The sequence below is a fragment of the Hypomesus nipponensis genome, chromosome 13 (assembly GCF_054491055.1).
Source record: "Hypomesus nipponensis isolate SF chromosome 13, ASM5449105v1, whole genome shotgun sequence".
In the NCBI taxonomy this organism is placed as follows: domain Eukaryota; kingdom Metazoa; phylum Chordata; class Actinopteri; order Osmeriformes; family Osmeridae; genus Hypomesus; species Hypomesus nipponensis.
The window spans coordinates 2,049,798-2,172,801 of NC_140373.1; the positions used below are offsets into that span (position 1 = coordinate 2,049,798).

At 46.8% G+C, this 123,004-nt stretch overlaps 11 protein-coding genes across 17 annotated transcripts; 3 read left to right on the forward strand and 8 right to left on the reverse strand.

Moving 5' to 3' along the window:
- Nucleotides 1-6,136: 6,136 nt before the first annotated feature.
- kcnj2a (potassium inwardly rectifying channel subfamily J member 2a) lies at nt 6,137-12,436 on the reverse strand. Its single transcript, XM_084669979.1, has 2 exons — nt 12,272-12,436; nt 6,137-9,747 (listed from the first exon to the last, which is right to left on the reverse strand). Exon 2 carries the CDS (start codon nt 9,478-9,480, stop codon nt 8,197-8,199), a length of 1,284 nt encoding a protein of 427 aa, XP_084526105.1. The 5' UTR covers nt 9,481-9,747; nt 12,272-12,436; the 3' UTR covers nt 6,137-8,196.
- Nucleotides 12,437-14,665: 2,229 nt separating this feature from the next.
- Nucleotides 14,666-16,144, reverse strand: kcnj16a (potassium inwardly rectifying channel subfamily J member 16a). Its single transcript, XM_084669978.1, has one exon. It carries the CDS (start codon nt 16,142-16,144, stop codon nt 14,849-14,851), a length of 1,296 nt encoding a protein of 431 aa, XP_084526104.1. The 3' UTR covers nt 14,666-14,848.
- A 43,534-nt stretch (nt 16,145-59,678) lies between these two features.
- On the forward strand, nt 59,679-61,111 carry LOC146259424 (galanin receptor 2a). Its single transcript, XM_084670345.1, has 2 exons — nt 59,679-60,019; nt 60,253-61,111. Exons 1-2 carry the CDS (start codon nt 59,679-59,681, stop codon nt 61,109-61,111), a joined length of 1,200 nt encoding a protein of 399 aa, XP_084526471.1.
- Nucleotides 61,112-65,828: 4,717 nt separating this feature from the next.
- Nucleotides 65,829-77,059, reverse strand: exoc7 (exocyst complex component 7). Of its 6 annotated transcripts, XM_084670328.1 has the most exons (21): nt 76,872-77,059; nt 76,653-76,718; nt 76,361-76,545; nt 76,131-76,236; nt 75,810-76,032; nt 74,959-75,126; nt 74,538-74,549; nt 72,784-72,876; nt 71,372-71,440; nt 70,711-70,856; nt 69,867-70,019; nt 69,464-69,562; nt 69,037-69,099; nt 68,800-68,866; nt 67,402-67,461; nt 67,175-67,295; nt 66,876-66,971; nt 66,696-66,759; nt 66,556-66,597; nt 66,316-66,449; nt 65,829-66,197 (listed from the first exon to the last, which is right to left on the reverse strand). In XM_084670328.1, the coding sequence occupies exons 1-21, from the start codon at nt 76,929-76,931 to the stop codon at nt 66,095-66,097; spliced, it is 2,130 nt and encodes a 709-aa protein (XP_084526454.1). In that variant the 5' UTR covers nt 76,932-77,059; the 3' UTR covers nt 65,829-66,094. The 6 variants fall into 6 exon arrangements, with proteins under 6 accessions (XP_084526454.1, XP_084526456.1, XP_084526457.1 ...); XM_084670330.1 differs by lacking the exon at nt 74,538-74,549; XM_084670331.1 differs by lacking the exon at nt 71,372-71,440 and having other exon boundaries at nt 76,872-77,058.
- A 113-nt stretch (nt 77,060-77,172) lies between these two features.
- On the reverse strand, nt 77,173-80,077 carry tvp23b (trans-golgi network vesicle protein 23 homolog B (S. cerevisiae)). Its single transcript, XM_084670045.1, has 7 exons — nt 80,001-80,077; nt 79,191-79,267; nt 78,953-79,097; nt 78,751-78,840; nt 78,357-78,482; nt 78,142-78,270; nt 77,173-78,034 (listed from the first exon to the last, which is right to left on the reverse strand). The coding sequence occupies exons 1-7, from the start codon at nt 80,010-80,012 to the stop codon at nt 78,008-78,010; spliced, it is 606 nt and encodes a 201-aa protein (XP_084526171.1). The 5' UTR covers nt 80,013-80,077; the 3' UTR covers nt 77,173-78,007.
- A 232-nt stretch (nt 80,078-80,309) lies between these two features.
- On the reverse strand, nt 80,310-87,566 carry trim16 (tripartite motif containing 16). The gene is made up of 7 exons (XM_084669697.1): nt 87,500-87,566; nt 85,636-86,723; nt 82,980-83,075; nt 82,339-82,572; nt 81,690-81,861; nt 81,399-81,494; nt 80,310-81,275 (listed from the first exon to the last, which is right to left on the reverse strand). The coding sequence occupies exons 2-7, from the start codon at nt 86,341-86,343 to the stop codon at nt 80,608-80,610; spliced, it is 1,974 nt and encodes a 657-aa protein (XP_084525823.1). The 5' UTR covers nt 86,344-86,723; nt 87,500-87,566; the 3' UTR covers nt 80,310-80,607.
- Nucleotides 87,567-87,781: 215 nt separating this feature from the next.
- Nucleotides 87,782-93,495, reverse strand: fads6 (fatty acid desaturase 6). Its single transcript, XM_084669701.1, has 6 exons — nt 92,726-93,495; nt 90,981-91,147; nt 90,203-90,383; nt 89,749-89,936; nt 88,745-88,924; nt 87,782-88,593 (listed from the first exon to the last, which is right to left on the reverse strand). The coding sequence occupies exons 1-6, from the start codon at nt 93,072-93,074 to the stop codon at nt 88,444-88,446; spliced, it is 1,215 nt and encodes a 404-aa protein (XP_084525827.1). The 5' UTR covers nt 93,075-93,495; the 3' UTR covers nt 87,782-88,443.
- On the forward strand, nt 91,987-105,750 carry LOC146259429 (proton channel OTOP3-like). The gene is made up of 9 exons (XM_084669698.1): nt 91,987-92,125; nt 92,261-92,291; nt 102,064-102,402; nt 102,977-103,113; nt 103,209-103,267; nt 103,398-103,549; nt 103,888-104,573; nt 104,882-105,061; nt 105,436-105,750. The coding sequence occupies exons 1-9, from the start codon at nt 92,114-92,116 to the stop codon at nt 105,604-105,606; spliced, it is 1,767 nt and encodes a 588-aa protein (XP_084525824.1). The 5' UTR covers nt 91,987-92,113; the 3' UTR covers nt 105,607-105,750.
- LOC146259430 (pre-mRNA splicing regulator USH1G-like) lies at nt 94,622-100,945 on the reverse strand. The gene is made up of 3 exons (XM_084670296.1): nt 100,629-100,945; nt 96,859-97,309; nt 94,622-96,411 (listed from the first exon to the last, which is right to left on the reverse strand). The coding sequence occupies exons 1-3, from the start codon at nt 100,790-100,792 to the stop codon at nt 95,575-95,577; spliced, it is 1,452 nt and encodes a 483-aa protein (XP_084526422.1). The 5' UTR covers nt 100,793-100,945; the 3' UTR covers nt 94,622-95,574.
- LOC146259431 (protein HID1-like) lies at nt 105,746-117,222 on the reverse strand. Its single transcript, XM_084669696.1, has 19 exons — nt 117,028-117,222; nt 116,045-116,194; nt 115,471-115,641; nt 113,793-113,903; nt 111,452-111,558; nt 111,186-111,302; nt 110,839-111,061; nt 110,644-110,700; nt 110,405-110,545; nt 109,640-109,730; nt 109,374-109,525; nt 109,039-109,117; nt 108,777-108,941; nt 108,383-108,613; nt 107,993-108,210; nt 107,810-107,899; nt 107,600-107,691; nt 106,994-107,152; nt 105,746-106,599 (listed from the first exon to the last, which is right to left on the reverse strand). The coding sequence occupies exons 1-19, from the start codon at nt 117,091-117,093 to the stop codon at nt 106,536-106,538; spliced, it is 2,484 nt and encodes an 827-aa protein (XP_084525822.1). The 5' UTR covers nt 117,094-117,222; the 3' UTR covers nt 105,746-106,535.
- Nucleotides 117,223-117,314: 92 nt separating this feature from the next.
- On the forward strand, nt 117,315-121,294 carry LOC146259432 (urokinase-type plasminogen activator-like). Of its 2 annotated transcripts, none has more exons than XM_084669699.1 (11): nt 117,315-117,462; nt 118,559-118,613; nt 118,716-118,817; nt 119,050-119,203; nt 119,297-119,394; nt 119,511-119,561; nt 119,651-119,840; nt 119,999-120,150; nt 120,243-120,383; nt 120,472-120,620; nt 120,706-121,294. In XM_084669699.1, the coding sequence occupies exons 1-11, from the start codon at nt 117,358-117,360 to the stop codon at nt 120,898-120,900; spliced, it is 1,392 nt and encodes a 463-aa protein (XP_084525825.1). In that variant the 5' UTR covers nt 117,315-117,357; the 3' UTR covers nt 120,901-121,294. The 2 variants fall into 2 exon arrangements, with proteins under 2 accessions (XP_084525825.1, XP_084525826.1); XM_084669700.1 differs by lacking the exon at nt 117,315-117,462 and adding an exon at nt 118,133-118,320.
- The last annotated feature ends 1,710 nt before the right edge of the window (nt 121,295-123,004 follow it).

The window sequence follows — 123,004 nt, forward strand, 5'->3', positions numbered from 1 at the left end:
CATTCAAAACAGAGTGCAGAGAATGATAACATAGATGAGACACACTAAACCCTGCTGCACTCTAAATACAGCATCAAACTGCTGGTCTGGATCAGTCTATGGGAGACTTCTACCTTGTATTAGAAACTGTAAGTGGCAACTCAGATCCAAGACGGATTCGAGAGACCGCAGATAGAGTGCGGCTAGTTTGGTTTGTTACATGTTTTAGATCTATTCACTTTTATTATTGTTTTTGTTGATTTTATGTGTAGCACTTTGAGCTGCAATTCTTGTAAGAAAAGTGCTACATAAATAAAGTCTTCCTTCTTTACTTACTTACTTTTGAATAATGACTCTGCTCAATGCTCTCAGGACTGTGAGCAGTATGGAGGCCTCAAGTGCTCTTTCCAGATCTGCCTACTGGATTGGCTTGTCAACAAATTTTGTACAGTCCATTGGGTCTCATGTTGCTCCAGCAACTATTTGAATATTTAAATACTACTCATCCGATGATACATAATCTGATATTAAAAGGTAACAGACTGTGAAAAATAAATGTTCTATTACTTAGCACACGGAGGGCAGAGGGGAACATCTGTTGTCACTCGGCCTTCCATATGTCTGTAACAGTCGATTTCTTGAAGCATGATGAGCTTTGCGAACAGCCCACCTTGCTTCATATTTTCTTTGCCTCCGTCCCTGTGGAGGTGTTGAGCTGTCTTATCCAAGGCCAGGGGCTATAAATGTTAGCAGACCCTTTGTCGCGGGTTAAGCCCTTCTGCTGGGGTTCAGGTTGCTGGCCATCAGCAGTCTCCCCTGGATATAAACCCCCGTTAACCCCCATCAAGCCGTCGTTATCAAGGTTACGTTTTCCCTGGCGGGCCGGGATGCGGTTCTCCGAGCCAAGCCGATTTAGCTCCCAAAAACAGAGATGAAACATTCAGATGTGTTTCATCATCCTTAAGTGTCACTTTTGCCTTCTCAGTTCACCTGTCTGATCGGTCAGTCGGACGGAAAGTCTAAAATCCTGTAGCACACCGAACACTGTTAGCGTCACATGCGTGACCGTTTGAGTGGGCGAGATTTGAACATTCCAACTGAATATTTTCAGATTGACAAAAACTATTCGACAAACGCTTTAGTATGGCTTCAGAATGTCATAGCATTGCAATGAGGAACTTACCAGAGCCAGGAAGTGAAAGTAATCAAATAAACTTCCGGTAAACCAGGTGGTTTACAGGAAATCTTTAACATATAATCCAAGCCATCCTCCTCACCTGTTGAAACTGGCTTCCTTCCCTGCAGGTGAATTTGGAGTTGTGAACACTTCCTTGAGTAGTGTTGTTGTTTTAGTTCAGTCCTGTATGTGTGTTTGCAGAGAGGTCAAGTTTCTACAGAATTTGTTATCTATCCAACTTTAAACTTATGTTGAAAAAATGTTTCTCCTGATTTTGTCATTTACCTTGTTCAACCTTTATTAAACAGGCGTGGGGGCATACTGGTTACAACACAGATTTCACTGTACATCCTTTCTCTGCAAGACTGGATTAACTGGATACATTCATCTTTGATTCTTGGAGCCAGAAAGCGAAAGTATTTAAAGAAACTTCTGGCAAACCAGAAGGTGTACAGGAAATCTTCAACATATAATTAACTATTTAACTGTACATCTTTGAAGACTAGAGTGTGCATTGCCCCTCCTTCCTCTTACATCCCAAGAAACACCTCCTTCCTCGGCATTGGAACACGAGCTGGCTAGCCATCCTCCTCACCTGTTGAGACTGGCTAGCCGTCCTCCTCACCTGTTGAGACTGGCTAGCCGTCCTCCTCACCTGTTGAGACTGGCTAGCCGTCCTCCTCACCTGTTGAGACTGGCTAGCCGTCCTCCTCACCTGTTGAGACTGGCTAGCCGTCCTCCTCACCTGTTGAGACTGGCTAGCCGTCCTCCTCACCTGTTGAGACTGGCTAGCCGTCCTCCTCACCTGTTGAGACTGGCTAGCCGTCCTCCTCACCTGTTGAGACTGGCTAGCCGTCCTCCTCACCTGTTGAGACTGGCTAGCCGTCCTCCTCACCTGTTGAGACTGGCTAGCCATCCTCCTCACCTGTTGAGACTGGCTAGCCATCCTCCTCACCTGTTGAGACTGGCTAGCCATCCTCCTCACCTGTTGAGACTGGCTAGCCATCCTCCTCACCTGTTGAGACTGGCTAGCCATCCTCCTCACCTGTTGAGACTGGCTAGCCATCCCCTGCACTCACCTGTTGAGACTGGCTAGTTGAGACTGGCTAGCCATCATCCGCTTTGTACACAACAAAATGTTGGTTGACCCCACCAAGTCTCACTCCAAGGTTTTTTGAAAAGTTGGCAGCCCTGTTAATATAGACATTTAAAAACAAATAAACAAATAAATTCATATTTCAATTTTAAAGAGGTGAATTCTTAACCATCAAATGTTTAAATTTCAATACATGCAAAGCCTTTTAAAATTCAAATCATTATGTCGTTGATTGTCACTGATCAAAGCTACAATTTCCGAAAAAAAAATGTACGCTGTGGGGACAGTGGAACTCACTATTTAATGGGTCAATGTTGAAACCGTGTTTTTCTTTTAGTTTTATGTAGCCTACAGTGTGCAGCTTGGGGATGGTTCCTGGTAGCAGATGCAGAGAGCAGACTCCTCTTTAGGGAATATGATTCAGCTGGTCAACCAAGCATGAGATGTAATAAAAATAAATTAAGCCGGAACATTAATTATTTAAGATGTGATGTAATCGTATTCCATTTTTTATTAATTCCTACTTTGGCCCATTTAGAATGGAAAAGTGCACCTGACCAGGTGCAGGTTATTCAAAAATTTGAATAATAAAAAATATCAAACCATAATGGTTGCCTACATGCTACTGTTGAAGTGATTCAAATACATTTTAATTTCAGCAGCTACATATAATACAAGTTATTTTACATTACTAAACTGTTCAGTACATGATCAGGACTGTAACACTCTTTGCTGTTCTTTCAACTACTTGTAAAGTGCTACTGTAAAGTACATCTGTACAAACGAACATCTTACAAAAAACACCCTGGAGACTGAACGGCTGGTCTCTGGTTATGTTCTGGAACTCACCGTCCAGAGCAGCTGGAGAACTCTACCTTGTTACAGGGTGAAAAGAGACAAGCAGCCTATACTGGACCTTCCCCTGTGCCTTGTGCCAGCACACCAACGCCAAATAACGCATAGCAAACACTCCTCTACCCTGGGAAGTGAAGCTAAATTAGATTAAGTATACTGGACATAACAAAGGATCCTTGAAGATTAGATTTTTCAACAACAATGTTTCGTTGATGGAAGAGTCTTATGTCTTGTCCGGTGACGAGAGGGTGAGACTCTGGAGGTGACAGGTTCTGGCGGGGCATCAAAGTGGAGGCAGAGGGTAATTGGCAAAGCTTCAAAGTCAGGACAGAGCTGGAGCAGCATGTCTCTTTAACCCTCCGGACGATCAGGCCTTGTCTGCATCGCCCAGCTCTCCTGAACGGATGAGCGCTGCGAAACCAAACGGCCACAGGGAAGAATTAGTGTGAGCAGGACATTTGGGATCAGGATCAAATAATAATAATAAGCATATTTGTTTAAACTGATTTTTTAATTGAACGGTCTAAAAGAAAAATACACTGCTGGTTAGGTCTTAGGCTGAGAGAAGCTTTCATGTTATACATTTCGGTGCATTTACATTTAGCTGTTATCCAGAGCGACTTACAGTAAGTACAGGGACATTCCCCCTGAGGCAAGTAGGGTGGAGTGCCTTGCCCAAGGACACAACATCACTTGGCACGGCGGGTAATCGATCCGGCAACCTTCTGATTACCGTCCCGACTCCCTCACCGCTCAGCCATCTGACTCTCCCTCCCTGAGCCTCATGTTATCACCCAGAAGGGGGGAGCACCTTATCAAAAGGCCTCCTTTGATCCGTCCAGGCACCACTGAGAGGGGTTTGTCTGGCTGGGCAGGGGTCCGTGTGAAGCAGGAAGACGTCCTTCCAGAGACAGACCAAACACACAGGGATCATAGGTCTGCTCGGGAGCTGGGTCTGTCTGAGAGTCAAGTTCCCAGAAGGTTCACGACAAAAGGTGTTTTTCACAGTGTTCCTGTGATAGTTTCGAACACAGATTGTTTTGTGTTACCGCCGCGCGATTTTAGCTTTGCATTGTTGTTCCACTCATAGTGTTGGACACAACAGCCCACTACAAGAAATCAACTGCAGAGCAGAGTTCAACAGACTGAGTAAGGATTCTAAAAATATGAAAGTTGTGGTATTTTATATGTTTAAGGTTTAAACCTAAGCACAGAAAGTTAATCCACTGTTTCCTTTCGGAAGTTTGTTTCACTCATATACAACCTTTTTATTGTTTTCATAAACAAAGGAGAGCGACGTATCACAATAGCGTCAGAGAGGTTCACCTAGCCAAGGACTCTGTATGGTGCTTAACAATGTGCCACTATTCTTCCTTTCGAACAGGAAATAGCCTCAATGTGCCTTTCCTGGTCACCACTTTTCAATTAATAATTCAATAAATAAATGGAATATTAAATGGTGTGACCGGATAAGGTGAAGTCCTTACTCTTGGCTTTCCCACCCAAGCCCCCTCCGTCGTCTTTCCGTCGCTTGATGGTACAAGATGATACCCTTCTTTTCTGTTTTGCTGGGGCTTTAGTGTACTGTACTTAAACCTCTTAACTACTGATTTATAACGACCGCCAAAAGTTATGGTCGCATGAGCTCAGAACGCTGACCGTCATTTACGGCACTTCAGCAAACACCTTTGTGTACTGAGTCACTTTTAAATACTGGACTTGGACTGTATATTTTAAGTCATGATTTAGTAAGAAATTAAAGCAAGCTTAATGCACTAAAAGTAAAAAAGAAAGTATGCGATTTGAGCCGCGGGGATAGAGTATCACGTTCGGAGCTATGAGTCCTTTCCAGAAGTTGATATTAGTGTCAGTCTTCCCTAACTGTAAACTGAGGAATTTTCCACTGAGCTGGGTTCAAGTCAAGTTTTTCTCCAACTTCTCAATCTTCTCTAAAACAGAAGTGGAGAGATGACGGGCTGGAAGCGGAAGGCCACTGTCACCTTCATCCTCAGTAAAAAAATATTTCCACATCCTCCCTCAATCTGTTTTCACTCAACATGACACGGCTAGAGAATTACACGGTTAATAGATGTTGTCGGAATTCATCACCCTTTTTCACGATGACACAAATGTGTTGTCTGGGAGATGTAGTCTTTGGGACAGATTAAAGACATTCAACGGCAACTTGTGATACGGGGGAGCAGGCCCGAACAACAGGAGGACAGTAACAGATAGGGCAGGAGATGGCTTAGCTGTTCTGTATGTGTCCAAAGAGCAAAAGGAAAAAAAATCTAATAGACAAGGTAGGCTGTTTTGTGTCACAGGCACAGCCGTGGCTACAGCAGGCAGGTCTGACGCACAAGAGCAGGGGGCATTCAAAACATCCAGGCAGCAGGGGGCATTCAAAACACACTGGCTTGGAGCTGCCCACTGCAGGGTCAGGCCAGGTTCTCCTACTGCAGGGCCGGGTTCTCCTACTGCAGGGCCGGGTTCTCCTACTGCAGGGTCAGGTTCTCCTACTGCAGGGTCAGGTTCTCCTACTGCAGGGCCGGGTTCTCCTACTGCAGGGTCAGGTTCTCCTACTGCAGGGCCGGGTTCTCCTACTGCAGGGCCGGGTTCTCCTACTGCAGGGTCAGGTTCTCCTACTGCAGGGCCGGGTTCTCCTACTGCAGGGTCGGGTTCTCCTACTGCAGGGCCGGGTTCTCCTACTGCAGGGCCGGGTTCTCCTACTGCAGGGTCGGGTTCTCCTACTGCAGGGCCGGGTTCTCCTACTGCAGGGTCAGGCCAGGTTCTCTTCTTGTTAGTGTTTGGTTTGGGCGTCAGTGAGGATTTCTCCGAAATCTGTCGCAAACAGGCTGTGTGGCTTAACTGACGTTCACCAGTGGAAAAAAAGTGACGAGCGGAAGCTTATCCAATCTGTGTATCTTGCAAGAGGAGGAGGAAATCACGTCTCCTATTGGACATGGTTCATTGGGTTCTGTAGGTAAATTCATATTTGTATGTTTAGTTGGGTAACGATGACAACTGCATTTGATCATTCATTGAGGTTTTATTGAAAAAAGAACAATATAATATCATATACAATAATAACAATAATATTATTAATATAAAAATCTGTACATTCCATTGTTTTGCAGTACAAGTGGAAGACTCTGATACAAAATGCCTGCAGGGAGGGGTCTATTTACAGAAGAAGAACCTCTAAACCCTAAAGGCTTTCCATTGTTGTGTAGAGACATAAAATAGTGTTGTTGTTTTACCATGATGCAAACTCTAGGTTTGAAAAACAGGGTTACAGTACTTGTGGTTTTAGACTATGCTTTCCAATCAACAACAAGCAAGTACAGCAACACCTTTAAATGACTTTTCTTTTAAATAATGTCGATAACAAGGATGGCAACCTATGTTCTGGATATTAAGTATACATGCATGAACAACAAAAACAGTGAAACGTTTTGAAAATGGAGAGATGTACAATTAGTTGTCGACTGATTGAAAGAGCCCAGAAAAACTGACAGGATTCTGCTGAACTGCATAGTCGTCATGTTAATTTAAGCATTTACAATGAATGACTATTGTAACACTTTTCATCTGAGATTAAGGATTATAATGTTTTAATTGGATGCTTTTGAATGAACAATATCCTGTCGAGACTTGACTTGAGCCTTTAGATGCAAGACCTACAAATCCGTCAAAATAATTGTTTAGGACAATTGATAAGCACCGTCTATTTCACTTCATAACTTTTTTAACTGTTTGTGGCATTGCGTGGCTGACTCAGACTTTGTATGTTTCTATTGACGATGACAAAGGCTTCGTATTGAGGGTAATAAGGTAATAACATGTGAACAACTAGTGGAAAAACATTATTTTTACTTAGAAATTATTTACGCATATCAGTCTTACAAGTGGAAAAAAAACACTTTTTAACTATAATAATAATACTCTTTGGCTTTTGTTGTCAAACCCTATAAAATGCAACAACATAGCAGCACTTTTAAGAACATTCATATGCTCATTTTAGCCCACCACTCCTCCTCCATTTTGTAGGCTTCAGTTAATCTCCGCTTCATTTCTATACTGATACGTCTACCCTGCTCAATTCCTTCACGTAAACAGGCTCGTTTCCATCAATTTGACCAGCAACTATTCTGTGGGATGAGATACGAGACAGAAAATAATCTCTATGTTTTAGAAACATCGTTGCTCGCCTGATCAAAAAAATAGTTCCAATACATACAAAAATCTTCTGTCAAAAACGTTTCTTCTTTAAACCTCTGCCATGTGTAATGTCTGTCGAGAGACCAGCTCATAATAATTCGTGCAGTGTACCATATCTGCCTCAGACACATTGATATAGCTAACAGCTAGTAAGAAAATCATATTTTCACTTGTGCCATCACTAAGACGGCAACACCATCAGACTAAGATTTAAAAATGTGTTCAGTTACTTTGATAAAGAACCAGTCATTCCTTGTATAAGCACTATTTCAGTTTGGAAAATGTCTTTGTTTCTGAGAGGGATTCCATAGATGAAACATCCAATAACTTTAAAAGGACCTTTTACAAACTTATGCCCAATTAATGTGCAAATTAGCTAAATGTTTCTGTTTTAGAGCAAAACTAGTTCTCGATGAGTATCCTTGCATATTTGCCCATGTTTCCCTAAGTGTAAAAGCAGAGCTCCTGCACTTTGCAACATTTGAGAAAGACTGTTGAAGCATTAAAAAAACACCTTCATAACAAACCATCGTTTACATCGTTAACTGGGCCATCAACAGACATATCCCTGACATTTTCAAGTCATCTAAACCCCCCCGCCCCCTTTCCTAATGGGACATGGTATGCTCCAGTCAATGGACACAAAATACGTATTTTGTGGGAGACTTTTCCTCCTATGCACACACTTTCAGCGTGCTAAGATTTTGTCATACTGAGAACTTCCCGTCACATGCGTGCCCCAGTCCTAGCCCCTTCCCTCAGCAGTACCATCAGCGGGAACCTGTCCTCCACCCAAGGCCCAGCTCATCTCAATGTGCCTTTTAGAGCAGGTCGTTAAGGAGGATCTCATACGCCAGGTCTCCACCAGTCATATCTCAGATTCTCGCCTCAGAGGACGCGACTCTAGCGGCACCGTGGCCTGCCTGTGGTCAGTGTCTGAAACGTTGTCCGTCTGAGTTCCGTCCGGGCCCACACTCCCCCCGTTCCCCTCGTCTGTGTCCTCCTTGCTCGCGAGCGCCACCTCGTTCTCGTAGCAGAAGGAGTTAGAGTTGGATAGGATGTATTTTTTCTCCGCGAGGTCTCTGGCACAGCACAGCGGGGTGCTCGGCACCTCATATGTCGTATGAAAGCGAGAGTAGTCCACCTTGTAGTAGTTCTTCTCCTCGAAGAGCACGGGTTCGAAGCGGTGGCCCCAGAGGATCTCAGAGGCCAGGTAGGAGCTGCGGCACTGGGTGGTCATGGCCGTGGCCTCCACCATGCCCTCCAGGATCACCACAATCTCAAACTCTGAGGTCTCCAGCTCCTGCTTGCTCATGTCAAAGAAGGGGCTCTGCTCGTCGATCTCGTGGACGATGGTGATGGGCGACACCAGGAAGATGCGGTCGACCCCGCTGTCGAAGCCCACGTCGATGTCCATCTGGTCCAGGGGGATGAACTCCCCCTCCGCCGTGGTGCGGGACTTGAGGAGCTGAGCCCTGACGTGGGCCTCCACCAGGTGGCTCTTCCTCAGGTTCCCCACGCGCCACATCAAGCACAGCTTGTTGTCTCTCATGGCTACCGTGGCGTTGTGGCTGAACACCAGGGTCTCGTTCCTCTTCTTGGGCTTGGCCATCTTGGCCATGACTGCGCCGATGATGAAGGCGTCGATGATGCAGCCCACGATGCTCTGAAAGACCACCATGAAGACGGCGACGGGGCATTCGTCCGTCACGTATCGGTAGCCGTAGCCAATTGTCGTTTGCGTCTCGATGGAGAACAGAAAAGCCGCGGTGAAGCTGCTGACGTTGGAGACACACTTCTGGCTGCTGTTTTCTAAATCCCCGTGAAAGATGGCGACCAGCCAGAAGACGCAGCCGAAAAACAGCCACGACAGGAGGAAGGCCAGGCAGAAAATGACAAACATCCACCGCCAACGGATGTCCACGCAGGTGGTGAAGAGGTCGGCCAGGTAGCGCTGGCCTTTCTCGCTCACGTTGATGAAATGCACATTGCAGTGACCGTCCTTCTTGACGAACCGGCTCTGCGTCTGGCGCCGCGTGTGCACCTTTCCCTTGCCGTTCCCGTAGCCGTTGGGTACCGCCATGGTGGCCAGCTTCATTCCGTCCTCCTCGGATGATACAATGCTGTAGCGGTCGGTGCGCACACTTCCCATCACCTCTGTCTGGGAGGGCTGTGCTGCTTCTGCTCTGGAAAACAGTCTGAGTTTCTGGAAGAAGCGTTGGAGAAACAGTTTTGAAACGCTTGCGGGGGGCCGACTCAAGCAAGAAATGGTGTCGAAGGAAGGGTGGACAGAGGAGGTGCCTCTTGGGTGTCCTTGGTGGCCCCTAGCTCGACTCGGACCAAGGAGACGTCTGTTGAGCTGAGGACGAGCTGGTCAATCCTCTCTCATCAGACAGCAGGACCGCATCAATTATATATGCTATGGAGAAGATGGCAGAGAGAAAGTTTGTTAGGCTTAGTAGCTATTACGAACTTTAGCTCTCTAAGCCCTAGAGAGTCCCTTTGTAGCTTGTAAAAACCCCTTGGAAGGTGCTTTTTCATCCAAACTCCTAAGATTGTAAATGATTAGTCATGATCCATTTCTCTGCAGTGTGTGTAGACTGAGAAACTATTTTAATACTCTATGGACAAGGGCAAGTAAAAGCCTGAATTCTTGTGCCAACAATATTTCTTTTAGTTATGACAAAATAACCGTGCTATTGAACCATACTTTGACCTTTACACTCTCGTTGAGAAGGAGCACAGAGTAATTTGAGTAAGGTCCCATTGATTGTCATTTTACAAAGCAAGCCTGTTTTTGTTGGCAGTAGGATGTTGACAAGATAATTTCTTGTTGGACTGTGGGTTACAGCATGTCAATGGGATCCCATGAACCTTTTGTTACGACTTTGATTCAGTTTCTGAACCTCTGTGGCAGCAAAACAAATATTTGGAAGAAACGCAATGACAGGTGTGAATAATTGACTAGATAAAACTTGATGATAAAACTTTTACCAGGATGTCTCTATTGCACCTCAGTATCACAACAATGTACTTGTTGCGATGTCATACAGCATGCATTATTCCTTCTGCCTTTCTGCTCAAGCAGTGGTGCATTACTAATGCTCATTGTCTATAGAGCTATTAACAAGCCCTGAATAATGCAATGTTTTGCTTGACTGTGTAAGTAAACACCTCACTCTATCGGACTGATTCTTTGTTTACTTTAAACTAGGTGTCTGGAAACTGTTTTAATTGGATTTTTTGTTTAGCTTATTTTGCTTTTCACACTGTATTTCTTTGAGTGGTCAGCGCCACAGTAATATGAGTGACTCCTTTCCTCTTTGTCCTTATTTACCATTGCTGGAGCTGACTGCTGAACAGAGACCATGTCGATACAACACAAACACAGCACACACATTTACAGTTTCCTCACATGAGGTCCGCCACATTAGAAAGCTTAGAGGCTGCAGTGTCTGCTTGCAGCACTCAGCATTCATGAATATCAAATGTAAAAGCTCAGGTCTTGTCTGTGGGTGCACTGCGTAGCTTGTTGACTCCCAGAGAGTCCACCACAGGGATAGCATCTTCCCTCAGCAGCATAATGTGTATCCCGGGAGGATTCTGCGCCACAACTGAAACACCGCTCATTAAACTCTGTCTGTTGTACATGTTCTAGACCTTGCTGTCCTGGCAACAGAACTATGCTACGAATCAAAATCACAGAGTCATTTGGAGAGATTTGGTAGCAGGCTTAGTGTTGAACACCGGGGTGGGAGTTACTCATAAAAAATGGATGGCTTCTCCTTGAAATATGTAAATGTAGAAACAGTTCTTACACTAAACATGTTTCATACAGAGCTATGATTCTGCTTGGCTTTAGTGCAAAGTAAGGTTCATGTGCAGCCATTTCTTTAAATGTCTTTTAAGTTGGAGAGATTGCTCTTTTAGGTTGAACATGAGGTGCTTTGGTAAAGTAGATGGTATGTTTACTGGGAGTGAAGTATAATGACTATGTTACCACATGTCAAACTCTGTTCCTGTCACTTATGAATACTTACATAAATGTCTTTGTTGATTTAGCTATTTTGCAAAGAGGTCACTGATGGAAGTTATTACCTAAATACAAAGCTACAGAAAAATATCTTTATCTCAACAATAATGTATTTTTTAAATGTCATTTTAGGATCAATACAATTAAGTTCGAAGAAAAGATGGAGGGAAAGTGTTGCTTTGAGTTTATTGGCCCCAGCAGTTACAATAGTGTTTCTGGAAAATTCAATATCCTACATCACTTCTCCAAATTTCACACGGCAATACATTCAGTGACGATATTTAAAATGAACATTTCTCTCTCGAATACACAATAAAATTTTGTGCGTAAAATAATCCAACTTCTAGAATTTTAACTTGTCGTCAAGCTTCACTGGGAAAATTATTGTAAAAATATTTTATAATTTGCTAAGATTTGTATTGGTGTATGTTACCAAGAGAGAAGTAATTGCCAGATTTAAAGCTGCAGTCAAATACGCACCAAATGCCATCGACAAATGTGAACAGGTGCGGGTGAGTCACTGATGCAATCTCTCATTGCAAATGTTCACTATAAGTGAAACTAAGTCATTAACTGGACGTGTATATTATTGTGTCATTTTTTCCATTGATATTTATGACTATGGTGTCAAAACAATAATACGGCGATGTAAGGAAGTCATTTCGTGCTATGGCCGTTGTCATCTGTTTTTCAACTGTTCAACATCCATTCAGTGCGCGCAGCTCTCTCGTGTCATCGAGTCATACGTACGTATCATGCCAAATAAACAAAGCAAAACGTCTGTCTATGCATACCCAATGTCATTTTTAACACGATACTTGCAACATTCTAGTTGCATATAGAGAGTATCCTCAATTGTTGAAAGTATTAACTTTTTCATTTTAGGAAGTATTAAGTGTCTAATATGTACCTGTTGCTCATTTGTAGAGGTAGTTGGTTGATATATTATATTCCAGAAGACAGGTCCTCCGCTATCCACTCGTTCCTACTTGTTTTCTACTCGTTACTCGAAGAAGGATGATGTATTTTGTATTATATTACAGCGAGAACTGAAATTACCTCATGCCACCAAATTGACCGGTCTAGATAATGTGCTTAGCAAATAGTTCCCCAAGCAATTTAAATAGTACACCAGGTGCCCCGCCTCCGACTCGCGTACTAGCCAATCGGGAAGAGAGAGCCAAACTCTCTGATAAAGACAACTGATAAACTCTACTGAATAAAATCAGAAGTAGCATTTCACAGACCTCCGGTGTAACAGACGAGTTGCTCGTGCAGTTTGAAGAACAGCACGCGCAAAACACAGGTCAATTAATTGAATGGTGCTGGTTGTAGTTGAGGAAATATTTTTATTTTAAGCTTAGAAGACTATTAAGTAGCCTATACATATTTCTCAGTTTGTATATGCAAACTGACTGGTTCGACAAGTGTTTGAAACTCCGATGGAATCAACTATTTAAAAACTTTGTCTCATGTTAGTATTTGAATGATGGCCAAGGTTATGGCTCTGTTTTACTTAAGAACAGCTAATTTTGAATCTTTTCAATAGTTGTGTAAGTCACTAACTTTAGCAGGCTAAAATCCCATTGACCCACCCTTGAACAGAATCCCAGTTTTCACTGGCAGACTTCTGCAGCTAATCTCTCAAGAATAATTCACTCCCATGTGACAGACCTGAAGATACCGTACTGCCATAACAGTTTAGGTCCATTTGATGTCGCGGATGTCCGTAAACACACTAGTACTGTACATCATGTATGACACCCATATGGTACACATCAAACCAAGTCAGTGGGTTTAGATTAGGCTCTGACATGCCAGGGAGCTGTTTCAATCATGTGTCATAGCAGCATGCTTACTAATAAGGAGTGGCTGTAGATTCAGTACGACATCCACTCACCCTGCCATTGAACCGAGAATCCTTTTTTTCTATTTCGACAGCTCTAAAAATAGCAGCACATATATTTAGCCCAAACAAGCTGTGCGAGCTGGCTGTCTGCAATCACCATATATCTTTTCATCCCCCATTTGAATCTGCAGGTCCGTGCTTCCACGGACCACAAGGGGGCGACCTGGAGTCTCGGACGATTCGGTGGTTACGGGCCCCCACGTGGAGCGCTGTGATGCTACACTGACTGCTGCCTCAGCAGAGAATTACCAGCTGCATCCTTATTAGATTCCCTTTCCTGCTCTGTGTACCAACTGAAAAAAAGTGACAGTTGGAGGTGGCTGTCGACAGTCACTGTGTCCCAAATGAAGCGAAGATGTCAGATGCAGTGCTGGTGTAAGCCATCCCCTTGCCATGCGAACAGTATTGTAGCTTTTTGATGAACTCATAGGGAGCAGTTGTGTTGTCTTAATGACGGTGAGCCTCGCGCCGGATCAAAGCCGCGGAAGGACAGGCATGGGCTCTGTCTACGACACATCAAAGTTACACGGTCAGACAAGATCTTTGTTCTCAGAGATGACAGATGGATAACAGGGTGGGCGAAGAAGCCAGCACTCTCCAGGGCCCGCCGGACACCAGGACGAGACATCCCAGAGCAGCAGGTGTTTCAGCCCGGACAGGTTTTAACCCTCACCTTTCCCCTCACCTTTCCCTTCGGCTTTCCCTTTACCTGTAACGCAAGGCTTGGGCTTGCTGTCCTTCTACTCTCAACAGAAGCGAACCCTCAGATGAACATCATTTGACTGGTTTTAGGGGTATTTTGTAAAATTGTTTGTTGGGAATTATTCAAATGAGTTGCCGGGTAATGTGTCGTGTAATCTAGACATGAGGGTATGATGTGGACTCTACTTGCACGAAGGTTAGCATTCAACCAAGGCTAACATGCAAGCATTCAACTACGTTCTGAGATTATGACAAGACTTGTGCATGTTTATGAAGATGACAACCATTCGACAAAAGAACCTAAAACATCTGGAATGTTCCTGTACCTCTGTGCTTGACTCTGAGTCATGTACTGGACTGTACACACACTGACAGCATCCTGTAGACGATGAAAGTAGAGTTAATGTGAGACTCCCACCTCTGAATCACCAGATCATTAATATCAAGGAGAAGGGGATTTTAATATGATAAACCTTTTCCCAGCTCATCTTGTACAATACAATGTTTGAACATGCTGAAACCAACACAGAGAAAATAGTCATAACAAGTCATCGCTGTACAGTTTTGTTAGACGTAACACATGAGACAAATGTACAAAATGAATTTTTCATCATACCTCAAATCCCGGAAAGGTTTTTGAAATGTAATTTTGAGCCATTCAGTTATTCACATGAATTCCTTGACAGTGTCTATTTAATATTTAGAAGAATGACATTTTGACTTACACTAATTGAATGCCAGCGTTTCTACCTGTGTTACAGTGTGAATTCAGTATGTACGTTTCTATTGGGAAATGTCCATTGGTAGAGAGCACGGATAGACCAAGTTTATGAAGGGGTCAATGTTAGCAATTATTGACACCGCTTGACAGATAATCTACAAACTGTCTTCACTAAAGGTAGTTGGGGACAGAGTGTCATTAGCTGTCTTCCTGGAAGAAACCATCTCAGCTTCAGTGACGTTGCCGTTCACATGTTCCACCGTCACCGTGGGAGGTTTCAAATGCTGGTGGAAGTTTGACCGGGTGGGCAGTGGTGAAGGTCTGGGTGAGAGCCTGGGTGAGTGCCTGGGTGAGTGCCTGGGTGAAGGTCTGGGTGAAGGTCGTGGGGTGTGTAGTGGAGTACCCCGCGGAGAAGGCTTCATCAGTTTCTTGCGGTCAAACTCCTCAGCACTGACCTCCGGCACCAGGACCTTAGCAGTGTGGTGGAACATGGAGTAATCCACCTTGTAGTACTTCCTATTGACCAGGAGCATGTCCTGGAACAGCTGGCCCCAGTAGATTTCGTCAGGCATGTAGGAGGTGCGGGTCTGATGCAGAATGCCGGAGGAGTCGTCCGTGTAAGTGAAGGACATGACCAGTTCAAAATCATCCTTTCGAAGGTCCTCCAGACCCATACTGTACAGAGGGCTTCCGGCCTCTATCCTGTGAAAGACAGTGGTGGGCGTGGTCAGGATGACTTCACTCTGATTGATCTTCAGGTCTCTGTAGGTCATGTCGACCTTCCCTGTGGTGTGCATGGTGGTTCGGATGATCTGAGCGCGGGCCGTCCCCTCCACCACGTGATGCCTGCGGAAGTCTCCGATTCGCCAGCACAGACACAGGAAGCCGTCCCGGAGGTTGATGACAGCGGTGTTGCTGAAACCCACCGTCTGGGCCCTCTTCCGGGCGGACGCCATCTTGGCGACGGCGATGCCGATGACGAAGGTGTCGATGAAGCAGCTGATGACATCTTGCACGGTGACAAGGATGATGGCCACCATGCAGTTCTCCGACATGCCCCTGAACCCGTAGCCAATGGTGGTCTGGGTCTCCAGAGAGAACAGGAAGGCAGCGGTGAAGCTACGCACCTCATACACACAAGGGTCATTAGTAGGATCTTTTATATCCCCGTTGGCCAACGCTATGATCCAGTACAAGATGCCAAAGAAGAGCCAGGACAGGATGTAGGAGAGGGCGAACGTGAGAAACATGACCCTCCATCGGATCTCCACCAAGGTGGTGAAGATGTCCGTCACGTAGAGAAGCCACTCTTCCGGGACGTGTCGGAAGAGGATGTGGCAGCTGCCGTCTTTGCGTACGTAGCGTCGTTTCTTGGGCTTGTATTCCGGTTCCGTGATCACGCTCAGGATCGCGTTGTCTGTGGGACTCACAGACGAATACTGTTTGCTCATCCTGCGAAGTCTGCATGGGGAGACATAAAAAGAAATCCTGTTTGAGATTTAATTGTTTACTACTAAAGCTAAACAATAGTTTCACAACACAAAAGGAACCACAGGATACAACCACATGGCAGCATTTGTGAATTAGGTTTGATACACAAACACACACACACTCCCTTTCAATGTTTGCAGTCACTTCTCTGTGACCCGCCTGTTATGCAAAAGGAAAAGAGGGGTCACTGCTGGGAATGGATGACTAAAGCAGTTTATTATGGGGAAAACATGGATGCTCTATTGATAGTCCTTATACCTTTGGAAGTTCAAAGTTGCGTTCATAGTTGACCTGCCACTGCTACCCAAGAACGAGAACGGTCTCGGAAATGCTTTTTTGTGTTTTGTTGTCATACATCAGCCACATGGCCCTCATTACAAATGCTTGCCCATTTTCCGCCTACTTTTCCTATAGTTACTGTCTGCTTCCTATCAAAAGGAGGCCGCTGCTTTCTTGAGACACAAAGCCTATCTTCACCCCCAGTAGCATCGATAAGTGGATTTATTTTTTATTTTTATGTTGACAAAAGCTCTCAAAGTAAAAAGTGGCACCGTACTGTGTCTGTTTTTCCACGGTGGGATCATTTCGTTCTCTTGTTCGATCATATTTTGACCCCTATTTGGTTATTCTGAAGTACTTTTCTTTCTCGGAACATCTATTTTAAGATATCAATCTGGGAATGTTTACCATCAATGATTCCCTTTTTTCCTGCCTCCGTGCACTGTGTCAATACAGTTTATCATAACGAGACAGTTGCCTAGAGATTCAAAACTCGACGTAACAGACCAAGCTCGGCTCTGGTTTCTGCGGTGTGCTGGGGCACAGTACTTGGAAGTGCCATGGTTCTGTCATGATGCAAAGGGGCATTTCCCCGTGCTGTCTCCAAACGTCTCTCAGGCTTTGATCTGCCCATTTCCTGTCTGGCAAAGGTCACCTGAGGGCGTGAGGAGGAGGAGCCTATCTCACTGAGAGTTAGCGATGTTCTCGACCAGCAGCTCACAGCTCAAGGTTGATGCGGTCCAAAGCAAAGGGCCCTGACCGGCAGTTAAGGAGACCTTTTATTCAGAGTGCAGTCCAGAGGGTTGTCTGGGGGCCAGCACTGGAAGAACCACAGGACTGAATTGGTCTCGGGTTAGAAGAGGAAAAACGAATGTGGAAACTGGAACGATATCGCAGTGTGATCTCGGGCAGGGAAAGGATCCATCACAGCCAAACCACTGAGAGCATCCTCTCAGCAGACACCCCCACGCCCAAAACAAATGGGTTTGAGTCTTCGCTGTCTGACAGAGTAAACTGGACCCTGGTCATAGAGTGCTTCCTCTTGGCTAGAAACTCTTCTGCCTGTTGCCAGAGTATGGAAGCTGATCAAATTCAAATGTCTTGAATAAAAGCAGGACAGAACAAACATTAAAAACCTTTTCAACATCGCCATTGTTGGTTGAGAGTGGACTGGACCCTTGTGATAGAGATATAGAAGAAGTGTGGTTCTACCACGCACAGCCCCTGGTCACTCAGATGGTAGTGGGGGAGCGGAACGTGAGCTCTGATTGGCCACCACGTAGGTGAGACAGGCAGAAAATTAATAACGGGGCAGAACAGAAGTAAAACTGAAAAGTTAACTCTGCAACAAGATTACATTTTACTCTATCTAGACTGTTCATATACAACAAAATTTGTCTTTACACAAACCTTGTTGTTCAAACTGTTCTCCAAAACCACAAATCTCAACACATATTCACAAGAAGCGTGATTTAGAGGGTCGTAACATATTACAGTTTATTTAATTACAGTAGGATGTCATTGCTTTACATGTTTCTTGGAAAACTAAAGCACCGAACAGAGCGCATAGCCTTATAGCTCTATAATTATGTAGACTGTGTAATTATATTTTACCCTGCATGGCAATGTCAGGCTCAATATATTTAATGAAGACATACGTCTCCACTGACAATGAGCCTTTTAATCCAGCAACCCCTTCTATTCAGTTAAGAAGGCCAAACTATCTGGTAACTCTTCACTGCTCCCAGGCAACATTATACAGGGTAGTCTAATAAGGATAATTATATCTCGTCTCATGTGGCAGCCTTATCTCATGAGGGCTTCAAAGGCCCGCCCTGCCATGGAATGTTCTGTGGATAGGACGTTTGATACAATCCTATTCTGGATCACACTTACAACTTTACAATTAGTGAAATCCCTCTGTTAAATCAAATCTGTTAAAACCAGTTAGATTGAGTAGGACTGTTGAAATATTTCTTTGGGCGTGACATCTGTCAACGACACATCTAAGTAGGGATCTCACTCTTTCATTCTTCATTAGCAAAGTGAAATATTGTGCAGTATGTATTTGAAGCATTACACTTTCTGTCAAAGCAACTGGTCTTTGTATTACAGTCTCATGACAGGGTATTTCCACTAAACAAAATCAACAAGGCCAGATATTAATGTCTACAAGAACGTTTCCAATGTCCAATTATATTTGTTTTCCTGTCATAGCCAAATAAAGATATTGCATCCCAATTAAAATTAGATCGCCAGCTGCTGCTGCTGATTGTTGGACCAGGACACAGTATGAGATGTGCTTAGGGTTGCCAACACAGGACCAGGAAAGGTCTGGTCATTGTGACACCTTAGCGTCTCTATAAAGAATGAACTGTTGTTATGGAATTCTAAATCTATTGGATGTGTCAAGAAATCTGTACAGGAAAACTGTCTTAGCTTGTGTTGACTTGAATATGTGTGTTATTGTTTGTTAAGCATATGTGTAGGCTATGTAACATGGGCCAACATGGGGCCCTGTATAGAGCTCCCACATAGGACCATCTCTTGCATGTGTTTTAACTGGGGGTGAGATGGCCGAGCGGTTAGGGGATCGGGCTATTAATCAGAGGGTTGCTGGTTCGATCCCCGGCCGTGCCAAATGATGTTGTGTCCTTGGGCAAGGCACTTCACCCTACTTGCCTCGGGGGGAATGTCCTTGTATTTACTGTAAGTCGCTCTGGATAAGAGCATCTGCTAAATGACTAAATGTAAACTGTCACAGCTGGGAGAATAGGGCACACAGATACTGGACCGCAAACAAGTCAAAGAATTTTGTTGGTAAAAGTAACCCTGAAGATTCTCGCCTCAATGGTAAAAACAAACACTTTACAAAACAGCATTGACAGCACGGCAGGTCTCTCTCCTCTCCCTGTGCCTGGAGTTTATTGTGCCTTGACGCAGGCTGTCCTGTGTACAAAACACCGCCTCACCATGAAACACCCTGTTTACCTACAACCTAGAGTTACCTGTGCCCTGCGGCTGGTCTCAGCAACACACACAGACGCAACACTGTCTCTCACCGTCCGTCCCCTGCTCAGCGCAGGTGCATGTTCTGTACTCTCACTGACTAGAAAGGAGATGAACTCTGGAAACAACGTGGGCAATCTGCATATTTCCTGTACCGCTTCGGGGTCTTACAACCCCATTACGTGCTCACTTAGTGGAAACAACATTCCCGGTTCCATCCACTCAGGCTTCGCTGGTACAAAACCATCAAGCTGGTGGCCTGCCCTGACCACTGCCCTGGGCCCACTGTCACCCCTGACGACCTTCACCTTCTCCATGTTGCTCAGGAGTACTTTCTCGCAGGGTAATGGTTCAACACCACATCAAAGAGCCGGTTGTGCCAGAACACGGTCGTTTTGCCTAATCAGACATTGCATAACGTGGTTGTCCATGGCATTTGCATCAAGATGTTGGCCTTTGTTGACCAAGGCTACATTGGTGATTACCTTTAAGCATCATTTTATGTTCATCGTACATGCTAGTGTATTTTCTAACAATAATATATAACCAAATTAAAGCTCCAACATGTGTTGGTTGCATGATTCTAGTTTAGTGTATTCCACATTTCACAGCAAGGATTTATCAAAGGTGACGCATGATTTACTTTACTCAGCATTACCACCGCTGTGTAAGAAACATTTTGACCTTCAAGGGTGATCTACCCATGCAGCCTTACACGTGACTGTTTAAGAGATAGTAAACTGTTACACAAAACAGTTTTCCCTGCTCTCTCTTTAACAATACCATCAAACAGTATACACACATACACCTACACACACACGTGTCAATGCTCACCCACTCTACAAACAAATGTGTTGTGTTGTTACCACGCTTGGGTAGATTCATCCTGAGGTAGTGGAAAGAGGAATACAATTAATATTCTAAATGAATAACTAACCTTCATCTAGAGAGAGTCTGGAATTTCTGTTCTGTGAAAGTAATTTTACAATTCTTGAGATTTGGATGAAAGTTGAAAGTTTCAGTAGGTTATTACGACTGCCATTACTACCATGATCTAGTTGATCATTACTTAATCCACTTCCTTTATTGTTTTGGCAACCTGATCTGTTTCACATTCAGTCGTAGTTCCCTCACTGTACCCCGTTTACATGAGCCTGACTATTGAGTACTATTGAATACCCATGGCAACCGACAGGCCTCATTTGTTTCAACACCATTCAGGCTTTATCTTACAGTTACCAAACAACTGACTACACAGTGTTCTGTTATTTCGCCTGATAATCTTCTGTTGTTGTCTTACAATCGTAATCTGCAAACCTTCCCTTGGTCCCCATCAACTACAGTGCAGCATTAATTGTGTTTTGACTTGGCGCTTCGCTTTGGAGTCCCAATGGCGGCCAAAGTTTCTCACCGTTATGTTGAGTACTTAGTTGTTATTCTAGACCACAACTTGCACACACCATGGCTCCTTAGCGCCACTTTGTCTCTATCTCGCTAAAGTAGCCCGCTGTATGGAAGCCACAACATTACACAGGAGTTTGTTGTTGTGAGGCGTTAAAAAGTAGCTTTTACTATTTGTAGTGGACCATTTTACATTTGACAAACATCACACCTACATTGCTACATAGCTACTGCATTAGCTTTCCACTGTCAAGTGGAAAGGGCTTTGCCCCCCATTCACAAGAAAGAAATAATCAAATGAAAGAGAAAAAAAAGAAACTAAGGAAAGAAAGAAAAAGAAAGAAAACTAGCGTAGCTTCGTACCTTTACTGAGTGAAGCCGCAGCAGTGAAGTGCTCGGGAGTTCAGCTGCTCCTCAGCTGCGTGGAGGCATCAACAACGGTCGTACCTGCCAGAATGAATCGACTCACCTGTAACAACACAAACTAAAGATTAACACCTCCCTCAGGGCTGTGTGTGTGTGTGCGTGTGTGCGTGTATGAGTGCGTCCATAAAATGTTTGCGTGTGTTTATGTGTGTTAGTGTGTGTGCTTATGTGCATTTGTGTGTGTGTGTGGTGCACACTTGTGTTTGTGTGGATGTAGGTGTATGTGCATATGTGTGTGTGTTATCCTGATGGTAGCATTACCTGCTCCTGGAAGTATAAATCAGTGGTCTGTGGTCAGAGTAAACACATGCCCACTTCTTTGGCTCACTGACCCCATCCCAATCCCACATGCCATGCTGTCTCTATACATTCATCCTTGTATTGAACCTACACATACCTCTAAACACTTAGTATTTACACTACAACACCAGCATTAAGATGTGACGTCATACAGAATGTAGCTGGGTTTCAATGGCAGGTCGGTGATGGAATCAAATGTTGTGACCAGACACCGGACAGTGCTCTACTCGTGAGAGTCCAACCACAAAGATAAGAAACTTTAGCTTCCCTTCCTCCGGACATGAAATCATCTTTGTGTGGATGTTCGAGGATTCCAACAATAGATGAAAATGAGAGCATGAGAGCTTTGTTGCACACCTGAATTCACCCGTACCCCATTGAAAGTTGTTTTCCCTCTGTGCCTCGACCCTTTAGAAACCTCATTATTTCCCATCTGAAACTCCCCAGAGGATGTGTGTCTTTATATCTAATAATGATAACAAACATGACAGGACTCAGGTTTCCCACTTGAGATCCAACCGAACACTGAACCTGTCTTTCCTATCTGTGGAAGAGATTTACACACCCACAACAAACACCCACACACACACACTACGCACACCACAAACACACACAGCACTAGGCCAGACTGGCCCTGTTGGTACTTGTGCTATGCTAGCCATGCTGCAAAGCAGGGAGCTCCCTCTTAGCTATAACCACACCGCCAAAGACAACCTATTTTCGTTGCAATAAATGGTTAATCAATACATGAGTGTCTTAACAGAACTAAAATGGTATATATGGAACAGGCAACTATACACTTCACTGGGCCAACACATCATTTATTTATGTTACCCCAAAGTTTTTAATTTTTCACCATGCCCACCTGTGAGATAATCGGGACAACAGTCACTATGGAGATGTATACCAATTACACCTTTTGTCAAAGACTACTGAGAGGGAAATGAACAAACACAATACAACTGTCAAGCTTAGTGTGTACGGAAGGGGATTAGCAGGTCAAGTACATTGAAAAGAGGCAAACAGAAAAACAATTTGAAATTTGAGAATGAAAAAGCAAAGCGTATCACCTTACTCCACAGATAGTTAATGGTTTTATTTTATTTTATTGTTCCACAATAGAAAGCCCCCAGAACACATTTCTTTGTGTCTGCCTCTGAATTCATTGTAAAAGTGTTTGCACGGCAACCTGGGTGCATATTTAGATTTTGTGAAGTCAGTGTGTGTACGTGTATATTTGTGTGTGCCTGTGTGTGTGTGTGTTTGCAAGCAGTGAGTTTATGGGGGGTCTTAACTAAGTGGACCAGTAACATAACCACCTCATTTCCAGGAAAAGAGAAAGTATTTGTTCCTAATAAAACAGATCCATGTAAAATGCCAACGCACACAGCTGAAGGGTGTGCTCTGATTACAAATCCTGCGGGGAACAGCGGAGTCTGAGGACCTGGGAGGCACAGAACGCAGAACGCAGACAGAGTCAGAGCAGAGTGACCACGGACCTTTTTGTCGCACAATCTCAAATCGCACGGTGTATCGGTTTTTTATGACAGACCATCACGGAAACGGTGTTTGCGTGTGAGACCATCCTTCTGTTGCGCTACTGCTGCATAATTTGTCAGTGAAGAAATCACTATGCACATGCTTTCAATGCAGCTCAATTGAATTAGACTGTGAGCAGATCTCCTACTTACTGTTTGCCTCATTCCTCACTTGACATGGCATTTAACATTCCGTCATTTGATATGTAGGAAGCTTTCATAATGGGGGTCCTGTTATTCTAACTGAATTATCTTCCATGATCGGATCTTTTAAATTGAACGTTACTTCCATAACAACTGCTCTCTCACTAACTTTACAATGTGTGCACTCAAAAATCATTCAGGCCTATTAGGTTAATTGCACGATCTACAACATCTTACTGTGCTGCACTGTGCGTGCGCGCGGTTGCGTGTGTGTGTGTGCATGTGTGTTTGAAGGTATTTGGTATCTAATGATTCAGAAAGTTCCCCTTTCTAATTGCCACAACAAGCAAACAAGCAAACAACCAATAAAGATCTTTGTGGGCCACGCTCACTACAGTGTGACAAGACTGAACAAGTGGGTTCATGGGAGGTCAGCAGCTTCTGTCGTATGTGAGAGATTACAGCTCCTTGTCCCGTCCTCCCTTTTGGATTCACTGTGAAACAGAAACAGTGAATGCTTTTGAGAAAAGGTGTCGTTTGATCTATGGTTCAACAATCATAAATTCTCAAAAACTCATTCACCTGTTTAGTTTTCAACACAGAAATAAACTTTTGTAAAAACATTGATCTTATACAGTAGTTGCTTCCCTGGGAGCTTAAATCTATCAAATCCAAGTTTTCACAGTTTTTCGTTTCCTGAATCCATTTCAGATGTTGAATGGCCAGTGGATTAGAGATTATTACACACATAAGCGCAGCTAGTTCTGGCAGGGCAATCGGGCAGCGCGCGTCAGCCAGTTATAGGGGACGTAAGGCGTCTTACTCCACCTTCCTTACTCCACCCACTACCACACCCATGTAGCAGCGCATATCCATTGGGCCACATCCGATAAGGCGTCTTTAAAAGACGCGCGGATATGCACACACTCACCCCGGTTGTTGTATGATCAGTGCTGCTGCCACCCTCCACCGTCCCCTTCTCCCCTATGCTGTCTGTATGTTCTATCCAACAGTGGGATTATATCTCTATTGCTCCCTGCCTCATATGTCATGTATGTATGTGTTGCATCGAGGAGGCAGGGAGTGCTTCCCTTAGATCATCCACTCCGCCAAAGTAAATCTACATGTCCATGTCATGTAACAATAAATGCTCAAATCTAATACGTGATTGTCTTGACTGAACTCAAGAAAACACGGTCCTATTTCTTACTTGTAAAGTGATTTCCAATACTTGTTCTTTCGCTCCATGCATTAATATTGTGAAGGTTTCATTTTTATAACCTTAATTTGTTTTATTTTTTTATTACGGATTACATATGACATGCTTGTTTGCTACTTCATACTGCATGGTTGAGTCATGTCAACTTTTTATTGGCCTGTCTTTATCCTACATAATGTGATTCCAGCTGCCTTTAGAATACTGTTCACCTAATGCACTCTGTGGTCTGGAGTGTGCCAGCTTGGTTAGGTTAGTTTCCTTGACCAAAATGTTTAGGATTGTTTTCTTTCTTGCAAACTTAGCTGTAAAATTTTAATCTTTGAGGAGATTGTTTTGACTCTGACTTTTTGTTCATTCCCTTTGGGTGGAAAATCATTTCCACAGGGTGAAAAGCTTGTTTTCATTTATTCAGGATCAGGAAGGGTGTGTTAGACAATACGTTGAGCCTTCAACTAGAAGAGACATTCTGCAGACAGACATCAGACATACAGATCCATGGTATTTACTAATGGTCCTAATCACAAAGAAAGAACAGACATCGTAAAAGCAATGTTTTTGAAAGCTCCCATTAGCCTCAAATAACTTATATCTACAATTACAGAAATACTTTGTGCCAGTTTTCTCTCTTACGTGTCACGTACACGTCAAACAAGTTGCACTCTTACCACTCAGTTACAAAACGAAATTCTTAAATTGTAATTATTTACAACTCGACTGCAATACATAGATATCGAAAAGACACTCACTACAGACCCTTGTTTGATAATGAGAGTATAAGTAGTGATTATGGAGATAAGAGTTCTTCAAAGTGATGAATGTTCTCTGACATAATACCATCCTGTCTGACTGGAACTGTTGCACTGTTGGACACTGTACATTAAACACTTGGGCAGAAATCACTCACCTACTGACGCACCCATGACCAATGGTCTCATCTGTGTGAATTCCACCTACTTTCAACAAGCAGTAAGTATTTTCCCAACACTACAGTCAAAGATGTGCTGTAACTGTACTTTGTGTCTTTAACCTAGATCCCTGGTTAGCTGTCAATGCATACTACAGGGTAACCCGGTGCCAAAAGAACAGTCAGCAACTGTATGACAAATATTGCTTGGTACTTAAATATTGGTCTTAAGACCCTCTTTAGTCAGTCATTGTCAGACAGTTAAACTTTGCAAGTTGGGCATGTTTTGGCATTCTTTGACAGCCATTCCCGGATGTTTAAGTCAATTTATAATTGGGGTCAACCTTTCTCTGTGTGTTTCCAGAGAGGCTTCACCACTGCATTCTCTCGCACTCTTGCAATTTTATGAGGTTCATGTTGTTTAATTGTAACTTGTTTAACTACATGCTCTTATGGTTCTTCCCTTTGGCACTTAATTTGGTTTTTCACAATGTATGCTTCATGTTTTGGCTGCCCGCAATGTTTGGAGCTATCTCGTTGTTATGATCAGTGACCTATGCACTTTTGTACAGCTCTCTCTTGGAAGTCGCTTTGGATAAAAGCGTCTGCTAAATGAATAAATGTAAAAGTAAATGTGTATTCAAACTTGGAATTCGTCGTGGTAACGTTGAGATGGACATTCAGTCTCTAACCAAGAAGCTTACCTAAACATCCATCATTGTCTTGCCCTGCAATCGTGCTGCACCTTCTCTAGATCTATGCAGCTAGCATGAGAAAGACAAATTAAAGGTCCATTTGACTTTTTTCCTGCAATTCCTTCTTTCTCTTTTCACTCCTATATAGCTTTGGAAAGTTCTCTGCAGTTTATTTGTAGTTTGACACAGCGGAGTAGAGAAGCCCTGTAAGTGTTTCCACCCAAGAGGTTTTTTCCATGGGTTCCACTCACCATTTAGTCAAGTCTGTCGCCACATATAGAACTGATACCTTTTTGGTCAAATTCTTTTTTTCATCATCAAGGATTGGCTTTTTTTATTTTTTATTAAAATGAACTCATAACAATGGTCGTCGTTTCCTACATGCCAAGTGGAAAGCGACAATCCTGTCAGAAGTGTTCCGATCCATCTAAAGAGGGATTTCTCGTCTGTTGTCAGGAATAAAGGACTATCAACATTCTCTTGTCAGCTGATAATAATCATGCTGTCATTGTTGGATTCAGCGTCAACTTCAAAATGATTGCATGACGTTACACAGTGTTTTGCGGAATTGGCGGAAAGTGTTCATGACTGAACAGTTGCCTGCTGTTTGATAAAGTTTACAAACACACGCACCAAATAAAACAAATTAAAAAGACATTTAGAAGGCTTGTTAAGTTCTCTGTGTACCATTCCTGCTGGAGTTCCCCCTGTGCCTACTGTCATCATTGTTGGTGGAAGGTTCAAAGATATTTTCTAAATTGTACGTATGTATTAATTTTTTACAACAGGCCTATGTAATTGGTATGGTTCAGTATTTTTTTTTACTCTCTGTGAAAAAAAGATACTCACTCAATTTGTGAGTGTTGAGTCAAGGAACCAAACAGGAGGATGAGGACATGTAAAGAAGCCACGCCTATTTGAGTGCAAGTGGGGGTCGAGGGGGAAAATAAATCTAGACTGTTGAAGGGCAACAGGATCTACAAGAAGAAGAAGGCATCACAGGCTGCTGGGACGACAAGACGGTGCGGTGATGAAGATCCTCCAGACACCTAAGGACAGGATCCAAATACGTCAGAGCCGAAGCTAAATATTAAACACCTGGTAAGGACTGCAGCAGGACAGCACTGAACACAATCTCTCATTCACAGAAAGCAACGGCTTTTACTTAACAGAATCCTGTCTACGGCACAGTAAGCTCAGTCAACACCACCAGGGCATGATCAGCCCATACCAGGTCAGGGGTCAGGGGTCAGGGTCAGGGGTCAGGGTAGTGGGTATGGAGCAACAGTTCTCCTTCCCTCCAGCCAGGCATGTGAAACACAGTTTCACTCGTCGCCCCACCTATGACAATAAACTGCTGTTGTTATGTACTCCTGTCCCCTGATACGATTTGTATTTGAGTCGTGCCAGGGACAAATGTGCCCGGCGACTTGTCCCCTGATGTTTCTACGGAGCCCGAAAGCTGCCAGGGAGGAGAAGGCACCGTGCCAAACTCTGACAGTGAAGTCAGCATGGAGGTCTGGCTGTGCTGTAGTCCCAACTTCTCTCTCCATTCACTGCATTCATTAAAGCACCTTCAAATACGCTTGTTTTTTTTTTTCATCCCCCGGCGATCCGACCGCTCCATATTTTCATTTCACTTCATCAAACGTAGCTTTTTTGTCAAACTGCCCGAACTTTTGTCTGAACCCAGTGACCCCGCATCTCTGAAGTCTCTCACGCCGACTCTCTCACTCTAACAACTCTCCCACCGCAACACTGCCCTTTCAAACACATCCCTCAAACGTGCCGACGTCGCCTGTCCCGCTCTGCCTAGCAGTGCACTGCAGCCCTGGTCCTAATGGGCTCAGGTCTTTATTGAGACCAGAGCCTCCTTACCTCAGCATTGGTAAGGTTCTCCGCCTCGCTTCACTCCATGGAGACACAGCACCTCTTGCTTGTTCAGTCGTGTAAGTACCCAGGTAGGCAAAAATACACACTGACACAGATGTGTTCCAAGGTTCCAGATTCGGTCAACACGGTCCTCTTCATCATTGTTGCAGACTTTTTTTGAAGTGAATACTATTTCACATTTTACTCATTATTGTGTGGGCCGTGTTTTCAGACCGGTCATCAAAACCCTGTTTTGAAGTCGTTCTGACTCATTATATTGATTGATAGGCTGCTTGGGAGGGGGGGGGGGGTCAAATGTTTATCTACCTGTGTAAACAGCTGTGGAAACAGGTTGTAGTAATATTTGCATTCATTTGGCTTTTTTGGAGAGATTTACAGTATGTCAGTGTCTGGGCAGGCTGTTACAGGAGGCCTACTACACCGTACGGATGTACGTTTGCCCACCAGTCCTTTTCCGGGGCATTGTAAAAGAGGGTTCTGTAGGTTAAGGAGTGTTTAAGAGCAACACACATGGTTTTCCTAAGCTGTAAATTTTATGGATAATTTCTGATGTGGTTACAGATTTATACCCCCCAACTAAGCGGAACAGCTGTTGGTAATTACTTGCTCACCAGTTTTGCTTTATCTCTCTTACGCGTCTCTCTTTTTCTATCCCTCTTTCTCTCTCTGCCTTTATCTCTCTCTCTGTCTGTCTGTCTTACACAGACTCTCACTTTATCATCCAAACGTGTTCTCTCCCCTTTTTGTTATTCGCAGTGTCTTTCACTCTCTGTCCCACTCCACTGTAGCCTTTGATTATGAGCAGAGAGCGGGAGGCGGGGTAAGTGGGGAGGTGTGTGTGTGTGTTTAGGTGTGTGTGTGTGGTGTGTGTGGGTGTGTGTGGTGTGTGTGGGTGTGTGGGGGGGGTGGGTGGAGTGTTTGCTTCCTAAAAGGGGAATTGGAGGGTGACCTCTGGTAGTGCCCCAGACCAGCCTCAGACCAGGTCCAGACCAGGCCCAGACCAGCCCAGACCAGGTCCTGACCAGGCCCAGACCAGGCCCAGACCAGACCAGACCAGGCCCAGACCAGGCCCAGACCAGGCCCAGACCAGGTCCAGACCAGGTCCAGACCAGCCCAGACCAGGCCCAGACCAGGCCCAGACCAGGCCCAGACCAGGTCCTGACCAGCCCAGACCAGGCCCAGACCAGGCCCAGACCAGGCCCAGACCAGCCCCAGACCAGCCCAGACCAGGTCCTGACCAGCCCAGACCAGGCCCAGACCAGGCCCAGACCAGGCCCAGACCAGGTCCTGACCAGCCCAGACCAGGCCCAGACCAGGCCCAGACCAGCCCCAGACCAGCCCCAGACCAGCCCCAGACCAGGCCCAGACCAGCCCAGACCAGGCCCAGACCAGGCCCAGACCAGCCCAGACCAGACCAGCCCCAGACCAGCCCCAGACCAGCCCCAGACCAGGCCCAGACCAGCCCAGACCAGCCCAGACCAGACCAGCCCCAGACCAGACCAGCCCCAGACCAGGCCCAGACCAGGCCCAGACCAGACCCAGACTGGGCCCACCCTGTCACCTCTGTGCCGTCCCGTGATGCTCCCAAACTGATGAACCCGCCCGGCCGGGTGCCTTGGAGGCTGTGGAGCTTGGCGGCTCCGCAGGGTTGGGTTGGGGTGACCTCCCAGAGTGCACTCATGCCCGCAACACAACTCCAGCCAAACCAACTCATTAGGGAAACAATTCTCATCGCACGTTGTGTGTAAGAGAGAGAGAGCAAAAGAGAGAGAGAGAGCAAAAGAGAGAGAGAGAGCAAAAGAGAGAGATCGAGAGAGAGAGAGAGAGAGAGAGAGAGAGAGAGAGAGAGAGAAAGTGGGGGGTGTGGGGTGAGGGGTTCATGTTTTTCTGGAAGTTTTGTCATTACAAGTGCAGAATGCATTATATTATTACAATATCTCTCTGATTCCAACTACCTGTAATATTTTCCATGATATTTTCCCACAATCGTTCAATTACTCCCACACATTTTATAATTTAATTGTCCAGTCTTTGCTAGCACAATATTTATTCATACCACACGATATTTTAAATCAGTTACCCTATTTTAACGTGCTTAAAGTTTATAAAAATTATGACCTACCCTTTACACACATCAGCAACACCTCCCAATGCTCTTGACTAAGAGTAAGATGACTAAGACTTTGAAATGTGGGCCTCACGTAAGTTATTTTGTCAAACAAATGTAAAAAAAAAAAGGCTTTTCTTCAATAATAATAAAAAACGAATCTAACAAAGCATCTTTAAACATTTGCTTTTCTGTCGGATCCACTGTCTAAATCATGAAATGTGTTGATATTATCTATAAACAACGTGAAACAAAGCACTCATTAGCATGCTGTGATCCACATGGTCCTCTCTCCAGAGGGTCTTCTCAGTGCAGAAAGATCCCACGCGTGTTAATCAATCAGGAGACCTGGTGCGGAACATGTCATAACTATACACATACCACAACCATTACACTGTGTATGGATCTTCAGTATGTACTCTACGTATGAATTCTGAGCAACCTTTGTCGAAATGTCCAAATGCTGACTCATGTTGAATTGTTTAGTCCTGTTCATCGACCGCTGTGTTTGAGTGGATCAACATAGGGGACGTATCTCCACCTAAATCTCCACCTGCACCTCCACCTCTCCGAGGAACAGGGTCTGTGGCAAGCAGCAATTGCTGTAGATGCCCTCAGAACTTTTCCTTTCTCCAACAAAATTAGTCTAATTACATTACACTTGGTCATTTAGCAGACGCTCTTGTCCAGAACGATTTACAGTAAGTACAGGGATATTCCCCCCTAAGCACATAGGGTGAAGTGCCTTTCCCAAGGACACAAACTCATTTGACATGACCGGGAACCTAACCGGCAATCTTCTGATTAATGGCCCGATTCCCTAACCGCTCAGCCATCTGACCCCCTGTGTCAAAAGAATAAGAAATGGTATCCGGGTCAAGATCTAGCCTAACCCTTTCAGGTGGTTCCAGTACTCGTCTTATTAAAGGCCCAAACGAAGAACACATCTGCTCACAACAAGAGTTCACTTCTCCTGTCCTGTTCTTTAGATGAAGAATTTAAGGCTGTGGCATTAAACTTTTGAAATCTTAGCAACCACAACAAAGCATGGGAGAACCATGGGTTTAGGAGTGAGTATTCATGTCATTAGGAAGAGGTTTTGATTGTGTTTCTAGTTAGGCTGCAGACACATTATTCAGAGGAAGGATGCTATGCAAGGGGCAGTGTAATTGAATCCTTGCCTTCCGTTCTGGCATAATAGCGATCGCCGAATGATTATAGATATTTGGTTGTGTAAATCAATTCAGCTCTCCCTTTCGCCTTCTCTCAGGGCTGGAGTCAATTATTGGGCCAAATCGGGTTGGTTTTGATTGTTGAACAAGCAAATGAGACGTGACGTGGAAAAACATATCCCTTTTTATTTGAACCTGAAACTCCTTTAAGTGTGAGTGTGCCTGCCCGTTTGATTTGATACATTCTTTGGGAAATCAATACAAGTCTTTTTTATTTCTCATGAAAGCCGTCCTCTATTCTTTATTTCACTGTTATATATTTCTTGGCATGGGGTAATTGCTGAACAGAAAATATTTCATCGATGCAGTCACCAGACAAATAAAAAGAACCAAAAGAGTACTGAAATTATTTCTCGTTATGGTTATGGTCAGAAACAGTTGGCTAGGTGTGTTGACTTGTCAAGACAACAAGGAAGAGACCTTCCAAAGAATGTGCAGAAACGCTGGAATCATTTTAAAAGGTATTAGTGGGCATCAAGAGTCTTGTAGTGCATAATTGGACGAAATATCACTGAACTTCTGTCAGATAGTTTCTGCCAGGCCCCTAGAGGTGGTGATAGTGTGCATGTGAGTGTGTCTGTGTGTTTGTGTGTTTATGTGTGTACCTATGTGTAGTCTGTGTGTGTGTCCATCCTAGGGGAGGGTCAGGGTCTATCTACCCTATCCCTCCAGTCTAATCCCAGGCCTGAAACTCACAGGTATTTAGCCCTGAGTTTTATGGTTTGCACGTTGGCTTAACACGGTGAAGCCCAAGTCGACTGGAACTTGAACCCTGCTAAGCCCTTCCTGCAAGGTAAACCCAGGTAGTGGTGTGCAGTGATGTCACCATATGGGCCCCTGGCGTATATTAAGCATTGAGTCTCTCAGTCAATCCACCAAACCTGACCGGCTCACTGACGGATATTGGACAATTATTTGAACTCGCTCACATTTCGCTCTCAGACTGCAGAGCAGCACTAAGTGCACAGTTATGGTCACTACTGTATTTATACTTGGATTTTTGGCAGGCCAAACAGGAAGCTCATAATCTGATGGATACGTGCCAGCATCCTAAGAGCAGACTGAGAGGGAAACAGAGCAGTCACAGGCCCATCAACCAGGAGGTTTCTTTTTTTCTCATCTGTCAGAGAGAAGTCAGGTTGAGTGCTCTCTCTCTCTCTCTCTTTCTCTCTCTCTCTTTCTTTCTTTCTCTCTCTCTCTCTCTCTCTGTCTCTCTCTCTTTCTTTCTCTCTCTCTCTCTCTCTCTCTCTCTCTCTCTGTCTCTCTCTCTCTTTCTCTCTCTCTCTCTCTCTCTCTCTCTCTCTCTCTCTCTCTCTCTCTCTCTCTCTCTCTCTCTCTCTCTCTCTCTCTCTCTCTGTCTCTCTCTCTCATCATCTCTTTCTCTCTGGTTGGCTCTCCCTCACTTTTTCTCTCTCTCCTCCTCCTTCTCCCTCTCTAGTTCCATCTCTGTTTTCCTTTCCCCCCCCCCCTCTCTCTCTCTCTCTCTCTCTCTCTCTCTCTCTATCCCTCTCCCAGTCCCTCTAAGTCTCCCCCTCTACCTCTCTCTTTCTCTCTCCCCCCCCCTCTCTCTCTATCTCTCTACCTCTCCCTCCCCCTCTCCCTCTCTCTCTCTCTTTCTCTCTCCCCCCTCCCTCTCTCTATCTCTCTCTCTCTCTCTACCTCTCCCTCCCCCTCTCCCTCTCTCTCTTTCTCTCCCTCCCTCCCTCCCTCCCTCCCTCCCTCCCTCCCTCCCTCCCTCCCTCCCTCCCTCCCTCCCTCCCTCCCTCCCTCCCTCCCTCCCTCCCTCCCTCCTTCCCTCCCTCTCTCTCCCTCTCCCTCTCCCTCTCCCTCTCCCTCTCCCTCTCCCTCTCCCTCTCCCTCTCCCTCTCCCTCTCTTTAGATCACAGCAACCCTCTGGGCTTTCTCCAGCCTAAAATCCCTGCGGTTTTTCTGCTCGCATGAAGTGGAGCTGGTCCACATTCTGGTGGGTGAATTTAATGAGAAGCTGACCAGGACAGGGTGTGGAGTGGAGATACTGAGGTGAGGAAGGGAGCAAGGGAGGGGAAAGGGAAAGAGAGAGGGTGGGAGATGAGATGGTTATGCGAGGGACAGAGAAAAAGAGAGAACATTGGGGTGAGAGACAGGTCACTCATTCGTCATGATGCAAGGAGATGAGAAGAGAAGCTGGGTTGGAGAAAGGTTACGTTAAGGTTGAAAAGGGAGAAAATGACAAAGAGTTCAAGTTGTGGTGGGATTTTGTTATGTTGTCAGACCAGGGTGGAGTCACGAGGGAGAGTATTGTGTCTTCCAGTACAGCACCATAGCTAGGAGCCCTGGTCCACTACCTAGGTCATGCCTCCCTGCATGCAGCCCTGCTGTCCCACCAATGGAGGTAGGAATTCACATAGTTTCCACTCACTTTTTTTTTTCATTTCGACTACAAAAATAATTAAAGGGTCTGTTTTGCTGTGGCTCTTGAGTGATCTTGATGTACTCGTCTCCAAAAGGCCCTTTTCTGACCTCAGCTGGGCTCCCCTCAGAAGGTCAGACCACCGCGGTACAGACACTCACTGTACGAAGGGGAAAACAACCCTCTGACCCCTTCCGTATCAGAGGGCGCTTCAGCCTTTCAGCCTCCAGCTGTGACAGGCTCCCAGACCTCCTCAGAGAGGCGGGACATCCGCTTGACCCGTCACTCAACGGCGAGACGTCGTGTTTACACTGTCCGTTGCTGTTTGATTTGAATACAGATGATAGGCCTCGGCCAGCTGTTTACAGTCGCAACTACCGTTTTGTCAAAACCCTCAGCGTGCAGTGCAGATGTCGAGGTGTGGAGGATTCAAAGTACCGTGACCTACTTAAAAATCAAACTACCAGGACACACTCCATCGCTCACTCACACCCTCACAAATACCTGCACTCATTGGGAATACATTAGGAAGCAATGTGTTCATTCTTTCCAAACAGGGGTGATGCACCGGTCTGGTATGGGTCTTGTTTTTGGTGGGAGGCCTCCGGCAGGCCTTTGATAGCCAGGACGCTCTGCTACTAGTTAGCATACATCTGCTGCTCTGCTACTAGTTAGCGTACATCTGCTGCTTTGCTGGACCTGAGTTGGACCCGGCAGAGGACGCAGAGAGGGCAGACAAATGGTGAGAAATGACACGCAGCAGCAACTCACAGGCACGCATGGGAAGAGCCGGCTAGTACCTGGGAACAGAAGGCTAGCACCTGGGAAGAGCCGGCTGGCACCTGGGTAGAGAAGGCTAGCACCTGGGAAGAGCCGGCTAGCGCCTGGGAAGAGAAGGCTAGCACCTGGGAAGAGAAGGCTAGCACCCGGGAAGAGTAAGGCTAGCACCTGGGAAGAGCCGGCTAGCACGTGGGAAAAGAAGGCTAGCACCTGGGAAGAGCCGGCTAGCACCTGGGAAGAGAAGGCTAGCACCTGGGAAGAACCGGCTAGCACCTGGGTAGAGAAGGCTAGCACCTGGGAAGAGCCGGCTTGCACCTGGGAAGAGAAGGCTAGCACCTGGGAAGAGCCGGCTAGCACCTGGGTAGAGAAGGCTAGCACCTGGGAAGAGCCGGCTTGCACCTGGGAAGAGAAGGCTAGCACCTGGGAAGAGCCGGCTAGCACCTGGGTAGAGAAGGCTAGCACCTGGGAAGAGAAGGCTAGCACCTGGGAAGAGAAGGCTAGCACCTGTGTGCGTGTCTGATTTCCTCAAGCTTTGTAAGCGTGCGTCAAGCGGGTGGCCAAGTTGTGTTTTTACCATGTGTTCTCTCTCATGCCACACATTAATGAGATGTGAGGAGGCTGGGGAGGCCACGCAACGGTGTCTGAGTCACATCAATGTTTAACTCGGCTAACTCAGGCCTGTTTACACACGCTCTCGCACTGACAGCGTTGAACTCCTTCACTGCATCCACAAGTTGTTAAGGACATTTGTGGGAGACTTCTATTACACATGTGTCTGTCTGTCACCTTTTGAACCCAAACGGTTTCAAGTCGTCTGCCGTTCCTCCTTTGAGAAGAGCAGTGTTGAGAAGAGAGTTGTGGTAACCAGATGCTTCGCAGCGCGCACTTTCTCCCCTTGTGTTTTAAAAGTATGTTTCACTTCACCGTTTATTGAGTTAATTGCAACTTTGACTTCTGTTTTCAGTGCTCGCTTAATCTTCTAGTTGTTTTAGAGATGCATACAGACAGCTCTGTAGAGAGCGGTCTCAGGATCGGGCCACCCTCACAGGCTGAACGAACTGGACCCTCTGCTTCTCTCTAACACAGACAAGATGACCACACAACCAGGCTCTATACACTTGAGGGGAAGCTGCAAATCAAATCCAGATGACATGCATGCACACACACATGCACTCAACCGCTCGATACACACACACACATATATAGTTTCTGCAAGCACTCACATGCAACATACAGTTCAAAGACAGAAAGACACACACACACACAAAGATACCCACACTCTGACATTCTGTAGGTCTACTTTTTCCATCACACAACTCATGTGATCCAAGTGTGGAGCCCCTCCGCTCCAGAAAATCTGGATTGGAGCGCTCCGGGGCAGCAGGGACTTCAGACAGCTCCTGCAACCAGGTCAGATGCCTCCTCACAACACAAACACAGCTTGGATGAACACAGTCTGTCGATCCCCTGAAGTAGAATGACACACAGTAGCCTGCATCCCAAAACAAAGGAAAAGAGTTAAGAAATGAATTTTTTGCATAGATTTTTTAAACCAAATTCAAATGGGCTGAAGGACAGCTGTTTGGTGTTGATGCTTGTTGAGCAGGTTGGAACCCGGTACCCCCAGGGGATACTGGGACAGGGTAAGGTGTGCAGACATGGAAAGAGTTTAAAACAGCCTCCTGGGAAATGTATGCCGTTCACTGCAGACGCTAATTACATGGCAAGACGCATGTTAAAGGGCCCTTAGAACTCCTGTAAAACCTGCTAGAATTCTACAGATATAAATAGCCTAGACATGATCTGGGCCAGAGTTTGTGTTTGCTTTCCTCCTTAGCGCCTGAGAATAGACTGAGTTATAACACGCTGTATCGCAGTGGTAGGTTCTCACCTAATTGGCTATTTAGACATTTATCAGTCTTTTGTTATCCTCATTAACAGTATTATTTTAGCGAGTCATATCACGGTCGTTAGATTCTTGGCCGGTGACTAGTTGTCGGGGAGCGAATGCCAGATTCTTAGAACCAGATGCATTTCAGCAGCTGGAACTCCATTTTGATTGGCATGAACATTGTTTTCCCCGCTGTTGTGAAGGTTATTTTAGTGCTGAGGACGTTTCATGATCAAAAACCAGCAGCTCGGTTCTTCAGGTTTCTTCAAATAAATCCCATACCACCAACAGCGGAACCGGACCTGAGAGACACTACACAAGCTGCCAGTCGGTTCTCTTACAGTCATGCCAAACACTTAGCATCACATGTATCTTGTGGGTGAAGGTGCAGTATGGTGTTTGAAGGATAAAAGGAGGAGGAAGTGTTCTCAGCCCGGGGAAGAGTGATTGGGAGGTGGTGGAGTAACTCCGGACAGCCTGTAATGGCCTCTGGTCAAGTTAGACCACACGGACTCTGCGGTCCGCCATTCTTCCACACAGCCTTGTGTGGCCACTCTGTTTTCACAGATGTCCACAGCTGTTGCTCTGCTCCGGTGTGCACGCACTTGCACACACGCAAACACGCAAACACACAAACACACAAACACACACCTTCCCTGCCAAACGCTCCAAACATGTCAATGAGAGAAACCCCACAGAACATGACACATCTACAGGGGTCCGTAGAACCAGACAGGGACTAAATAGATCAAATGTCAATATGAAGGATAAGCATGTTATTGTGGAGGCATGATTGGTCCATGTCACAAGATGTTTTCCTCTTCCATGGAGGACTGAGGCCTCCTCACACTAGTTACCATGACTCCTCCCTCTTCCTCACCGTCACCGCCCATGCTCAACCATCTCTGTCTAGTTCCAGACATTCTTACCTACCTGTTGACAATCAGAGAGAGGCTTGCCCTGGTATGGAGTCTTGTCTCGTTTGTTTGTGCTTGGACCATCAAGCCAAATTCCAGGGAGAGGCTTGGTTTAATTTGGGACATTTACATGCAATCTGATGGCAAGTAAAATGGGAACGGATGAGGGACATTCTGTCCTGCCATGCGGGTCGTATTTGTCACAGTGTTATTTTCATGCTCCTGACTATAACAATCCAGGACATAGCTTTGATGTCTTGACCCAGCATTTTCATGCACTGTTAGGGCTGGGTGACCAAGGGCTCTGTGGGGAATGATTCCGTCGTGTAAACATGGTGAATCACTACCCTCGGTTTGGTTGAAAACAAGCATACACACATCCCACGTGTGCATACAAGTCTACACACACAGGGATGTTGAAATGTTGGAATTTCATAAATGACCGTTTGGATTCCTTATCATTTGGGTAAGGGGAAGGAAAAGCAGAGAGTTTGGGGGATGCTTCAAATTGGTTCAGATCTGCTTAATGATTTCATAGATGACAAATGTCCTCACTCATGCCGTACAAACACACACACACACACACACACACAAATAAACACACAACACACACAAAAAACAACAAAACACATCCACCCAAAAGTGTGTGTGAGGGTGTGTGTGCGCAATGCAGTGGCAACAGCCTCAGAATGCAGCCTCACCCCGAGGAACACAGCCTCACCCCGAGGAAAGAGGCATCAGTTAGCCCCCAGTGAGGTGGTCCACAGGGCTGGGAGAGATCCCCTGCCTCCTGCCTCCTGCCTCCTGCCCCCTGCCTCCTGCCCCCTGCCTCCTGCCCCCTGCCTCCTGCCTCCTGCCCCCTGCCCCCTGCCTCCTGCCCCCTGCCCCCTGCCTCCAGCCCCCTGCCTCCTGCCCCCTGCCTCCTGCCCCCTGCCTCCTTCCTCATGCCTCCTGCCCCCTGCCTCAGGCCTCCTCCTGGGTGTGGAGCTTGGTAGATCTGTGGCGGGATTGTAATTAGTGGCAGTGCTGCCAGTGAGTAGTCACCCTTCATGGTACAGCAGCTCCCTGGCTTCAACCAGGGGCTTTTCTCTTGGTCTCGTCTCCATTGGCAACTGAATTCTGAGTTGAGGATGCGATGGAGTCATGGATCCCGAGATAAATAATAAATGTACTTGCATTTGCCACCAATAGCCAGGCATTAGCATACCAGTTTGCTCACAAGAAAGTTATTTAATTGGCAAATGACGCCACTTTTCAAAGACATAAGACATTAAAAATAACAAGAAATCGGCCTATGCTGTCTAACTGAGATTTATTTTTATTAAAAAAGTAAATCTGTTCCTTTACGTTTACTCGACCTAAACAGCAATACTGCACAGCACGGCAGGCCAATGAGCTCCCAATGGCAGCAGCCCCAGTGTAAACGCTGAACCCTAACAATGGTCGTATCCGCATGCAACACCCAGTCTCTCACCTTCACTAATCCCTCACAGCTGAAAGCAGTCACCACCAGATTTCTGATAGGACTGATTCACACAACAGAAGTGTCCAGCCAGGGTTAAAAATAACTCCTGAAGGATTAAAGCTCCGACCTGATCAAATCAAGAGAGTGCGTCTCTTCCACACTCTCTCCCTGTCCGTGACACCAGCTCCGCCTTTTTTTTAAAGCAGCAATTAAAACAAACTGTAGATGTGAAGCTGACTTCAACGGTGCATTTTTCGGCCCTGCTTTCATGTCTCACAATTTCCTTTTTCCGTCATCCCATCTCACTTGGTCAAACTCTTTTCACAACTTTTTCCTGTTTGGATGTCTGGCCTGCTGCAAGGACGGCCTCGATTATTTAAGCTTTGTTAGCGATCCGTCGGAAAGAGTGGGAGGCGAGAGGCTGCTGTTAGCATAGTGGAGGTGAACAAGGCGGACACAGTTGTTGCCTCGATAAGACGCAAAAAAAAACAGACCAGAGGAGAAAAATAATTCCCTGCTTTTCTTGTTCAAACAACCAAGAGTGTTCGGTGACAAAGGTGTAGGTCTACAAACGTACATTTCCACAATTCCAAAGAATGCTTGGAAAAGTGATTATGGCAAAAGAACCGTTTTTCCATTGAGCTATCACACCTGATTTATTTGAGATATTCCTGGAAAGTCTTGCCACTGCTGCTGTCTGTACCTACCACGCGAAGACCAGGCAACAGCTCTCCAGACGCCTTTAATCACAGACCACGCAAACACTTCTGAAGGATGAGTGGCTGCTGGAGTATATTTCCAGATATTAACATAACCGCGAGAGGAAACATTTATGATTAAAAATAATAATAAAATTCACGAAGTAAAAAATAAAAAAACATCCAAATGAGACCCAGCTGGAATGTCAGTGGCATTGTTCCACTGTGCTGCTGAGCAGACAGTGTGGTCGGCGAGGAGAGAGGGGGGCAGAGTGGGGAGAGGGGGGGGGGGGCAGAGTGGGGAGAGGGGGGGGGCAGAGTGGGAGAAGGGGGGGGCAGAGTGGGGAGAGGGGGGGGGGTAGAAGTGGAGAGAAGTCATTAATTGTTTGTGTATCCCATGCAGAAACTGTAACCACCTCAATTCTTCCATTTTGATCTCTCTTCTTTTTCTCACTTCTTCTGCTCCTTGGCTGACACCGTTCATGTGCCGGCTGTCAGACTGCATGTGTGGGATGGTACTAGTTGAGGCCCCAGGCAGCCTCTACTACAGGTGGCAAAATGTCATCATACAACTGCTCAAGTTTCAACAGACTCCAGTCACACGGCCCTGCCCTGACAACACGGATGAGCTGTCACTGAACACAACACCATCACAAGTGGACCAGGTCACAGAGAGGTCAGAACACAACACCATCACAAGTGGACCAGGTCACAGAGAGGTCAGAACACAACACCATCACAAGTGGACCAGGTCACAGAGAGGTCAGAACACAACACCATCACAAGTGGACCAGGTCACTGAGAGGTCAGAACACAACACCATCACAAGTGGACCAGGTCACAGAGAGGTCAGAACACAACACCATCACAAGTGGACCAGGTCACAGAGAGGTCAGAACACAACACCATCACAAGTGGACCAGGTCACTGAGAGGTCAGCCCAGCGCACAGGCTAACATTTGAGAGAGATCTTCTGGGATCTGAGTAACGTGTCATTCTAATCCGGATCAGGTGATTTCAATCTTTTCAGTCACACTAACTGGAGGTTCAGAGACAAAGATTGCTTTGAAGACATTGTTCTGATCTGACATAAGACCAGTCTGAGCATGTCTATTTTGGTAACGAAACGCCACTTGATAAGAAGGAAAAACACAGGGGTTGTTTTTCAACGTGTTGTCAGAGGAACAGACTGTGCTTGTTGTCTTCAGATCTTTCTCAGTCTTTCTCTGTAGCGTAAATGTGGTCTCTGTTCAGATGAACAGGTGAAGATGAAAGTTTGCAGACACAGAAACCTCTGTGTGCATCCTCAGTATTCACTCTCTAACCTGCAGCCTACCTGCCCTCCTCAAGCAGACTGGGCCGTTTCTGGGCCCAGCCTCAGCCCCAGCCTCGGCCCCGGCCTCAGCCCCGGCCTCAGCCCCGGCCTCAGCCCCGGCCTCAACCCCGCCTCAGCCCCGGCCCCGGCCCCAGCCTCAGCCCCGGCCCCAGCCCCGGCCCCAGCCCCAGCCTCAGCCCCGGCCCCAGCCTCAGCCCCGGCCCCAGCCTCAGCCCCCGCCTCAGCCCCGGCCCCAGCCTCAGCCCCGGCCCCAGCCTCAGCCCCGGCCCCAGCCTCAGCCCCGGCCCCCGCCTCAGCCCCGGCCCCAGCCTCAGCCCCGGCCCCAGCCTCAGCCCCGGCCCCAGCCTCAGCCCCGGCCTCAGCCCCGGCCTCAACCCCGCCTCAGCCCCGGCCCCAGCCTCAGCCCCGGCCCCAGCCTCAGCCCCAGCCCCCTGCTTCTGTTTCATATCAACAGTGATTAGAGATGTTAGTTTGTTCGGTGGACACGCCCCTCGCGTCCCCTAAAGCCCCTGGCTTGTGGTGAACTCACGGAAAACTGTTGGTCTCATGCCGCTCTCCACCGGCTTCCCCCTCCCATCCCCACCCCCCCCTTCCTCAAGGACATCCCATGATCCTCAGGCCCCATTGGGCATGACACGCCTGTACCCTCCAATCAAAAACTGACCTTTTTCATAAGGTTTCCTTTCTTAATTTCCATGGTTATGGCTTTTGTTATTTCACAACAAAACCTTCTCTTTTTTTTTTTTTTTACGAGGCACTTGACAATGTAAAGTCCCAGATCTTCCGTGATGTCATTGTCCGCAAGGTGTGGGAGTGAGGGAGGGGCGGGGCTACCACGGGCTGGGGCGAATGCTGCTCCATCACAAAGTGGTACACAATATTCACTGGTTACAGCGCATGAAGTAGGAGAGAGATTTAGGTGGAGGGTCTATTTATAGAAACATTGCGGCTACAGTATGTATATGTACAGTACACACTAGGTATGATGGTCCTATTTGGTTGATTAAGCTGTGCTGGGCTATCTTCCCACATTGCCTTTCCCAATTGAAGTCATCCAGTTTCAGGATCTGCATCAATAGAAGTGAACAGAAGTCATTTCAAACTCTACGCGTCTAAGGCAAAATTAATGACAGTCTTTACGTTTTTACAATTATATCTTCATTGTGAAATACTATTAACATTGACAGTCACACATTAGGGTTAGGGTTTGGGTTAGGCTTAGTAGAAAGGGTTAGGGTTTGGGTTAGGCTTAGTAGAAAGGTTTAGGGTTAGGTTAGGCTTAGTAGAAAGGTTTAGGGTTAGGTTAGGCTTAGTAGAAAGGTTGCCCATGTATCTCATGGGTGTTTCTTTGCACGCAACAGGTCAGTTCCCTCGGGCCAATCATACTCGTCTGAGACCGATAGGCGGTAAAGGCCGTTCCTGAACAACATGACCTCGTTCAGAACAACACGACCTCCGTTCGTTTATGAAGATGTTAAAAAGTATTTTTAGTTTGTATCCATGTGTTTCCCCTCTGAATCACGTCTAGCTGAACATTTTTCTTTTGTATAACCCTTCTTACCCCTCTCCAAACCCTCAGCCGAATCACTTTCACTCCTACACTTTATCTATACCTTTGTCAGATAAAAATCTCTTTCCTCTTACTCCTTGTCGAATAACATAATGTTCCTTGTCATTGGAGATTGCTGATATTCACATCCAAAGTAATCATGTGGTTGTTCATAAATGGAAAGCCCACACACACACACACACGCACACACACACACACACAAAATCTTCAAGATCTCATTAAACCAGCAGATGAAACTGGCATGTGAGAGCACCCAGAGGCCGTCTACCTGGGTCAGGTGAGCCTGGGCGCTGTGCAGAGCAGGGGGAGAGGAGGAAAAGCCACAGAAAACAGGTCAATAGAGCGTGCTGCTGCCTCCAGGAACTGGACCATGGATCTGATGTGCTCAGTGTGGGGCTGGAGCCTGTTCCCTGGCCCTGGGTGTCCTCCTGGGGCACAGCCGGCACGTCCCCCTGGAGGATACCCAGTGGCACAGCCGGCACGTCCCCCTGGAAGATACCCAGGGGCACAACCGGCACGTCCCCCTGGAGGATACCCAGGGGCACAGCCGGCACGTCCCCCTGGAGGATACCCAGGGGCACAGCCGGCACGTCCCCCTGGAGGATACCCAGGGGCACAGCCGGCACGTCCCCCTGGAGGATACCCAGGGGCACAGCCGGCACATGCCTGGCTGCCAGACCACATCGGGGACACGGATGAGCTCCAGTGGGATGGATATTATCTGTGGTTCCTCAGGGAAATATGGTTCTATTAACTCATTCAACCAGTGTCTAAATGAGGGGTGAATCTTCACTGCACATCGCTCAACTGTCGTTCAGATGTCGTGTGTGCGTGAGGGATGTTTACCCAGATAGCTGTTTATCAGAAGGGTCCGTTCATTAACCTGGGAGAAGAGGGTAACAGCATCAGACTTAAGGAAGTCAAATTAACCCATGAATGGTTGCAACATTCAATACATAGTTGGATGTCTGAAGATATTCCAACCAAATACTTTGATGGATTTTAATAAACTTTTTTATTACTTTTAATAAATGAACTGTAGTCACTGTACAGAATTCCATGAATCAAACACTCACAATAAAAGTTCTCCCTTTTCTGACTCAAGGTGCTGTTTTCAATCAATTTGAAAGAAAAGATTTGATTCCATCCAACCAGCCCCCCGCTTGAAACAAAAACATGATTCATGTTGTCCTTACCCACACTAAACACACAGCCTAGTGGAAAAAACTGCCCTCCTTTTCCACAAAAGGAAATTGATTCACAACCTTTAATTGGGCTAGAGAAAGAGAAAAAAGATGGGTAAAGAGAAGAAGATTAATAAACACAAAATAAACAAAGCAACAACAGCCTCAACGCTGTGAGACAAGATCCGATTATGTAAGATATCAGGCTTCTGATTTGAAAGAGAATAAGCCATCATTAGCTAGGAGGATTTCAACCTTCCATATTATCACAATATCTGGATGCGTTTCAGCCCTTGCATCCGAGCGAAGGTTCCAGTTGTGGTCAACGGGCCTGGATTTCCGAATTGAAATCCCTGCAGGCCAACACAATGCTGTCAGGATGAAGCGATTCAAAGCATCACAGCATCCATTTGTGAGTCGCCTTAACCTTTAGGGTTGCAAACATTCACTGCAGTCCACTTAAAGGTTATGGCTCAAGTGTAAAGCACAGAAAGTAAACGGGGTCCTGGCTTCCCCTGACCGTGATCGGCAGGGAGGGAGAGCGGGTGGAAAGACCAGCAGACAAGGTGGTGGTGTACGGGTGGCGTGAGGCTGGAGAGCACAGCCTGATGTGGAAAATGTTCAAACACCGTGACTGAGTGCTGTATTTCAGCTAGGAGCCCACTGCTACAGCAAGTTTTATTTCAGCGGTGGTTAAAACAAAAAAACAAGAAGGTGTAAAAACTTGCCCACAGTTGCAAGTCTCACTCGACCTTCTCTGGCACAGCACCAGCAGGCCAGCGCACCCCATCTGCACGCGGTGACATCACCGTTACACTTTGGTCTATTATTAATACGTAATTCTGTCATTATTTAATTATGTCCATATCAAATCCATAGCTGAGGTAAATATTAACTTACTAACCATTGCACATCCATGAGTTATACAATAACTATGCTAACAGTTATTACAGTAGTAACACTCATCAGAGCTGTGGTTTGCAATATGCTACTTTCAGGTCAGAAAGCATCGATGGATGGGTAGCCATAAGTTACTGCTATTCTAGGTATGTAGGTCAGTCTTTTGTTTTGGGGAGATGGGATCATTTTGAAGGGTCTCAGATTCAAGGGTGCTGACCTCTAGTTTGTGCAGGTTGCAGGTTACAACATAGTGGTTGCCAGATCTGGCTATTTGATTTAACGTGCAACTTTATTCCTGCTGTGTGTCAAGTAACAACCAGAGTACTCAAACGCACACATGCAGGAGGACGAATCTTTTCCAATCTAAAATCTACAACATTTCTTAGAAAAACCATAGATGTGAACAAAGGCTTTGATTTGATTTCATGGAATCCAAGAGCACTGTGATTCAGCTTTCCCTTCAAGTGTGAAAAAGACCCAATTTAAACAAGGTGGTCAATTCCTGTGGTTCAAAAATTGGCTTTTGTATAGAGTTTAGTTGTTTGTTTAATTCAGGCAGATTAGAGGAACACAGTTGAGTCAGTAGACTCAATGTGTCTAGTTGTAAACTCTGAGTTATGTCATGGACAGATGTACAGATGCAGGTCATTTGTCCATCTGGTCATTTCATTTAGTTTAGCCTCATGTGAGACTTCCTCATTCAGGGGCTGAGGAGGATGTAAAATGTGTCCGTAAATAATCAGATGTCTACTGGAGGATGCAGGCCTGTGGAGCAGGCCCAGCGAGTCTGGGAGGGGACTCTGCTTTGAGCGTCAGGTTTCAGCTGTGTGTGTCAGGGGGGAGCAGGGGAAAAACCACCAGTGCCAGGGGCCTCGTCCACGGCCCTGGCCCTCTCCTCGGGGGCTGTTGACCGGCCTCAGGATAGGCAACTGTATCAACATGGCCCCGGTGTGGTCCCTTCACCCGGACCCTTGTGACCCCGCTCCGGAGCCCACTGTGCACGTCCAGCAAACACAGGCAGAAACAGCAGACGTTGAATAACCAGAGTTCTTTGAGGGCAGTGTCGTGAAGTTAAACAGGGGTTTGGGGGGGGTTAAACATGTTGCCCTGTATACTTTGGGCTTGATTGAGTTGAGTGAACTTGGCAATTGCGAAATGTTTCGACGTTTCATTCATTTAAATAGCCACTCTCGTTTAAATAGCAGAGAGGGGGTGTGCAGTGATTGGTCATCCTGGTTAAACTGTATGGTATTTGCCTGGCAGTCCTGTAAAATGGATTGGTTTGTTTACATGATCTGAAAAAAAAGGAACAACAATGCACGTTGTCAAAGGTTATACTTATGGAATGGTTTGGCACTAGGATGCATCTGAATGGACCCAGAGGAGAGCCTGGAGGCAGGAGGAGGCAGGAGGAGGCAGGAGGAGGCAGGAGGAGGCAGGAGGAGGCAGGAGGAGGCAGGAGGAGGCAGTGTACCAAGCCCCTGCCAGGCTAGGCTGCCTGGGATTCGAGAGGCCCTACGCGCTCCTCTGTTCCACCACGTCACTCTCCCTCCTTCCATGCTTAAAGTCCAACTTTTAACATGACCATTACTGTAAGCCAACCAAGAATAGAAACAATGAAATGTCTTTAATGAAATACTGTGATACCTGCTGTTATTTTTGGATGCACTTAATCCACATTTACGTTAAATTGCTATAACCTCCTCGTGGTGTTTTTCCTATATGTTTTATGTGTTTTTAGTGACATTTAAATGTGAATCGAGTCTTGAACACTTTCACCAGTTTCCATGCCACTTGGGCCCAACTGCCAAAAAAATATTTTCTTCATTTTTTTAACGACTAGGACATTTTCACCCTGTAACGAGTTGCAGTATTTCTAAAGCTGAATCTTGATACAAGCTTATACTGTCTGGCAGCTTTGGTCCACACCCAGCACAGACGTTCTGCACCAGAGACATGACTCCATGTTTGGAGTCAGGGAAGCTGGTTGTTTGTGGGGTGATTTTGGATGATTTAAGATATCTCTGTGGACCGAATATGGACAGTTGTGCGTTCCAATATTGTGTTTCAGATGCGTTATATAAATTTACAATACATTTACATTTAGTCATTTAGCAGACGCTCTTATCCGAAGCGACTTACAGTAAGTACAGGAACATTCCCCCCAAGGCAAGGAGGGTGAAGTGCCTTGCCCAAGGACACAACGTCATTTGACATGGCCAGGAATCGAACCGGCAATGATTAATAGCCCGATTCCCTAACCGCGCAGCCATCTGACTCTAGAATGCGCCTCTATGGCATCAGCTAACGCTCTGAGATGAAATGAAAACACCGATGTGTCCCTGGGCTTTACAGACACACAGCAGCCTGCCGTAACACACGGCTTGTTTGCTTTGACAACAGACAGGGCCAACCTTTTGCCTCGTCACCTTTACGTGATCATCTATTTTGAAAACCCTCACATGCTGTCTTTAGTTTCATGTATATTGTTCATCTAAAGGTCACCGAAGATGTATTCTGCCCTACAGTATCAACCACATCTCAACGTTTGATATCCCTCGACAGTTGGTTAATTTTAGCGTCAAGGGGTGTCTGCATTGTCAACCGTAACCCTATCGGACTACATCTATGTGGAATCACACCTAAAGACGCTGACTTCCCAGGACCATGTAGAGCAGGGGTGTTCCAGGACCATGTAGAGCAGGGGTGTTCCAGGACCATGTAGAGCAGGGGTGTTCCAGGACCATGTAGAGCAGGGGTGTTCCAGGACCATGTAGAGCAGGGGTGTTCCAGGACCATGTAGAGCAGGGGTGTTCCAGGACCATGTAGAGCAGGGGTGTTCCAGGACCATGTAGAGCAGGGGTGTTCCAGGACCATGTAGAGCAGGGGTGTTCCAGGACCATGTAGAGCAGGGGTGTTCCAGGACCATGTAGAGCAGGGGTGTTCCAGGACCATGTAGAGCAGGGGTGTTCCAGGACCATGTAGAGCAGGGGTGTTCCAGGACCATGTAGAGCAGGGGTGTTCCAGGACCATGTAGAGCAGGGGTGTTCCAGGACCATGTAGAGCAGGGGTGTTCACTCCTGGTCCTCAGGGTCCACTGTCCTGAATGTTTTAGATCAGACCTGATTCAAATGAATGGGTTGTTATCAAGCTCTGTGCAAGCCTGATGACAACCCCTTCATCTGAATCAGCTGGAGCCGGGAAACATCTAAAACATGCAGCTGGACCCTGAGGACCAGGAGTGAACACCCCCCGATGTAGAGGATGAATCAGGTGCGTCGCTCGAAAGCTGAAGCCAAACCCCGCCCCCGCCTGTCATCCACTCCCGAGGCCATGTTCGTCTCCCTCCGGGCTGGGAGCTCCTCTACACGATCCAGATCTCCTCCCTACCGAGCGTTGAGTAGAGAAGGCCTCAGAGCCAGGCAGAGATCCTGCACAGCCGCTGGCCTCTGTCAGCACCTGGAGCACCTACGTTTAGGAGCGCCTCACGTAAAACCTCAGACCTCCGGAGCGACCAGACTCGGAGGCCCGTCGTGACCCCAGGATATGCAGCAGGAGCTGGGAAGGGAGTTTGGCACCCCTCAGTTCCCGTGCAACAGTCTGCTAATGACCTGCACAGCTGTGCAGAGGAAAGGGAAACGTGTTGAATAACGTAACAAGAAAGACCAGAGACTTGCTCTTTCCCAGGGTTTTTTCAGTTTTTTTTTTTCCTTTTCGTTTTTTCCAGTGGCGGTAGTATCGTGTTTTCAGGAGTTTTTTTCGGCCTTGTGCTGCAGAGTGTGTTTTATCGTCTCTTCAACACTAACACTAACAGTCTCCTAGCTGTGTCCTTCATCTTTGAGCTACAAAACAATGTGAAATTGCTAATTCTGTACCAAAGATTAATCCAGGCCAGGACCCTGACAGATTGCCAGTGAACAGCTCCTCATTCTGGAGAATGCAAAGAAAGCTAGACCCAAATGTTCTTAGTGCCATTAAAGAACGTCTTGAACCCCCCTGATGTAAAATTTGGGCAGAGGATCGTTCGTTTATCATGGTTGGCTTGAACTGATCCAGTCAAATGAATTACTAAAAAACTATAAAACTTTCTATTACTTTACTAAAAATAAAGTACAGATTTGAAGAGTACGTTCTCACAGAACACAAATTATGACAGAACAATAATATTAATATGTTTACTCAGTACTGTGGCCAGATGAACATTGTTAGTTTGTTAAACTATATCTCTGGCACATCGAGGAGATGCGTCGGTTTGGTTTAAAAGATTGAGTTTGTTCAAGGAATTCTTATTTATTTATTTATTTATTTTACTTGTCTGATGTTTCAGCATGCACAGGACACAAACCTGCACAGAAATAGACATTGACCAAGACAGTGCAGTGAGTACTGACACAGTAGTGTAGGACACGTGTGGTTATACATTAGTTAGACCCATCTTTTTAAAAAGTCCTTCTTCTACAGTCTCCAGCTGGGAGCTCAGGAGAACGTCTTGGCTCCCAGACAGCCCACGGTGCAACCACACTGTCCATGAGAACACTGGCTGAAGCCTTCAGACACAGCGTCTCGTTCCAGCCAGTGCTGTCTCTGCACCTCTTGGCTTCCTGTATTGACAAGTCAAGAGAAAGTCAAGAGAAAAGCAAGAAAACTTCTGAGAAATAAATCATTAAATATTACTGTGCAATCATTCGATACTATAAAATTATTGCAGACATTTGTTTTTGATTATTACTATTAAAAATAATACGAGAGGCCTCCGATGAGGACTGAGAAGAAACCAGCCATGTTTTATTTTGGTAAGTTATGAGATACACGGTGCCCAGTGCAGTAGGTGTACAGGAAACAGCCTCAGAGCGCCATCTTGTCCATGGCCTATGGCATTTGCCCAAGCTACAATAGTCATTAGCTTATCATTATTAACCTACGGTAATGTCCTAAGCTAACCTATGATGTCATTTGGTAGCGTATTTAGTTTATCGTCGTAAACTTATGATGTAATTTTTTTTACCTGAGTTATGTCTGCTGCAGATCAAAAATAATGATCCATTTGAAGGTAGTTATTGAGCTACACGACCTCCTTCCAGACAGACAGGCTACAGGACGACATGGAGACAGCCAGAGGTAAAAGACGGAATCCGGCAGAAACTAAAAACTGACGTGTTTAGTAAACAAGGAGGTCCAATCTTACGGTATTCCTGTCCCTCGGTGTGTTTGACGGTAAACACCCCCATTTGGTCATACGCGGGAATGAACGAAATGTTCATCCCGTGTCTGCGGTAGGGGATGACTGTAATAACAATCTGAATTTAGAGCTCTCATCCATTCGAACGAGACGTCTATTTAAAGCGCGCTCTACGATAGGCTTTTTCCTCATTGGGTCAATCCGTCACCGTGCCTCATTACAGAGAAATGCAAACACTGGACAGAACGGCTCCGGCGTTGTGCGGAGCGTCTTTTGGAGGCCCAGATGTGTACGTGAGCCCTCTGTTGCATGCAAAGTGACATAACGTTGACAGCACATGCTCGTGCGCGGTGCGATTGATTTCTGGAACGCATGACTTCATTTTCCATGCTGTTCATCCCTCTGATGTATTACCCTAGCTAATTCAACTGATTTTGAAGCCCTGAACAGTTTAATGTACTTAAATCAGTACTTAATCACTGGACTAACAAATGTCTGACTCCACTTTGCCCTCATTGAAGGTACATGGCAGTGTATCTATGGAGTTTGATTAACCAGGAAGTTCCTTAGTCACCTTGCAAAGGGAAGCCGGCCATGGGGACAGAGCTTCAGCGACAACAGAACATCGCTAACGCACATAAACACATGCGTTTGGGCTGCAACTGATTTACAGCGCATAGGAAACAGTATGCGATTCATTAGGACTGTTCTGTCATTGTAGTACTTGCATTTTCCTTAAGATGCACGTGGGGGAGGAGGGGGGGGCAGCTGGGGCAAGATGTGTTCGTCTCCAAGGGAGGTTGGTTTGGATGTGAACTCTGGCGTCCTACCCTCCCAGTCCCTCTGGATCAAGTTATCTGGAGATCTGTGGCTGAACACAGTGGTCCAGAGAGAGAGACCGGCAGAGGCCTCCATACAGAGAGAGACTGGGCAGAGGCCTTCATATAGAGGCTGAGTTTGACGGGGCGTAGAATGTCAGCACTAGTCAGAAGAGAATCTGCAGTATGGAGAACTCATGGAAAAATGTTGGAAATGAAAAGAAGTTAGAAATTCTAATATTCAGATAAGAATCATTCCCTGAATGAATCCACATGGATTTGCCCTTTGATACGAGGCAGGAGCCTCTTTGGCAAAGCTAAGAACCATGTAACCTTCAGGAAGCACCTGTCAACCAGGAAGCTGCCACTTGGACGCTGGTAGCTACTCGTTTTCCTTCTCTGAGCTCTACTGTGCTCCGTGTTACTGGAAACAAGGTTTTTTTTATGACAATCATGAAGAGACCAACACAACTCAGCACGACCAGTTGTGCCTTTTCCCTTCACGGTTGCCTGTCTCCATTTGATCTCAATCACCTCCAGCAACAGCAGTTCCCTCGCCGCGTACGCCGTGTGAAAGAAACAGAGGAAGGAACGGGGAACAGATTATGCAGGGGAACGATAGACTAAGCACAATTAGGAGCTTGCATTCCTCCTGCTTCTATAAATACCTGGTTTCCTCTCCCCTTTCTGCTGTCGCAGGCGCTCCAGGAATATTACAGAGGGGAGACCTATACAGGGGGTATGTAAGGGTTAACACAGGTCGATAACACTCATTTTAATGACTGATTTGTAGGGCCACAAATCCATTTTAAGGGGATGTAAATCACAGTTGTGTGATCCTGACATCAGTGAACCTAAGGTGTGATTTAGCCTTGGTGCATCAATCAAAGTTTTCACCAATTTAGTTTTACGCTGTCCTGCTAAGTAAGTAAAAAGTGGAACAGTGTCATAATGTTTAACGAGCAAAGCTTAAAACAGCCATCCTCACACCCAGCTGAAAGGTAAGATCGGGTCGCAAAACATATCTTCCTCTATCTTTCTATCTTCTCTCTGTGTCTCTTTCTATTCTTCACTCTCTCTTTCTCCATATCTGTCTCTCTCTCCCAGGGGTGACTAGTAAGGGGTGGTGGGGCAGGATCAGGGAATGAAGTGGGAGTCAGATGGCTGAGCGGTGAGGGAGCGGCGAGGGAGCGGTGACGTTGTGTCTTTGGGCAAGGCCTCGGAGGGAATATCCCTGTACTTACTGTAAGTTGCTCTGGATAAGAGCGTCTGCTAAATGACTACATGTAAATGTAAATGAAGTAACCAACCCCCTGGAGGTAACCTGAGAAGAAGGCTCCTCGGAAGAGAGTACATGACGTGCACAACACACCCGACCTGTCCTGCCCTCATGTCATTCGCTGTCAGTAGATGAAGAGAGACGAAGAGAAATGGAGGCAGGAGCGGAGAGATGGAAGGAGCCAGAAGGACTGGGCGTGTGCACCTTTGACGTCAGTGCTGGGAGGAGCTGTTTGCGGACGCCGTCACAGGTCCTGGGGGTTGTGGAGCGTCTCGTGAGGAGGACACTATGCTGGCCACGCAGGCCGTATCGCCGATACAGATTGGTCTGGTCTGATTGGCTCCTTTGTAGCTCCGCTGAACACTCCCAAACACTCAGAGAACAGAGCTACACTTTACATACCACGTTCTCTCCGGTTCCTTGTTGTGATGCTAAAGGTATGGGGGACTTAGTCATGGTTGGCAAAGCATTAGACCCTTCGTGTCTTTATTTAGAACGCCCCCAGTCGCTTCCCACACGGACACACACGTCCGATCTTTCTACAGTCCTGGCCCATGTCAACAGAGCTGCTGGGGATTTGGGGCACGGACTAAATGCAGTGCCTTGATTTAGGCGCAATTACAGTGTCAGCTCTGTTCTGCACCCCCTTAGAGCTTTGCATGTGTGAACAGTGTGTTTGTCTGTGTCTGGTGTGTGTGTGTGTGTATGTGTGTGTGTAATGTGGACTCAGGAAGTGAAGAGACTGGAGGAGGGTAGTTAATGAATTAAAAAGGCATGTGGTGCGACTGAGCCTTTCCAGGTCTTGACGACACGTGTGCAGGTGTGCTCTCTCATCGTGGCTGCTGAGGATCAGAAACGGTGGAGATACTATGTTACTATGTTATCGTTCTGGGGGCGGTTGGCAACCAAACCACCGGCGGATGAGCATCGTGCAACCTTCAGATTTAGAACATTTGCCAAACACAGCCCCTCACCACCCCGACCACCCCCAGGATATAGCATCCCGTGTTCAAAGGACAGACTGCTGGAAATGAAGGTCCAATCACCTTGATTGGAGGGAAAATGGCTTGTTGTTGGAGCCTAGTGCAGCTGTGGAGTCTGTGAGAGACATGTCTCGTCATGGCAACCTTGGGCCAAATCCACTGTGACACCCTGATACAGTACTTCTGACTCTCGCTAGCATGTAGTGGTTAACATTGGGGCAGATGAGACATGTTTATGAGCCACGTAAGAAATATCGATTTAGCCTGGCTAACATGAAAGTCTCCCAGTGCTGGGCCTGCTGTACTTTTCTGGTGTGTGTGTGTGTATCTGTGTGTGGGATGTGTGTGTGGGAGTGGGTGTGTGTGTGGGGTGTGTGTGTGTGGGGGGGGGGGGGGGGGGTGTGATGGACAGGGCTGCTAGAGTCTGTGAGTCTCTGCCACTACTTTATTTGTAGTCTGGAAGAATCATTTTGGTGTGTAGTTACATAGTGTATGACTGTGTGGGTTCTCACACGTCTCTATTCAGACAGTGAATTGCCTACATAGACTGGGTATCGACCTGCTCGATGTGCTACTTTACCTGTGCAAAGATACCCGGGGTGGAAGTGGAAATGGCACAGTAGCTGACTTTGAACAGCGAGTCTGACAAAACATTTCCCAAACCGGATGTTAGATGTTTTTAATTTAGCACATTGTGGATCAAAATATATATATAAACTAACCCTAACCCATTTATCAGGAGCGGGCCTAATCCCAGACGTTTTAGTGACATACAGTACAGGGTTGGGATTTGAACCTACAACCTCTTGATCTATGGTCAAGTGCTCCAACTGAGCTATACCCTCCTCATATCTTGTGGACACTTCAATGATGATGGCATGTTGTCGTTATCAAGCAACCCTTGACTCAACTGCAGAGTTGCGCAACGAGCTCCTTGATACCGTGCCAGGTAAGAACCTGGAGCTTCAGTGTTAAAGGAAAATTTGACATCATGAGAAATTCCGAGGCAAGACAGAACGTTTGCGGTCAAGATGTTTTTCAGTTGTTACAGGAGCACTGGTCGCGTGTGCCTGGTCTCTTTTGCGTATCCTATTTTGCAGATTTTCATATAAAGTTTCAGTGTTTAGTTTCTGTTGATGATGTTGTTGTTTTTTTCCACCCGTTCCAGACTCTTGTGGCTTTTGCATGACGAAAGTCTTCAGCACAGCCCTTTCCGGGGGGGGGGGGGAGACTCGGCCAATAGGTCTTTGAGTTTCCACCGCATAACAACAATGTTTCAATTTGTCTAATCGGGGCTATTTAGGCTAAGTAAACTATCACTCTTCGGGATTTCATCTGCAGCCATGGCCCAGTCATGCAGGATTCTTATTAAAACCATTTGTGTGCGGCATGAGAGTGGGGGTGGAGGTGGAGGTGGGGGAGGAGAAGGCTGGGGTGGGGGAGAGAGAGAGGGGGGAGCTGGGGCCAGCGGGGGCTAGCGTGGCTGGCGGCAGGATTGGATAGCCCTGGGAGAAAGTCTGGGACACGGAGAGTGAGAGGTATTGGCAAGGAGAAGGAAACCACACACAGCTTGCGTGATTGTGGTTGTACTCCACCCCCTCCGCCTCGCGCCACCCCCTCCGACTCCCAGCCCTGCTCCTTGCCCTCCCAGCCCTGCTCCTCCGCCTCACAGCCCTGCTCCTCCGCCTCCCAGCCCTGCTCCTCCGCCTCCCACCCCTGCTCCTTCCCCTCCCAGCCCTGCTTCTCAGCCTCCCAGCCCTGCTCCTTCCCCTCCCACCCCTGCTCCTCCGCCTCCCAGCCCTGCTCCTTCCCCTCCCACCCCTACTCCTTCCCCTCCCACCCCTGCTCCTCCGCCTCCCACCCCGGCTCCTTCCCCTCCCAGCCCTGCTCCTCCGCCGCCCAGCCCTGCTCCTCAGCCTCCCAGTCCTGCTCCTTCCCCTCCCACCCCTGCTCCTTCCCCTCCCAGCCCTGCTCCTTCCCCTCCCACCCCTGCTCCTCCGCCTCCCACCCCTGCTCCTTCCCCTCCCAGCCCTGCTCCTCCGCCTCCCAGCCCTGCTCCTCAGCCTCCCAGCCCTGCTCCTTCCCCTCCCACCCCTGCTCCTTCCCCTCCCAGCCCTGCTCCTTCCCCTCCCACCCCTGCTCCTCAGCCTCCCAGCCCTGCTCCTCAGCCTCCCACCCCTGCTCCTTCCCCTCCCAGCCCTCTGAAGCACCTGCACGTCTGACCTCCGACCTCTTGACCCTGTAACCTTTGAACCGGTGTAACAGTCGGTCCTGGGCGCAGCGGGTCCACGGTGAGCGTGGCGCTAACGACAGCCACGATAACCCACGCTACCTGTTATTGTGGCACCGCTCACCCAGCAGAGTGCCTCCACCTCTGCTTCCCCATCGATTCACGATTATGACCACTCTCGTAAAAAGCTTGAGAAGGACGAGGGGAGCCAACAGCCAGACTCAGCCAGCAAGTTTTTAATGGTACAGGTTTATAATGAAACACTCCTTGAGCCCTTCTCCCAAAGCGCTGACGTTATCCACTGGACACATGCGCATATTAAAAGCGCACGCTATTTATAAAGTGTGCTTCTATCAGGACGGAGGGGCAGCAGGGAGCATGGGAGGATGCAGCGCCGCGCGTTCCAAACGCGAGCGTTACCGAGGGGTTTATCTCCTTGGTTACTCCATGCAGATGTTTTTGAGGTCATTGCTTTTTTTTCTCGCGCGTAGCTTCTCCGCAAGTGTTGATTCTTGTGGGTTGAGTCATAGTGACTGAAGGAGTCAGGGTGTGTGGGTTGAGTCATAGTGACTGAAGGAGTCAGGGTGTGTGGGTTGAGTCATAGTGACTGAAGGAGTCAGGGTGTGTGGGTTGCGGCTAAGAGGAGGAAGAGGCCCTAAGTGTCATCGCCGTTCATGCTTGCAGTCTGGTCGGCCCACACACACGCTGGTGATGAACACAGCTTCCTGGTTTGCCGGTCCACCGCAGATGTTATTTAATCAACAAGACTACCAAGCAATATCCAAGCGTCTTCCAAATCAGAAATTAGAAGTAAATGATGTCAGTCGGTAATTGCGTGCACGAAGCCATACGTTGAAATATTATAGCGTTAAAAAGATGTGGTACAAAAAAAAATCAAAATACACTGGACAGTACGTAATTGGACCATCAGAGTGAGTCACCATGGCTCATTCTGTTAAATTGACAATCACTATGCAATGATTGACAATCACTATGCAATGATTGACAATCACTCTGCAATGATTGACAATCACTATGCAATGATTGACAATCACTATGCAATGATTGACAATCACTATGCAATGATTGACAATCACTATGCAATGATTGACAATCACTATACAATGATTGACAATCACTATGCAATGATTGACAATCACTATGCAATGATTGACAATCACTATGCAATGATTGACAATCACTATGCAATGCATCTTGCTCCTTCATCACCAGCACACCATCTCTGAATCTGCCTGCCCGGTCAACACAGGCTTTAATGAATCCTAATGATTCTAGTTCAAATATTCCCACGTGTGATGCCTTGGGTCTGTCCTGACTGCTACCTCTCTCACACCTGGGAGGCTTTGATCCCCACTGCCTGTCTGGGCCATGATGTCATTTCCTCCCTGGGCGGGGGGGGGGGGGTCTGATGGGCTCTGTTCCAGCAGTACGGCTGGTGTGGTCCCCCTCCCTCCAAACCCCTCCTTCCACCCCCCCAGGCGCTGCACACTTGCAGGGGGTCGCTGGGAGGAGGAAGTGTACGAGGACATAAAGGTATCATGAAAGAGGACTGTACTTAAACGTTCATCTTTAAACAACTGGAGGAACAACATGTGCCTTCTAATGAAGAATCGTTATTTGTTGTGTGGTCTGCACACATCTCACGACATGCTGGTGCTCAGTATGCATGCAGCCCACATAGGGTCATCACCAGTGGCAATATTGACACACAGAACACATTCAACCCCATGACTTTCCATTACAGAGGTATTTATAGCCTTCCCATCATTTTACTTTATTAACCTTTGTAGAAATGTAAACAGATGGTTCTGTGGAAACCCTGACTCCTATGGCTACTTCTAAGACAGACCAGGACCAGGACCAGGACCAGGACCAGGACCTGGACCAGGACCAGGACCAGGACCAAACTAGACTAGACTAGACCTGGACCTGGACCAGGACCAAACTAGACTAGACTAGACTAGACCAGGACCAGGACCAGGACCAGGACCAGGACCAGGACCAGGACCAGGACCAGGACCAGGACCTGGACCAGGACCAGGACCAGGACCAAACTAGACTAGACTAGACCAGGACCAGGACCTGGACCAAACTAGACTAGACCAGGACCAGGACCAGGACCAGGACCAGGACCAGGACCAGGACCAAACTAGACTAGACTAGACTAGACTAGACCAGGACCAGATTAAACTAGACTAGACCAGACCAGGACCAGACTAAACCAGGACCAGAACCAGGACATAAGATGACTAAAACTAGGACTATGACCAAGGCCAGGACCCAAAACCAAGAGCAGGGAAAGCCATGGAGTGATGTGTAACGGCAGAGGACTACAGGTCAAGCTCATGGTGGTGTACCATTCACCATGAGCTTGCTGCCCCCTGCTGGCTCCCTGTGTAACACCAGCTCTTGGTGACGTCCCATGGAAAACAAACAAGATCCCGGAGAGAGCCCATGTTCATGTTCAGCTACTTCTTCCTGGTTACCCAGATCATAAAAAGATCAGACTTTAAATTTAGTCTTGTGAAAATGTCACATTTTTCCGTCCGTCTGTGTTTTCCTCAGTGTAAGTGTGTGTGTGTCTAGGTTAACATCCCTTGTGTGTGTATTTATATTGGTGGAAAAACGTGAGTCAGACAATGCGGATGGAGGGGCTCAGACGGAGGAATGTCTGCCCGGCTAGGAGGTCTCTCTCTGGGGGAAGGGTGTCAGGGCAGTGGGGCCCACATGGTCCTGAGCCCTGGAGCTTAACTAGGCTAGACCGGATACTAGACTGATCTCTGGCCAGTTTGGCTGCTACTTAAATAGGTGAGGGGGACAGGGATAGGGTAACAGCTACTGGGACCAGGGACCAGGGATCAGGGGCCTTGGCTTCAGCTTAGCTACTTATCAACACATATCACAAACAAATATCGAAAACGTTGAATTGCTTTAACGTAAATCAGCATTTTGAGTATAGAGATAGAGAAAAACCTGCTGTGTGCGCAGCGCACACCGTGCGCTATTTTTCACGATCCGTTTCACACTTTTAACATCCCACCAGCAGAGGGAACAACAGTTCTTCAAGCCATAGAGTGAGACTGGATCCTGAGTGGGAACTTGACCATTGTATTGAGTTGTACCTATTGACAGCTCAGTTCAATCCTCTTAACAGTAGGAAGGATGATTACAGTATTATCAAACGCGTCAGTGGAATCACTAACCGCAGACCAAATCAGCAGAGGCCTCATAAAATATGCGGACGACACATCTGTAATTGGTCTGATTTCCTCGAGGGATTGACTCATTCAATTTTTTTCTAACCCATTCAAATTAGAATCCCAAAAATCTGAACCCCAAAAATTATAGCCGAAATAATTTGAGCTAATTTTAGATTGCAACATCCGGGATACCGAGGATAGGTGTGGCAATCGAGCCTGACTGCAATCGAACCATCTCACTTCTCCAAGAAGGGTTCAACTGCAAGATGACAAGGATGCCCCGTCTTTGCAAACCCGTCCCTCCCTACCCTCTAACTGGATTTCTGTTTCTATTTAATTAAGTTTAATATGGCTTTTCAATTGACCGCTTTCAGCTGTCCACCATATGAATTACAGCTTCAGCCATATTAAACTCAATTAAATTAAAACAGAAATCACGTTAGAGGGCTGGGAGGGACGGGTTAGCAAAGACGGGGCGTCCTTATCAGACCACACCCGCAGAGAATGGACAGATGGAGGTAGTCTAGATTAAAGGAAAACATTGTTCATAAACCTGCATGTGATGTAGAGTCACATAGATCTCTCTCGCAGCTAGGGGATGCAAATCCTGGCGGCGACATGCCTTGGCACAACACCTGTCTAAGGGCAAGCGATACCTTGGTATCCTGGATTTTGCAATCTGATGTTTTTCGGTTGGAATGTTTTCGGGTCGATATTTTTATCTCGAAAATGTTTGGCTCAAAATTTTTCGCCTCAACATTTTTCTAAAGAAGCCTGACATTTGTTCTATTTGAAATTCTGAAGTTTTAAGCTACTGTTCGAATTTAAGCAACCTGAATTTCTGAACCTTGAATTTTTTGATCAATTTTTTCAATTTTAAAGAGGTGAATTCAAAACCAACACATTAGGTGTTTTACATTTCAATATAAATTATTCAATGCCTTTAAAAATTAAAAACATTATGTCACTGACTTGCTTCTATATAAATCTGCTTTCTATATATGGATTAAATATGCTGAAACCTCCACTGATGGTGAAGAATAAAACAAGGGAAAGGGGAGAGTGAGAAAGTGAGAGAAAGTGAGTGAGAGAGAGAGAAAGAGAGAGAGAGAGAGAGAGAGAGAGAGAGGGAGTGAGAGAGAGAGAGAGAGAGAGAGAGAGAGAGAGAGAGAAAGAGAGAGAGAGAGAGAGAGAGATGGAGGGTGTCAAAACACAAATCGTTAGCCGATTCTTTCATAGGCGCTGACTGCAGCATCATGTCTTAGTAAACAAGGTGGGATCGGAGTGTTTCGTCGCCTCTGAAATTAATTTTGCAAATCCGAATACAAGTTATATTTAACTGGGTAGTGATGGACGCCAAAACCTCCAGTCTGCAGAAGGGAGTAGATTGCAAGTTTGGTGCCGTCTGCATCTTCAGAGTGGCAGCATCTGAAGATGAAAGCGCTGGCGCGTAATATTCAAGTATTTCTTAATAGTAAAAAAATAGGTAATTTTTCCAAATACGAACATGAATACTTCTTCACTGAACCACTCTTCGACGACCTGGAAACCCGAGTCTGTTATAATTTATATGGCTTTTTCGCTTATTTTTTTGGTCGGCACCGTTGGAAACTGCCTGGTCCTTGCAGTTCTGCTACGTAACGGACAGATGAAGACAACTAACTTATTTATCCTGAACCTTGGAGTGGCAGACTTGTGTTTCATAGTTTTCTGCGTTCCTTTTCAAGCCACAATCTACACCTTGGACGAGTGGGTCTTTGGTTCTTTCGTGTGCAAGGTGGTACACTTCATCATTTTCCTGACCATGTACGCAAGCATCTTTACGCTGGTGGCGGTGTCACTTGACAGGTGCGTGTCTTGTACTAGATTCTAGAACTTGTGAATTCGAAGAGGTTTATTGCTCTAGCTAAAAAAACAAACAACCAAAACAAACATATTTATGTGTTTAAGGAAATCAATTTGAAAGTTTTTGACAATCCAGTCTGATCTACCTAGAAACCTTAAAATAATAGATAAGATCACATACAAAAAGTTATTTTCTGTGTCAACACAAGACTTCTTACTGCTCCTCTGTATGACAGGTACCTAGCCATCCGCTACCCACTTCGTTCCAGAGAGATGAGGACGCCTAGGAACGCCCTCACATCCATCTCCCTGGTGTGGGGCATGTCCCTGGTCTTCTCCTCCCCTTACCTCAGCTACTACCGGCTGATCGACCTGGACGGCAGCATGCTCTGCATCCCCGCATGGGAGGCCCGGCCGCGCAGGGCGATGGACATCTGCACCTTCGTGTTTGGCTACCTTCTCCCCGTCCTGGTGCTCAGCCTGACCTACGCCCGCACCATCCGCTACCTGTGGACCACCGTGGACCCCATGAAGGACATGTCGGAGATCAGGCGGTCCAAGCGTAAGGTCACCAAGATGATCATCATCGTGGCAGTGCTCTTCTGCCTCTGCTGGCTGCCCCATCACCTGGTCCTCCTCTGCATGTGGTCCGGACATTTCCCCCTCAACCACGTCACCTACGTCCTCCGCATCCTCTCCCACCTGGTGGCCGACGCCAATTCCTGCCTCAACCCCATCGTCTACGCCCTCGTATCCAAACACTTCCGCAAAGGCTTCCGGAAGGTGTTTGGGTGTGCCTTCAGGAAGAGCGTGGTCAACAAGGTGCACGTGGTTCAGGCGGTTCATACGGTCAGCAGTGTGGAGGGCGGATCCAGTGAAACATCCAATCAGAGCCAGCCTCAGAGCGGGCCTGTGGAAGACAAGCGTGGGCTGAGGACGGGCCTGCAGATGGACCGTGGCAGCAGGCAGGGTCCTCAGAGCAGTGGCAGTGGAAACATGAGTTCAATCCCCAGCGGGCAGAGAGAGACCGTGGTGGTACCACATGAAAACCAGTTAGTAGCTGAAAATACCACTTCCAAGAAAGGCAATGTGTAAATTTCATACGAGGGGCCAATGGTTGGTTTTGTGTCATTTCCTGGCTTCTAAATGATGACATGATAGGAAGCGGCTGAACGTGTGTCGCAAGATCATCCACTTGTCACAGTCGTCGTTCTCGTGTGTGGTCAGTGAGCTTGATCCATGCAGCCTTGGTAAGGTGAATGAAACATGGAGCTCAATCTCAAACATTTCCACGTTGGTTTACCTTGTGGTTCACCTCACACGCTGCAGACTGATTCTACTATTCTGGTCACAATAGATTCACGGACGGCTTGTTTTCTTCTAATAACTGAACCTGACACTTTCAAACCCTGGACTGGGTAGAGAAAATAGACAGATGCTGTAGTTCAATAAACTTTCCTACAAAAGTTACTCTATGAAGTAAAACTGTTAGCAAAATGTCAGAAGGATGGAACATCAGCATAGTTCATTTCTCTCAATTGGAGGTATCTTGAAACAATTACGGTAATTTGGTGGGAGGATAACTGTCTTGTAAGGTTCTAGACAAGGCCTGTGTCAACAGCAAAGAAACAGCTGTTGCCATTATTGGTCTATAAAATAAATTTTAACACAAGCCATTATGTAACTTGCAACTACCAAGTCATGTACTGGTAAAAAATAAATACAAAATTACAAACAAAAATAAGTAAACTCTCTTGGGTGTTGCTAGTCTAACCTAGCTGATGCTTCATGTTGTTGGCAGTGATGTGCAGCATGATTTTGTACAGTCAGTGGAAAAAAAGCAAGTGTTGCTGGCTCATTTAATGTGACGTTTGGACTGTGCTGCTTGCGACAATGTTAATTTGACAGCCTTCGAGAATGACAGTAGTACTCTTACAATCTGCTGCCAGAAGAAGAAATAAAACGTTAGGATTGTGAAACTAGTTATTTAATATGAGGTGTCCATCTGTTTGCATTGAAGTGTAAAACCTGCGGTATCCTTGTAGTCTGCCATATGTGTGTACACAGCACCTCGACCATTAAGGAAATAAATCCATTTGGTTGCTCCATTGCCTCGTGTCTGAATCAGTGTATTTGATGGGTGAGTATCTAGTTTCTCAGACCCTGTCTCCATGACCACCATTACAATAGTGGGTTTATTTAGAAAGCTTGCTAGATTTATCTTACAAATGCTAGTGCCCGTTGACATTCCATGTAAGACCCGTTCGCTATTATTTTTCTGTTTGCATCCTGTCAATTCTCTTGCTATCTCAGCTTGGAAACCTTCTATTGCACACGTTTTCTGGAATGCACACAATGAGAGGCATCTTTGTCAAGAGGGTGTTGGGGGAAAAAAAACGTGGCAAAAGAAAACAGTCTCTCACGATACAGAATAATAGAAAACAGCCCTCTTTTGCACCTCAGATCATTCTGATTCAAGAGCGAGACGTGCACAATCAACCTAATCAGACTTTGTAGGTTATGCAACCCTCTTGCATTGGTCCCTCAATGGATTCAACAGTCTGTTTGAAAGGAGACATCTGTACATGCAACAATTGAGTGAAATGCCAGATAGCGAAGGCTTTGATCTCAACGTTGGTTTCCTACTGTGACAGCTGTAATCTGCATTGACTGGAATAATACTTGAACTTGAACTGTAGGCATAAAAAGTTTGCAAACTGACTGGGTATGAAATGAGGACCAATCAAAACCTTTTTAGGAAGATAATCTTTACAGCTGATCTCACACTTAAATCCCTCATCATGTGTGCTTTCCAAACTATAAATGGGAGAGATTGATTTAACCCTTGTGCTGACTTCGGGTCACATGACCCAAAGATTCATAACGAACCATTGTTGTGTTTACCCAATTTTACCCAATACTAAAACAAATAACAATAATTTTCTTTTAACCTTCGCAATGTGGGTGGTCTGAGAGAGCCTTCACTTTCTTTTTGTGTGCGGTAAAGTTGTCGCAATACGACGGTATGACTAATGGGTGAGAATGACCCGAAAATAACACAAGGGTAAAAGAAAATCAATATTTTAAATAGTCGCACAATCTTTAAAACTCCTACAAAGTGACACTTATACAACCATATCTGTGCAAAATACAACAGGTGAACAAAAATCGGTCCACTTAAAAGTTCCCATGAGAAGTCAATCTGATGACTAAGGAATCCAAAGATACAAAGGTTAAGCTTTCCCCCTTTTCCGACTTCCACTCAGCAGACACATTGTAATGAGCTCTCATGTCCGCAGCACAGTGTCGTAGGGCTCTGGTGGCACCCTGACTGAGTCTCCTCTCCAGCTGTCGTGTTGGCGCTGAGGTGATTTGGTGGTGAGGTCTGGCAGCTGTAATGAGCCAGTCACAGAGCCAGCGTTGCACTTGCAGTAATGGGACCGACAGGGATGCTGCCTCTTGTTGGTGCCCAGCCTCATGACTCAAATATATATAAATAACTACATTGTAAATTCAAACCCGGTTTATCAGTTTACCGAATATCCATCTATCTATCACGTTTGTTGTCACCACATTCTCGATACTGTTACTGTTTAGTTTCCGGACTGAAGAAGCACATTCAGAAAATGATGTTGGCTTCTCAGATGACATGAACCCATCGCAAGCTCCATAAAGAGAGACTATTGAGATACCCTAGACATCTTCAACCATGCCTAAAAATACCATGTGGAAAAACAAGATCCGACAACCCAGACTTTCCTGCTTTCCCTTGGGAATGATGTGGGCTTTGGAGTCTATTACCGCAGGACAGAAAAACACACGTTACACTCCTCTGCACTCTGCGTGATAACCTCAGAGTCGTCGAGCGGTCGGAGAAAGTTGTGTTTCTGGTGTGAGGCCTATTGGGGCAGTGGGGACAGCATGCTGTGTTGACAGTGTTCCCTGATCCTCCTCCCTCTCCTCCACCCCCCCTCTCCTACAGCCTCCTCCTCCTCCAGCCCCCCCTCCTCCAGCCCCCCCTCCTCCAGCCCCCCTCCTCCAGCCCCCCCTCCTCCAGCCCCCCCTCCTCCAGCCTCCCTCTCCTACAGCCTCTCTATCCTCCAGCCCCCCCTCCTCCAGCCCCCCCTCCTCCAGCCTCCCTCTCCTACAGCCTCCTCCTCCTCCAGCCCCCCCCTCCTCCAGCCCCCCCTCCTCCAGCCCCCCCCCCTCCAGCCCCCCCTCCTCCAGCCCCCCCTCCTCCAGCCTCCCTCTCCTACAGCCTCTCTATCCTCCAGCCCCCCCTCCTCCACCCCCCCTCTCCTCCAGCCCCCCCTCCTCCAGCCCCCTCTCCTCCAGCCCCCCCTCCTCCAGCCCCCCCTCCTCCAGCCCCCCCTCCTCCAGCCCCCTCTCCTCCAGCCCCCCCTCCTCCAGCCCCCCCTCCTCCAGCCCCCCCTCCTCCAGCCCCCCTCCTCCAGCCTCCCTCTCCTCCAGCCCCCCCTCCTCCAGCCCCCCTCCTCCAGCCTCCCTCTCCCAGAAGGTGGTCAGGGACTAAGTGCCAAGCCTGCCTACTGGAGCTTGACGCTGCATCTGCTGGGCTGGTGACTCTAATATGGCAGGATTGAAGACACACGAGTTGTTGTGAAGAAGAGCTCAGTAGGGTGTGCCATCGGTTAAATAGGTCCAATGAAACTTCTTGGGGTCTGTGAGTGGAAAGGATGAGAGTTTTGCAATGATACATTACTACCCCTAAGAAATGGTTTTCTAATTAAAACGCTATGTTTTATTTTCCACAAGGGGAGCTTTTGTTAGTCACCGGGTACAAGCGTAAATAACAGTCACTATCTTGTTTATTGGATTTTTTTCTCCACTGACAGTGTGGTGATATTGAAACAAATCCATTATTGCACAGTTCCTTAAATGTGCAAACACAGAAGACATTCATGAAGGAGGAGAAGGCTGAGAAAAACCAAGGCTAGCCAATAGCCAACCAGTCCTATGAGAAATTGTTTTTAAAAGTCTGCAATTCTAAGGTTATGAGGAGAGCAAAACCTTTCAACCAAAATGAAATCCACTGCGTAGCAAGATGAACCTATCAAATCTCATAAGACAGTTCAAAGGCATTCAAATAACCATAAATGTAATGCAACCGTCGGGGGTAAAATCACAGCGTTCCACACAGCAGTTACCAAGGCAACATGAAATTGAAGTATTTCCACAACGGACATGAAATTGACAGAGAATACTGAATAGAGGAGAACACCGTTTGGATTTTCACCTTGACCTCTGTAGCCATTTCATCTACAGTTTGTGTTTCATTGTGACATTTTGTCCTCCTTCAAATCCACCTCCAGAAGGATCTTAGAACTTGGAAGGCAGATTTCTTCCGTGCCCCCCCGTTCTTCATGAACAGAACTCCATGGCCATATCAGGACCATTCCAGCAGCTCGTGGCTTCAGCCTCATGGTACACACTGATGAGGCCCTGTTCTCCCTCCAGCACAAGGGTTAGGAACAAAGGGAAGATGTCTTAATCACACATTTACCACGGCTGAAAAATAATGAGATTTCAAGGGCAGAATAAAGTATGCAGTTTCACATGAACCCATAACGCTAGAAGAGTTACCTTGCTAGCTCATCTTGTCCCTTATGAAACAGCGTGTTTTGACGCACAGTTGAAGACGGAGAGGAGAGGGAACACCAGTAATTGTATTCTGTGCAGATAATAGCTTTTCTATTGGATTTGCTGTTGTCACCGACTAGTTGTTCCAGCCAATTATGAGTTTCACTGTCCTTCTGTAATTAAATTGTTCACCTACAAAACAAATCAACTTGAGTAAATCACAGGCTTTGCTTTATTAGATCGAGGTGCTCACAGGTCAACTACATATAAATACATTTATCTTTATACAATAAAATTAACATTCATCAGACACCAGGCGATGACAGAGGTATTTTCTTCGTAGCAGATGACCCACGAAACAGAAATAAGTGTCAGGGATTGGTTGTGGCTTCAAACGACATGACCAATAGGTGTGTCCCACGCTGAAATGAGTGTCAGGGATTGGTTGTGGCTTCATAAGGCGTGACCAAAGGGTGTGTCTCAAGCTGAGGTGTCGAAAAGCCTCTCAATCATGTCCTCCACCTGCTCCGGCTTGTACTTGTTATACTTCTCGGGGTTCTTGGTGAATGAGATGTTGGCGTATCTGTGAAAAAAAACAGATGAACGTTTTTTGGGGAGTCAAACACAAAGTCTTAGCACTGACACACGTTTAGACGATGCATGGTCATTAACGTAGTCGATGTAATCCTAGTGACCCTGACCTTTGGAGGAAGTTCCTATAGGCCTCTGACACCATCCTCTTCTGGGCCTGGCGGATGGCATCCCGCTGGCCCTTGTCTGGAATGGCCCAGACCTTCTGGATCTTGCACAGTTCCTCCAGACCGTCGTTAAAGCCCTGACAGGGGAGATAGAGTCACATCAATACTGACACGTCCGTTCACCCTGCATTCCCAGACCCAGAGTACAGACTTGTGCGTTTTCAAGAGGGAAGATCACCTTACCTTGAACTTGTCTTTGATAACCTGACGTTCCTTGTCCTTCAGCTAGAGATACACAGAAAAGATAGAAAAAAAAATAATAATCACACAACTACATGTGACAGGAGACAACCATGTGAGCCGTGTCTGATCAGCAGTACCACCTTGGCGCCGGGCTGGAACGCCGGCATGTTCCTGTCGGTGAGGTGCTCGGTGACCTTGAGCCAGCTAGAAACAGACAGCACAGCATGAGCCAGGAGCGTGGTCGTGTTGGAATCACGGCTCACGTGACAGCGATGTCGCAGAGGGGAGATCTGAGCACAAGCCCTGCAGTCTGAACGCACCTGCGCTGGTACATGTGGACCTGCTGCTCGATCAGTTCTCTGTAGGAGCCCTCGGCCTTCTTCTGAGTGACTGTGACCAGCTGGATCAGCTCCGACCTGACACACACACACACACATACACACACACACACACACACACACACAGGGGTTAGCGCTTGGTAATGCCACCTGGGTGACTGACGTCCATAACGTGGATGGTGGTGCTGGTGCTGACAGACCACATATCAAGGTGAAAGGTGTGAGATGGTGTGTTGGTGGTGTGGATGGGCGTGAAGGCGGAGGCTGGTGCTGTGACCTACTTCTCCAGAGACTTGAGGATGTAGTTGTAGTTGTTGTGGAGGAAGATGGCGCTCAGAGCCGAGTCTTCGTACACTTTAGATTTGCTGAGTAGATTCAGCTGTAGGTTCCCCAGCACCTTGCCTGGAACACAACAACTGCATTCAGGATACGTCCAAGCTGGACTCGTGGCTATACGCAAAAAAACAAGCCGAAGTTTGGTCTGAGAGACTCGAGGTGAGATTCTTACATATGTAGGTGCTGAGAAGTCTCCTGCTGAACTCTGAGCTGCTGGCTGAGGAACTGGTCTCTGAACGATTCAAACACAGAGGAACTGGTCTCTGAACGATTCAAACACAGAATCAACACACGTACAGGCTCCAACCTCTCCAAATTCTTACATACATTTTTATCTTACAAAATGAATCTCCCTAAATCCCAAAGGGCATATACATACATACACTTTGCTATTGTGATTCAAATATCGTTTTTGATTAGAGCCAGGGCTTTAGGAGTTTCCATGGTAGCATGACAACGTTATTTCCATAACATGCTTTCCAGAGCTTCGCATGGAATCCCTGAGGCATGATAAGTGTCTCCATCAATGGGCTTCTCTGAGCCAACAGGCATTATTAACCACATGTAAATGAACATGAATACAGATATGTGAATCATCAACATCAGGTAGAGAGACCATGTCATCACAGGTGTACCACACTGGGGCCCCAACGTTTTGTCTTACCTCGGGGGTCTATAGGTATATTATAAGTGTCCCCCAGTACTACGGGGACAGACGCAAGGCAAAGGAGAGGGAAAGAGATAACAGAGACAGAAGAGAAGCAAAGTGTAAAAGGTTAGATTAAAGGTTAGTCAGTGCAGAGTAAGCAGTTTTTTTTTGACAGCCAGACAGCGAAGCGGACATGGTTGTGGGGGGGGGGGCGGACATGGGGCAAACGGAGGAAGAGGGGGAAGGAGGAGGAGGAGCCTGGCAAGGAAAAGGGAAGCCCTCTTCAAAGCCCTGGATTATCAAAATAACATACATTTGTCAAAACAAAATCACCTTTTATTTTTAAAAGGTTAATTTTTTCTTATAAAATGACTTCAAACTCATTTGTCAAGTTTTAATTATTCCCTGAAGAAAACTGAGGGAAATGTCAATTCTGAACCCAAAGCTGAATCATTTGTACCTCCTGCAAATCCTCAATAAAACTGGAGGCTGTGTAGGGGGCTCCCTCTAGAGGCAGAGAAAGGCAGCGTCATTCGCAGGGAAAGGAGAGGGAAAGGAGGGTCAAGAGTCAGCACAGTACAGGAAGTGGCGAAACAGGAACAGGAAGGAGGAAGTCGAACTAGTGGAAAACACTGACGGACACAACCGGAGAAGAGATGGGATGGTCGACCGCTCTCGCCACAGACAACACACACGTACACTGCCCTCCAACGCCACATGAACCTAGGGTTACCTCCAACGCCATGACAACCGGCCCCCGGGCAACACTGACCACTCACACCTAACTGGATCTGGGAGATGGATACCTGCAAGGGGCAGTGTGGCGGCAGAGATAACCCTAAGCCATGGAGACAGAGAGACAGAGAGACAGAGAGAGAGAGAGAGAGAGAGAGCACAGTCCAGGCTGTAGACCTGGCCTACCTTGAGACGCCAGCATGGCCCCGGCCGTCTCCTGGAAGTCCAACAGCTGCTGCAGGAAGAGAATGGCCTGGCGAAGGAGGAGAGAGAGAGACAAAGAGAGAGAGACAGACAGAGACAGAGACAGAGACAGAGAGAGAGAGAGAGAGAGAGAGAGAGAGAGAGAGACACCCACATTAGCCTTCAGGCTGTGACGCACACCAGGCTATGGTGAGACCACAAGGCTAAGGGGGAGCTTACGTTGCTGGTTAGCTCATGGACAGTGCCGTCCTTGGGCATGTTATACTCCTTGTCAGGATCGTTCTGTGAAGGAGGAGAGAGAAGGATGGAGAGAGCAAGAAAGAAGGGAAGGGACAGAGAGAGAGAGAGACAGACAGGGGGGCAGAGGTAGGGGAGGGGGGAGGGACAGAGAGAGAGAGAGACAGGGGGGCAGAGGTAGGGGAGGGGGGAGGGACAGAGAGAGAGACAGACAGACAGGGGGGCAGAGGTAGGGGAGGGGGGAGGGACAGAGAGAGAGACAGACAGGGGGGCAGAGGTAGGGGAGGGGGGAGGGACAGAGACAGAAAGAAGAGGTGGAGAGAGGGAGAGAAACAGGACCGTCAGGTGAAAGAGAGATCTGGGACACATGCACAGAAAGGTGGTGAACGAGTCACCTGGTCATCCTCACCTTGATGCTGTCTGCAAACTCTTCCAGGGCCTTGGCTCCTACCGTCTCCATGGACGTGATGAGGGTGGGCAGCTTGTTCTTGGTGCTGGCAGCCGTGCCCTGGAACAACACAAACACCACCACCGTGACATTTCAACAAAAAGTCTATGTATTTGTATCCTTCTTTCAGATTGTATTCATTGAAAGGACGGTTGGAGAGAGAGAGAGACAGGAGAGGAGGGGGAGAGGGGAGAAGAGAAGACAGGAACAGACAGATCTGAACCCACGCCCTGTGATCAGGCATCAGCTTGAACCCAACGAGCCACAAGAGCCGCACCCCAACACCAGCCAATCGTAACAGAGTAGTTAGGTCACATGTCTCCCGAACGTGACCTGACAGGCCCAGCCAGGGTGCGAGCCGTACCTGGAGGGTGGAGTCGAAGTCGGCCTTGGTCTGCTTCAGGTGTCGGAGGATGGGGAAGATGGTGAGCACGGCAGAGTAGTCGTGCCGCATGATGGCCCGGCGGGCCGCCGATACGATGTTGTCCCCCTCCAGCATCAGGTTATCCAGCGCCTCCTGCAGGCCGGGAGGACACAGCCGTCAGATCTCACAGGACACACAGCTGTCAGATCTCACAGGACACACAGCCGTCAGATCTCACAGGACACACAGCCGTCAGATCTCACAGGACACACAGCTGTCAGATCTCACAGAACACACAGCTGTCAGATCTCACAGGACACACAGCTGTCAGATCTCACAGGACACACAGCCGTCAGATCTCACAGGACACACAGCCGTCAGATCTCACAGGACACACAGCTGTCAGATCTCACAGGACACACAGCCGTCAGATCTCACAGGACACACAGCCGTCAGATCTCACAGGACACACAGCTGTCAGATCTCACAGAACACACAGCTGTCAGATCTCACAGGACACACAGCTGTCAGATCTCACAGAACACACAGCTGTCAGATCTCACAGGACACACAGCTGTCAGATCTCACAGGACACACAGCTGTCAGATCTCACAGAACACACAGTTGTCAGATCTCACAGGACACACAGCTGTCAGATCTCACAGGACACACAGCTGTCAGATCTCACAGGACACACAGCTGTCAGATCTCACAGGACACACAGCCGTCAGATCTCACAGGGAGGACACAGCCGTCAGATCTGACAGGGAGGACACAGCCGTCAGCGCTCACAGGACACACAGCTGTCAGCGCTCACAGGACACACAGACGTTTGACCTCTGACCTGGATGAGGGAGTCGAAGGTCTTCTTCTGGTGGTGCTCGGGGATGATCTCCGTCAGCAGGGCGTACTCGCTCTGGGCCAGCTTCACGAAGGCACTGATGCAGTGGATGTAGGAGTCGATCTCAATGTCCAGGACATCATCCTTCCCTGGGGGAGGTGGTAGGAGGAGAGGTCAGGGGTCATGAGAGAGGTCAGGGGTCATGGCATGGACATGACGATGTGTGAGTATGTATGTGCATGTTTTCCCACAGAACTACATTCTACTTGTGGTGGTAGGCAGGGGCGGAGACAGACATTGTAAACATAAGGGGTTTAGCCAAAACCTAAGTCTTAGTATCGGTTTGATGTGAGTGTACATAGAATTACATACTTGATAAACTTACTTTGATAAATACTGATATGAGTTTGAGTACATAATAAATGTCTACTTTGTCCAGAATATATGTAGCCTCGACTATGTGCAGTGGGACAGTGTAGTCAGTGTAGCACTTCCTGTTTACCACTTCCTGTTTACCACTTCCTGTTTACCACTTCCTGTTTACCCCTCCTGGATGTACAGGAGACCCCCTGACACACGACGTGAGCTACACATCTTTTTAACGGCTGTCACGTCAGTCATTCCCAGATGCCCCTCCCCCCTCCCTCCCTCTTCCGTCACTCACCTGCCGTGGCCCCGTGCTTCTCCGTCAGGGCGTCTGACTGGTGTTTGACCCGCGGGTCATGATCGTGACCTGCTGGGTGAGTTGGTGGCATGGTCACGTTGACTAGAGGTTAAGACCAGGCCAAGTGTTTTCACCCGGGACTTGCCAAGAGAACTATACCCGACCACCAAGCACCCGGCAGGGGGAAGAGGGGAGGGAAGGGACCCCTAGAGGGCTGGGGGCGTTTGTGTAAGTCTCTGTGTATGGTCTGATATGTAACAGGAACTGACTTACGGCAAGGCAAACGCCTTTCAAAACCTGTCACTACAGCTTTAGACGTGTTGCGGAAAAACAAACCAATCAGCTCTTTCTCTATATCCGAGGACTCTGTTCGAAGCAAACGTTTCAGAGATCCTCAATTATCAAAGAAGGGATTAATGGGCACCAACGTGCCTTCACCCGCAACGTCTAACAGCTGTCGCGACTCTAAGAAGACTCTAAGAAGGTTCCTGTGTGTCTGTCGTTCGGAAACCAAAACAAGCAGGCTGAGATCACCTGGGGAGCGCAACACAGGTGAGAGAGAGAGAGAGAGAGAGAGAGAGAGAGAGAGAGAGAGAGAGAGAGAGAGAGAGAGAGAGAGAGAGAGAGAGAGAGAGAGAGAGAGAGAGAGAGAGAGAGAGAGAGAGAGAGAGAGAGAGAGAGAGAGAGAGACAGAGACAGAGACAGAGACAGAGACAGAGACAGAGACAGAGACAGAGACAGAGAGAGAGAGAGAGAGAGAGAGAGACAGAGAGAGAGAGAGAGAGAGAGAGAGAGAGAGACAGAGAGAGACAGAGAGAGGGAGAGAGAGAGAGAGAGAGAGAGAGAGAGAGAGAGAGAGAGAGAGAGAGAGAGAGAGAGAGAGAGAGAGAGAAAGAGAGAGAGAGAGAGAGAGAGAGAGAGAGAGAGAGAGAGAGAGAGAGACAGAGAGAGACAGAGAGAGACAGAGAGAGAGAGAGAGACAGAGAGAGAGAGAGAGAGAGAGAGAGAGAGAGAGAGAGAGAGAGAGAGAGAGAGAGAGAGAGAGAGAGAGAGGGAGAGAGAGAGAGAGAGAGAGAGAGAGAGAGAGAGAGAGAGAGAGAGAGAGAGAGACAGAGAGAGACAGAGAGAGGGAGAGAGAGAGAGAGAGAGAGAGAGAGAGAGAGAGAGAGAGAGAGAGAGAGAGAGAGAGAGAGAGAGAGAGAGAGAGAGAAAGAGAGAGAGAGAGAGAGAGAGAGAGAGAGAGAGAGAGAGAGAGAGAGAGACAGAGAGAGACAGAGAGAGACAGAGAGAGAGAGAGAGACAGAGAGAGAGAGAGAGAGAGAGAGAGAGAGAGAGAGAGAGAGAGAGAGAGAGAGAGAGAGAGAGAGAGAGAGGGGGGGGGGGGAGCCACAGAATAGGCTAGAGTGCGTTACCTTCCAGAGGAGTGAGGTTAGAGCCCCCTTTTTTCCCATCCAGCCCATGCTGTGAGTACTGTTTCAGAAGGTTCTGAGCCTTGCGAATGGTCCCTGCTCCCACACAGAGACAGAGACAGAGTCCAGGGGACGAGGAAGAGGGGGCAAGCGTCCAGAGAGCCAAAAGAAAGGAAAGAAATTGAGAAGGGAAGTGTGGGGGGGGTGGGGAGGAAGAAGAGAAGCTAGGAAGTGAGTAAGGAAACACAGAAACACAAACGCCACATCCCTCCACCGCCAACCATCCCAGTTCTGAGGAGAGTGTGGGGGGAAGGGAGGTGGGGTAGGGTGGGGTGGGGCCCGTGGGAAACACAGCTTAGCCCAGCAACTACAAAACAACAACAACAAAAGAACAACTACAGCAGGGCTATACATGTCGACAAACTAAGGTGTGTGCCACTAGGTAAAAGAAGAAATACACACGTTAGGTTAACACAAAACAGCCAATTAATATTACATTCATTTTCAGCATAGTTATCACATTCATTCACACTTGGGTCATATTATTATTATTATTACAGTCACACGGTTTAAACTAGAGCTCATCCGATCTATGGAACATTTCATACACAATACAAACAAGGTTATAGTTGCATTCATAGCGTAGTAGTCCCTTAGTGAGTTAGTAAGCTTGCGGGGTCGAGCAGATAGAAATAAGCCTACTTACACATGTATTAGGGGTGGGGGGAAAAATAGATTCACATTTGAATCGCGATTCAGTCTGCTAGCGATTCAGATCGATTCACAAATGTATGTGAATCCATTTTTTTGTATAACATTTATTAGCTTTTTTATCTAGGAAAAATCGTGAATACATTTTTTATCGAATAGTGACCCAAAGAATCGAATTGTGAGGTACCAAAATGTTCCCACCCCTAAAATGTATGCAACCATCCTGACCCTATGATGCTGCAGAGTTTACCTACCAGTCCAACGAGTGAGGTCAATTATTCATCAAGAATTTGAAATCATTCATTAATTTTGAGGTACTCTTTAAGTTACGGATTTACTGTTACTGTCATTTTTTTCCAAGACCATGCAATTTACATTAAAGCTAGCTACATCTCTTTACTCTGACCTCTGTTTTTATTCAAAGACAGATAGTACCGTTCTTTCACTAGTGAAAGTGTTCAAACTTCTCCAGTACTAATCACAAGACAACCACAAACTAAGTCAACAACACGATGCAAAACATAGATGGGGCAAGTCGAAGCACAACTGTGTAGGACACACAGAGCACAGGCGAAGCTGGCTGACACAAGACAACAGACTTTTCTTAACCTGATCCTGACCACAACCAACTGTTCATTTACGGGACTTTATGTTGACAGGGGGAAGTGAGATGAGAAGGACTAGCTCAGAACACGGCTGGACAGCTGTGTTCCTGGGGAGCTTTCCTTTGTACCCCAGCAGACGTCGTCAGTAACCCTATTAGCCAGAAAACTGTCGTGTTAGGGATCCAGTGATCAGTGCCCTGATCTAAGACTTTAAGGGCAAAACTGCAGGGCAACGGCCCTCTAAGGCAGCCACAGGGGTTATGCTCCTGGAATTCTACCTCACTGGGGAAGCCATGAACACATCCATGATCTATATTTCTCAGGGATCCCAAAGACACATTCCTCAAACCATGCAGTCACTTCTCAGCAGTGAAATGTGGCGCCCAGTTAACATAAGCAAGCCATGGGACGAGGCACACACTCAAAGCTTTTTTTTTTTACCTGGGATGTAGACTGCCATCATCATCATCATCATCATCACAATCATGGGGATTACAGAGAGAGGAAAGGAGGAGGGGTTAGTCATGATATCGCAGCAGCTCAGAGAAGAGAGAGATTGTGGAACAATCGTCTACTGATGAGCTTAAACGACCGGGGAGAAGAGGGCCGGGATTGGATGGCCCTCTCGGTGATAGCTGAGATCTAAAAATAGAACGCAGCGGAATACAATCAACGGGTTCTCTCTACATTCAGCCGGGAGTTGACAGACGGTCATCTTTGGTAACCAAGTCATGTGTGCTATAAATCAACATCCCGATTGGTCAATCTTGGGTGGTCGGGAGTGGGGGGGGGGGGTGATTGTGGGGTCAGTGGGAGGCGAGAGAGACGCGGCCTGCGGCTCAAAGCAGGGGGAGGGACTGACCTGGCCTCTTGGGCGCCTTCTTGGTGGGCGTGTCCTTGCGCTTGGTCTGCACGGCGGGGGAGTACAGGACGCCCGAGGAGGCGCTGTTCTTCCGGAAGTGCTCTTTCAGGCCCTTGATGGAGCGGTCCAGCTGGCTGGAGCGGATCTGGAAGTACACGTTCATGAAGTCTGTAGAGAGAGAGAGGGAGAGGGAGAGGGAGAGGGAGAGGGAGAGGGAGAGGGAGAGGGAGAGGGAGAGGGAGAGGGAGAGGGAGAGGGAGAGGGAGAGGGAGAGGGAGAGGGAGAATGACTCACATTGGAGGCTAGCATACAGAAACATGGCTGGACGTTAGGACAGGTGGAGATCAAGGAACGACTGAGTCTAACCCTGGGGGAGGCGGCCAGGGGGAGGGGGGTCAGGGAGGTCTAGCCTTTCACTGACACTTACATGCCTGATGACTGGGGCTCTTTGCTGCAGAACGCATGGATGAAGCTGAGCAGACCCTGACTGTAAGAGATCTCGCCCTGGTCGACTTTCCCTCTACTCCTGATCCTGATGGCTGCCTGACTCATCCTGCCCACGAGCCCTCCTCCTCTGCCTCCTGCCTCTCTTCTTCCTCACTGCCACCACCTCCATCTGGGCGACGAGTCAAACACTACGCCTCAACTGCCAACTCCTGCCGGCGTCTCGTCTCCTCTGCTCATCAACACCTCATCGCATACGCAAACAATCCAACCGAAAGTCTAAACCCTGCAAACGGAGCATGGCACAGTGTTAGCTGGCTGATCCTACGCTACGAGAGAGGGCTCCCACGACATGATTTAGAGGGGGTCACGCATCGGAAAACATCTGGATGATGAGGACGGTGTACCCTGGTTGCGCCCGTACTCCACCAGCCAGCCGGAGATGCAGATGATGTCCTGCAGCACAGCCTCGGGGAGATGCTCCAACACAACCACCTCCTGGACCTCCAGCTCCTCGTCCACGCCGATGGCATCCAGGATCAGGATAGGGGGCACTGGCTTGCTGTAGCGGGTCAGAAGGCTGCGGAACTCAGCCTCCAACAGCTCCTTCCCCTTCTCAAAACGCGCTTTCTGCGGGAGGGAGACACAACAAGGCGTGGAGCGGTACTGCAGGAGTCCTGACCGTCTGGGCATCAGACGGGCCTACAAGGGAAACGTGTTTGTGGTACCACTGTGTTGAGTTCTGGGCTGTCCGGGTTGTTGTCTTGGAAGTATTCAACAGCTTTCTGGATCTTGGCAATACAGGCCAGGTACTCGTCCAGTCTGCCTGTTGGTCTGAGCAGAAACAGAGAGGTTTTGCTTACAGCTGTATCTACAATTGCGATACCCCCCCCCCCCCCCCCGTTGAAGGTCAACGAAACAGGGATGCAAGCCGAAGCTAGTCTGAGCCAAGGCTCACCCCTCTTTGATGATCTTGTCTGTGTCTTTGGCCACGTGGTAGTAGCTTATAACATGGTCCATGCAGGAGAGGGTTTTGTCAACGTTCTCCTGGAGCCTCTGCAGGTTCTCCGTCTGTTTGTGCACCGGGATGATGGAGTTCTCCAGCTGCATGAGGCGCCTCTCAAAGGAGGACAGGATGGACACCTGGGAAAGGGTGGATATTCCGATTGGCCAAAAAGAACTTAGGGACATCTGCAAAGCACCTATCCTGTGTAGAGCCAAGCTGAAGGTGTGGCATGCTATGTACATACCATTCCCTTGGTAAGCTGATCACTTTTCTCCATATTCTCGCGGATGAACGACAAGGTTTCTTGTTCCTGTGGAGGAAATTAGATTGACAACATATACAGTTCATAAACGTGACTTTGACAGGTTGGTAAAGGAGTCTTGCTAGATACTATCTATGGAAATCCTTAGTTTGCTAACGTTAGCTGGCCTATATCGTGTCCCTTTCCGATCCCGTTTCCGACCTGTTTGAGTTTTTCTTCAATCTCCCTCTTCCTCGCAGACGCATCCTCAATAGGGATCATTCTGCGCGTTGTTACTGTAGCAGTAGCGGGTGAAGATAAACAACAGTGATATCAAATGTAGCGAAGTTAAATGCTCTTCATCAAAATAAAAACAAAGACCCCACATTCACTTGGGCTTGGCTGACAGAAAATCGCTTCCTTATCCGGCTTCGAGGGACGTCATACACGGCGGCCATTTTTGTTGTGGCGGAAAGCTTGCCTTATATTGGCTCATCTTACGTGTATGCATTACTCATTGACATTCAGTTTAAAAAGTTTATTGCAGAATTGATTATGAATGATTATGAATCATGAATTACAGCAATGGCAAATCTAATAAGTATACATGTAGACGTTTTGTTTTGTGCGTGAACTTACCACAAGATGTCACACAAGACAGAGTAAAGCAGTTGAATGCATGAAATAAGTTCACAATTGAAGAAATGCACAGCACACACGTACTACATCGACGTGAATTTTAACTGAAGACATTAACGCATGTAGGTTAATCCGTACTGTCTTTTCTCAAACCCAACCAAGCCCATGGTGGATCTTAACTGCCTATTTTAAATATGCCATCATCTTGCAGCTACCGTAACGGCTCATGATACCCAACATCAACACAGCAGGTTTCAAGAACAGTACAAAGATATTTGGAAGAATGTCATTGTGATACTATTAATTCCAAATCACTCAAATATATATGTCTTTCCACAAAACTGTATAAATGTATTTACACACAATGTTCCACATCATCCTTTACATAAATAAATATTTACAATTATAGTTGATACTGCACTACTTTACAACCACCTGTACTGTACAAACAAATTGTTTGTGCCATAACAATCTTTAAAACCACTATTCCTTTTATAAAGTAAAAGTTAATATGCAACAGAAAAAAGTGATATTGAATATCTGTTTAGGAAAACGTATTCAGACAGGAATCCTGTCCTGAATTATTAAAATCGCTGTTTGAAATTGGAAAATACATCAATGGTATTGAAATGTCCCAAAGGGGTTATGCATCACTGTGCTAGTAAAAGTCTATATAATAGCATTAAGATTAATGCAAACATATGTTGAGTAGTTCCACTCTAGGATTCCTCTTCTTTAGCCATTGCCTGTCAAAGGAAAAAAAGGGGGGGAAAACAGCATTAAATGTGGATTCGGTTCAATTATAATATATATATATATATTTTTTTTTTAAAGGTTTGCAAGTAGGACCTACCTGTTTGAGAAACTGACGTCCAAAGTAATTAGTAGCCATATTCTTTAAGTTGGTCTTGTTGCCCACTTTACAGCGCACATAGCCGTATAGATTAGCCCCCTGTAGCACCAGTCCCATGATCACCACAGCCTGCAAGCAGAAGACACGGATGAGCCCAGGGTCCAGCACTCCCCACAGCTGATGAGCAAACCCAGTCGACAGGCAGGGGAACTGACCAGCCATTTAATCTTGAATGAGAAGAGGGCGCTGAAGACAAAGATGACCCACAGGACGGGACACACCACGAGTCCCAGCCAGAAGATGCGTGACTCTGAGTCCGAGCCTAGCTGCTTGGCAGTCCCCTGAGGAGAACACAGGATACTCTCAAACTACAGACATCTGCAGATGACATTTGACCAAGTTGACCAATGCCGTTTCCCTTGAAAGTCAAAGCTTGAGGGACTTATCCTATGTTGTTATGTATATCTGACGGAATGCAAGAATAATACACCAACCCAAAAAAGTGAAGGACTATTGTTGTTATGTTTATCTGATGGAATGCAAGAACAAACAACAATCAGAAAAGTGACTTTTCATCACAGTGGCCATTGGGTTAGTATAGAACGGTACCTTTCTGGACTCAAACACCCAGTGGCTTTTACCATCTTCATCCACCTGGTTCCACCATCTGAGGCCCACCATCAACCTGCCAGTGATGTTCTGTAAAGGTCGTCAAGGCAATGCAAAACTTACGTGTTACTTACCCAGAACAAATACATTTCAAGTTTGAATAAATGTTCACTGTCATTCTATATCTTCACGAGGCACACACCTTCACGGTCCAGAAGTCACATGACAGGAGCAGGATGATGGTGACCATGCACGCGATAAAGCTGCTACTCAAAACCTCGCAGAGCAAGTAAACCAGGACGGCAGCCACACGGAAGAACAGGTGAAAAAACGATGCCACTGGATGTCTGGGAAATCAAAGTGAAGTGGACATTAATGGTATATCTATTTTTGGTCCGTGTATACTCACTTGTAAATGTTCGTGACCTGCATAAACGTACTTTATTTTGGTCTTTTTTGATTTACTGCTCGTATTTTCCTCTGCATCAAACAATGACACGTCATCATCGTTAGAATCCTGGGACAAAAAATAAGAAGGCACAGTGTGTAACTGATTCATAACAGACGTGTTGCCCTTCTATAACATCGCCGTGGTCACATTTAGGGCAGACGAGATGGGGATTTCACCGACTGCACTACACACTGTCAAAAACAACTACCCGTTAACGCTTCGACTTCAACTTTCGTCATACACAGAGACGAGTTCAGGAGTTGCAGTTGATGGGCTTTCTGATTTGTGATTTAAGAAAACCGGACTGCCACAATTCACAATGCCACAATTCCAGTTTATGAAACTTATCAACATGTAGACTAGCTAACGTTAGCTAGCTAAATAGGTTATTTGGAGTTCAATTATAGGATACTACTACTAGCTGATGACTGCGGTAGCTACGATCTGTCCGTTCTGCTTAAAGTAGCATTAGCACAGGCAACAAGTTAATTGTTCAGTTTTTGTAATGATAATATACTTTGACGTGGCAAACATGGTCTAAATTATGTAGCTAAACTAGTGCGCAAGACTGATGTTTGTTGTGATTGAATTGAATGAGGTCCAGTTTGTCCAGTTGGCTAACAACAAGCTAGCCGTCTAGAGTCTAGCTAGCTAGCTAGATCTTTCGTTAGCTTCAGATTACTCAAACTGGCAAAATAATATAATTATTCGTGCCTTATGTATAATATCAGAATACGAGGCAAATCAAATGTAAATGTTTAGATATAATATTATAAATAATATTTGCAACTTTACTTACCAGTCTCATCATTGCGAAAAAACAAAAATGAACTACTTGGCTAAACTTCCGGTATAGGAGTCCTGCTGCCGCCTGAAAGACCCTTGCAAATATTTACTTCAAAATAAAAGTTATTATTTGTATAAGTCAAGCAGGGCTCGACATTTTTAAAATGTTTTGAGTTGGTTTTGCCATCTCTGGGTACTGGTGTACACTGATTAACTCCTTTGGAAAAGTACTTTGTACTAATTTTACTTAGATGATTTGATTTGATTTCATGCACACTCTATTTCATTGATTTTTATTTTTTAAATAGACTAAAACAGCCTGTTTACAGATGAAGACACCTTTTATTTGCATTGTTTGGTTGCCCTCAGTTACAGTAAACAACAGTCCCAAAGATAGACATGAATAGCCCCACGTTCAAGTATTTGTCAGTTTATTTCTAAGAAAAAGAAAAAAAGAGACTGCTATACTAGACTATACTATATTTCCATCCACACTTTTGCATTCTTGTTGAATTTGTTATTCTACTTCTGATGCGTTTCATACAAGATCTGACAACTCGACAACCTTGGAAAAATATATGGATGTGATTATTCATATAACAAGGTTTGGGCCATACAAATTACGGGAGTTTCACGGGACAAATAACAAAACGGGAGGGGGGCGGGGAGTGTTGACAGGTTGGGACATTAGTAGTAGATTTAGTAGTGTTGGGGGGTGAGGAGGGGGGAGAGGGACTTTTCAGTGGGAGATCTTCCCCAGGTACAACAAGCACAACAGTGTTCTCCTTTTTAGAGAGCCAGAAGGCTGGATACAGGGGCTCCAGGAATTCTGCCTTGTACTCATAAATAAGGGTCATGGTGTCACCCACACCATAGAAGGCCAGTTGACCTTGGGCATAGTCCACGTAGACCCCGATGCGGGTGAACTTGTCCGCTGTCAGAGGAGTTTCCACGTCACTGTGCCAGGCGGAGAAACAGCGGCCGTTCCACTTGAGGCACCACGAGAAGTTGTTTCCCGCGATGCTGCTGTTGCTCTCTGGACCTTTCCTGTCAATGCTCTTGTAGGTGAGGCCAACGTGCGTTCCCTCTCCACTCACATCCACTTCAAAGTAGTGTCTCCCCATGTAGAAGCTCTCCGTAGCCAACACCTGCCGCCAGTTCTCAAAACGCTCCGGCCCATCAGGGTACGGATGCTGCCAAGGCGTGGTATTGGTTACCTTCCTGTTGTCGTCGGTCAGGCGCAGGAATTTATGGACAGTGTCTGCATCAAAGCTGACAGTGTTGGCATCTACCGAAGCCAGGGAAGAAGACATGATTTTCAGTATGTCAGTCCCAAAACATAACACAAAATAAACGTTTCACTCTTGAAGTCCTCTCAGCATGAATAACCAAAACTGTAGAGATGACTCACACTTCAGGAAGTCAACACGTGACTTTGGCTTCGGCAGTAACATGTTCTGTCTTGTTTCGATTGTGGCGTGAACTGTTGTCTTGATCCCCATCCTGTCTGTGGATCAGAGAGGATAAGACAGACCAAGACATGATCCTATTTTTGTGTTTCACAATAAGTTGCTTCATCTACTGGAGGGAGATTTGGTGCATCACTGGAATAATGTAAATTGTATCAGAAAAACAGAAAGGGTTTTTCCTCCAACAAACTAGTTCATTCTTGTCATTGATCATGTTTGATCTGGGACCTCACCTTTAGTGCAAGTATCTTTAAGTGTTTCCATGTAGGAAGACAGCAGCTTTCCACACACCTCCCTTGTAGAATCTACGATCATGCGACTGAAGGAATTCAAGCGATCCATGAGTCCAATATACACCCCAGGCAGCGAGATGTCTGGGCTTTCCTTCTTCCACTCTGAGTACTCCTGGGAAAACACACACACTCTTATTAAAAAGGTTTAATACAAGGATGCACCCTTCCCACAGCAGTGACTTAGCACTACTGACCTGAGGAACCACTGTGCTCTGTCACCAAGCCACAAACGGAGTGTTCACAACTCAGTGACTCACTTTTTATGGGTTTGGAAAGAACAACCTCAGGCTGTATTGTTATTGTTGGTTTTTGCTTTGATCTCATTTGCTTTCCTACAAGTACAGTCTTGCACATATGAGGATAATGTTGTTTAATTTGTTATTTGTTTAACTACATGCTCTTTTCTTCCCACTGGCACTTATTTGCTTTTCACAATGTATGCTTCATGTTTTGGCTACCCGCAATGTTTTTGGGGCTATCTCGTTGTTTATGATCCTTGACCTATGTACTTTTGTAAAGCTCTCTCTTGGAAGTCGCTTTGGATAAAAGCGTCTGCTAAATGAATAAATGTAAATGTAAAAACGTTTACTTGGAGGAAGTCCACATCATTCTTGTTCTTGGAGAGTTTCTCCATCTGTGCCTGGATCTTCTTCAGCTCGGTGCACCTCTGCTCCAGGTGAGCACGAATGCCCTCAGCCTGTTTGAGAGCCTGTTTCTCCTCCGTCTCCAAGATCTCCGTCACCTCCCGCTTGGTGCGCTCCACCGCAGCCTGTAACTCGGCAAACTGGCTCTCCATCACTTTACGCACCTCCGTCACGGAGGTCTGAAGAACAAATATTAATTGGTGGCATTAAAGATTTTTTTTCTTTCTTTTCAAAAGTTGCGTCAGAGCTGGTGTGACAGCTCATCCAGGATGTTGAAATCTCTGTGGGTCAGGAATGCTAACCTGCATAACAACTAAGCCATCTAATCACAAACAAACAAAGTCATCCTCTCCTACTCTCAACGTAATCAGTTGTGTTGGGGTGGTTCCAATACAGCCCACGGCAACACACATCATGAAAGCTTCCAGCCTTACAGTTAGAGCAGAGATTGCCTACATGCTGTGGTCCCGTTATCTGTTGGCTTAGTACAATGACTTGGCTTTTGATTTTTCTTAATCTAACCTTTTGTCGAAGGGTAGTGTTATGAAAGGGTTTAAAGTCTGTGCAACACCATGATGTTCCGTACCTCAATGGAGACAATGTTGACCTGCAGCTTGTTGATTGCATTCTCTGCTGCAGTTGCGGTCTTCATCATTTCAGCCTGCTTGTCATGGAGCTCCCTCTGGTAAAAACAATGGAAGAGTAGTGTTCAGTCAGTGACTGTACGCCATGTCTCCATCATAAACACTCTGGTTTCAGTGCAACACAAACGTAGTGCTTCAATCTGTCATGTTTGCTGTTCTGATAATCAACCATGTAAAACTCCATTGTGTAGACCCAAGTTTTTTCTGAAAATACCTCAAACAGGTTCAGGCAACGGTTGATTTAACCTGGAATGTGGAATTCCTTTCAGGTACAGCTATACCCACAGGCAATGTATTATGAAGTGTTTAAAATAAAGGACTTGACATTTACAGTAAGACCATAGCAGGTTTCACATCAGAAACGGTTTATATAAATCCATTGACAATAGATTAACTTCAATATGAGTATCTGATTGAACACAAATGTGTGAACATATAACCTTTTACTGTAATTTCAGCACTTCTAAGGCCGATTTGAAACATGTATCTTGCATTGTTTGCTGTTGGATGAAATGATTGTTAAAAGTTCTAAACTGAAAGAAGATCATACTTTTGTGTTTCGGTGATTATACCAAATGTTCCCATTACATATTGCAATAATCTTGTGTTTGAAACAATGATTATGTGGACTGAAAGCATTCCATCAGGTTTTGAAAGTATGATCAGTTTGGATCCTTGTACTAAGAGTTTTGAAAATGTACACCTTGTGAAAATAGTACCAAAGCGAATAAATAAACTGTATAGTGTCCCATTCCTTCAAAAAGAAAAACAACTCAAACCTTCCTGTTTGCATGTGTGTGTGGGTGTTTGTGTGTGTGTGTGGGTGTTTGCATGTGTGTGTGGGTGTTTGTGTGTGTGTGTGGGTGTTTGTGTGTGTGTGTGGGTGTTTGTGTGTGTGTGGGTGTTTGTGTGTGTGTGTGGGTGTTTGTGTGTGTGTGTGGGTGTTTGTGTGTGTGTGTGGGTGTTTGTGTGTGTGTGTGGGTGTTTGTAAAACTTTAGCAATGTAAATATTTGCCTCATTGCGTTCCTCTTATCCTTTGTGAATTCATGTTCTGGTCTAGACATGATATGAGAGACAGCAAAGCTGTTCCACCAGTTTGGTGAACTGATGATGTCTGAAATATAGTTGTTTTACAGAGCAGACCCACTGTAAGAGTGGCCCTGGGACAAAAAAAACAATCTTTTCACACTCTGATGTGCAGTTAGATGTCTTACAGTAAGTAACTGCACTTTTCAATGGTAACCGAGGATTCTCAATGACTTCATCTTTTTATCAAAAGTAATAGAAGTGATATCAAATAATTAGAACGTTTTTTAGAGCGGCTTTAACTCAAGTCCAACGTCACATTGACGCAGACAAAACTGAATCAACAAAGATCTGAGCATGGTTCAACATGTGCTTGTTCAAACAAAACGGCTACATTGTGAGTTGTGTCATAAGAAAAAAAACAGTTGCCCCTACTGTAACAAGCAGAGGATCATTAGCTCTAGTGAACAGAACCCAAGACCGAATCCTTCTCTCAGATATCTCATATAGACCCTGTTGAATTTTATATTTCTTACTTTCAAAAGTCGACTGCTCCGAATATTGCCTGTAGGTTTTTTCACCAGCATTCCTTGATATGTGTGGCAAGGCCGGGATTTGTAGGAAACGTACATTTCTGCTGGCATGCTCAAATCAGCCATGAACAGAAACAGATGTCAAAAGGGGTGGATTCTGTCTCTGTTGGGTGTAGGTGCAGACTGAAGTTTCGCTTTTGATAAAAGCGTCTGCTAAATGAATAAATGTAAATGTTCCAGAATGTTCAAGGTCTCAGCTGGACTGTCTTAAATAATCACACAGATCAAGTCTTACGATGACCTTTACGCTGGAAAGTCAGTAATATCCATAAAATCAAAGTAATCCTCGCTGCATGTCACGACACCTAAATCCAGGACCTCTTGTTAAAGGTGAAGTCACAAATACCATTGTTGATCTCCACCCTCCACTGTGTCAGTCAGTAGGTGTGTACGACTTCATGCATCGCCGGCGGCGCCGACAGCCGGCTGACTCGAAGTAGCCAATGGCATTCACTGCTTCAAGTCAGCCAGTTGCAGTCTGCATGAACACATCTATTCACACAAGACTATTTACAGCTGTGTGTGTGTGTGAAACATACTAATTTGAGGCATTCTTCAGAGATGAGCGGGTGCTGAAGCAGGACAAACGTGTCTTGACGCCTGAGTGACAACTCATAGCAAACCTAAAGCTCACAAAGTTTGAATACTCTTCCTCATTCCAGAGGAAGTGTATTTGTTGTGTTATGAATGTGTGATATTATGTCTTTATATTCTCCTCTGTCTTCACTGTACTACTTTGGGTCTGTTTGTGAGAAAAGGCATGCTGTTTGTCAGATATTGCGTGGTCCACTATTACTCTTTTTCTGTTTGCCTTCTTTGGAAAGCAGGTGTGTGGTACAGGAACACTTTTAAAGATAGCGGAGAAAGATTACATTGACATGGAGTAATTTGAGCATGGCCATTCTGTTTCTGGGAAATAAGTTATTTGTGTGAAGGTTCATAGAAAGACGTTGGGAGCAAGAGAGTATACACTACTACCTGAATGTGACTCCGGGCCTCCACCACAGTCATTGTTTTGTGGCCCTTGTGGTCCTCGGTGACACAGTCCTGACAGATGCAGAGGGAATCCGGGCAGCAGAACAGGTCCAGGGGCCACTTGTGGCTCTCGCAGGTTCGCCGTTCGATGTCCCTGAGAGGCTCAACCAGACGGTGGTTCTGGAACTTGCTGTTCTCCAGGTGAGGCCTCAGATGGGCGTCGCAGTACGACACCAGGCAGGTGAGGCAGGACTTGAGGGCCCTGCGGGGGCTCTCGATGCAGGAGTCGCACACCACGTCGTCAGGTCCCAGAGGTTCCTCCTTCACCTCCTCCTCTTTGGTTATAGCTTCTTTTCCTACTTCTTTACCATTTGCCTCATTTGACTTGGATGTTTCCTTGTCTTTATTCTCCTGCCCGGGCTTCGCAATGACCTCTGACCCCTTGAGATCTCCCGAAATCTTTGTCTCCTCTGCCATCTTGGAATCCTGTGTGTTCAGGACATTCTTTTCCTTGTTGTTTATCACCTGGGCTTCCAACACGGTCCCGTTGTGTGTGGTGGTGTCGCCCTGCTCAGGTGTGTCAGGGCTGAGCGAGCAGGGAGGGCAGCCCTTCCCCATCCCTTCTCCCTGACACGTAGTGGACCTGTCCCCAGGGAGGACAGCTGAGAGCCCACCACCATTCAGGGTTGCCGCGGCTTCTGTGGCAGCCATGGGTCTCTGCGTTGGTGTCCCTGTTGCAGCTTCTCCTTCTCCGTCTCTCTGTCCCTCACTCTGTAAAACTCACCCTGCCACTTCTCCTTCTCTGTCTCTCTGTCCCTCACTCTGTAAAACTCACTCTGCCACTTCTGCTTCAAGTCAACCTGTTCCCGAATCATGCTCCAGTGCTTTTAAGCCACACCTTAACTCTTTGCGTTGCCTCTCGTAGTTTCGGCCCCCTTCCCGCCTACTTCAGCACACACACACACACACACACACATAAAACATCCCCTTCTTTGTGTGTCATAGGAACAGCTAGGCGGAGCTTGCTTTGCAAATCCCAAACAGAGAATTGTTATGTTGCTCTTCCCCCTTAGGTCTTTGATCAGTGGAATCTAGAGAGTTGGGAAATAAGTTGTAATGAAATACCTTCCTCCAGAGAGCATTAACTGAATCCACATCTGTTTTCTATACACAGAGGAAGAATGTGAGTTTAGTCTGTTGCTTAGATACAGCGGCATTCATGAAGACTTGTTTGATTGTAAAATCCCATGGCACATTTCTTGATTCCAAAGTGCATCTGGTTTCAAGCAAATTAAACCAGTCACAAAGTGAATTAAAAACAGGGCAAGCACTTTTTCTAATATTTCCTTAAAGTAACTTCACGTCTTGATAGCAACCAATATATTTAAAGGTTTGACGGTAATATGAAATCATTCCGACATCTGTGGGCGTCGCAATACTGTAATAAACACGACCAATATTGACTGGACAGGCTACCTGACTCGCTGTCTACCTACCTACCTGCGCACACTCCGCCCCTCCACTCAATGCTCGTTACTGTAATTTTGTGGCAGTGGCTTTGAAGGGAGGAGGTGGGATATTTTGGTTTAAGCCAAAGGGGAAGCTAAAATAGCTAGTTTCGCGCAACTTGCCTACCCTGCCGTTATGTGTGGAAACTGCAAGTGCAGCTCGGATCTAAGACGGATTCGAGAGACCGCAGATAAGAGTGCGGCTTGTCTGGGTTGTTATATGTTTTAGATCTATTACTTTTATCACTTGTATTACTGTTTTTGTTGATTTTATGTAAATAACCTTGAACTGCAATTCTTGTATGAAATGTGTGTATGAAATTCTTGTATGAAATATAAATTGAGTATTACTTACTTACTTTTACCAGGTGCTTTGTTTAGAGCGACTAGTTCAACGCTGCCACCTAGTGACCTTATGTCGATCCTACAGTCAAAAACAAAAGGGTGAGTTTTTGAAGACATCACTGTTCAAACTAGTGTTGTCTCAACTCTATGGGACTACTTTGTTCACATACATATTAAACATGTGCATTGCAACGTTAGGTTTATTGAGTCCCTTCACTGTTTGTTTCAAATACAGATAACTAATTTAAGTGTTATTTAAGTATAGGTAGGTGAGAAACAAATTACCTGACACAATAAACTTGTGTATCAATTTTAATCACAATCACACTTGGAGTTTTAGATTGCTGGGATATAATCACCTCAAGGATGAAGGATATTAGTAAATCTGAAGATTACAGGAGCGCAAACAAGAATTGTCTCTGGATTATAAGCACAGCGAAAGAAACTCAGACACAACTCTTATCAACTGTTCTCTTTCAGCGGGGTGAATGCCAGGGTCAAAGTCTTGATTATTTCATGTCACAACATTAAAATGAAATAACAATCAAGCCATGCTCTGGACAGAGAAACATGATCAAAACCTAACTAGTTCTCAAATCCATCAGGCCAGTGCTTATGAAAAATAATTCTCCAATGTCTGGGTTATTGCATTGTTTACCTACACATTAGTAAGAATTCATACATTTGTAGATTGTGCAGCTAGTACAATGGACAAAGTTCCTGATTTAAATATCTTAAATTGGTGATTCACTCAGCCCATGGGCAGTACATGCCAGTTGGATCTTGTGCTCTGAAGGGTGGATCCTACAAGTTAGAACAGCGATAGGTGGAGCAGATCACAGGGTCGATTATTGCCTGATCTGCAGAATGTATGAGTGAAATATTATTTTCCTTCACGTCACATCTCCACAGTCCTCTCAGTTTCATCTCCCTCCCTTCCATCTCTTGCCTCCACCCATCAAGGAACCCCCACCAGCTCTGTTATGGGTGGGGCAAACACCATCAGCTCCTGGTACTTGTGGAAGAAGAGGCTCAGGCGTGAGAGGTAGCTGTCTTCCTGGTACGGCAGGTCTTTCTCCTTCAGGTATCGGGACACAATGGGCTTCACCTACACAAGGGGTGCAGCAAACGTTTGCCTTGAAAATGACTTCTTGACAAAAATCGACAACAACAACAACAAGTCCTCAACCGTCATCGGGAATTCTTTGTGCATTATTATGCAGAAAACATCTGGGAAGAGTTTCAAATGCTTCCGTTACCTTCAGACACATGTTGTCAGAGAGGAAGGGGAAGAGATGGTGTTCGACGTGACAGTTGATGAGCGAGTGTCCGAAGGTCAAGTCCAGCAGAGGGTTCCGAGGCAGGTTCAAGACCCCGTGGGTCATCTGGTAGATCCTCTTGGGTCTCCGGGTTGGGGAGAACATGGGTAGGCCTATGTGCTGTGGAACATCAACAAGAACACGCTGAACAACCTTTGTCCTTTGTGTGTGTGTGTGTGTGGATGTGTGTGTAATTTGGCATGGCCAGGAATCAATCTAGCAACCTTTAGATTACTAGCCCGGCTCCCTAACCGCTCAGCCATCGGCCTCGTGTGTGTGTGGATATCTGTCTGTGTGTGTGTGTTTGTGTGTGTGGTTATGTGTGTGTGTGTGTGGATATGTGTGTGTCTATGTCTGTGTGTGTGAATACCAAGCATGACAGTATTAGAGTTTGGGAAGGTCTGGTAGCTACAATAACACCAGTCCACCTTTCATGACAAAGGAAACCTTGTTGCCAACAATAGTAAAAAACACCTTCTGGGAGGGAGGACATGTTTAACAGCTTCAGGATGAGGGTTACACCCTACAGAACAACATTCCCCGTCTGCTCTGCGTCACATCAAGAACCTAAACCAGCGACGAAAAACCCCTCTGATCTGACAATACACAATAGGTTCCTCTCAACAAGCTTCACTGGGAAAGCCATGCAAGAATGGTCTATTTCTGCAGCTCGTATTCACCGGCTGAAAACTTCTGACTCCGACTAGAAGCTGTGAGGAACACAATACCACTTTGTAAGAGGGCGTCTGTTCCTAAAAGCAAACATCTGAATGCCATAAGAAGTGATTTTGTAGTTTGACCTCAAACGAACCTCAGATTAATGCCCTCAATTCCAGCCATGGCAGCTCTATCCGCCTGGCCCGTGTGAGAAGCGAGCGTGTGAATGTTCCTGTCAGCAGCACATGTGTTGGTGTGTACTGCTACAGAGTGTCGAGCCAGCTGACCTGGAAGATGTTGACGTGGATGTAGGGGATGGAGGACATGGCCCTGCAGAGCAGCATGCAGAGGAGGGTGGTGTATGGGGACTGGAACCCAGACACATGGACCAGCAGCCAGTACTGGGAGCACATCCCCAAGGCTATCATCGACACCGTCTTCAAAGCGTGGCACACTGAGGAACTCCTCAGCTCACCTGTAGCACACACACACACAAACACACACAAACACACACACAAACACAAACACACACACACGCACACATACGCAAACACCATGAGAGAGACAGCTTGGGAGCTGGGATCCAGGCCAGGTCTGTAAAAGGGTTCAAAGGTCTCAAAACAGAAGTAGAATAATAGTTTCCGGTCAGCATACTAACAGACGCGTGTATTTCATCAGCATCGGGCTGACAGCCTACACAGATATAGTCACCCAGCAAGGTGACTGGTAGGTGGGTCTTACCCAGGGCCGCCAGAGGGGTGATAATGGGCACTGCCAGGGGGGCGATGAAGAGGTAGACGCTGCGAGGCAGGGAGGGAACCTTCCAGATGCTGGAGTCTCCTAGCCCCACGATGTTGGTGTGGGCGTGGTGCATCTTGATGTGAGCCTGCACTCCCACTCTCGCTGTGAAGGAGCCACACACCTGGACAGACAGACAGACAGACAGACAGACAAACAGACAGACAGACAGACAGACAGACAGACAGACAGACAGACAGACAGGCAGACAGACAGACAGACAGACAGGCAGACAGGCAGGCAGACAGACAGACAGACAGACAGACAGACAGACAGACAGACAGACAGACAGACAGACAGACAGACAGACAGACAGGCAGGTAGGCAGGCAGGCAGGCAGGCAGGCAGACAGGTGGTTACGGACAAGAGAAAAGAGGCAGATTTGCGTCAGTGACACTCCCACACCTCAAAGTCTTAGCAGTCTCATTGACCCACACATAGAACTGACCAGATACATGACTGTTGTGTTCTGATTGTAACATATGCAGCAGGAATGCCCAAACCGATGAATAAAGGACAAAGTATCAATCCTGTGATATCCTCTGGAGATTAAGAGGGTTCCTTCTAAAGCAGCAATGGACCGTTCAATGACCTGAGCTGAATCCGAATGTCTTCATGCAACTATGGCATAAATCACTCCAGATTAGCAGATTGGCTATCTGAGCATACAGAGATAAGAAGAGATAAGACAATTACAAATGTCATTGGATGAGTCTGTCACCTCGATGAAGAAGACTCCCCAGAACTGAGCCCAGGCAGGGGACTCACTCAGCGCACCGTGACTTGCCATGTGAGTCCCCTTGATGGTGAGGACAGCATGGGCCAAACCCATCAGCAACAGGCCCCCGGTGAAACACAGGGCCTGGGAGGAGCCTAACATCATGAAGGCTGGAGGGAGGGAGGGAGGGAGGGAGGGAGGGAGGGAGGGAGGGAGGGAGGGAGGGAGGGAGGGAGGGAGGGAGGGAGGGAGGGAGGGAGGGAGGGAGGGAGGGAGGGAGGGAGGGAGGGAGGGAGGGAGGGAGGGAGGGAGGGGAAAAAAGAAGGGGAGGAGGGAAGAGAGGTAACAGATCATTTCAGTGGCTGGTTCACACATATTCTGAACGGAGAGAATACGGTTAATATCCCCCGTGTGGATCTGTTCCATTTCCAAGGTTTTGAGCTATTAAACCAAACATCTCCCTGCAGGAGACTGACACGAATACTCTTCCAGATTAGCATTACAAAGCAACCCGGTTCTCTGTGTTCCAGCATGTTCTCCATTTATCTCCTGCCATTTCAAACACACGTCAAGACCGCGGCTCCATTCCTCAATCATACTCTCTCGTCTGTTATGGTGTTCTCTCAGGGCCTTTCCTGGGCTGACTGTTCCTATGTGTGGTTCAAGTCAGTGTCAGCCCTGTTTGGGTACACAGGTTTTCTGCTCTTACTGTACGTGTGTGTGAGAGAGAGACAGAGAGAGAGAGATGGAGAGAGAGAGAGAGAGAGAGAGAGAGAGAGAGAGAGAGAGAGAGAGAGAGAGAGAGAGAGAGAGAGAGAGCGCATGAATTCATGCATGTGTTTTATGACAGTGTGTGTTTGCAGGTTCGACTGACACACATTCAGTAAACAGAATGGTGGATCTGTACGCCCCGCCTCACGTGGCTGCCCACAGGCTTCAGGGTGTGGGATTTCACCCCCCAGGGGAGGAGAGCTTAGGTGAAGGGCAGCAACCAGATCTCCATGTTGAGGGCGGATGCCGTGGCTCTAAAGCTGTCATCCCCAACAGCAGGTCGAGTTTCTTGCGGGGTACTCTAGCTTGAGGTTGTCAGGACAACAGAAAGTCCGGAGAGGTACCCGACACTACTACAGTTAAACATGCAGCCTGAGGTATTTGAGATGGGAGTGCGTCTATGTGTGTGTGTGCGCAGCATGTGTGCTATGTCCACTTTGGCTTGCTGGGTTAGCGGGGCTGGGTTATGTGAAATATGTGTGTTAATCATGTCCAAACTTTTCCTATTTCAGAACGTCTCAGTCGGCGGCGATAAGTCACCAGGTCAGTGATACACCCCGTCATTAATACACCCAGGCACAGCCAGACCCCCTCAGGGCCCTGCCCGGGGGCTGGCACACCCAGGTCTGCCATGTAGGATAGGTGTGATGGGGACTTAAACTTTTTTGCTGGCAGTCAAACTAGCAATTGGATAGTACCATTCTATTTACATAGTTTGAAGTCAGGATCGTTGTCAATGTACATATCTGTGAGTTTATATGACAAGAAGGGCAGGGGAGGGGGGGGGGGGAACGGCTGAACCAATAACAGGCCAGTTCTAAATCGAGGTCAGTCTGACACATATATAAGTGCACAGAGTATCAGACAGCAGGCTTTACAGATATGCGGCAAATGTGGACCTGGATGTGGACCTTGCCCTGGACATCCACGTTACATTTGACACCCTCCTCCACTGCTTGTGTAAATGCTCCACTCACCTGGAGGGAGACACAGAAATCCACCAGCCAGGATGGCGCAGTCGATGCCCCTCCTCTCCCACCAGCTGCTCTCCTTCACCGTCTTCTGCACCAGCCGGCTTAGCTCCATCATCAGGGACTCCTTGTCTGACTCCTCCGGTCCCTTCCCCCGCGTCTCCCCCCTATCCTCCCCCCCGGAGTCCCCTTTGTCTCTCCTCCTGGCCCCAGTCAGAGCTGCGTCCTGTTCCCCCTGTGCGCCCCTGCTGCCGTCTCTCTGGAGCAGAGGCTCCCTTTCCCAGGACCTGCTTCCCATCTCCTCTCCACCATCGCGGCTCCCTCTTTCCCTCCACTCTTCCGGTACGTTCTGCATGTCGGTTGCCCTGGTGCTCTCACTGACAACAAAAGTGAGATGAAGGCGACAGCGTAGCGGAACAGGGCTCACAAGCAGCCTGTCTTCAGGGAGAGCCTGCACATTGTAGCCAGCATGCACAGTGTTAGTTGGGGCAGCGGAGCAGCGAAGCACAGTCCGGATCAGCAAGACGTCCTCTTGGTCTTAGACTCTGCTTCTTTCACCTTCCCCAAAAACAGGAACTCTTCTCTCTTTGTAGTCTCTGTCTCCTTATCAGCTTGCTCTGGCAACGCCTGGTTGGATAATAAACCCAAGGCTGTCGAACAGATAATACAGCCTAACGACACCAACGTAGCTACATAATGTCCCCCCAACCAACAGAGAACACACACGTGCACACACACACAAACACTGACCCTCAACTGCAGATGCCCAGCTGAAGAATCAATACTGCTGGTCCCTCCCTCCCTCTCTCTCCCTCTCTCTCTAGCAGGGTTGCTCATGCATACTGTATGCACTTCTTGTCACGTTGCCTCTCTTTCCCTCACGGTTCCCCTCCTCCCTCTCTCAAGCTCTCTCTCCCTCCCTCTCTCTCTCACCCCCCCCTCTCCCATTCCTCTCTCGCTCTCTCTCCCTCCCTCTCTCTCACCCCCTCCCTCTCCCAGTCCTATAACCTTGGCAGGGGTTTGGAAAAAACAGAGGGAAAAATGTGGGAACTGGGCTGGGGCTTGAGAGGAGAGGGGAGGGGAGTATGGGGGATTAGAAGTGTCTGCTTAGCTCTCAGCATTCATCTTCCCTGGTTGCTAAGGCTGGAGAGAGCACAGCCAGGGTTCTGGAGATGAAAAGAGAGAGAGAGAGAGAGAGAGAGAGAGAGAGAGAGAGAGAGAGAGAGAGAGAGAGAGAGAGAGAGAGAGAGAGAGAGAGAGAGAGAGAGAGAGAGAGAGAGAGAGAGAGAGAGAGAGAGAGAGAGAGAGAGAGAGAGAGGGAGAGGGAGAAGAGAGAGAGAGAGCGATAGAGAGAGAGAGAGAGAGAGAGAGAGAGAGAGAGAGAGAGAGAGAGAGAGAGAGAGAGAGAGAGAGAGAGAGAGAGAGAGAGAGAGAGAGAGAGAGAGAGAGAGCAGTGTTTTTCGTGTGTGGTGCTGGCCCCAGCATTGTTGGCAGGGTGCCTTGACTGTTGAGCAGTTATATTAATGAGATGAGGAGAACATTTCAGTAAAAGGAGGTTGGATTCAGAGTGGAATGAACAATGACACCTTCCTGGTCACCCATTGCTCCTCTGGTCATTGTCTTCATATCAGTGAGGATATAACTGTGGATGTCAGTTATATAAACTGACAGGTCATAGTGTTATCCACAAGTACTTTAAATGGGGGCAGTAGCATCTGGGGAAGTTGTTGATAGTAACTAGGTATTAGGTCTTGTGGTGAGATTCTGAGATCGTCCTCAGTCTACAGATAATGAAAATATAAACTTGTATAGATAGTCATATAACATGTTAGACGATAACCCTAACATTTCGTAATGAACTCACATAAATCTGTGGAAACATCAAAACGTTTTTTTATTCCAAAAGTTTTTCACTGGATGTCAGCATTGTTGAATCAACATTAAAATGCACATTCATGCAGTCCTACTCTCAGTGTGACCTGCGGACATCTTGTGAAACAGCACACTGGTGCTGTAACTACAGATAACAAGGTGCTCGTTAGAACCCAAAGTGTCTCACTCAGCCCTCAAAGGTTTATAAACAAACCCGAATGTTTGTTTTACACAGATACTCTCATAATGTGCCGTAGACAAGGTCAATGTGTTGCTTGGTCGTGTTGTATCAATCGTCAAGATAATTGTAAAAACTGTACAATAAACTTAAGTCAATATAAATATAACAAAACTTTGGAAAAAAAATTATGAACAACTGTCTCTTACATAATGTAAAACAAAATATATGAAAATTATTAACAATATTTGCTAATGTAACAAAGTGATAATTATTTTAGTCCTCCCCAGGACATATGTATGCGTTTATGGTTTCCAAATAAAAAGCGAATACTATTTTACCATTATCTCAAAACAGAGGTCTACGAAGCAGGATTTGGGGGTTAGCGAGATAACAAGTTATCATTATCAGGTTATTATTATAAATCATATTATGATAAGAATATTCTTATGTTCATATCATAATATGATTTATATATAGCTATATATAGCTATATATAGCTATATATATAAATATAAACAAACACACATCAATTGAAATGTTAAATGTAATGTTGAATCAAATCTACTTTTAATTTATCCTTATCACAGGCTGGTAACAGTTCTGTAACTGTCCACTAGATGTCCCCATTAACCAGTATATGTCCCTGTTTGTACAGATTAAAGACAAACTGACAAAACGTTACAACATTACAGCTGAGCGTGTACACGTCTCCATGTAGTCCATGTGACTGGTCATGTGACTAGTCACGTGACGAGTCATGTTTGGCTGATAGAGAAGATGATCCAGCGGGGGCTCGAGGACCTCAGAGCTGCGTGTCTTCCATGGCGTCCGGCTCGTCCAGGGCGTCCCGCCGTCTCCTGCAGGCGTCCAGCAGCTTCTTCCTGGGGCCCAGGGGGATGTGGATGCTGGTGAGGTCTTGGTCGGAGCACAACAGCAGGGCCTCCAAGTCGATCTTCTCCCTCCTGAAGATGGCCATGAACTCTTCCATGCTCTGGGAGGCCAGGAAGGTCTCCAGAGGCCTGCCCTCGGGCTCAAGCTCCTCGTCCAGCCCCACATCGGCCTCCTCCCAGGGCAGCTCCTGCCGGTTCCTCTCCTGCAGGCTCAGGGCACTGCCGATGCTGTCCTCGTCCAGGCTGGGCGAGCGGCGGGGAAGACGCCCGCGCAGGCGCACGTTGGGCGCCCTCCCCACTGGCTCGCTGCCCACCACGCTGCCCTCGTCCCGGCCCCCCATGCCAAACAGCCCCCCGCTCACGTAGTTCCTCCTGAACACCATGGTGCCCAGACCGGGCCGGGTGAACAGGGAGTCTCGACCCGAATCGCCGCTGATCTCCGAGTAAGCCGCCTCATGGAGGCCCGGGTCGCTGAGGGCTCGCGATATGGTGTCTGCGTCGTCGTCGTCGTCGTCGTCGTGGTTCCCGCGGGGGAACATGTCGCGGATGTTGAGGCGCGAGCGGTCCTTGGAGTTGGCGTAAGTGCCCTGCTTGAGGAACATGACGTCGCTGCCCAGCTGGAGGCCCGAGAGGGAGCGCACGCTCTTTCGGCCGTCCTCGTAGATCTTGAAGGTGCCGTCCACTTGTTTCTTCTTCTCCAGCTTCCGCTGGATCTTGGTCTTACCCTTGGCTGTGGAGTGCAACGTGGCCTGAGGAAAATCAGATGGTGAGGGTCAGTTGGCTGAGCGGTTAGGGAATCGGGCTACTAATCAGAAGATTGCCGGTTCGATTGCCGGCCGTGATAAATTACATTTTATCTTTGGGCAAGGCACTTCACCCTACTTGTCTCGGGGGAATGTACTTAATTACTGTTAATGTACTTAATGTACTTAAGTACTGTAATTCGCTCTGGATAAGAGTGTCTAATAAATGACTAAATGTAAATCAAACGAGGCGATTGACAACGAGGTAAAGAAAACCGAGCTGTCCATCACTTGAGGAAACCTTAGATTCACCTTTATGAAACCAGACTGTAAGGATGGGAATACAGCAAAGACAAAGAATATATGAAATGCTTCTACAGACTGTGTGGGTCTACGTATAACATCAACTAGAGAGTGTGATTACAAGCGAGTGGTTTGTGCGGGAGGCCAAACCTGCGAGTATGGCATGCTGGAGGTGACGGTGTTGAACTGGGGCAGCTTTCGACCCATCGTGCTGCTGCTGTTGTAGCTGGAGAAGCTCATGGCGTCCGAGTTTTCCGAAGCCTCCTTCAGGAACTTCCTCTCCATGCGCTCGTGGTGTTTCCTCTGCAGCTTCACGCAGTCTTTGATCCTGCGCTCGGCCGCGCGGAACGCCCGGTCCTTCAGCTTGCTCACCAGCTTGGGGTTGAGGGTCGACTGCTTGGCAGCGATGGAGTCCAGGTAGCGGACGCAGTCCATGTGGTTCTTGGTGGCAGCCATGTCCAGCGGGGTGTGGTAGTCGCTGTCCAGACACCACACGTTGGCACCGAAGGACACCAGGAAGGAGAGGCAGTTGTGGTGCCCGTTGGCAGCGGCCAGGTGAAGAGGCGTGTTGCCCCAGATGTCACATTTGTCCGGGTCACCGCTGGAGAGAGGAGGAGAGGAGGCAGAGAGGTGAATGGAGAGTTAGTGGGAGAAATCGAGAACAATCATTTTAAATACAAATACTTTCATGTTTTGTTTTTGGGTGTGACGGTATGTACGGTATTCACAGTTATCACTAGATAAACCACATGACTTTTACAAGCACAAAAGACAGTGAACACATAAAAAAAGAAGTATTAACCAAAATAAATAAATAAAGAAGTGCAACAAATACACATGACACAAACTATAAATGACATATATAAACAACCCGGCTGGGCCACAGCATGCCCATCCCGGTAGCCAGCCCCCACCCCACCAGCCTGCACCCATCTCTGGATACATCCTAGCTGGCACCCCTCTGCCCCTGGACCAGGACGCCCGCCCAGACAGCCAGATGGCCCAGCTGAGAGCCAGGGCTCCCCAGGCAGCCCAGGGATGCCATCCCCAGCGCCTCCACAGCATGCAGACGTCTGGCTGTACCTGCCCAGACCTGGGGCTGTGCGTTAACCACTCAGTGTGCAGCTGCTCAGACTATTGGACCACCACTGCTGCTGTCGTCATGGAGATAGACTTAAAGATGTCCTCTTTAATTTAACCCTGAACTCAGGAAGAAAAATGACTCATTGGCTTGGCTGACCACCACAGTGTGATAACAAGCTATCCTGCATGCTAACGAACGTGTCCAATCTCATTCCCATATACATGTGATGTAATAGGCTACTCAGGTGTTAACAGTAAGATGATGACTTCATTTCACTTCCTAGTCTGGGGATTGAGGCCCGCCCCTTCCTGTCTCACCCCCCGCGCCGACAACCTGGCTCCTAGCTGAGGTGTGATCAATTATAGAAGAACTGCAGGTGAAACATGACAGTGGGGACCATGCATTATTCACCACAGACACACTGAGGGCCATCTTTCACACACACCCAGAGACGCTACGAGCAAAAGCATGAGGTCACCCCCTCTGATGCTAACCCTGATTTCAACTTCCTGTTTGAAACCTCAGACCCCAGCAGTGAGCCTGTCTCTGCAAGGGCCTTTGACATCAAACACACAAACACAAAGATTCATGTTTCTGAAACTTTCTGATATACCTGACGTTAACAGTGCTGTTTGTAGATTTTTGTATTGTCATTTACTTCCTCGTATCTAGTCGTGGCCATAAGTTTTGGCAATGACAAATGTTGTGTTTTGCAAAGTTAGCTGGTTCAATATTGAGGAAAAATGTTTGACATGTTTCTATACAATATTGGAATACAATAAGGCACATTTCATATTCTTTTAAAGCTTTTTTGTGGAGAAATTCTTCAATACATGCAAATACTCCCCTCTTTTACTGCAGTCAAATGATAGAATGATAAAGTGATTTCACCTGGCTAGAACTAGTTCACACTTTCCCTGTGCTGATGATATGACTTAATGAAATTATGTTAGCTGTCATTTCATGCCAAGGCCCAGCAAGCTTTGCAAACACAAAATGTATGTCGCTCCCAATACTTTTGGCCACGGCTGTACTTAATGGCTAATGTTTCTAATAATTAGAGAAACGATAAGACTGACCTCCTCCTGTGAGGGAATCACACCTCTGTGTCACAAACAGTAATCTGACTACAAACAGCTCTGCCAGGGACTCTTACACAACAACTACAGTTCCCATCCTCCCTGACGTCTTATATAAGTAGCGGACCATGCTGTTCCTAAATGAATATCACTCCCCTCACAGGTCCTGAATTACTGTTGGTCTGTTACAAAATACTCCCGCACCGAATATACCTCGCAAGGTTTCGTTTCTGAAATCTATTTTTTTTAAATACACTCGGAAAAACGTCTGTGGTGGAAAGCTTCTGTTTACCTTTTGCCAGTTCCATGGATCTCCTGCACAGTTTCTGACACGGTCAGTGTGTGTAACCTCCAGGGACCATTGTGTTTCCTATACAACCAATCCATCATGGTGACCTTTCCTTTCCCAATATCCACTCTCCCTCTCCCCCATCGGCCTCGACCGCCCCTCTCTACACTGCACGCCTTATAAACCCTTCACAGGGGCAGTGACATACAGGGCCCATTACACCGGCAGACACCCTCATTTCTGATTCTCAGGGGGTTTAGGCCATGGCTGGGCTTTCATGCAGCTATTACAATAGGTAGTTAATCTAAAACCTCTCCAGTCCTGCTTTGTCCAGCACTCCAAACCTTAAACAAAAGACAGAGCTGATATGACACACTCACACAAAAGGGATTCGACTGAAGGGGTAGCTCAAACTTATCGGACCAGAATATAGTCTTACTGCTTCTGTCCAAGCATCCGGTTTTCCCTCCTGTTTCCCCATAGAGAATGCATCGTGGCACACAGTGTGCGGCCCACTAATTAGGGAATACGGGCACAGCCCAATCTTACATCTGTTTGTGTTCTGTGTAAGCCTGAGGAGTGTATTCACTATCTTTCAGTGGAGCCTTTTTGTTAGTTACAATACGGGGCAAGGAATAGGGTCTTTTAGAAATGGATCGCTATTAAACAGCTGATGTTTCACAATCAAACTAGATTTATTACCCGTGAGAGATCTTATGTGATGGCTTTCATATCACAATCCGACCCATCGTCAATGTGTGTGTGTGTGTGTGTGTGTGTGGTGTGTGTTTGTGTGTGTGTGTGTGTGTGTGTGTGTGTGTGTGTGTGTAGAAAGAGAGAGAGACAGAGAGATTGAAAGAGAGAGTATGAGTGTGTGTGTGTGTGTGTGTGTGTCTGGTAGGTCATCCTCCTGCCAGTGACCTTTCAAGGCTGTTAAAATTGAAAATAGTCCATCCATCTCTTAGCAGAGATCTGAGGGGGTGACGGGAGCAGAGACTCCATTAAATCATGAACTGGCACAAAGGATTAGACTGAATGAACACGTATACATGTGTTTCTTTAGATACGTCATGTATCGTTGTAATACACACACAAATACTGACTTTACTTTTTAGTGTAGGTTATACTGTTTTCCATGCAACCTCTACAGGACATGTCCACGTTGGAAGCAAAAATGAATTGTCATTTTTCGATAAGTTCTGTAAAACAATGTAATATATTGCATGATTTGTGTCCAAGATGCATTACTTGATCTTACTATCGTAGTACTATGACCTACCTATCGGGATACGCGCTACCCAGTTGTTATCCACGTTGTGCGCACTGGCGCGCGAAAATGACAAGCCGAGACATCGGGGTGAATTGGGTTGAGTATATTTGAGGTGAATATATGTCTATACCAGGGCTGCACGTGTTTAATAGTCTTAACGACGTTAATGCAAAATATGTTTATCCTCGTGCAACTTACCCTCTTCCCACAATCAGTCGTAACGCATCAAGATTGCCGTGGTAAGCGGCCCACAACGTCGGTGTCATTCCATCTTCATCCGGCGCGTTCAGCTCTTTCCGTGTAGCCTCCCTCAGTAAATCCAGGTAGCCGTCCCGGGCCGCCCGGTGGTACCGGTCATTCATTGTGCCCACGGCCAACGGCGCAGAGCCAGCCTCACGTCCGGTTGAAAAACATCCAGTGGCAGTGAGCTTGCCCTCCACTTGGGGCAAGTTTATCCAGGACGCCGCGTCCGATAGTCGCTGTTTGTTTCTTCGCAGAGGCAGGGGCCACAACAAGTAGCCTGCGCGGTTGCCAAGGACACACACAGCCCCGGTCTTAGTTGTCAAACAGGGGGGTGATGGGAAATGAGTACGCCTACTTCCCAGCCCCTGAAATCTGCACCGTCAAGGATCGTTCTAATAAAGAACATAAAGATGTCACTTGTTTTGGTTAGTTTGTTTGGTTATAATAAATTACAAATTAAACTAGCGATCACCTTAATCATTCTGTCAAATAATGTTTGTGGATTGTGAAGACAGTTTCAATTAAAACGGATCAAAAAGTGTTTATTTTCTATAAAACATGCAAAACGGTATCTAATTTGCATCCGGGGAAACACTTTGAAATACAGGCCTGACTCAACTTCTTAAAACAGCAAATTTGTGTTTATCTTCAAATGTGAGGCTTTTATTTAGGCCAGTTGATCATTTTTAAAGCATGTACTTTTGCTATTATTTGGTTTCAATACATTTGTGAGCAGGGACAAGGAGGGTGATTTCCACATTTTGCAACTCAAGTGTTTCAACGGTAAATTACAGTAACTACCTGATTATCTTTATCAACTACTTGTCATTGATAATGGTATGCGGCAGTGACGTCAGTGACTGGTGCAGATTGTATTAATGGGGTTGTTCCTTTAGCGTATCCCAAACAAAGACTTATTCCTCTCGTATTGTACTATCCCGACAGGGAACCCCATACAAGCTGACAGCATTGGGGCATCAGGTCAACTAACTGATTGATCAACTGCTCAACTGGACAACTGACTGAACCAAAAAAATACAATTTTATCTACGCAGAAAAGTACACAACTCAAGTCCTTTCGTTTCAAAGGTGCGCCAAGATTAATAGATCACACCCACACCTTGTGTGGGCGTGTTTAAACACTTGGATCTGAAGGGGACTATGTTTCCACAGGCTCTAAAGTACACATGCCATTATTCAATGGACTGAAACTCATTCAGGTTCACAATTGTCACTATGAAGGTCAAGGAGAGCGTGTAAAAGGCACCTACGAAGCGAGTGTGCGAGAGAAAGAGTAGGCTACAGAGACCAGGGGGGAGCGTGGAAACGAAGGAGGACCGGTAAGGAACTCGAGACGAGACCGGTGCTAAAACTAAAATCATGGTTTCAGAGGCGGGTGTGTCCTGGGGAAAGGACCTGCACTGTGAGGAAGATCCCAGGAGCGAGGAGGACTCGGACCCAGACGGAGACCCAGTCCTGGTGTGGGCTCCCAGCGGCAGACGCCTCATCTCCGGACTGCTGGGCCTCAACGTGGTGCTGCTGGGGGCAGCGCTGGTGGCTGGACAGGCCTTCAACCCAGAGGGTCTAAAGCACCAGGAGCCTCTGGTGTTCATACTGCTCCTGATGGGAGTCAGCATGGGGTGGATGCTGTGGTTCCTGCTGTGGGCAAGGAAGAAACCGGGGAGATCCCCACACAAAGACCACCATGCTGGGGGTGCGCCCGTCAGAGGTAGGCGGATCATCTGTGTCAACACACCCACGACCTAGCAAGGGAGGGCACTAAACTGTGTTCATTAAGAACTTTGCTCAGCGCCTGTTCCAGAGATGATAAAGGTCGGTCAGCTCCTGTAAATCCCGGTCGGTTGGTTGGTTTTCCTAAACATGTTGTTGTCATAATATTTATCAAGTACATTTACATTTAGTCATTTAGCAGACACTCTTATCCAGAGCGACTTACAGTAAGTACAGGGACATTCTGGCCGAGGCAATTATGGTGAAGTGCCTTGCATCTCTTGATGGCTGAGCAGTGAGGGAGTCGGGCTAGTAATCAGAAGGTTGCCGGATCGATTCCCCGCCGTGCCAAATGATGTTGTGTCCTTGGGCAAAGCACTTCACCCTACTTGCCTCGGGGGGAATGTCCCTGTACTTACTATAAGTAAGTCGTTCTGGATAAAAACGTCTGCTAAATGTAAATGTAAACATAATTTGGCACGGTTGGGAATCGAACCGACAACCTTCTGATTACTAGCCCGACTCCCTCACAAGTCTTTGAGGTATTTTTCCTGTTGACTTCCCCATCCCAGTGGTCCTCCTGCTCTTTGCTGCGTTGAGTCTCCTGCTGCACGTCTTCAAGATGGGCTACGCCGTCCTGATGAACCAGTGTTCTCCAGCTGCTAAAGTGATCTTCCCTTTTGTCGAGGCTCCCTTCCTGGGGCTGCAGGTGAGGATGGTCAAGCGTCTGTGCTTTCACGCCCCTCTCACTTTGTCCTCTTGAGGGACTGTGGCTGAAGTTCTTCTTCTGTGTTCACTCTGCAGATGTATTTTCTCTGGGCCCACTCCAAAGATTGCATTCACAAGCACAAGATCATAACCAGGTGCTTCGTGTATCACGTGATACACATATGTGAAGCTCAGCTTTCGTTATTTTCAATGAGTCAATGTACATTTGCATGAACTGTGCCTGTTTGTCCCTGTGTGTGTGTGTGTGTGTTCATTGTCCGCTAGGTCTGGCCTCATGGTGACCCTGAGTGCAGACCTGTTGCTGTGGCTACATGCCATCTCAGAGGACACAGTGCACCAGGAGATTGAGTTAGAAAAGGATGATTATGACAAAGATGATTTGACTAACACTTCACAAAGCATTCCAGGGTCCTCAGGTAGGCTTCTATACCATAGGCTGGAATCCTCATCCTTGTTCCTGGCAAGCTACCATCCTGTGGGTTTTCACTTTAACCCTGATCCCGCATGCCTGGTTCTAATCATTTGCTGGGTGACAAGTTGAATCATGTTTGTTTCAACTACAATTAGAGTATAAACCAACAGTACAGGATGGTAGATCTTCAGGTTGGACAGCCTTGTCCTGAACAATCAAGATTCCCCCCATTCAGTCTCATACACATATCAGAAAGACAATAACGACTTACAAAACGCTAGGCATGAAATCCTGTCCCAGGCTGCTTGTGAACAATGTCGGTAATCTATGTTTAAATGGCAGGTGTGAATGCAACCATATGCAAGTGCAGTGCGAGTGCAGTTTGCCTCGTGTTCCGGAAAGGCTACGAAGTCCTGTACCCCTTCAACATAGAGTTCTATCTGATGGCTGGCTGCATGCTCTACGTCATGTGGAAGAACGTGGGTCGGAGGGTGAGTCCCGGTGCCCACCCCCCTCACGGCCAGAAGCTGACCCTACACATCGTTCGCGAGGGTGGGATCTTGTTTGGCCCCCTGCTGGGTTTTCTGGTCCTCATAGCAGGGGTGGCTTCCTTCGTCCTGTATCAAGTGTGGGTCGACCAACGCCAGCACCGTACCAAAGCCTTCCTCATATTCTATGGCTACCATCTGGCTGTGATGCCAGTCATGTCCATCTGCTGCCTGGCTGGCATGCTGGTCCACAAGCTGGAGAGGAGAGCCACCGAGGGAGGACACAACCCCACGCGTAGCCTGGACGTGCTGCTCCTGGTGGGGGCTGCCCTGGGCCAGCTGGGCCTGTCCTACTTTTGCGTGGTGGCTGCCCTGGCTTTGGGGCCTAGCGGGGCCCTTGGAAGCCTGGACCTCGCCTACTCCCTCCTCAGCCTGCTGGAGCTCCTGCTCCAGAACATCTTCATCATCGAGGGCCTCCACAGACACCCCAGTCTGGCCCTCGCCAAAAGCAAAGAAAGAAAGAGAAGCAGCATATTTGAGGCAAGTATTCCCAGCTGGAGGACAGGTCATGGGAAATATATATATGTATATATTTGTTTACATTATGTGACAACATCTAAACATATGTTTAATTTTATTCCACTTAGTATTGCTAGTTTATGTACCCTTAGTATAGTTAGAACATTTTAGATTCCTATATGTTTATTGTATGCACCTTCCTGCCAAAGCAAATTCCTTGTCTTTGAAAACTTTTATGGCAAAAAAATCCCTTTGTGATTCTGATTCTGATAAAGATTATCCAAATGAGGTGACTGATGTTCACATCCAACCCTTCTTTTGCCCCAAAGCTGAAGAGGAAAGACAACGAGGAAATGAGCGAGGTCAGTCCGACGATAGACATGTGCATCGCAGAGGGAGGAAGTGCATCTGCCCCACCAGCTGAGACGCAGGGAGGGGGGGGCAAAGCGCCCTGGACCAAGAGGGCCATGCAGGAGATCTGTGCCTTTCTCATCCTGTCAAACATCATGGTACAGTCCCTGTGTGTGTGTGTGCGCATGTGTGTGTGTGTGTCTGGTGGTGGTGATGGGGGGAGGGGGGGGGGGTGTAGAGTGGCTGGAGGTGATCAGTGATCATATCCTATTCTTGCATGCACACTTAGTTAACATTTACGTTAAGTCATTTAGTCATCTTATCCAGAGCAACTTACAGTATGTACAGGGACATTCCCCCCGAGGCAAGTAGGGTGAAGTACCTTGCCCAAGGACACAACGTAATTGGTTTGAATCAAACCAGCAACCTACTGATTAATAGCCCGATTCCCTAACCGCTCAGCCATCTGACTCCTACAGACACCTGACTTAACAACACGTGTGTTTCCTCTCTGATCTGTCCCCATGCTCAGCTGTGGGTCATCCCTGCCTTCGGGGCCAACCCCCAGTTTGAGAACGGTTTGGGGAAGAAGTTCTTTGGGTTCACTGCCTGGTTCGTGCTGGTCAACCTGGGTCAGCCCCTGGGGGTGTTCTACAGGATGCACTCTGTGGGAGCCTTGGTGGAGCTGCTGATCACTGCCTGAACACCACATTACTGACCCCTACTGGAGGGAGGGCCACTCTATCTGAATGTTAAATGTTGAAAAATGTACTAGTTAATGTTACTAGTTAACATTGAACCAAATTCTTACTCAAAGAAAAAGTAATATTACGTGCTACAAGTGATAATGACATGTTATTTAATGTATTGTACATTGTATTTCACAAATATATTCATGACACAATGTTTGTGTACGATCATTGGTGAAACAATCATTTTTTGCCGCATTCCTCCTCTCTCTATCCTTTAGAAATTATTGACATTCTTAAGAACACAAAAACCTACTGCTTATACAAATGGTTACATTCACAATGACCCTCCTTTTCTCACAGACAGTAGGACACTGTAGGGGCTGTCTAAGGCAGGTCCCCTTCGCCGTCACCGAGGTGATGGGTTCAAGTAACTAGTCAACTTGTCAGGTTCCTACTTCTCTTCTTACAAACTTCAAAACACAAAAAATGAGCTTCTCAGGAATGAAAGGAAAAGGAGAGATAGTCGCTCATAAAAATATATCAAAAGACAACGATGAAACTATGTGCAGTAAATCTTCTATTCAATCTGAAAAACAGTCAACTGTAAGCATTTAGAAACCACAGCTACTGTTTGTGTTTGGCAAATAGGTGGAATGATAGAACAGTGAGTTGAAAGAAGAGGACTTAATTGATGGGTGACTTCACATTTTCCAACTTGACAACCATCAAAGGAAAACCAAGCTGCATGTAGTAACAGTAGTTTGACAGTTTACACTGCTTCCGATATTGGGGAAAAAAAAGTATATTCTTCATTTCTGTACAGATGTGGCACTTGTCATCTTCTGTCCTCCTGCCCTCATTCAGACTTCAGTTCAGCTCGGACAATGGCAGTGCTGGTGGAATAGGTTAATACAAGCTGCCCAGATCCTGTTGATCTCAGCTAAACCCTCTGGATCTCAAACAGTCGGACATCCGTGTCATACCAGATTGGGGGATCCACGTTTCTGTGGCAACAGGAGCACAAGGAAGAAAGGGAAAAAAATGTAATTGTTAAAATTCTCCAGTGGAGTACCATGACAACCGCAAAGCAGTTCACGGCATGGATTCAGCAGTTGTCAGACCTACTGACGTGTTTAGGTTACAGAGTGACTGATGTTACACAATGGAATAAACAAGTACAAATACAGTTTCCATTGAATTATTTTCTTCTGAGGATCAGCATGAGTTACTTTAGTCTTCACATACAGTACTAGGGTTCACTTTCTGGCCTGGGTGCGATGACAATTTAATCAAATCCAAATAACTATTTTAAATACGTTTAAAATAAGAGTTGAATACTTCATTTTTGTGATTGTTCTGGTGATGTTAAAGGTTATGGTTAGACCAGATTTAGCGCACCGTAAGTAGATGACTCCCCACATGTATGTGCGGAACCACATGGCGGTGCCTGCGTTGGCCTGGTACTTCCTAATGAGGATGGGGTGAGGAACCGGGAGGAGGCCCACCAACGTTCCATGCTGGAGGAACTTCAGGATCTCCGATTCATCCGTCAAACCCCTTGAGAGGATAACCAGACACACACACACACACACATCACTCGTCAAGCTGTTCTACGGGAAGGTTTTCTGTTTCCTGATGTTCTTCACCACAGATGGAAGCCCCACAACAGTGGCGGTTCTAGACTAATTTTACTGGGGGGGCCAGTGTTTAATCAGAGGGGCACATTAAAACGGAAACAAATGATATTTAAACATTAAATACTTTAATTTTCTTTACATGAAAATCATACAAATGGCTCTGGCTATCCCTCTCCCAGCTCCTCAACTCTCTCAATACCTTGAAATGTTTCTCTAACTTTTTTTTATTAAAAAGGCCAGGGACATTTTTACAGGGGCACTGGCCCCTGCAGGCCCCAGTGTAGAAACGCCCCTGCCCCATAACCTTGTCTGATCCTCTCTCTTGGCCCAGCGCCCCCTAGAGGAACAGCAGGGTCTTGTCACTTACTTGTCTATGCAGATCTTCTCCACCTGAGGAACCAGTACCTGTAGCAGCCTCATGATGGTCTGCAGAGGAAGCTTGGTCTTCCAGGAGAGCACCTGACAGAGCACATCACACCTGGTCAGCATTGTTCCACATCGTACCACTTCTAAATCCTCTTTTGACCAGGCTCCTTAGGAGGTAAGAGCCTCGTGTTAACGAGGCGGCATATCTCACCCAGTCTGGGGAGGGGCTCCAGTATGTGGTAGATGACGAGACACTCGACATCCGACTTCTGGGCGTCGCTGACCCTGACTGGAAGATCTCCTGACAGGAAAACAAGAAGATACGCCGTTTCACAACGTGGTCGGTAAAAACCTTGCCATCACTCACAGAGAACCCTCTCAGGGTCGTCCTCACATCGTTCTCTCTTTCAGAGTTGGACTCTGTGTCGCTGGGCGCCGCGATCCCGCTGTGGTCGGCAGCCGCTTTCGGGGCAGAGCGGCTGTGGTCGGCAGCAGCGTGCGGGGCAGAGCGGCTGTGGTCGGCAGCAGCGTTCGGGGCAGAGCGGCTCTGCTGCAGAGCAACCAGGGTGCCGTCCTCAGACACCTGAGTCTTCTCTGTCAGCTTGTCGATACCTGCGCGGTCAAAACATCACCCACGCTATGAAGAAAAACACTTCTCGTGACTTCTGAAAAAGCAAACCAAAACCCAACACCTCAAATCACCGATATCAACTGAGAGACAGGACATGGATCAAGGTCCGCACAGCCAGAACACCGTGTGTGCGTCGATAACAGAGGGGACTACCTGGTGTGGCCACAAGGCTGGCTTTGAGGGTGCCTGGCTCAGCCAGGATGGCGGGGCGAGAGCCCTCTGAGGAGCTGATCTCCTGGGAGGAGGTGCGGGACATGCCGGAGGCTGCTGTCTTCTTCTTCTTCTGAAGGGCCGTCTGGATGGACGCCGTGTCGGACGGCAGGTTGGCGAGCTGGTGGAAGATGCTGCGCTTGCGGATGATGGCATACACCAAGTTACAGTTACCTGAAAGACAAAAGATGAGAAAATCTGTATTTAGGAACTCTATGGACTTTGACTGACTGCACACCAGAAGTCTCCTTAACAAATTCAGAGCTATCCACCTTAAAGCGCTAAAGTGTGATTACGTATCCGCATTGGCAACAACAAGGACCAGCAAACCACTTACCATCAAACTGGTACTGGATGATGTTGTTGAAGACTTCCAGGAGGAAGAAGACCAGGTGGTGGTTCTGGGAGGTGGAGAAGAGGAACCAGGTGGTGGAGAAGGCCTCCAGGAGGTGGAGTAGCTTGTTGGCTGCCACCATGGACAGACTCTTTAGGTAGGGAGACACTGTGGAGGGCAGGAGCACAGCACGTTCACTCAAGACACTGCAGTGTACACGTTCAGCCACCAGGGGGCAACGGGAGTGTTTCATGAAGATCCTCACCGTTCACGATGATGGTGAGCAGGCAGTCAAACAAGGGCTGCAGCCGTTGGTGACCACTGGTGATGATTTTGTGGAAGATCTAGACAATAACATTATGGACGCATTTAGAACAATACTCTTCTCAAGCTTCACTTCCATCTCAAATCAAATCCATTTGTACAGCCCTTTTTACAAGTCAGAGGGCTTCACATATGCCCATAGAACTGCCCCTCAACCAACCTTTACCCTCAAAGAAGACAAGGAAGAACTCCCAGAAAAACTCCCTAGAGGAGGAAAACGATCCTAGACGATCCAGTGTGAGCCAGGACTGTGAAGGGGCTCTGTGAGCGACTCACCACGATGAGGAGGTCAGCGTGAGTCCCGGTGAACACTGGGATGTCCATGGGCACACGGACACAGTAGGGCTTGTTCAGACGCACACCGAAGTTTCTCTCTCCGCTGAGCAGCAACAGGATGAACACGCCGATGTGCATGAGACCCACGCAGGCTGCGAGCGGGCAAGAGAGGCTCACGGTCAAGGACACACACACACACACAGAGAGAAACGTGCCATATGCACACACACACAGTGTGACGTTATGAGTCAGAGGGCATGGCTCACACTGATCCGCTCTGGCGTCGTTCAGGTAGAACAGGATTGGGACCAGGATGTCCAGTACGTCGCTGCTTTTCAGCACAAAGAACAAAAACTTCTGAAACACACACACACACACACACACACACAGTGATGAGCTTGCTCCTTCTACTGTATCCCGGGCCTGGGACTTAGAACAGTGGAACTCAATGAAATGCCCCGGAGCTAAAAGAAAAAAGAACAAAAAAAGAAAAAATCCTGTTGACTGCGAGGTTGAAAAGCATTTAACTTAATGTTCTCTGGACCCTGAACGAGGAAACTCAAGACGTTATGAAAACATCCGTCACGTCATCAAAATGCAGGATTGCTCAAACAATGAGCATTCCACAGTGCCTGACTATGAGCAGGATCTCCTCAAGTCCCAGATGGCAGCGATGGGGAATTAGTTTGGTTCAGTTCAAGAGAAAGGGCAGCCTTCCAACACAGCTGTGCTCTACACATGAGTCAATGCTACTCACGCTGCCTTCACTACATAACACTTGAAAACACAACCACAAGAATAACTTTCCCTTTCCATAACAAGCTGTGGGAACCTTCCTCCATGACCACAGCTGTTGGGATGGAGGAGGAAAAACAAATGTCCATGTAAAAAAATTGAAAAAGGATTTAGAAAAAAAAAGAAGTTACAATTTAAAAAATGTTTTCGAAAAAATATATAAATGTTTCGACAAAAACTTCTAAAGTGTTTGGGTTGTTTTGTGAGTAAAAAACAGGTGAGTTAGCACTCCAAACCTTATTGAAGTCACAGAGCTTCCAGAAGAGAACCAGGAGTTCCTGGTGGAACTGGATCTTCTTGGTGGAGTTGGGCAGATATGTCTGGACCAGGGGGTTGGTCAGCAGCCGAGCCAGGCCCTTCAGGATGAAGCTGAAGTCCTGGAGGACGAGGAGACAGAAGAACAGTCAGCTCCTTTCCTGATTGTCTCTCAGGAACGTGAGGAGCGATCGATAGGGACTTCTGGGTCTCCTCTCACCTCCTCTCTGTGGATTCTGGACAGGTAGTTCACAAACAGGTTATCAGGTCCTACGGGCTGCGGAAGAAAGAACATCTTTAGTGAGAACCAATCACAAGACGGGGATTCTATTCAAAGGATTCAACCCGACCTATGAATCCATGAGGATCCAGACTCTTCCCCAGGGATGAAGGACAGTGGACGGCTCAGTCTCACCTCCTGTTCCTCCATGGTGGCGGGGGACTCGGAGGGCTCCACGTCGGGGAGGGTGACGGTGGAGGCCTCGTGCTCCAGGGTGACGATGAGGATCTGGACGGCGTGCTCCACCAGCTGCTCCCGGTAGTCGGAGACCAGCAGGTGGTTGTAGGGGATGCCGTAGCCCACCGGGTCGTAGGCACACACCACGTTGAGCAGGGAGGTGAAGAGAGGCAGGGCGTGTCTGAGAGGGAGGAGGTGGGGGGAGGGAGCGGAGACCGAGGCGTCGTAGATTATGGGGGTGCGTTTGCGTGTGTGCGTATGTGTGCGTATGTGTGCGTGTGTGCGTATGTGTGTATGTGTGCTACCTGTTGTCTGTAGAGCTGAAGAAGGTCACCCAGGGGTTGAGGATGTTGTTGTCAGAGGAGGGGGCCAGGTACATGGCCTCTGAGAAGCAGGTGAGCAGCAGCTTCAGGAGCTCCGTCCTAAACACAGAAATCAGACCGCTAGCTCTCCAGACGGAAGGAGGGCTGGAGACAGAACTAAAGGAAGAAGGAGAGAGAAAAACAGACAGAAACAACAGACAGAAACAAGAGAGAGAAAGAGAGAGAGAGATTGCTGCCGGCTAGCTCACCTGTTCAGGTCATGGATGTAGTTGAGGGGGGGGGACTGAGCGAAGCCCACGCCGGCCTCCCAGATGTACTCACAGCTGTCTATGGACTGCATGTCCTCGGCCTGGTCCTGCACAGAGAGATCAGACCAACAGCCCTTCAGCCAAGGCTACCACCACATTTCCATGAGATATGAAAAAATAACTCCAACTGCTTATCTGGAATGAGCAGAGCAGTGAGCCAGAATAGAATGTGGTGATGGCAGAGGACATATTGATGTGTGAGACTGTACAGGTAATGATGACGGTGAAGATTCTGCGTTCCCGACACACACAGATGAGCAGTTATGTTGACTCTGTCCTGGGTGCTGACCCGGGGTTAGGGTTCCAACAGAGGGGGAATGGTTTCATTCCAGAAGACTACACTCCACGACTATATTATGTTCTGCCATCTCCTGCTGAGATAAAACGTAATACTGACATAAAACAGTAGAGCAAAGATTCTTATGACGTGTTTACCCTGTCTCCTGTGAAACAAAGTGATGTTGGGTATACCACGGCGACAGACCACACAAGGTGTTTTTGTCTCCTTGTGGGCCGGCCGCAAGCAATAAACTTTCTTAAACTTGTTCACCGACTGACTGTGCAATGCTTGATAGATTCATATTTCTGACACAAGGTCACACCCAGGAGAGGAGACAGTGCTTGGATGTCGGCATGCAGTGTTGACAGTTATTTCCAACATCAAGACAAGTGACCCAGCGAGGCAGGGCTGAGCGGGGGCAGCGCGAAGCGGGGGCCGGGCGGAGCGGGGGCCGGGCGGAGCGGGGGCGGGGCTGAGCGGGGGCGGTTTCCTTGTGCCTTGGCATGCAGAGCAAGCCGGACACTCGGCCAAAAATAACCTACAAGACCTCATAGGAGATAACTGGGCCTGACATTTTGATACAAGTCACTACGGACATTGGCGTATTCCTTATAAACATGTGACAGTACGTTTGTAAGTTAACAGAGTTTACTACATTGTCTACACTACCTAAATCTGAATGTGAAGAGGGAGTGATAAGGACCAGAGGCCAGTGCCGGCCTGACCCAGTAAACAAACAAAACATTTGTTTAGGGCCCCGCGATTGGTTCAGGCCACCCCCAGGCCAAGATAAACAACATTTTTGCTTGAAGGGCAGTAACATAGAATCCTATGTCCATTGTTGATTATCATTTCGGGAAGACGACCTGAACTCATTTTAAAACTTCGGGTTGTAAGAATTTTACACATACATATTTATTCATATTTAAGTTTTCATTGGTTTGGCAGTCCACCTGTATTACCCTAACGGACCCCTCACTGCCACAGCTTGGGAATTGCTGCTTTAGTGTGTGTGTATGTGTGTGTACACCTGTGTATGTGTGTGTGTGTGTACACCTGTGTGTGTGTGTGTGTGTGTGTGTACACCTGTGTGTGTGATTAGGGAGTCCTTGAAGCAGCAGGGACGAATAACACCTCTGGCAGTTCTCCACTAACATGATTTCTAACTTGGTGTGACATTTCCTTAAGTGGCGGTGAGTGATGGAGTGAGAGTGAGAAAGAAAGAGAGAGAGAGAGAGAGAGAGAGAGAGAGAGAGAGAGAGAGAGAGAGAGAGAGAGAGAGAGAGAGAGAGAGAGAGAGAGAGAGGTAGTGGTTATCCAGAGGATCAGACAGGCAGCCATTTTCTCTCACCTCCTCCACACAGCAAGACTGTTGGTGTTTGCTCAGTGGATAAGGAGGGAGCTCTGTCCTTTCCTCAGCCCAGTTCACAAACACGGCACACCTCTCTCTCACAGCGGACACGACCGTCACTCATTAACCCTGGCAGGTCACCAGGGGGAGGGGGGGGGCCTCACGGGGGGGTGAGTAGTGTTCACCACAGGGCATAACAACAGGGGTAATAGCATAGATTTGCGCTGATAGACACGCACATTTGGAGGTGTGCATAAAAGTAAACACGAGTTCCTGTAAACACCCTACTACAGTTTTGTCTCTCCAGATCCAGTTATTTTCCATCATAAGTAGTTTCATGTTTGAAACTAAAGGTTTAGGTTTCTCATTCAAAGGGGGCAGCACAATGTTTGATGCAGGTCATTTCTCATGGAGGATCATCAGCTCCAGGGTTAGGGTTAAAAGGTCATTTCCTCAATGGGATTCTCAACACTGGCTGTTGTGTGGAGCCCAGGTGCACTGAGAAGTCATGTCATAAACCGGTCTGGTTTGGGGGGCACATTTGTGCATTTGCCAAAAAGGCATTGAAATGATGGGGAGAAGAGAGAGCGTGTGTGTGTGTGTGTGTGTGTGTTTGTGTGTGTGTGTGTCTGGGGTGGTCGTGGACTCACAGGGCCACTCTTCTTGTGACTGTGGACAGTGAAGTCAGGACAGAAAAGCAGATCAGCGATGGCCATCAGCAGAGACTCAGCCAGAGGTCGGCCCTCGTCCTCACCTTCTTCCTGCTCGGGGACAAATAACCATCGTCAATTATTAACACAAACAACTCATACAGGTTCTGTCGCAATACGTTGGGAGGAAATGAAGTGAAGCATTTTGAAAGAATAACAGGTTTGGTTGCAATACGTTGGCAGGAAATGCAGTCCCACGATCAGCATTCTTAGGGAATAACATAAAAGAGCTTTGAAAGTACTTTTTGTGTTACACAGTGAAATCCTCTCATGATTTATCTCTCACGCACTGAGGACCAAAACGTTTCCGATCAGCAGGTTTACAGTACAGGGAGTAGCACTTTCACACTGCCGGACCGCATTCACCCACTGGTCCGCATTCACCCGGTCTAACACTTTAATTAAAGGTTATTCAATACCTCCCCAATTCAACCCCCAAACTGGAGGGAGAGAGACAATATGACCAGTGTTCCCTCTCTAGGTAACAGGAGACCCAGGCTAGCCTAGCCAGCAGCAGCCTTGGAAGGAAGGTCCCCTCTCACCAAGCCTTCCCTGGGCTGACTGTGACCTCACCACGGCCTCAGCCACCAAAACTCATCTTCCACCCCTTTCCACCTGCTCCGAGAGTCTGCAAACACTCAGGAGGTTCTGGAAAACACAGCCCCAGCCAACCAGCTGCAGAGGCGGGGTTAGCTCTCGAGTGAAGGGCTGAGATCATTTAACCCCGCCCAGCTGAAGGGGTGTTGACAGATCAAATCCCCCCGGCTGAGAAAGAAAGGCCCACCTGTCCTTGTGGCTTCACCGCCCCAGCAGACGATGTGTCACCTCAGACTGCTGGGAACAGGACTCCAGACCTTCTCCTCCACATGGAAACAACTTAACCCCGACCCACTGAGATCCAATCTGTTTGAAGAGACCCACTAAGAGACCTTTAAAAACAGCAGACAATACACGATGTGCTCAAACTGAGTGAATTCACTGATGGCACTGGGTGTAACCATAGTAAAGATGTTTGGTTTGTTGCCTTATCGGAAGCAAAGGACTGGTTCTGTGTTTTAAGTGCATTCCTTACGTGCTGCAGACAAACCCGCCGGGTTGAGGAAGCTAGCATGTGAACTATCACCTCACAGCTGAGACAAAGTAGCCCAGATAGACAGAAAATGTGGGCTGCCTGCACACACACTGAGTTCACAAGCTGTGGGGATTGGTTAATGACAGGCTATCTTTCTGTCCTCAGGCGCCTGAACGCACTCTCCAGAGAAGAGGAGTCATCTCTCTCCGGTTTCCGATAAGAGCCGTGCCGTTTATCTCGGAGCCCACAGGAGTAATGACTAGAGACCCTCTCTCTGAAATTTACAAACGACCGTGACTGTGAATAATTGATCCCATTTGCATCATTCAGCATACTTTCAACTGCGATGTACAGTACGCCACTGTTACTCATAGCAGTTGAATTAAAACTGCCTTTCGGGGATAGCAATGGGAGCACTGCCCAGAAATTCAACCCCATCTATCAAAAGGTGTATGGAGGGCTGGATAGTGAGGAAGATGATGTAAGACATCAGCATCTATGTTATCAACACTGCAATTGGAGCTCGTTTTCCCGCGAGTCTCTCACCCCTGCCCTCCCCGCTCCAGGCACTGTGGACCAGAAGAAGCCTCTCCAGTCTGCATCCTCAAAGATGTAGGGCAGGATGCGGGTGAGCAGGCGGGTGCAGTTCAGGACAGTCCGTCTCTCCTTCTCTGATTGACAGCCGCTCTCTGCACCCTGGACTAGCTTCTCCACTGCCTGAAATCCAGAGGTAACACAACATTTAGACCACCAGAACATAAACGAAGGCACGTATTATCCACAGACAAATGTTTCGATGCATTGACTGAGCTGACTGTTTGCTCATTTTGCAGACCGCTAAGGCACAAGAGTAAAATTCAATATACAGCACCCCACAGGGGATGAATGTGTGACCTCTGACCCCTCTAAGGGCTGACCCCACTACGTGAGAACAACAAACAGCTGCATTCCTTTCACACCGACTGTATCCAAGATATTGGACACAGCAAAGACAATCAGACACCAGACAAGGACAGACAGACACACGAACCAGCAGTCCGTCTCATGCCGCTCACTTCAAATGTGTTTGTGGAATTTCAGGGACAAGACACACGATGACACTCCGACCGATGCATATTACCTTATAGCAAAGGGTTGCCAGGTTTGAAGGGGATTCCTCTCTCACGGCTCGTATCTCAGCTGCAGGCACAAGAGCGAACACGTCTTGGACTGTGGTGGCGGTGTCGGCCCAAAACTGGTCCCAGAAGGCATCGTCTGTGGCTTCCACCGGCTGGGGGAGATGGGGCACAAGACAGGGTTCTGTAACGTTTCCCATGACCAGAGCAGTGAATGAGAGTGCCTCATCTTGAGCCAGACCTGGCTCTTACGTAACCCACTCTGTGAAGAGCACAGGGGTTGTGATGCTGCTATTAACTCATATATTATTCACAGCTGTACAACGCTGTGGAGGACTAGAACTAAAGATAGCCACTATTTAAAAAAATAAATAATAGAAGCACACTGTAAAATATAATTTGTCTCCATTCAAATGATGAAGTAAACCCATCTTTGGGTTTGTTTATTTTTATTCTGATGGATTTCCTACTAAACCTTAATTATGTTTAAATGAGTTCGTATCATGGGTTAAATATGTATAATACGTCATATTTTCATATTATACTGCGACAACAAGTAGCATAACATTTGTGTCAAAAATAAGCTATGTCAATTCGAATCAAGGGGAATTGCCGGGAATCAAGTTTACCTTACAATAAATGCACCTGCCACTGAAAGCTATACAACAGGAATTGTTATAGGTCTAATGGTGAGAGAAATGTGTAGCCTACGTGTAATGTACAGCAAAGACAAGGTAAGCAATTCGTATGCCAACGTCACAGATAGGCTAAACAAACTTAAATATCACATCGAGCTCAAAAACGTTTGATCGCAACCGTTTAATGCTAGCAAAAATGCAGGTAAAGTGTCAACCATCTCTCAGTCATGCGTCAGGCTGAAATTTATCCCACCATCTGGCACTCGAACTACTATTTTTTTTCTTTCATGGAATGACCCAATAATATGTCGCCTAAATACAATATACCAAATGTGTTTCATTCAACCAACCTGTGTTTTGGTTGTAAGCTGTATCACTGCTTTTCGGAAGTGAAGTTTGGAATCAGCGTTGCCCATTTTCCAGAACTACTACTTGCTTCGCATGAAGCGCCTGTAGCGGTGAGTCGTGGATAATCTCTCTCATCCACTTCTGACAGCTGCTCTACTCTCCCACTCAGTAGGATTTGAGCTAAGCAGGATCCACACAAAACGACTTCCGGGATCCAAATGTACATATTTGCTTTATTTTTCATTCACTGGCGTGCCATTAACCTTTTACACATTCAGATGAATCAGCAACAATTTTTACTTGCCAATTACGTGAATCAACACTGACCAGAAATGCTAAACATCATCACCATTTTCTTCGAATTGAAAACACTAATTTCTCATTCGTTATTTCTTATTTTTGACAGCAGAGAAAAAGTGACTCCGTGTGATACAGAGGTAGGCTAAACCACACTTGCAAGGTGCGGATGGGCAATCCTTTCTCTGTGGAGAAATATGCTCTAGGTGGCGCAGTAGACTACAAAATGTTAACGTTTATTGAAGAAAAACAACGAAGTCGCATGGTGCTTCTAATTACAAGAGTTTCAAAATGTTCACGTTGACCGTTATTTTTTATCAGTTGTGGTCTGTTGTGTAGGCTACCTCAATCCTGAGAAGAGTGGACTACATTGTTGTCGCTCTCATTGCTTGATATCACTTGGCCATTGGCAGTGACGAACTATATCTGTTTGATGGTTCTCATGGAAACACTGGTGTGACCCACTGTGCAGTCACAGGGGGCGATTAACTGGGGAGGGGAATCTGTAACTAGAAGAAGTTACTAAACATGACTTCTCAATTAAATCCAGGAAAATGATGCCAATAATCAATTTACAGCTGCTCCCTGTTAAAGAAAGTAACTCCTTTTTGTTGGGACGATTCTGGCAAGCACCTGAATATATTATCTATCTGAATTCGGGTTTGGTTGACTAAATAAAATATTCATCATTTTCTTCCCCCACACTTTTTCTTAATGGAAATGAGACATGTCTAAATGTGTCAGGATGTCAAACATCCTCCTCCCATCCAAACAACTCCTCCCACCTCACATAAGGAGGTTGTGTTCCCTGCAGAGAGACACAAGCCAGAGGACAAGACCCTACAAACCCAACTAGAGCTTTGCTGTAACTGATACCCAGTTAAAAAAATTTTTTTTTAGAAACGTCTAATATATATGTATGTATTGTAAGAACAGAAAAGATGGCAGTCTTACTTATTTTAACCACAGTGCTGACAGCTGTGGCAATGACAGACGCGGTGACTATACACTTTATAATTTTTCAACACATTTTGTTCTGTTATACTCTTTCACCTGTAACTTTTTTGCTTAGTTTTGCTTTGGTGTTACCTGTTTTGTTTTGGTGTTTGATGATAAATTTCTCCTTTTTGGTTCTAACCTTGCACAAAGTTGCTCATGCTTGGGGTTCTGTTGGAAAACATTGTTTGTTCAGTATGAACACAAACTCATTCCATCTTTTTTTCCTTTTCTTTGTAGGGCTTGTTGAGACAGAACAGAAGGATCTCTTTTCATTTCTCCATAGGAAGATCAGGTACAGTCAAGCATGTGTCTACTCCGCCTCAATGACTTGAATGCGCGTTGACGGTGCCTGACTCATGCTCTTGGATTGACGTTCACTGAACACCTTCTGCAGGTGGAATCTGCCTCAATGGAGGCACCTCAATCCCCTCCCTGAGTGGAGACCACATGTTCTGCGCATGTGCTGAAGGGTTCATGGGGAAACGCTGTGAGACAGGTGAGGACTGTTACTGTACAACCGTGGAACATGTCTGCTATTCCTTGTAATCGACGGGGGTCGTCAAATGGCTACTTTTCTACATTTACATTTAGTCATTTAGCAGACGCTCTTATCCAGAGCAACTTACAGTAAGTATATTTTTCACACCCGGGATTCGAACTGGCAACCTTCTGATTAATAGCCCGATTCCCTAACCCCTCAGCCATCGGACTTTTCTCCATTTCTTTAGATACTACCGCCAGCTGTTACAACGGCGTTGGTCTATATTACAGAGGCACAGTGTCTCATGCTAAGAGCGGTCTACGATGTGTGGAATGGGACTTTGACACCAGAGAGAGTCTGATGACATCAGATGTCCGCTCAGGAAGACATAACTACTGCAGGTAGGAGATGAAGACGTAGACCTGTGTATTATAGAGTGGGATACAGGGCTATTGGATTTGATAAATGTCTGATGTCTGATGTTTGATCTTCAGAAACCTGCACTTCAGACGTCGTCCGTGGTGTTACGTCATGAAGGGTCATCTGCTGGTTCAGGAATATTGTGATATCCCTCGGTGTGACTTTGGCACAAGTAAGTGAATATTATAGTGAACGGATTTTCTTTTCTCTTCTCTAATTGTGAGGCTTGGAATTTTTTTTTTTAATCATCAACATTCCCTTTATTAAAAACACTCTTCAAATGTGTAGGTTTTGATCCGACAGGTCCACCAGAACATCACCCCACTGAGTCTAACACAGGTAGAGTCCTTTTTCAATCTGAAAAAAAAGCTTGATGTGTAGGTGTTTATGGTCTTGATTAATGACACAATAGCAAACTCGTCTTCCAGTAACCACATGTGGCCAGCGTCCCAGAGGGCAGATGAAGATTGTTGGAGGGACAGCTGCAGCTGTGGAATCCCACCCATGGATAGCTGCCATATTTTGGAAGGGTAGGTCTCAGAAGAGGGCGTTCCGCTGCGGAGGAAGCTTGATATCTCCCTGCTGGGTCCTCACGGCAGCCCACTGCTTTCCTGACGGGTAAGGCTTCCGAGATTTCCTGAAAGTCAACACCGGCTGGCTTTCTGTGGAGAAGCCGCAGGGAATCGCACATTCGTTCAGACTTTCTGTTCATTTACGAGACTCCCGCTGAACGATATTTGGAACCAGGCACTGAAATGTATGTTTTTTTCTCACAGTTCTTTTACCAAAGCTCGGCGGTTTTCTGTCACACTGGGGAAAAGTGCAATCAATGAAACCGATGACACCAATGAACAAACATTTCAGGTGGAAGAGGTTATAATCCACGCCGACTTTGACAACAGCGAGGGGAATTTTAATAATGACATTGGTTAGTGTGCCGTGGTTGTCCTCATCTACAGTATATAAAAGCCTATCCTGTAAGGCCTTCAGTCTAATGTTTGAGGACTCATGTTTCCCCAGCGTTGCTGAAGCTGAGGGCTACGGAGGGCCAATGTGCAGAGCAGACAAGCTCTGTAAAGACAGTGTGTCTGGCACCAGCGGGCCAGACACTAAATCCTGGAATCTCTTGTGAGATTGCCGGCTACGGCAAGGAGAGGGAAGGTGGGTCAAAGACCCTATAATTCAGACACGTATTATCACACGCCCACCATTGATTTTCCATCCTTGACAGAATGGCTTTGTGTTTCAGGTTTATGGTACAACTCGCAGTACCTGAGAGAGGCCAAAGTGAATCTCATGACCAAGCGTGTGTGCCAAGGAAAGGAATACTACGGAAACCTGATCACGGATAATATGTTCTGTGCTGGTGTGCCTGACTGGAGTCAAGACGCATGCAAGGTCTATCCAGCAGTCATCTCGCTCAAACATTGTGGCGATCCTCATTCGTTTCTCCGCCCACACTGACATGGATCTCTCTCTCCAGGGAGATTCAGGGGGGCCTTTGGTGTGCGAGGTGGATAATCGGATGTTCCTCTTCGGCATCATCAGTTGGGGTGACGGGTGTGCCAGGGAATACCGGCCAGGCGTGTACACCGCAGTGACCAACTACAACCGATGGATAGAGGAGAAGACTGGTCTGTCGTCCGTAACCTCAGGGTCCATGTTCCCTTTAAAGTGACTTGAAGTCACTCTTAAAACAGAGTAAATAAGTATGCATTTACAAATCGGAATACTTTTAGTTCTCAGCAAACTATTGGCCTCTGTTGGACTTTTGAATTGTGTTTTTCTGTAAATTGAATGTATTTATAAAGTATTTCAGTTGTGCTACCTACTGTATAATTTGTTGTGCGAGACCCAGTGTTCCCATGCTGTTTTGTGGTCAAATGGGAAAAAACTTTTTTAACTTTCATAACTGATGTTGATAAATATAACAATGATGTACATAATCATTCTTATTTTGGTTTTACATCTAGAACAACTATATGTACATAATCATGATGTGACTCTAATCTTATATTCTTTTATCCATCTGTCTGTTTTTTATAATTAAAATCTGTGTGTGATTAATGAAACTATGATTTGTCATACTTGAAGCAGCACCATACTATTTTCTATACCAATATCCATAGTTTCATGTTTTTTGAAACAATATTATTTATTTTATTTTAAAACCCCGAAATTCACTTTCAACCTTTTGAACCTTTTTTTAGAACCATTTTTTTAGATCTTTAGATTTTTGTTCTCAAATCTTTTTTTAACTCACAACATGACCCAAGCAAGTTTCAAGTGCTGGTTGCACAGTACCTATCAATAACTAATATCAGAATGAACATCCGGTTTGGCTGATGTATTTCAGGGTGGAGTGAAGAGTGGATTTAACATGTACTCTGCCCTGGGGGAGGGGCGGGGGGGGAGTCCTGATAACAGTCGAGGCTTCACATGCAACGAGGGGATTAGTGGAAGCCCTTGATGGGAGGCCCTAGCAGTGGCAGCTGGCTGTGGTATTTTGGTTTTGACGCCTACGTCACACGAGAAAGTGTGGGAAAGGAGAGGAGTGTTAGCTGTAGCAGGCGTACACTCAGACTGACCCCACAGCTACCGTAACTCCCCATGACCTCATCTGGTTCCGGTTTTCCCAAGAGTAAGTAATTCAAGACAGACGGACATGACTCAAATCATCATGACTCAAATCAGATTTGACGGTGTGCTGGGACCCCCTGTGTAGTTTGACACACACGCACACACACACACTGCCACTGGTAACAGTCAGTGTATGAACATGCACACCAGTAGGGGGGGGGGGGTGACTGGGAAGGTCAGATGATTCACGTTTTTTTTTAGCTTTGGTCCTTCTGAGAAACAGGTTGTTCATGCATTGTCCACTTGCAGTACCTGCATTTCTGTAATACTTAACTGTTTGACTCTTGACTGCATTTACTGTGTACATCCACTAGAGGGTGCTAGCCCGTCATTAATTCATGCAACGCTTCAGACAGTCTGTGTATGTGCTCTTCCATGAACAGCAATGTGTAGGAGTGAGGAGACCACCCGACCAGCCTGCCCCGGCCGGCCTGCCTCACACCCCAGACCTCTCCTGAGGAACGACCAGAAGGGGGTTGAGTTGATTCTTGAGTGAGGTTTAGTTAATAGCATGAGGGAAAGAAGATCCTTTGTCTTGCAAATTATTGCGCTAGCAGTTATGCAGACCCGATTTTCAAACCAGGTTAGTATTCTTTCCCAATCCAGGAATGCACACACACTGGTGTAGCATGTAAGTGGACTGCAGTGGTCCTGTGATTGATGGTGTCCATGTAGCCCAGTAGAGTGCCCACCTACACCCATTTCACATTACATGGACTGTTCTCACAAAGCATACTAGACAATGTAAATAATTTGGCTACTTTACATTTTATTTTATATTTTGTATTAGTATTAGGTAGACTTGTACCTTTAGTATTGTTAGACCACATATTTAAGTTTTAGAATTCCTATGTTTAATGTATACACCTTCCTGCCAAAGTAAATTCTTTCTCTGTGCAAACTTTCATGGCGAATAAAACCCTTTCTGATTCTGATCCAAGTCTGAATGAGAGATTACAAATAGGATCCATGGCCATCTACCATGGGCAGATGGTACAGTACCAGTGGTAATCTGCTATCAATTTAGGGGGGGACAATTATAGGACGTTTACTCAAGAGCAATTCCTGAGGGGGACACCAAAATTCTGCTGTAACACAGCACATTAAAAAAGCGCCATTGTGTCCATAATCAATCAGCAAAG

Excerpts from the sequence above, each read along its gene's own strand:
- tvp23b (XM_084670045.1), bottom strand. Across the intron at positions 79,098-79,190 it reads TCAAAAAAGACCAAAATAAA|ACATCCAGTGGCATCGTTTT; the intron begins GTACGTTTATGC and ends TTGATTTCCCAG. Across the intron at positions 78,483-78,750 it reads GGGTGTTTGAGTCCAGAAAG|GGGACTGCCAAGCAGCTAGG; the intron begins GTACCGTTCTAT and ends TGTTCTCCTCAG.
- kcnj16a (XM_084669978.1), bottom strand. The coding sequence starts at position 16,144 with ATGAGCAAACAGTATTCGTCTGTGAGTCCCACAGACAACGCGATCCTG.
- exoc7 (XM_084670328.1), bottom strand. The coding sequence starts at position 76,931 with ATGATCCCTATTGAGGATGCGTCTGCGAGGAAGAGGGAGATTGAAGAA. Across the intron at positions 70,857-71,371 it reads GAAGCACGGGGCCACGGCAG|GGAAGGATGATGTCCTGGAC; the intron begins GTGAGTGACGGA and ends CACCTCCCCCAG. Across the intron at positions 68,867-69,036 it reads TCCATGAGCTAACCAGCAAC|GCCATTCTCTTCCTGCAGCA; the intron begins GTAAGCTCCCCC and ends CTCCTTCGCCAG.
- LOC146259430 (XM_084670296.1), bottom strand. The coding sequence starts at position 100,792 with ATGAATGACCGGTACCACCGGGCGGCCCGGGACGGCTACCTGGATTTA. Across the intron at positions 97,310-100,628 it reads CGACTGATTGTGGGAAGAGG|CGGTGACCCGGACAAATGTG; the intron begins GTAAGTTGCACG and ends TCCTCTCTCCAG. Across the intron at positions 96,412-96,858 it reads CCAGCATGCCATACTCGCAG|GCCACGTTGCACTCCACAGC; the intron begins GTTTGGCCTCCC and ends GATTTTCCTCAG.
- LOC146259429 (XM_084669698.1), top strand. Across the intron at positions 92,292-102,063 it reads CGGCGGCGATAAGTCACCAG|AGGCGGGTGTGTCCTGGGGA; the intron begins GTCAGTGATACA and ends TCATGGTTTCAG. Across the intron at positions 103,550-103,887 it reads AAGCATTCCAGGGTCCTCAG|GTGTGAATGCAACCATATGC; the intron begins GTAGGCTTCTAT and ends TTTAAATGGCAG.
- trim16 (XM_084669697.1), bottom strand. The coding sequence starts at position 86,343 with ATGGCTGCCACAGAAGCCGCGGCAACCCTGAATGGTGGTGGGCTCTCA. Across the intron at positions 83,076-85,635 it reads AGGCCCGGAGTCACATTCAG|AGGGAGCTCCATGACAAGCA; the intron begins GTAGTAGTGTAT and ends TGTTTTTACCAG. Across the intron at positions 82,573-82,979 it reads TCAACATTGTCTCCATTGAG|ACCTCCGTGACGGAGGTGCG; the intron begins GTACGGAACATC and ends TTTGTTCTTCAG.
- LOC146259432 (XM_084669699.1), top strand. The coding sequence starts at position 117,358 with ATGCTAAACATCATCACCATTTTCTTCGAATTGAAAACACTAATTTCT. Across the intron at positions 119,204-119,296 it reads GGAAGACATAACTACTGCAG|AAACCTGCACTTCAGACGTC; the intron begins GTAGGAGATGAA and ends TTTGATCTTCAG. Across the intron at positions 120,151-120,242 it reads GAATTTTAATAATGACATTG|CGTTGCTGAAGCTGAGGGCT; the intron begins GTTAGTGTGCCG and ends ATGTTTCCCCAG.
- fads6 (XM_084669701.1), bottom strand. The coding sequence starts at position 93,074 with ATGCAGAACGTACCGGAAGAGTGGAGGGAAAGAGGGAGCCGCGATGGT. Across the intron at positions 91,148-92,725 it reads ATTTCTGTGTCTCCCTCCAG|CCTTCATGATGTTAGGCTCC; the intron begins GTGAGTGGAGCA and ends CCCTCCCTCCAG. Across the intron at positions 88,594-88,744 it reads CTGACAACATGTGTCTGAAG|GTGAAGCCCATTGTGTCCCG; the intron begins GTAACGGAAGCA and ends CCCCTTGTGTAG.
- LOC146259424 (XM_084670345.1), top strand. The coding sequence starts at position 59,679 with ATGAATACTTCTTCACTGAACCACTCTTCGACGACCTGGAAACCCGAG. Across the intron at positions 60,020-60,252 it reads GTGGCGGTGTCACTTGACAG|GTACCTAGCCATCCGCTACC; the intron begins GTGCGTGTCTTG and ends TCTGTATGACAG.
- kcnj2a (XM_084669979.1), bottom strand. The coding sequence starts at position 9,480 with ATGGGAAGTGTGCGCACCGACCGCTACAGCATTGTATCATCCGAGGAG.
- LOC146259431 (XM_084669696.1), bottom strand. The coding sequence starts at position 117,093 with ATGGGCAACGCTGATTCCAAACTTCACTTCCGAAAAGCAGTGATACAG. Across the intron at positions 109,526-109,639 it reads CGACGCCAGAGCGGATCAGT|CCTGCGTGGGTCTCATGCAC; the intron begins GTGAGCCATGCC and ends GCCCGCTCGCAG. Across the intron at positions 107,900-107,992 it reads ACTCTGAAAGAGAGAACGAT|GAGATCTTCCAGTCAGGGTC; the intron begins GTGAGGACGACC and ends TTTTCCTGTCAG.